The sequence below is a fragment of the Centruroides sculpturatus genome, unplaced genomic scaffold (genome assembly GCF_000671375.1).
Source record: "Centruroides sculpturatus isolate CEXI.00-Female unplaced genomic scaffold, Cexi_2.0 scaffold693, whole genome shotgun sequence".
NCBI classification, from domain to species: Eukaryota; Metazoa; Arthropoda; class Arachnida; order Scorpiones; family Buthidae; genus Centruroides; species Centruroides sculpturatus.
The window spans coordinates 188810-314890 of record NW_019384855.1 but is presented as its reverse complement, the minus strand read 5'-3'; the positions used below and the strand labels follow the sequence as shown (position 1 = coordinate 314890).

The window sequence follows — 126081 nt, the reverse complement described above, 5'->3', positions numbered from 1 at the left end:
CATCCGAAATTATTATTATATTTTTGACTGGAAATTACAGGATTTATGCAATTTTAGTTTAATTAATGTCATATAAAACTGACTGCTCGTACAAGTTTGCTTAAAACACGCGACTCAAAAAACCCCAAAATGGCAGCTCAAGAAGTAGATCACGCGTGTCCTGATCTTCTTATATAGACCTCGGAACAGTCGAAAGCGCGGCCATTTTGGAACCATACGTAACATTAACCCTTATTTCTTTTACTAGGATTACTAAAATTGAAGTTCATAATTTAAGAATTAAATTATAGTGGTAGAAAATAATATAAAAGTATTTATATTATTTATACTCGTACAATTTCGAAACTATTTTCTGTAATAATTTGTTTCTGACTTAACGGATATTTTGATATTATTGACGACAAAAGTTTAAAATCATTGATTTCCTTACCTGTCCATTATTTTTGTTTGACGGAGTTGAACGTTTGGACCACGTGGACCACGTGGCATGAAAAATTATGTCAAGGTCCTGATGAGAATGTGCAGACAACTGAACTTATGAAAGAAGACCACTGACTTTTGAGTCAAGACCGTTTACACGTGCAACTATCTATGTTGCTGACGTCGATGGACACATAACATTTGTATGTTGTGAATGGATAATTTAAATTAGCAAGCAGTGACACTAGTGAGACTTTATTAAACTAATTTTTCTCATTTTTTCGTTAAGGCGTGAAATATTATTTTGAACCGTAAATGGTACTTGAAATATTATAATGTACTGAAAATGTAATAAAAATCTAAATGTACTTTCAATATACTGGAAAGGGCAAAACGTACCAGAAAAGTACAAATGTACTAGGAACGGCAACACTACGTAACACGTCCATTGTTGACACTTCCATTGTTACTTAACACTTCTATTGTTGATTGAAGTGTTAAGCTTAATCCTGTCCCTCTCCCCCAGGGGGGCATTTCGAAAAATCCCTTCTTAGTGTGCGTTTTCGTGACGTACCCTAACTGTGTACCAAATTTCAGCTTCCAACTCCTAACCCTTTGGGCTCTGCGCTGATCATTATTATCAACTCGTCTCGATTATATATATAGATTTTCCGTGAGATAAGGCATTTTTGCATAGGTTAAGAAGCATCTAGCTGGATATTAAGTATTTTATATTATAATAAAGTGTTTATATTTTTGCAACAGATTGTATAAATTATATGAAACGTGTTCTCGTAAATATCGCGTTTATAGAAAAAGTAGCAAGAGCCTGGTATTGCTCGGGCAAACGATTTGGATGATTTGGTAAATATTGTACTCGTACATTTGGAAATTAAGTTCTTACTATCAAAAACAAAAAATCGCATCTAAAGTAGCACAGTAGAAGCCATTCTTTAGGTTAAGTCTTAATCCTCTCCATCTTCCTCCTTGAGGGGGATTTCCAAAAATCCCTTCTTAGTGTGCATTCTCATGGCGTACCCTGTGTACCAAATTTCACCTCTAGGTTCAGCGGTATGCTCTGGGCGATGATAAATCAGTCAGTCAGTCAGGACATCTAATTTCAAATAATTGTAATCTATAAATTTTGATTGTTGTCTGTCTGCATGTTTTCTTGTCGGTCATTCCTCAATCACGAAAAAGGAGTTAGATACATGAATGTCTAGACAAGAGTAAAAAGTTTAGAGACGGGAGACCCAGATTAAGTATATAGGATCTTCAGGTTTCGAATGGACATCGTGTTACTTAGATTCACGACTCTTGCTAACAGGAGAAGTATGACGCACAGGGGCAAAACCACTACTAAAAGATTGGGAACGTTGTGACGAAAAGTTGTAGGCCGGCATTATGACGATGTCACAATAAATAATCGCTCATAAGAATTAGTTTGGTTTATTTGGTTACTGCAACAAGACACGTGAGCGGTCTGCCAGGGAGGATGCATCGCAGGAAAACTTTTATGGGAAGCTGCACCCTATGAAAACCCGAAAAACCCCAAGTGACCAGTTTGTTTGCCATACCCAAACCCACCACTAACTACCAGAGTTCGGTGGTTTTATGCACTCGGCTACTGGAGGGCGCTTATTAGAATTAAGAAAGTACTGTTTAGAAATAAAAAAACCCAAGTCGTTAGATGTGGAAAAGATTTTTCACTGGGTAACACTTTCCATTGCATGCAGGCAAGTGCTATATGTTATCTGTCGTAGTAATGATATATCGCGTAATTAAGTGAATATAATATTTAAAAAGATATAATTTAAACAGTATATATAAAAATTAATTTAATTTTTTGTCAACAGATGGCGCTACGTGTAAAGCCTTCGAATCGTATGTAAATTAATTGATTTACATAAATCCAATATATATTTTGCGATAGGACACACGACATTATCTAAGTTAGGGGTGTATAAACGTAACTGCCGAGTTTCGTAGCAATTGGTCGAACAGCTTAGAAGTGTATAGAGAACAAACAAACATTCTCACTTGAATACATAGAAGTAGATTAAAAATTAACGAATTAAAAATGTGATTAGAACTCGCAGCCTGGCATTGTGACCATGCTGCAATAAATAACTGCTCATTAAAACTAGGATTTATCAGTTTGGCCAAAACAAAATTGATATTTGTGCAGTAGAAAAAAACAATGAAGCATGATTATAAATAATTACAGTAGGAAACTCTAATCCAACACACTCCATGTATTTTAATAAATAATAAACATAAAAAAGAAGGGTATTTTAATGTAGTAAATTTATAAAGTTAACATTACAAAAGGAAATAAATGTGCAATTAGGGGAAGGGAGGGCAGGATGGAAGGTTTAACTTTATGATGTAAAAAAAACATAAAACAACATAATATAAAGCTTTTTATTTTAATCAGTCTCAACAGAGATCTTAGATGGTTAAAAAATTGTGTAATTAAAAATAATTAATATTAAGTATAAGATCTCTTAGGAATCACGAAGTAAAAACGTCAAAAATTCCATCTCGCCCCTACCCTGAAGGCAAGATGGAATACATAGGATATCCCTACATTTTACAATTGACACACAAAAAACATCCATCCGTTTTGTCTGTACATAGTTCATGTGCCCAACCACAACACACTGGACACTGTACCCAGTCCTCTGTGGATGGTTCCACATAATACACAAACCTTCATCCATCGCCATCTGCATCGTTTCTTCAGTACAAGAACCTTTGTTGCTCTTTCTTATATACTTGTTCACCGTCTAAAAACAATTACATCCTCAATTAGTTAGATAAATTGAAACAGAAATCAAAATAATTGCGCGTGGGCAACATGGAAATTATTCCATCTTGCCCATATGCCCATTGCCAATAATAATATCAACGCTTTAAAAATCCTTGAATTTTTTCCTATTTAAATATCAATTCATGCAATCCATCCCTAATAGATACAGTGCTTTGTATAAAAGCAAAATAGTAATACAGTACTGACCTCGTAGGTATAAATAATAACACTGCAAAAGTCCAATGTTTGCGTAATAATCTGCTGCGAAGTAAGAAATACTTGCACACGTCACTTGTGGCGCCAACCGGTCTGAGTCGCCGTTCATAAATACAAGATATCCGGGTGTCTGTATGCATGGAGATTCGGGTGCTTCGTTGCGCCGTACGGGGTGGGTAAGTAGTTTTCATCTTGCCCTCTCTTTCCCTATTGTATTTCCATTTATAATTTCACAACAAATACAGCTTAAAAAATTTGGCACAGAAGGGCGAGGGGCCACGTGGTTCATTGCCTTTAGTCCTATACACTCGCTAATCTGTGCAAGGAACAGGAATCCTTATTAGCAAGATTCTACTGTACGATATATTTCCTAAAAGCAAGAAGTAATCGAAACACTAGTCTTTTTTCTTAATAATTTTTAGGTTTATAATAAGTAAGCTCGATTGTACAATGTACGTTTTTGCAGTTACTAACATTTCTGTCCGTATTCCTAGCGGCTGCGACACGTATATAGAATATAAGATTTAATGTAAAGAAAAAATTTGGAGGGAATTTTGCCGTCGAACTAGGGGGCTGGAACGACGAGATGGCAATTAACTGGGCCTTATTCTTTTTACTGACGGTTATCCAATAGATTAGTGCTTTGCAGATCATAATTATAAATTGTGTACCGTAAATACACGTTTATGGTTTAAGGACAAACAATTAATCCATGCATTCTGCACTCGGTAGACCCAGATTCGAATGCAGGTTGGTTCCTCGAATTTTATGGATATCGGATAAAAATACATCACTCGATCACTCGTTATTGTCGTATTAGTATACAGATAGGGAGAAGTACGAGTGGCAAAGTAAGTGTTCTAGGTCAAAGATGTGTGTATGATGTTTACGAGGATCTTGGATGTGCTTGGACACTTCCTCCACACTCCCTGAACAATGCAGAATGGCCTAACTCCACCAGGTTCTACAAAAAACCCACTTTACATCCGTTGTTTCCAAAATCTGGAAGCCGTAGTTTCAAAATGGCTGCCTTCACAGCCTTAGTCAAAAGGGCCTTCACACACTTCTCTGACATACTGAACAGTAGAACGAGCCACGTTGTATAAATGGTGTAGACTTAAAATTTACTGATAACCGGCAAGAAGTCCACATTACACAGATTTAAAGAAAACACAGACACAGATACGATGAATAATAATATTTCCCATTTTATTCAACTCGATTATCAAAATGTCGACATCTCGAGCCTGTCAGACGTCACTAAGAGACTAGATATAACGTGCCGTAACAAAACCGTTACTCTTTATGATAATTATAAATATAGGTTTGTAAATTACTCGTATAAAAACGTTTGTGGCGAATAAGTTCCATTACAATACAACGTCACTATCGACGTAATTCTTTACACGAATCAGAAATCAAGTTAAAAATGCGACAACACTAGCTCCAGTCCTATTAGAAATTACGCGTTTCTTCTTTTATCTTTAAATACCAGAAAAATCTCTGTATAAATTGTAAACGGCAATTATATTAAACACAGTAAGTGTACCACTAACTATTACAGACAATAATTAGAAAATTTACAATAACAACTTATTCTTAAATATATAACAATTAATTCTGTTCAATCGTACATCTGTATTAAAAGTTACAGTAAATACTTATAAAATTTGGAGTCTTTTTTTTACATAAGTCTACCTAAACAACTGTTAGAATGTCTGGTATCGATTTTCGGGTGTAAATAATCCCGAAAAATATATTCGAAATTCAATTCTGACTTCTCTACGGGGAATTTTACAAAGTATAATGGATTCAAAATACTTTGCCTACCCATTTGTATGCCAAACCAATTGAAAGGAAGTACAGTCGACCCCTTATAACACTGTTGATTTTTCCATTTTATATGAATTCCGTGTTGTACGAGTCACAAATACGTGAGCCGTTCACAGTCCGGCACACGTATTTGTAAAATCTAAATGACTCGTACAACACGGAATTCATATAAAACGGAAAAATCAACAATGTTATAGGGGGTCGACTGTGATTAAGGCAGTTTATCTAGAGAGGATCTTCATTTACATTCATCTTAATTTAAAATTTCTCAGTTGTTTGACTTTGAGTCACAATAAATAATCGCTGGTTACAATTTGAAAAGATAACATCGAATCTACCAATGACTAAAATTAAATATTAATTTTGATATTTATATAAAAGAAAATGCTAAGAAGGAAGAATAAAAATTACGGCATCTCCACGTTTAACATACATTTGAATGGTTATGGAGATGATCAACTTACTGCATTTTTACTGTGCTTTTTTAAACACTATCGGTCACTAAATTACAATATTTTTGATTTTTAGATATTAGTGGAAGACTTTTTTGGCTTTACAACTTCAAATTTTCTGATGTCCGATTGCAAAAATATCCTAATTTTCTAATTAGAAATGAAACATTTTATGCTAAGACCAATATTGTAATTTCTAATTACTTTCCTTGAAATCTGGACATAGAATACTCTTGGCTTATACATCCTGCTTTGGGGATAGACAGAATTTATGGTGTATAGTCTGAAAATACTGAAGCTTTCAGACTGTACACCATAAATTCTATCAGTTTCTATTTGACTTAGATTTAAGAGCTTCCGAGACTAGTGTTGAAACACGAATCAAAATAGTTTTGACGATTACCAAATAACTCCCCTTCCATTTGGCTCAATACGCCGAGTGGAAACACACCACACTGCTCGGTATTGGCCAAATTTTTGCTCGGGTGGAGCCGGCTTAATACACATACTAGAGTTAGAAACAAAGTGATAGAGATCGAATATATTGTGTATATTCAATCTCTATCTCTTTGTAGTATATAATGTAATTATACCTACTTTAAATACTATTTAATTATAATTATAATACAATTACCAATCAAATCAGTGCTATAATTCAGGTGCCACACCAAAAATTCAAAATACACATCTTATTTGGTACTTTGTTATCCGTAATGGAAATTAGGCTAATCTTATTAGGAACTTGTGTGCTTGTAGCATATTTTAAGACACTTTTGGCCTTCTAATGATATTCAAACGACAATAATTTAAAAAGATACGAATGACTTATTAAGATAAATATAAGAAAAGAATATTAAAACCATTCAAGACTGTGTTGCTAACAGAAATATCTTAGAAACAGCATTCAGCTACCAAGTAAGTAGCAGAATTCTGAGTTACTTTTACTTCTAGAATCTATTAACAGTTTACAATGGTGGGAGAGGAGTGACGACAAAAATATCATCACATATATATTATTGTACAAGTGTTTATAAAAATTATTCCTAAATTTTTATAATACTTATAATAATGCATTCTTAAAAATATTTACACAATTAAATAATACAAAAAAAATATATAAAGAGAAATTCATCTCTCTTAACCTGAAAACCTTTCAGGACAGATAATAGAAATATTTCTTTGGTAATTAACAAAATAGATAAAATATATTTTGATATTCTTATATATAAATAATCAAATGGTGAATTTATAAACACGAATATAAACTATAACCGATGATATATATAACTTTTAAAACTATGCATGCGTTAACATTTCTGTGCCCAAAGATATGTTTTTGAGATTTTACGTCTGTTAGCAATGTATAATCCCAAATTTCTACCATCGGAATCATCACAGATAATAAAGAATATCGAAAAATTAATATATATGCGGAATGTAAAAGATCAATACTACTAGAATACAATTAATTTCAACTTAAGTAAATTGTAAACATCATAATAATTGATTGGGAGGCATGGCATAGGTGACGTCGTCGACGTTGGGCCATCCGGGATTGGACGACAGCTCCTTTTCTATTCTCTTGTATGGACTTTTAGTCTGGTGCTTGGTTACACGCTTAAAGGTATTTTTAAGCCAATTTCTTTCGGTAATAAGCGCCTAGAAAAATAAAAACATGTCATATTTTATGTATTTTTGTGTGCGATGGTGCTTATAATTTTTATAAAATGCCGTACCTCGATCAGCACGGAAATGAAGAAAGTGCATCCTCCCATTAACAGTAACGTTAACCGAAAAATGAAATGCTGGTTTGGTTGAAAACAGATTACCTGAAAAATAATTACCAATTATTAATGATGGATTACCAGATAAATTTAATACAGTAGTCATAAACCAGGTCTATATAAATTACGTCTGGACACAATCCTGCCATTCTTTGTGAAAGCGGCCATTTTGAGGCTTGGAGTATTCCCTACACGAGGTTCCCGTGCGAGTTGGTTATATTTTAAGTGCTCAAAAAGTGAAAGAATGGGTAATTTTGTGGCATCAAATTGTAAAAGTAAATGTTCAGATGTTGGATTATTTATATTTTCTCTAGATAAGCAAAGAAATGCAAGATGGGTAAAGAACTGAAGAAGGGATAAACGACATCAAACTGAACATTCTAAACTGAATACAATTGCAGATGTGGATGATGCTGTTGGGACATTAACAGAGCCATAAAACATGCCCATTGAAGCAAAAATGTCAAAGGAACCATATCTCTATATGTGACTCTTTGCACTTTGCACTCTTCTATTTAGCCCATATGATCATGCCAGCTTCAAGTAGCCCATTTGTTCGATTTGTGGAATACTTGATGATATATAGTTTTAAGGTATGGGGCTCACACCTATACCCACTAAAACTATATATCAAGTACTCCACAAACAGTCAAATGGGCTATTCAAAGCAGGCATGGTCACATGGGCTAAATAGTTAAACGCAATAGCAGAGCATGCAGCGCAAAGAGTCACATGTAGAGGTATGGTTCCTTTGACTTTTCTTTGATATTATTGCACCACTTTAGGAAATGCCTACACAGATGAAAAAAGTAATGCAACTCGTAATTTGATTAGTTTCAATCGAGACAGCAAATGATAAGGATGCTCTTTATTTTAAACCATTTTGGAACAGCTTAGGGGAAAAACTGAACAATGTTAAAACAAAAACATGTTAATTGAAGACTTAGCAAAGATACAAATATATACAGTACACCAGAAAATGTCTTTACATTTTCTCAATGCCAAATTGTCTTCTTTAACTGCATACTCGTATATTTTTTTTACTGTATAAATCTAAAAATAGTAATGTTGATGTGCAGAAAAATTTTAAAGATTAACTGTAAAACAAAATTAATTATTTCCTAATTTATTAGTTTTAATTAAAATGATACCTGAAAAAAATCTGCCATCTTTGAAGAAGGATTAAAAAGCAGCAAAGTACTGAAGCAAATCAATATTATCAGTGACACCATGAAGTATACTGTAAATGAAAATTCAATTCAATTTATTCCAATTTATATTTTCAAAATATATGTAATTAATAAAACATTGAATATTTTAGTTAAATAGAAAATTATTATTAAATAAATTCATTAAGAAATATGTTTTAAATTGTAAATTGAACTATTTAATTATAATTATAATACAATTACCAATTAATAGAAAGAAGAAAATTCATTTTGATGTTACATATCTAATAAACTAATATAAGAAAAATTATTTATAGAAAGTTAAAAACTCTTTTCTGGTATTATGTATGTATACAGGGTGCATAGTAAAGTCCTTATACACCCATGTAACAAACAAATATAGATTAGCTACAGTAACAAACATGATATATGGTTATAGCAAAGGGATTGTGCATTACAAGACAAGACTATTTGCAGTACCCCTAATGGTAAAATTTGAAAGTTAGTGCTTCTGTCTTGAAAACAATGCACAATACAGAACAGATGAAAAGTCAATTAGTGTCGTATAGGACGACCAATTTAGTATAAAAGGTCGCCCCATTTACGTAAATGACACAATTAGAATGCATGAAATGCTAATGTGCACGTCGAGCACATTAGCATTTACATGTTTGTTTCTGTACTCTTGTTCAGTTCTCGTGTTTATTTATAATGCGTGTATTTCTCATTTTCCTATGTCCGTGTACTGTATGTTGTGCATCGCTTGTGAGTTAGTGTATAAGGACTTTACTAAGCATCCTATATAATATTAAAATGATTTTTTTACCCTTCTGTTAGTATTTATTTTCTTTCATTAATAAGTTTAGATTTTTTTGCCAGCGAATTGTGTTTTAAATTTCTGAATAGAATTAACATATGCTCATATTTTGTGAATTTGAGAACCCTGTTTTAAAAATTCCTATATGCAATATAAATAATTTTGGTTTATCTGTCACCAATATTACTATTATATGTGCTTCTGGGTCCAAATTATTATCTGTATAAAAAATGCTTACTTTCAGGTAGCCAAGTGTTAAATTTTTCACAAAAGAACATTTTTGTCCCATTTCAGGACAGCTTCAGGTCACCGTTCCAACAAAATTTGAACATTTTTGACATATTGAAATGTAATTTGATACATCAAAAATGTTCAGTTTCAGTTTAAACAGTGACCTGTGTACATTAAGAAGTTGAAGCTATCCAAGACAAAATGAGAACATTCTTTCGTGAAAAATTTAAACAGTTGGCTACCTGAAAGTAAGCATTTTATAGATATTAAGATTTCTATCTTTAAGAGAAGAATGTCACACTGAAACTTGTCATTTGTCGTGGAGAATCGGATTTGTTTGTTCGTCAGAGGAATCATAAATTATCACTAGATAAGACATAAAAGTTATAATTAAATGCTTTTGTTCTAATATTCTTGTAATTTTTTGCTAAGTGTGATAATTAGGAAATGCTATTTTAATATTATAAACAGAAATATATACTATTATTATTATATTATTGGATTGTTTTTGAATATCATTGATGGCATGTAGCATATATTATAAAAAACTTATAAATTTTATTATATTACTGAAATAAGCAATAAATTAACAAATTAATTTTGACCCTCTGATTGTAAAATCCTAGAAAGTTCCAAGTATAAATGTAGCATTATTTATGTATCTTTATCATTTACATTACTCCCAAATCATTCCTAATCCTTCCAATAATGAAATAGTTCAATTATAAATGAAATTTTGTAATGAATTTAGACATATACATTGTACATTACAGCAAAGAATATTGATCACAGTATTCTTTCAGAAAGTGTGCTTGAAATTTGTAGGATGCGTTATTGTTCTATTCTCGCATTTCTTTCTTCATATCTCCAGAATTAAATAGTAAAAATAATATAAATGACCTTATTTGTGTGTAGCCTTTCAGATAGGGAGAATTATCAGTAGATTACTGGTTAATGCATGCACAGCAATCACATTACAGGGAAATATACATTCTTTTGCAGTGTGATCTAGACCAATGGTGTGCGACTCGTGGGATTTTGAAATGACCTACAGAACATAACCTTTACATGTAATGTCCCTTGGTGGCTGACTATAATCAATTCCAAATTAAATTTTAGATATGTCCAATAATTATAAATACATTAATTTTTAATTTAGACATTTCTAAAATTTAATTTAGAATTGATCATTAAATTTAATACACGACGGCAGCATAACTGCATACTTCTAGTCAAATTGATTAATTTCTAATATTTAATTACAGACTATTCCATTTAATTGGGGCAGCCCCTTTGTTGGGCCAAATGTCAAAGAACGGAAACCAAACTAATAAATTAATATATAATTTAATCGGGACAGTAGTAGAAAAGAAATTTATCAATTTTTTTATATATTTTACGGATCTTCCGAAAATATAAGGACCTTGAATAAGTTCTCGCTGTTTTTTTGTGAAAATTAACACTTTATTTAAAAAAAGTCGTAATAAACACGTCACTGAAAGTATTGTCCATCACTAGTCACTACTTTCTCCCATCGTTCTGGCAGCATTTGAATTCCATGTCGGAAAAACGACACGTTTTTTGAGGCTATCCAAGAATCAACCCATTTTTTGGCATCTTCATAAAAACGAAAGTGCTGCTCAGCCAGGCCATGTGACATCGATCGGAACAAGTGATAATCGGAAGGGGCGATGTCTGGTGAATATGGCGGGTGGGGTAGGACTTCCCATTTAAGCGTTTCCAAGTACGTTTTCACCGGTTGTGCAACATGTGGCCGAGCATTGTCATGTTGCAAAATCACTTTGTCGTGTCTCTGCTCATATAGCGGCCGTTTTTCCTTCGATGCTTGGCTCAAACGCATCAATTGTAGTCGATAGCGATCTCCCGTGATAGTTTCGTTTGGTTTGAGCAGCTCGTGATAAACTACACCTAGCTGATCCCACCAAATGCAGAGCAGAAGCTTCGAACCATGGATATTCGGCCTTGCTGACGATGTTGATGCATGACCGGGCTTACCCCACGATTTTCTACGCTTAGGGTTATCGTAGTGTATCCATTTTTCGTCACCCGTCACGATACAATGCAGAAAACCTTTCCTTTTCTGCCGTTGAAGCAGCTGTTCACATGTGAAAAGACGGCGTTCGACATCTCTCGGCTTCAACTCGTACGGCACCCAATGTCTTTGCTTTTGAATCATTCCTAATCCTTTTAAACATTTCGAAACTGTTGTGTGATCAACTCCTAATGATTCTGCAAGTTCAGCTAGCGTCTAACATGAGTCTTCATGAAGTAATGCCTCTAATTCCTTGTCTTCAAACTTTTTTGGTGCACCAGATCGTTCTTTATCTTCAACATCAAAATCATTATTTTTTAAGCATCTAAACCAATCTCTGCATGTTGTTTCCAACAGAGCATGGTCGCCGTAAGTCTCAACAAGAATTCTGTGTGATTCTACTGCAGATTTTTTTTGAATAAAATAGTGCAATAAAATTCCCTGCAAATACTCTTTTTTTGGCACGAAACTAGACATGTTTAACACGATGAAAAAATAAGTTGTTTACACTTTGGTGAAATGACATATACTGAATTTCAAGGTCACTTATTGTACTTCCTTACAGATGCGTCACCATCTAAAAATAAACACACGTGGTTCTGGTAACGCCATCTGTTGGAAAACAGCGAGAACTTATTCAAGGTCCTTATATGTAGCCACTATGTACACTAATGTCATGTAGACCTAACAGTTAACAGAGACAAAGCGATTTTGTCTTTTGCTCGGGCAGTTTGGTTTTTGTGGAGGAGGTCAGCGTAGTGGGACATATCACATGGAAATCCCATCTGAGGTAGAGCTACTGATCCTGCTCTGGATTGGACTGGATGATCCCCTTAAGAGCAAAGGGACAAAGATCCCCAGACAATTTTTTAGGTCTGTCAACCAAGTCAGAAGATAGCTAGAGTTTCCTTGGAAGGTATTGTGTGTATGATTATGTCTAGATTTGGTCAGCAGCCATCCGATCATTGAGACCAGCATCTGGAGCTGGCAGATTTTGCGGACTCTCCCGCCAAAGTGGCCGTCTCCAATTAAAGGAACTGTGCTCAAAGGAAGACCATTTAGTTAGAACATGTTCTAACTAAAAAGGAAGAAAGGAAAAATTGTTCAATCAGGAATAAATTGAACAGTCAATCCTTGTGTATTTGGCAACACTAACATGATGTGAATCAGTTATCTATTGTCATGAGTCTGGCAAATTTATAGTACAAATATTTTCTGTATTTTGGTTTAATAAAGCATTAAAATAGGTACCTAATTATTATTTTTTACCTACTTATTTATTTACCTATGTATTACATATTTTATTTTAGAGTTTATTATTAGTTTGTTTAATTGGGACAAAATGGATTAGTCCTGTGTCCCAATTAAGTGGAATCGACTGTACAGCTTTACATAGCCCAAGAATTTGGCATATAGTTTGTCATGTTTATTATATAACAAGCTATAGTTGTTGATGTTTATATGTAATATATCTGAACACAAGTTTGAAAAAATGTGTGATTACAAATGACACTAAGATGCTAGCATAATGAGTGCTAAACACAGACTGATGGAGCATGCACACAATACAGGACTTCCCCTCTCCTCGTCACTTGTTATGTGAAATGTCGCTTGTTAAGCGAGTCATTTTTTTTACAATTTGTTTTGCTCACTATGCAAGGTTCCACTGTATTTGATTTAATTACTTACTGTTGGTATAAAATGGTTTGCGAAACGGAGGACCTTTAGAAAAAACAATTGCGACGATAATATACTGATAACAAGAATATAAAAAAATTGCAGAATTTTCCCAACAGGCGAATGCATCTTCTGTTTCGTCGGGTACTAGAGGTACATACCTAAAAATATATAATTAAACATTTAATCAAAGTATATCCTGTTCAGATCATCTGAATGAAATATTCTAGAACTTTAATTTAATATAACTTTGTTAATTATAAAACAGAAGAGATTTTGTTAAATTAAAACATAATGTAAATGGGTACTAAACCCTAGTCAAATAAGAAAATTTCACATTTAATTAATATTCGTTAATGCTAGAATACTTTAATTTTCTCTAACTTGATTACAAATAATTGAATTTTAAACTAAATATATAAAATACTAACCATGCCTGATTCTGAAGATAAATAAGGGTCAAAATTTGACCAACAATGACTAGAACAATCTGAAGAAGGATAGAAGTAATGGTTGTCACATTCAGTAGAGATCCCTGAGGTCTTTCTTTGACTAAATATTCATAAGCTTTTGTGTTACTCACTGGAAATTTTTAAAATTTATTAATAACTAAAGATGTTTTAAGTATTTTTACATATGTATATAACAAAAATTTTACTTACTAACTATAGCTAATGTTGTAATAATTACTAAATCAATATAAAGAAACATTTGGTCAGTCAAATTTGTTTCTACCTAAAAATAAAACATATAGAAATTATTTACACAAAATCTTACTTTAATATACGTTATTAAATCCATATTATTTAAGTTGTGAAGAAACAAATAAATAAAATTTTTTTCAACATTTTATTTTATAACTGTAATGAAACTCCACTTGCTAGTTGCACACTAAAACAAATGCAATAATAATAATACTAATGTAATGTTTAACAAACATTTTAAATTCTGGCACACTCCAATTTTGGGAGCATAATTCAAATAAAGGTCTTCCAGAAAGTAAACTACAATTAATTTAAAATGGTAGCAATGTTAATAATTATCCAAGAACATCATAATGTATGTTAAAACACTGGAACTTTACTGACTATATTCAATTTTTTTATATTGTTATAATTGTTTTAAGTGCAAACAGTAATATATTTTAATGATTTTGCAAAGATATCTTACTTCGGCCTAGTTAACTAGACTATTTTCTATCTAAAATAAAACTGATTAAACTAATGAATCTAATCTAAAAGCAAGCAGTTAGATTACTATCTTTATACCAAATTTGCTAGTTTAATCATGCTTATTATATAACAATTTAAAAATAACCTGGTTAATTAAACTTAAGTTGAGGCTTCTTATATTATGTGTATAAATAACATAAGCTATGTTTCTGAAGGGTATAATCACAGTGAAATTGTCACTACAAGTGTAGTGACATATTCTAGAAGTGTAAAATCATATTCTAAAAGTAAATCCATTCATCTTTGCATGTATTAAGAGATTATCTTGAAATAAAAACCTTTCTTTCAAGAAAACTCGGGTTTCTCTCTGTCTCGTTGGAAAACACAAACCAGAGTGTTTGTGTCGAAAGCGCACAACTGCTCCTTTACTGCCATCTGGATGACATTTTAATTATTCTATACAAAACAATCTACCATGTGACTTTTATACTCTATTTGTCAAGTGCTTTATAGTCAAATTATTAAAAAAAAAACTTAAAAATTTTATATTGCCATGCAAAAATGAATTACACAAGCAATTGTTATATGAAAATAATATGAATATTTAACATAAATTGAACAAATTAGTTCTTTTCAGTTACATCTATAATCAGAAATTTATGCAATACTCACCGTGTACAATATTAGTACTGATGCAAACTGTATAATACTGTACATACAAATAAATTTGAAGACAGAAATTGCAGTTACTAAAGAACAACGGCCTTCCCTGAAAATTATATAAATTATTTAACTATTAATATTATTTCATATCACTGTCAGTTTTGGATCATATCAATAATAAATTAATTGTATATTTTCAATAGTTTAATCTATAAAAAAATTTATATTTTCTATGATAGACTCACTTTAAAGTGAACCTCAAATTATTGATTGGTCTGCCACTGGATATGCTACCATAGAAAGTCCCAATTGGTATACCAAAATCAGAAAACTTTTGGAAAATTTGATACAAAGACCAATATAACATTTGTTTTTAATAGGTCCATAAAGGTTACTTATTACAAAGTGAGTCTAATTAAAGAGATAAGCCACTAAGATGAAAGTTTCTTTAAAATTAAAACAAGTCTGCTAAACTTTATAAATTAAAAATTCAAATATAGCTATGTGTAATTACTAAGAACTGGAACTTATACAACAGGAAAATGGGATATTATTCTAATAATATCATGATTGAAAGAAAAGTCACTAGAAATTGCACACGAGGCTCAAGAAGTGGGCTAGGCCTATGGAATCTGGACTTTGACACTCTGCTAGAAGAATTCAACGAAAGGGAGGAAACACAGATACAGGCTTTTGCCGATGATGTCATACTGATCATCAGTATGACATCATGAGTGGGCAAACTTGCAAACAAAGGCAATAAAGCATTAGAAAAGATAGCTGAGTCGTAGCACAAAAAGTTCTGCAAAAAATCTAACCAAAGCAGGAGCACACAAAAGCACAATTTTACTATCTGCAGAATACAGGAGTCTAGATGGAAAGCCTCCTTTCAGAAACTTATATGAACTGTGATATGAACATTGGAACAATCTATTCTTTCAAGTCATTTCCATCAGATTGTTTTGTATTTGCAGTATGTGGATAATATCCTAATCAAGTGGTGTAGCAATCTGTTTATCAGGTGTATTTCCTAGATTTAAATATAACTTTAACACTTAACTAGTAGTAAACATAATCTTATATTACACAAATTCTTTTTAAAACTGGAACCATAATATTAAGGTTTTTTATACCTCAAGATATTCCTAGATGTAAAATGTAACATTACATTTAGAACATGATATAGAAGTGTGTGTCTAATAGTTTGTCTGGTGACTGTCAGATGGCATTATATCCTTAGAAAATTGAAATACTAACATTTAGAACTACATGATGCATTTGATTTGGAGTTTCATGGATGTATTTTGCAAGGCTGTATGTGAGTAAAGTTTACAAATATGTTGTATAATTATAATGAAGATAAAGTGTGGAAAGTTTGCTGTAGAGCTGAACAACTATCTAAAGCTTTGTATGTATATGTATGTATATATATTTGATATGTGTAAATATATACATAAAGTGAGAGTAATGAAATATCCAAAAAAAGAAAGAAATAAGAATGACTTACTTTATTACGATTGGGACACATTCTATATTTGGAACTTTTGATGTAAACGGAGCGGCAACGGACGCCTCAGCTTCAGAGAGAGAAATTCCAACATCTGCCGCCTTCAGTGCCTAAAAGGATTTTAAGCACATTTTTATATATTTATAAAAGTTAATCTGTTAGCAACAAAATGCTTTTTATTTATCTATTCTTTCTATTTATGACATTTTCCTTTATATTGCTAATGTCACTTAATAATTTATATATAGAAATGCGTAAAAGCATATAACAGTTGGACTTTCACTGATGTTTTCACTATCTTTAACATAGTTCCTGATTTTCCATTACTTTGTGGAAATACTAACAAAAATCCCAGATTTTCCAGGACATCCTGTATGAATATAAAATGAGTTCTTGTATGCCGATCCACCTAACAATTGTCCTAATCAAATGTAAGTAACAGTAATAAAATTTCAATATTTTAATGTTGCAACTAATGCTAATTTGCATATCAATGCAGCTACCACATTATGATGCGATGCTGGCATCCGATACCCGAAGAAAGGCCAAATTTTGCTATATGTATATGTATTATGTATATGTATATATATGTATATGTATAATTTGTATGTAGCTTTGTTTATTAGTATGTAACTTTGGGCACAACAATCTCACTTCTGACACCACTGTGAGGTCAGCCGATTTGCTGTGAGGTGTTTTCGACAGCCGAGCGGTTAATTCTGTCGTGTGGGCGCGGAATGACTCACCGAGACAGGTTTACCATATAAAACCGTTTAATAATATAAGAACAGTCAAATATTTTACTTAAGTATCTTTCAATTTATTTATTTGTTAAAATCCTCATCATAACATTGATCAATTTCTCATTTTACTTCAAATTCAAATCTTAATCTTCTTTGATCAAATAAAAATAATTGATGTTACTGCAGGGAGTATTGCTTTTAGATAATACAAGTAAACAAATAGCCACATGCTCTCTTAATTATTGAAAATCATCCAAAAATCCTAGCTAAAACTTCTTAAAAATATTCATTTTTAAATAAGATTAAAAATTAGAATACTCACTCCGCAATCGTTTGCACCATCACCACACATTCCGACACTGTATCTGTTTTTAAATACAAAAACATTACAGTTAACTTAAGTATTAGCTTTATATTTAACATTATATAACTTTAACATTGTTATCTAATTCAAACATTATAAATACAAGGGTTATTTTTTTCAACCTCAACTAATGCATGAAAAAAAAAAATTGGAAGTATGTGAGACAGGGACAGGGTGCACGTCTAGTTAGTAGTATATTCCCTCACCATTTAGTGTTGTGTCAAGTTATTTTAAATGTTTGCTACTCTGCAGTAAACACATAAACATGATGCCGCCAATCCAGTCTCCCGCCAACTGTAAAATATAAGCAGTAATTCCATTTCTACAGGCCGAAGGGCTGAATGGAGGTGAAATTCATCAAAGGATGTGTAATGAGTATGGTGAGAACCTCATGAGCTACAGATGTGTGCGTGAATGGTGCAGGAAATTCAAACAAGGACATGACAACATTCAAGATGAGGTCAATCAAGGGAGGAAGTACGTGATGACTGGCAATTTGGTAGACAAAGTGGATCAATTGGTGCAAGAAAGGCATTGGTTCACAATTTCTGAGCTCAGTGAGGAGTTTCCTGAAATTTCTAGGTCCACACTGTATACCGATGACTGACAGTGTTAAAAGTTGGCTGAATGGCCTGACGGCAATGTTCTTCAACATGGGTATACGAAAGCCGGTGTCATGGTATGATGTCTGCCTGAATCGATAAGGCAATTATGTGGAAAAATAGGTGAAGACTGTAACTACCTTCTACAAATAAAGTGGTTTTATTCTTCGTTCTTATTTTTATTCTGGGTCAGTGGAGGTTGAAAAAACCCTCATACATAACTTTATATCTTTCTTATTTATCAGTAAAAAAGACCCTTGAACTAATACAGGGTCTTTCAAAATGAATGCTACCACTATAAATTACTATAATTATGTTAATTATTATTCAAGAAGTATGCAATGTAAACCAATAGATAGAGTAATCACTTGTTTTGTCTCCCATCCACATTTGAACATCTCATCGTCTACTGCCTCTAAAAGTGCCGTAAATGAAAACAGTAACTCTGCATTTTGCATTCTGTAGTTGGCAGAGTCATTCGTCATTCCACAACATGAGTAATATGCAGAAGCCTTAGAATTGCAGTTGCCATGAGAGGAGTGATGACAGATATGCCTTAACAAGCATAGGAAGAATTGAGTATTGTATCATGCAATGCAAAGTGTATGCATTGACAAATAGTAATGGAAAAATGTAAAACTTGAATGGTTTTCCAATGTTTTAATGAACTGTACATTACAATGTCCTCAGATAATAATTGACATAATTACAATATTTTCTTCTAATTTGAAACCATGTCTTTTATTAAGTTTATCCATATTGCACAATGAAGTGCTTTTCGAACGACACTAGGCTTTACTTTACATCCATCTTTATTTTGATGTTTAGATGATGATATACATTTCAGGTTATTGCCCTTCTAGTAATATTATATCAAGTGATTTTTTTAATTGCTAAATATCTCTTTAGTTTTGATATTGCATTACAAAACTATTGCATCTTAACATTCTTTACCTTAAGTGTCAACTTACTTAAGTGACACTGTAGCATAAAATAAATGTATGATGTCAAAGTGTATCTTAAAGTTTTTCTTTTAAGAACAAATACTACAATAAGCATGTGATGAATTTTTAATGTTAGCTATAAATAACAAGTTTTATCAAAGTATTATTTTTTACCCGACTTCTTGCAAAGCTTCAACCAATTGAGTTTTCTGATCTGGTGCCATACGAGCAAAGATCGTCCCTCTCACTACAATCTGGAAAAATAATAATTGTAAACTTTGCATTAATATTCATAGACAATATGATATTAATCATTTCAATGTAATTTAATTAAACTCGAGTTTAAGAGTTTTAAATTAAACTTCTCAAGAATTAAGTTTAAAGTACAGTACTGTAAATGTTTCAATCATATGTAAGTGAAATTTCATTTATATATAATTGAATATTATATATTTCCAGTTAATTAATTGATTAAAATTATTAAATTCCCTTTTAATCTTTCTTTAATCTTGTCTTAGAACAGACAGTGAAACAAATCCAGACTTGACTCGAAGTTTGATGCACACTTGAAGATCTACAACAAACTTGATGTCAACCTGAAGTTCCAAACTGAACTTGAATCTCCCACTTCCGTATCAACCTTATATAGCCGTGGACAGCAGGCTGGACGACCAATCAGTGATTACTGGGCCATAGCCCTATGTAAATATGCTGTGTGGTGTGATTCTCTGCCAACCAATCGGCGGTTACACCACTCATTGCTCTGTCAGAGGTCCATAGCATGATGCTATCCCTGGCTAACCATCTCTGACCAAAGACACATGCACCGCTAATTCAAACACAACGGTCGCCTTCTCAACGGTCTTTCTTGGCCATTACCAGTTTAAAAAAAGGCGGGAATCGTGTTCTTACACTATTCTACCCCAACAACCACATATGTACTGTACAAAACAGAGAAGTGCCCGTGGGCAGTCCAATATCTGAGATTTCTGTGAAATGGTGGTAGGAATTACCACTATTTCACAGAACTGGAACTAAAGTTATTATCTCTATTCCTTCCTCACATCCATATTTACAAAAAATAATTGGATGACATTTTGATCATCTGTAAAACTAAACCAAACATAAAAGGTTTTGTGGATGCCATGAACAACAACCCATTTGACTTGAGTCTCAAACTAGACCAATCCACTTCTTAGATCTGCAAGAGGGCAACATCCATATGAGCATTTATCACGAACCAGACCACAGGTGACTCCTGTGACCCATATTCATATAAAGTGGCAGCATTTCGATCCCTAACAAAGAGAGCTTTCATACACTGCACTTACCATAAGGACACATTGAGTGAGCCACATGGCTTGGAGTGTTTTGCAACCAAACACAAAAAAGCCTTATCCAAAAATTGGCCAAAGCATATAATAAAAATAATTAAAAATAACAACAGAAGAGATAACGCTGAAGATAAAGAGATAATGGAAATGCAGCCATTCACTTCTGCTTACTGGGAGTATATCATTTTCCAGTAACAGACTATAGAGACCAACAAAAATTGGAGTACATAGGCTTCACAACAAGCTCTTTGCAAAAAAGACTTGGTGAATATAATTATGATATCAGTCACAAGCTCACCACTGCCTTGGCTATTTATGCCTCAGACAGCAACGTATGGACCAATCTACAGAATGCCACCATCATTAAGAGAGCCAAATGATTGGAAAACATTAAAGCCTTGGAGCTGCTGGAAATATATAAAGCCAAGAAACAAGGGAGAAGCATTAATTTCAAGGATGAAAAATGCTTGTCCTATGCATGGCAGATCTGGGGTCTTTAATTAATAACATCAAAATTAAATATAAGCTAAATAAATAAATAAAATATTTAAATTTTTAAGATTTAAAAAGTAAATGTAAAGAATTTGAAAGTTAGAAATAGGATTAATACTTGTGTCCCACTTTATAACAATGATATCACATAGCAAATTTAACCTGGAGATGCATTCAATTAATGTAACATTTTTAAATAGTCACACTCCAAATTGAAAGAATATCCTCCAGAAGTGGAGAGAATAAGTCCTTTGGATAAGAAAACAAATAAGAATTTGAATAATGACTTTAATACAATTCAAAATAACATTATCAAATTGGATGGAAATTCCACTCTCAGTAAAAACGCACCCCATCCTGAAAAAAGAGATCATTGGAAAACATTGAAAAGAAGAGAGAAAGAGAAAGCATGGAAAAATTTGCTTTAAATATTTTGCAAATTGATTTACTTTCAAAAATCCCCAGATAACAGCAATTCATTAAATTTTTCTTCACTTCTAGCTAATCAGATCACTCTTTATTATTAAATTAAAAAATGTATAAAAGAAAATCAATTTCATGGTATAATACTAGCTCCATTAACTAATTACTAACTAAAGGAACAGGGCTCAACATATCTGCATAGACTGCCTCCTGAAAAATTACTGGAATCTTTCAACTAATCTGGATTTGATTCCAGATTTTCCAGAGTTGAAGTTGCCACCTTAATTGTTTGGCTGTTTGAAGTGATGTATTGTATAATATTGTAATTACTAATGAACATAACATTCAATAGTATTGAAAACACACTAATAATATATTCAGAGTAATCATCATTACTACATTTTTTCATTTAATATTAAAAATGGTTTTATAGATTGATATTTTATCTTCAAAACTGCACGGCACATGATACAGGATCTTCCAAAATAAATGCTACCATTTTAAATTCCCATAATTATTTTAATTATTATCTGAGAAGTATGCAAAGTGTAACCATCACCTCCAATCTGCATTCAGACTTATCATTGTCTACTATCTCTAGAAAGCACCATAAATGAAAATGGCAATTCCACAACAGAAAAGACAATCTGTGCCCTGATGGCAAAATTGGAATCACTCATCATTGTGCAAATGAGTAATCTGTTTGAGCTGTAGAATACAGCTGTGAAACTGCAGAATTGTCGTTAATATGGGAGAATTGACAACATATGTGATGTAGCGAGTAGGAAGAATTTGAGTATCGCTCGTACATGTGCCATGTGACACAACGTGCACACATTGAGAAACTGTCAAATGTAAAACTTGGGCAGTTTTTCAAAGTTTTAATATGCATTACAATGTTCTTGGATAATAATTACAATAATTTTAAATGGTAGCATTCTTTTTAGAAGATCCATACATATCAAGTATATTATTTATTGTACAGATGAATTGTATGGGATCCATGCTATAATTTGTTGATTTTGTTCATCTAAAATTTAATATATCTTATTACATGCATATATATTTTAAAATACAATAGAACATCGATTATCCGAAACAATTTGAGACTGGGGTTGTTTGGATATTTGATTTTTTGGATAACCAATTACGTACAAAAAAATATATTAGCCTATCCCATGTTGAAATTCATTCAAATCCTGATGCATTCTTAAGTACACTCTCGTGGTTGCGCCAGTACTTCCACCTAAAACACACAAACCAACAAAAATATTGGAGTAGCCCAAGACATAGTGCTGTGGTGCTGCAATATTTGGCTAGCAGAAATTTAAATTTGCCGACTGGAACACTTTTGGTTGATCGATACTCGGATAATCTATGCTCTACTGTAATTGTAATGTTACAAGTGAGTACACCAAAATTTACCTTTTTTAAGAATTTATTTAATTAATATTAAACTAAAAGTGATTTTTCTTAATGCTAACCAGAATAAGAAAAGCTTAAATTAGTAATTTGCAATATCAGTTTTTTTTACAGTTAACAATAAAATTGTAAAGGATGCAAATATGAGTTGTAATTTGAAAATTATTAATCAAAAATATTAAGCTATAAAAAATATATCTTTTGTTACAAAATACAAACTATTTCCTATATAGATCTAAATATATTCTATTTTTATAATTACTTTGTAAATAATGCCACTTATAAAATAACTCACCTTTGGAAAAATTTCGGGAAAATAGTTACGAACCACCAAAAACGATTTGCCATCGATGGCAAAGTGATAGTATTCTTCATCTTCGTCAATGTTAATTTTTTGATATAACTATAAAAAAAATAATAAATAAAATAAATAAGTAATGGAGATATTTAATAATTTTACCGATTAATTTTTAATGTCAATTTTGTTAAAATTATCATATACCATCTACATTTATTCTTTTCAATCTACATAACTGAATTAATTAAAAATATGTTAAACAATAATGTAAGAATATGAAAAACAATTTTGTCATGTCAATGACAACTTTTTTATTTCAAATGTAGATGCTAGGCTCAAGAACCAAAAACATTCATCGAGTGAAAAAAATCAACCATAATGCACTGTGACTCCTTGGATCCGGCCATAGTGCAAATTTTGTATTGCGGCCCTGTCGAAAATGGACATAATGTATTCTTGCTATTCAATAAGATCACAAAGCAAAATTCACATTGAGATACTTTTAAAAATCAACAACCTGGCAATGTGAAAATGCCACGATGTATCGTGCAACCAAGACATGTGATAAAAGTATCTGTGCAAAAGTAAGTAACAAATTTTTTTATTTAGATTATGCAGGTTAAAATTTGATTTAATTATACTAAATATAAACAGTTAGTCTCATTAGTATTGTGTTTAAGCCTTAAATTTCTACAATAAAAACTTATTAATAAAAATAATTACTCCACGCAGGTGAGTGCTCTGTTACCTGTAGCAGTAATGATGTAGCACATTTACTTTGCATTATATCACTGTTACAATAATTAAGTGAATATAATATTTTTTTCTTGTTTCTTAAATGATATCCATTTTTGTATAAATTATATTTACTTTATTATTTTTTTTAATTTTTTTCCAATAGATGGTGTCACATGTAAAGAGAGCAAATTGAATGTAGACAGAAATTAATTGGTATATAGAAATTAAATCACTATTTTGGAGTGGTATGTATGACATTAACTATATTAGAAGTACATTTTTACATAACTGTCATGTATAGTAAACAAACAAACAAACATCCATCCTCATTTATGTTATAGATTGTTAGAGTCACTCACTTCCACATCTTTATTATTTACAAATGATGACGTTAAATCACAATTAGATCCCACAGGTGAGGATTCTCCAGCTTCCCATTTAATTTTTGCGGGATTGTCATGTTCGGGAGGAAAAGCCTTCACTAATATAATTCTTTCGGTGTAAGGAACCATCCCACATTCTCGAGCAACGCTGAGTGCAGTCAAAATATTATCTCCTAAAAGATTTAAAAATTCTAATTTTAGTTTTCCATCTAAAAACATATTTTAATGTAATAATCATTAAGTTTCTAACATTAAAGCAGACACCTGTATTAATAATTAAAAATTTAAAAATTACAGAATTTGAAATTTAAGATACTAAATTAATCAAAAATGTCACCCTACAGACAGATCAACAGTCATTAGATTTATCACAAGGCTAGGTGGCCCAGAGGCTAAGACGGCAGTCCACCTCTTGGAGAGACCCGGAATCAAATCCAAATGGGTCAAAAAGGCCCACCAGATACATGAAGCTCCATCCCTCATCAGCTAGCTGCCATACTATCGACTTGCTAAAAATAAGCCTCTTAAATATAACACAGAAAAACTACATTTTCCTCACACTTTCCAGCAGAAACTTATTAACACAAATATTTTTGGTCATGTACGGGGACCTGCATCGGGTTAAGTGTATACAAAATCAAACGTCTACAGTGAGTTCAAAGTTTGAAACATTGCCAACTTTCTTTGACATCATTACTTTTAAAGCTAATACATTATATATTATACATAAATATACAAATGTAGGACAACATTTGTTCATTAAATGATTACTGCTGAAAAGTGTGAGGAGGGTGCAATTTATCGGTGTTTTATTGAATTTATAAGCTAAAACTAACATATATCTTAAACATAACTATAAATATTAGTTTGATTGGTGAAATTTAAAAGTTACACACTATCATTAAGTAACCATTAATCAATTTAATCATTCATACTCTAAATTTGCAATATTCAAATAGCAGTGTGAAAGATGTTACTCAAGCTTTTTATCCTGAAAAAGTTTCTGCTTTGACAAGTATTGATTCAAGTAGAAGGAATGCATTAAAAGTATTGTAATAAAAAATTCATAATTAATTAAATAATTCTGCAATATTCTTTATATGTATGATATGTTTTAATTATACAGATTTGTGAAAACATGAAAGCATTCAAAAATTTATACATGTTTTCAAATGATTCATTCAAAGACAAAAGAAATTTAACTTTGAATATTTAAATCATATTAATATTATAAAAATTATTTGTTTTTCCCTCTACTCAAAATAAGATAAATAGAACAAGCATGTTACCTGTAACCATAACACTTCTAATAGCAGCTTCTTTCAAAGAATGAATAACGGGAAGAGTCTCGCTCTTTAACATGTTTTGCATTATTAATAAACCCAAAAAGTTAAGATCCTTTTCAAGCTCTGCTCTGAAAATTAATTAGAAAAATATATATTTAATATACTAAATTTTTAACACTTTACTCTGTTTTCAGGAGAGATATAAACTGAAAGGAGTAAATTATTATGCATGTTTAATAAATATTAGAAAATATAGAGTTTGTGACTAATTTTCATTTAATTCCATTGTAAGAATTCTAAATTTTTATGGTTTTTCTTGAAATTTATATTAAAAATATATATATTAAGAGAAATTATATGCATACCACTTTTAATCATAAAAAATTCTTCCCAAAACTAGGGTCAACAGGTATAAAATACAAACCTTTACCGTAGAATGGCAATTGAGTGGAACAGAGCTAAAATTTAGCATTCACCACTTACTACAGCTGTCCCTTGATAGTCCGACATTTTGTAATCCGACATGCTCAGTAGTCTGACGCACCTCCCGTCAAGGTACCCATCCCTGTTACGTGTCTGCTTGCACAGAAGCATGTTGCAACATGAATCTTCCCACCCAATTCTTACATGACGACACACATTTCGTGTGTTTTCTGTGAGCAGTTCTGTTCGAACAGTTGGAGTAGGGAATATTGTAGGCTACTGCTAACAAAACAGTGCCAAATATGTAATCACTTTCAGTAATCTGGACACTTTCGGTAATCCGACACCCCTTTGGTCCCATACCTGTCGGATTATCAAGGGACAGCTGATTCCAACAGACTACCAAAAACATTTCCAGCTAAAACTTATTTAACATGCAGATTGATATAATAATAGAAATTTAGTATACACAAACACTTCATCAAACACTATTTCTAATAACTGATAGATATCCCAGCCATACATCATTAAATCAAATGACAGATAATATCATAGCACTGTCCTATGTAAACTATTAATACTTTATTGGATATATTGATTTTGGCTATAATGGACTTTATGTATAATAGACTTCTTGTCAAGATAACTTGCTGAAAATTATCACCACTTACTTGATATCTATATAAAACATCATCTTCCAACATACATTTCTGCACAAACTGTATATATATTAGGGACAGTCAAATGAAAACAAGACAGACTATATAACAAGTGCGGTACGGAAGTTGGTAATGCAGGTAGGTGTGTATATAGAAGTGCCCTCTATTGGGAATCAGGAAGGAACAGTGTAAACATTCACTGCTGTGCTGTTTGTCTGTAATCATATGTAAGTGAAATTTCATTTATATATAATTGAATATTATATATTTCCAGTTAATTAATTGATTAAAATTATTAAATTCCCTTTTAATCTTTCTTTAATCTTGTCTTAGAACAGACAGTGAAACAAATCCAGACTTGACTCGAAGTTTGATGCACACTTGAAGATCTACAACAAACTTGATGTCAACCTGAAGTTCCAAACTGAACTTGAATCTCCCACTTCCGTATCAACCTTATATAGCCGTGGACAGCAGGCTGGACGACCAATCAGTGATTACTGGGCCATAGCCCTATGTAAATATGCTGTGTGGTGTGATTCTCTGCCAACCAATCGGCGGTTACACCACTCATTGCTCTGTCAGAGGTCCATAGCATGATGCTATCCCTGGCTAACCATCTCTGACCAAAGACACATGCACCGCTAATTCAAACACAACGGTCGCCTTCTCAACGGTCTTTCTTGGCCATTACCAGTTTAAAAAAAGGCGGGAATCGTGTTCTTACACTATTCTACCCCAACAACCACATATGTACTGTACAAAACAGAGAAGTGCCCGTGGGCAGTCCAATATCTGAGATTTCTGTGAAATGGTGGTAGGAATTACCACTATTTCACAGAACTGGAACTAAAGTTATTATCTCTATTCCTTCCTCACATCCATATTTACAAAAAATAATTGGATGACATTTTGATCATCTGTAAAACTAAACCAAACATAAAAGGTTTTGTGGATGCCATGAACAACAACCCATTTGACTTGAGTCTCAAACTAGACCAATCCACTTCTTAGATCTGCAAGAGGGCAACATCCATATGAGCATTTATCACGAACCAGACCACAGGTGACTCCTGTGACCCATATTCATATAAAGTGGCAGCATTTCGATCCCTAACAAAGAGAGCTTTCATACACTGCACTTACCATAAGGACACATTGAGTGAGCCACATGGCTTGGAGTGTTTTGCAACCAAACACAAAAAAGCCTTATCCAAAAATTGGCCAAAGCATATAATAAAAATAATTAAAAATAACAACAGAAGAGATAACGCTGAAGATAAAGAGATAATGGAAATGCAGCCATTCACTTCTGCTTACTGGGAGTATATCATTTTCCAGTAACAGACTATAGAGACCAACAAAAATTGGAGTACATAGGCTTCACAACAAGCTCTTTGCAAAAAAGACTTGGTGAATATAATTATGATATCAGTCACAAGCTCACCACTGCCTTGGCTATTTATGCCTCAGACAGCAACGTATGGACCAATCTACAGAATGCCACCATCATTAAGAGAGCCAAATGATTGGAAAACATTAAAGCCTTGGAGCTGCTGGAAATATATAAAGCCAAGAAACAAGGGAGAAGCATTAATTTCAAGGATGAAAAATGCTTGTCCTATGCATGGCAGATCTGGGGTCTTTAATTAATAACATCAAAATTAAATATAAGCTAAATAAATAAATAAAATATTTAAATTTTTAAGATTTAAAAAGTAAATGTAAAGAATTTGAAAGTTAGAAATAGGATTAATACTTGTGTCCCACTTTATAACAATGATATCACATAGCAAATTTAACCTGGAGATGCATTCAATTAATGTAACATTTTTAAATAGTCACACTCCAAATTGAAAGAATATCCTCCAGAAGTGGAGAGAATAAGTCCTTTGGATAAGAAAACAAATAAGAATTTGAATAATGACTTTAATACAATTCAAAATAACATTATCAAATTGGATGGAAATTCCACTCTCAGTAAAAACGCACCCCATCCTGAAAAAAGAGATCATTGGAAAACATTGAAAAGAAGAGAGAAAGAGAAAGCATGGAAAAATTTGCTTTAAATATTTTGCAAATTGATTTACTTTCAAAAATCCCCAGATAACAGCAATTCATTAAATTTTTCTTCACTTCTAGCTAATCAGATCACTCTTTATTATTAAATTAAAAAATGTATAAAAGAAAATCAATTTCATGGTATAATACTAGCTCCATTAACTAATTACTAACTAAAGGAACAGGGCTCAACATATCTGCATAGACTGCCTCCTGAAAAATTACTGGAATCTTTCAACTAATCTGGATTTGATTCCAGATTTTCCAGAGTTGAAGTTGCCACCTTAATTGTTTGGCTGTTTGAAGTGATGTATTGTATAATATTGTAATTACTAATGAACATAACATTCAATAGTATTGAAAACACACTAATAATATATTCAGAGTAATCATCATTACTACATTTTTTCATTTAATATTAAAAATGGTTTTATAGATTGATATTTTATCTTCAAAACTGCACGGCACATGATACAGGATCTTCCAAAATAAATGCTACCATTTTAAATTCCCATAATTATTTTAATTATTATCTGAGAAGTATGCAAAGTGTAACCATCACCTCCAATCTGCATTCAGACTTATCATTGTCTACTATCTCTAGAAAGCACCATAAATGAAAATGGCAATTCCACAACAGAAAAGACAATCTGTGCCCTGATGGCAAAATTGGAATCACTCATCATTGTGCAAATGAGTAATCTGTTTGAGCTGTAGAATACAGCTGTGAAACTGCAGAATTGTCGTTAATATGGGAGAATTGACAACATATGTGATGTAGCGAGTAGGAAGAATTTGAGTATCGCTCGTACATGTGCCATGTGACACAACGTGCACACATTGAGAAACTGTCAAATGTAAAACTTGGGCAGTTTTTCAAAGTTTTAATATGCATTACAATGTTCTTGGATAATAATTACAATAATTTTAAATGGTAGCATTCTTTTTAGAAGATCCATACATATCAAGTATATTATTTATTGTACAGATGAATTGTATGGGATCCATGCTATAATTTGTTGATTTTGTTCATCTAAAATTTAATATATCTTATTACATGCATATATATTTTAAAATACAATAGAACATCGATTATCCGAAACAATTTGAGACTGGGGTTGTTTGGATATTTGATTTTTTGGATAACCAATTACGTACAAAAAAATATATTAGCCTATCCCATGTTGAAATTCATTCAAATCCTGATGCATTCTTAAGTACACTCTCGTGGTTGCGCCAGTACTTCCACCTAAAACACACAAACCAACAAAAATATTGGAGTAGCCCAAGACATAGTGCTGTGGTGCTGCAATATTTGGCTAGCAGAAATTTAAATTTGCCGACTGGAACACTTTTGGTTGATCGATACTCGGATAATCTATGCTCTACTGTAATTGTAATGTTACAAGTGAGTACACCAAAATTTACCTTTTTTAAGAATTTATTTAATTAATATTAAACTAAAAGTGATTTTTCTTAATGCTAACCAGAATAAGAAAAGCTTAAATTAGTAATTTGCAATATCAGTTTTTTTTACAGTTAACAATAAAATTGTAAAGGATGCAAATATGAGTTGTAATTTGAAAATTATTAATCAAAAATATTAAGCTATAAAAAATATATCTTTTGTTACAAAATACAAACTATTTCCTATATAGATCTAAATATATTCTATTTTTATAATTACTTTGTAAATAATGCCACTTATAAAATAACTCACCTTTGGAAAAATTTCGGGAAAATAGTTACGAACCACCAAAAACGATTTGCCATCGATGGCAAAGTGATAGTATTCTTCATCTTCGTCAATGTTAATTTTTTGATATAACTATAAAAAAAATAATAAATAAAATAAATAAGTAATGGAGATATTTAATAATTTTACCGATTAATTTTTAATGTCAATTTTGTTAAAATTATCATATACCATCTACATTTATTCTTTTCAATCTACATAACTGAATTAATTAAAAATATGTTAAACAATAATGTAAGAATATGAAAAACAATTTTGTCATGTCAATGACAACTTTTTTATTTCAAATGTAGATGCTAGGCTCAAGAACCAAAAACATTCATCGAGTGAAAAAAATCAACCATAATGCACTGTGACTCCTTGGATCCGGCCATAGTGCAAATTTTGTATTGCGGCCCTGTCGAAAATGGACATAATGTATTCTTGCTATTCAATAAGATCACAAAGCAAAATTCACATTGAGATACTTTTAAAAATCAACAACCTGGCAATGTGAAAATGCCACGATGTATCGTGCAACCAAGACATGTGATAAAAGTATCTGTGCAAAAGTAAGTAACAAATTTTTTTATTTAGATTATGCAGGTTAAAATTTGATTTAATTATACTAAATATAAACAGTTAGTCTCATTAGTATTGTGTTTAAGCCTTAAATTTCTACAATAAAAACTTATTAATAAAAATAATTACTCCACGCAGGTGAGTGCTCTGTTACCTGTAGCAGTAATGATGTAGCACATTTACTTTGCATTATATCACTGTTACAATAATTAAGTGAATATAATATTTTTTTCTTGTTTCTTAAATGATATCCATTTTTGTATAAATTATATTTACTTTATTATTTTTTTTAATTTTTTTCCAATAGATGGTGTCACATGTAAAGAGAGCAAATTGAATGTAGACAGAAATTAATTGGTATATAGAAATTAAATCACTATTTTGGAGTGGTATGTATGACATTAACTATATTAGAAGTACATTTTTACATAACTGTCATGTATAGTAAACAAACAAACAAACATCCATCCTCATTTATGTTATAGATTGTTAGAGTCACTCACTTCCACATCTTTATTATTTACAAATGATGACGTTAAATCACAATTAGATCCCACAGGTGAGGATTCTCCAGCTTCCCATTTAATTTTTGCGGGATTGTCGTGTTCGGGAGGAAAAGCCTTCACTAATATAATTCTTTCGGTGTAAGGAACCATCCCACATTCTCGAGCAACGCTGAGTGCAGTCAAAATATTATCTCCTAAAAGATTTAAAAATTCTAATTTTAGTTTTCCATCTAAAAACATATTTTAATGTAATAATCATTAAGTTTCTAACATTAAAGCAGACACCTGTATTAATAATTAAAAATTTAAAAATTACAGAATTTGAAATTTAAGATACTAAATTAATCAAAAATGTCACCCTACAGACAGATCAACAGTCATTAGATTTATCACAAGGCTAGGTGGCCCAGAGGCTAAGACGGCAGTCCACCTCTTGGAGAGACCCGGAATCAAATCCAAATGGGTCAAAAAGGCCCACCAGATACATGAAGCTCCATCCCTCATCAGCTAGCTGCCATACTATCGACTTGCTAAAAATAAGCCTCTTAAATATAACACAGAAAAACTACATTTTCCTCACACTTTCCAGCAGAAACTTATTAACACAAATATTTTTGGTCATGTACGGGGACCTGCATCGGGTTAAGTGTATACAAAATCAAACGTCTACAGTGAGTTCAAAGTTTGAAACATTGCCAACTTTCTTTGACATCATTACTTTTAAAGCTAATACATTATATATTATACATAAATATACAAATGTAGGACAACATTTGTTCATTAAATGATTACTGCTGAAAAGTGTGAGGAGGGTGCAATTTATCGGTGTTTTATTGAATTTATAAGCTAAAACTAACATATATCTTAAACATAACTATAAATATTAGTTTGATTGGTGAAATTTAAAAGTTACACACTATCATTAAGTAACCATTAATCAATTTAATCATTCATACTCTAAATTTGCAATATTCAAATAGCAGTGTGAAAGATGTTACTCAAGCTTTTTATCCTGAAAAAGTTTCTGCTTTGACAAGTATTGATTCAAGTAGAAGGAATGCATTAAAAGTATTGTAATAAAAAATTCATAATTAATTAAATAATTCTGCAATATTCTTTATATGTATGATATGTTTTAATTATACAGATTTGTGAAAACATGAAAGCATTCAAAAATTTATACATGTTTTCAAATGATTCATTCAAAGACAAAAGAAATTTAACTTTGAATATTTAAATCATATTAATATTATAAAAATTATTTGTTTTTCCCTCTACTCAAAATAAGATAAATAGAACAAGCATGTTACCTGTAACCATAACACTTCTAATAGCAGCTTCTTTCAAAGAATGAATAACGGGAAGAGTCTCGCTCTTTAACATGTTTTGCATTATTAATAAACCCAAAAAGTTAAGATCCTTTTCAAGCTCTGCTCTGAAAATTAATTAGAAAAATATATATTTAATATACTAAATTTTTAACACTTTACTCTGTTTTCAGGAGAGATATAAACTGAAAGGAGTAAATTATTATGCATGTTTAATAAATATTAGAAAATATAGAGTTTGTGACTAATTTTCATTTAATTCCATTGTAAGAATTCTAAATTTTTATGGTTTTTCTTGAAATTTATATTAAAAATATATATATTAAGAGAAATTATATGCATACCACTTTTAATCATAAAAAATTCTTCCCAAAACTAGGGTCAACAGGTATAAAATACAAACCTTTACCGTAGAATGGCAATTGAGTGGAACAGAGCTAAAATTTAGCATTCACCACTTACTACAGCTGTCCCTTGATAGTCCGACATTTTGTAATCCGACATGCTCAGTAGTCTGACGCACCTCCCGTCAAGGTACCCATCCCTGTTACGTGTCTGCTTGCACAGAAGCATGTTGCAACATGAATCTTCCCACCCAATTCTTACATGACGACACACATTTCGTGTGTTTTCTGTGAGCAGTTCTGTTCGAACAGTTGGAGTAGGGAATATTGTAGGCTACTGCTAACAAAACAGTGCCAAATATGTAATCACTTTCAGTAATCTGGACACTTTCGGTAATCCGACACCCCTTTGGTCCCATACCTGTCGGATTATCAAGGGACAGCTGATTCCAACAGACTACCAAAAACATTTCCAGCTAAAACTTATTTAACATGCAGATTGATATAATAATAGAAATTTAGTATACACAAACACTTCATCAAACACTATTTCTAATAACTGATAGATATCCCAGCCATACATCATTAAATCAAATGACAGATAATATCATAGCACTGTCCTATGTAAACTATTAATACTTTATTGGATATATTGATTTTGGCTATAATGGACTTTATGTATAATAGACTTCTTGTCAAGATAACTTGCTGAAAATTATCACCACTTACTTGATATCTATATAAAACATCATCTTCCAACATACATTTCTGCACAAACTGTATATATATTAGGGACAGTCAAATGAAAACAAGACAGACTATATAACAAGTGCGGTACGGAAGTTGGTAATGCAGGTAGGTGTGTATATAGAAGTGCCCTCTATTGGGAATCAGGAAGGAACAGTGTAAACATTCACTGCTGTGCTGTTTGTCTGTTAGATATGCTCAAAGTGAGGTCAGCGAGTCGTGTGTGTGTCCACCATCACTATGGAGGTCCGCTGCTCGTTGACTTTCTGGAACACGGAGCCACAATTAACACACAGCAGTACATAGAAACTATGCAAAAATTGAAGCATGCCATCAAATCCAAACATCCAGGTATGTTGACAGACAGCATCATTCTGTTGCAGGATAATGCCCACCCACATGTTACCAAGATTGTTTTGACTACGCTGCAGAAGTTTCGCTGGGAACTTCTGCAGCATAGTCCATACACATCCTCCATACAGTCCCGATTTCTCCCTATGCGATTTCCATATTTTTGGAGCCCCAAAGAAAGGCATTCATGGCCGTCAATTTTCTTCGGACGAAAAGGTGCACCCCTGGGTACAATCATGGTTCCATAGGCAACCGCAAACATTTTTCCATGAGGGCATTGGCCATCTTGTCTCACAGTAGGATAAATATATTAACAGTTATGACAATTACTTTTAAAATAATAGACAGTTTACTTACTTTTTTCCCATCTGTCTCGTTTTCATTTGACTACCCCTAATACATTACACAGCAAAAGTTGTTATGATTAATATCTGAATGAAAGTGATGTTGTCTTATATATATACTCTTTATCATACACTACAGTATACAGGATGTAAAGTCCTTATAAATTAACATGTATGAGCAACACACACATCAATATATAACAAAATGAGAAATACATAAGAAATGAATGGGAACAGACAAGAAATACACATTTTACCATCCTTGCTCAATGTGCCTATTAGAATTTCATATTTTCTATTCACATCATTTTCGTACATGGAGCATTCTTTTGTGCTAAATGGGTCATACTCTACAAAAGGAGTGGCCAACTAGTCAATCGCAAAGCCAATTTTGGTTGATCACTCGCGATGTCTTGAATTAATGTGTTACACATGTAACCAAATGCAACACGTGAACGTAACATGCAAGTCCAACTGTACTAATATCGGACCACCGCATCCTCCCTCAGATGCGGTTTTGTCAGTCCATGTGCAAACCATTTGCGTACAGTTGTAAAAGGGGAATAAGAAATGTAGACAAAGGGTCATAAAACCGAAAAAAAGAGAGGACAAAAGAGTAGGTCGGGACACAGTAGAGAGAGAGAGAGAGGAAGGGTGAAGTGGTGGTCCTCGAAAGTGACAACATTGAGTTTCAATTTTTCTTCTACTTAAAATGTAAGTACCTTTTTCTTACATTTTAAACAGAAGTACCTTTTCTTCATGTTTTAAATTAAATTGTGGCTTTTTTTTTTACCTATCTAAACATAGTATGTATTTCACACCTCCCCTCGCCACTTAGACTATGCCTACAACAACAAATCGATCGCAACACATTTTTAAGATGAAAAGTAGTTCTTATGTACACAAAAGTTGGCCACCCCTGCTCTACAACACTGTAATTGCACATAGTTTTTGAGACAGGAGTGCTAACTTCTGGATTTTATCACTAGGGGCACCAGGTGTAGTCTTGTCTTATAGCATGTAGTTACTTTACTACAATAATAGATCACATTTACAACTGTAACCATCTGTGTTTGTCAGTTAGGTGTGTGTGTGTAAGGATATTACTATGCACTCTGTATATATCACATCCATATATGTCAATTCTAGCCTACTATATGTTTGAAGGTTGATTTACCTAACAGTTATAAGTTAAACTAAACTTTTGAGCAGAAAATCTTGAGATTGATTTATACACAGACATATTTGGTATGTAATGTGATTCAAAATTTTGTTGCAATATTAGTTGCCTATTTGCATTTTTTATTTTTAAAATTACAACTTATTCACACATTTGCTTTCATATTCAACTTTAATGAGTAAATGATTTTAATTCCCATCCACTGAAGTTTATGTATTTTTATCAATAACATTCCTTCTGTATTCTTAAACTAATATTTAATAGATAATCTAATAGAAATTTTTTGAAAATGATATTTTATTGTAGGTTTTAAGTTTAAAATGAACAGTGTTGTTATTAATTTCAATGCAAATTTTAATTTAGAAAACAGAAGTGCCCTAACTGACCACTTCCTGTTGTTCCCCAGGAAGAGATAAGTACAGATTATATATATATTATATCCCTTATACACTTGTTATTTCATTTAAGAGAGAAATTCTGCTAATCACTAATGCCTAATCCTTCAAAATTAAGTAAATCAAATTCAAAATATAATAGAAAAATATCTGATTTTAGTAGAAAAATGCTGCAATCTTTCAACAATCCAATAATTAATGCTTTATAAATTGAACTCAAACCATTTTTGAAGTATTTTAGAATTAATGGAACTATCCTACATGAAACTCTAATCAAAACTTATTAATTATATTAATATAAAATTAATCTAAATTAAAACTTTATGTATCACTAACAAATAATTTAATTTTTTTTAATGAAAGTTACCTTTTAACTCTTTGTAAATGATGCCATGTTAATTTAGATTCTAACGGACGCCAAGCCAAAGCAATCACGCGAAATCCTTTGAGAGTATAATTCTGCAGAAGAGTCTCAAAATTATGGGGAACTTTAAAGAAATTTAAAATCAATTAGTAAACAAAAAATACTAATATAATTTAATAAAAGAAAAATTGTTAAAAATATAGATATAATTGAGACTTATCCTAAGTCACAAAATATATTTTGTAATAAAAGTACGGATTAAGTTGTATGTGTAATAAAATTTTACTTATAAATATATCAAAAGTTATTGTTTTTTTAACAACTAAAGGAAAGTAGTCTCTATGGTTGATACATGAATTCCACAGTCCAAAAGTATGTTTAAGCCAATAAAGGGTTACCTTGTATACCACAAGTCATACTGTATTTTTGCTGCACCTTTCTTTCATTTTGCTTAACTATTCTTGCTTCATTTTTAAGCCAATCTACAACTTTGTCATTTTTCATATTCCACGTTCCAATATAATCCCAAAAATGGCTGTTCAGTTGGCTAAATTTAAAAGACTTATTTATTATCAACAGAATATTGCTGGTCAGCAAGCAATCTACAAACGTTTGTAGGAGCTTCAGGCAAGAAGTTTGAAGGAAATGTCAATATTTGTTTCTTGTTATTGGTAAAATTTTCATGTAGGCCATCAGTTTTTCATTTTCTGTTTTTGTAAGATGGCAATGCCATGAAGTCAAAGAAACATGATGACTAAGTTTCTCAATATCAGCATTACATCCAATAATCTCTGCCACAAATTGAGATACTAGCAAAGTTAAGGCCAAAGTTTTAAACACGAAAACGTGTACATCAGACATTCAGCACCGCTTTCCTGTAAGCCTAGAAGTTTGACAATGGTGTTTGGATAGTCAGTGGAATCGTGCTCGACATTCCAAACACCACTGTCAAACTTCTAGGCTTACAGGAAAGCGGTAATGAACGTCCAACACACATGTTTTTGTGTTTAAAACTTAGGCATCAACCTTGCTAATAAACCATTCATCAGAATAACCATAACATTTTATAGAATTTGCATCAACTGTCCCTCTGCTCGATAACAATAAGAATGCAGTTTTATATATATATTTCTCACCATCTTGCATTCTTATTGCTCTCAAATATTGTTTTGTCTCCAAAAATCCTTTCACTTTTATGCCCTTCATTCTGTACTAATGTCTGTTTTAATAACACTGCCAAAAGTATATCCTGAGAGCTTCAACATTTCCAGCATGTGTGGCGTCACAAACAAGGTGCAATTTTTTGATTGTTTAATCAATGTTCAAGCAAAAAAGAACTGCATATGATTTATTGTGTAATCTTCTCAAGGCTAAATCCAAGAAAATAAAAAATTTCAATGCTTGCTAATGTTATGTACTTTGCAATTTTACTATCCAAAAATATTTCCCTGAAGATTCATCATATGAATAAACAGAAACTGTATTAAATGCCACTCTCATCTTCTACATCATTTGTTCATCATGGTAAGACTTGTTATCATGTTTTATTATGGAATTTATCAATTAACCTTGATGAAACAATCCAATGATTCTGCCAAAACTCCACAATAGTAATATGCAAATAGCTTGTCTACAATTGGAACAGTATGCCTCATCAATAGACAGGTGTTGGTGTGCATCATTGAATTCCTTTTTGTTGATGTTTGAGAAGAGTTAGATTTGTCATATCATCATTCAGAAATTTAGCAATTTATACAGATAAATAACCAAAGTCTTCCTTCAAAAGATACTTGGCATTAATATTAATTCAAGTTCACTCTTGTAAGTTTTTGGAAAATCAAAAAAATCTCTGTAGTATTTTGTGATGAATAAATAATTTATAAATGAGCATAATTTCCCCAAAAAACTATAAAACAAATGACAAATTTATAGGAAATATAAGATGATGGTATACTAAAAAAAAATATATATATTTAAAATAAGGGTTTTACTAGAGAAAGCCTGAAAGAAAATGGAATAGATAAACAGTTTGAAGCCCAAGATATCTCCTTGATATCCATAATTATCTACATTTACCTTTAGTTTAATTTAGTATCATCTCTCTGCAGGACTTTGACTAATGAACTTCTAACATTATACCTAAAACTATTATCCAAAAGATTATGTGGTGTTAAATCCCTAGATTCATTAAATATAATTAGGCAAGTGTTATATTTACTTTCAATACTCACTCAGTAATATATCTGGAGATATTAAAAATTTACTTAAGAGAATGGGATTTAATATTTATATGTTTCATTGTAATTTAAGTGTTATATTGTATATCACAGATGCAATGCTTACTACCACTACTATTATTAAATTATGAAAACTATAAAATGCAAACAAAATTAACTATTAAATTATTAAAATATAAAAATTGAAACCTGTATTTTGTGTACAAAGCGAAACAATTTTCTCTGGTGCTCCCTTAACATACAAATCCATATGAGAGGCTCCAAGTGTCCTGCACACCACACTCATACGTTGGAGGGTCGAAGAGAACGGAAATTGGCGGACAATGCCAATTTCGTGTTCTTCCTATTTAATGTCGCAGATATAATAATTTTGTTTAAAAGTAATAATTTACATTAAAAATAATCTTACTTTAATTAAATGATCATCCGTGGGATAAACGACGGTAGGTGCAAGTAAATCAAATTTATTGTTATCTTGACCAGGTTCTTCTAAACACTGAAAGAAATAAGCACATTTTTACTGCATAAATAAATTTGGTAAATAAGCTTCAAACTTTAAATATAAATTAATAGAAATATATATTTTAGATATTACTTAATATCTAATTATTCTATTAATAGAAATATATAAATATATATACTTTGTTTCTCAATAAGATAAAATGTGTGAGCATGGATTGTAATGTTTACAACAAAATTTGCAGTTCAGCTAAGTATAAATAATAAACTATTTGAAATTAAATAGATTATTTACTACTAAACAAAATAAAAAGCAAATTATATAAAAGTAATCCAATTAATAACATGTCAGCTCAACTAATTTCATTTCTCACAAAATCTTTACCATCAAACAGCCACCAATAATCTTGTGTCTTCACATGACTTCTTGCTATTTGCATCTTATCTCATAAACTCAAACTAAATCAAAAGTTCCACAATTAATTAACTTATATAAATTTTAATTTACCAGTAAGCTAGAACAGTTGACAATTGACACTAATACAAACAAACACCATACATACTTACTCCAGCAGATAGAATTTAATGGAAATTATATGATATCAGCCAGAGTAATTACATACAGTGGTGTTAAGGTGAAATAAATTCAAATCTTACCCATTTTGTAGATAAAAACATTTTCAGATCCAAAGGATCTCCCACTAATTTATCGTGAATCATCGTCAAGGAGTGACACGTGGCCATGGATGCTATCAGTCGCGAATCTTTTGGCAAGGTAATCGGATCATGTACAACCGAACAAAAGCTGAAAAGTATAAATTTTAATACGTAATTAAGAATCTGAATATATCAAGTATAGTACAAAATTGAAAACTCTTTCAGTAATTTATAATTTGCTTTGTCCTAGAGAAAACCGTATATTGAAAATTTTTTATATTTATGTTAATAATAGCAAACTATATAGTTTCAAGTAGTTTTAAGTAATGTATGACTACATTGAAATTCCTTTTATTGAGTTTAGGTTCACTACTACACATTTAACATGGGCATATTAAATATAACAGATTAATTCATAGCTTCCACAACCAATGTGTTAGTCTATTTGTTTACTATCTGTAACGATAAGTGAATCAGTACTAGATGCAACAGAAATAAGAATATTGTTTTGCATTAAATTTACTTATGGTTAAAAAGATTAGAATAGGCAATTCGTATTCTTTTCTTCAAAACAAGCGGAAAAAAAAAAATGTTGCATAGTGAATCACTGTTTATATCCCTGTTTTGTACACCATACATCTAATCTATAATTTACTGTTAAAGCCAAGCAAAAATTTAATGTTTGGTACCTCATGCCATGTATTATTCCTCAGTATGATCAATTAATGAAGTTGATCAAGGATGTGCGCTATGTAATTTTGAGGGTGGATACATGCAGCAGTATTATGAAATATTACAATGGGTTGGATGATAGTTAAAAATTCAACTGCTCAAACCAGGTATATGTAAATAAACACTACGAATAACTCGTATCCAGCAAGAAAAACTATGAGAAAGCAAATATTTTCATTGAGTTATCCTGGCGGTGCCCATTCAACACAGATGAAAACATTTGCTTTCTTGTAGTTTTTGTTGTTGGATATTGGTTACGTGTAGTGTTTACTAATAGTGGAAAGTATAAAAATAGCATCACATGGAAGATCTCTAATGACTATTAACTATTATATTAAATAATTCAAAATACAATTTGGTAAAATATAATAAATTCATAAAACTTTTCTTGAAGTAATTAGAAACTATTGTATTAATATAGAAACTATGCAAAATCTACGAGATTTTTGTATTTTAAATCACCTTGACTTTTTTTTTATTAGAAGTCCTACAAATAACTACAAAAATGCAAATGTAAACTCTACATTAACCCAATTTTTGATTAAGGCCAAACAATCTACCAAATTATATCACTCTATAATCTTGCACATTGTTTGGGTGGCTTTAATAAAAAATTACATTTTTATCCTTAATTATGTAAGTTAGCTGACTTTTAGGGGAGGATCATTTAATCCCGCATCAGGATGATTAAAGGAATATTTGCATGTGGGTCATCGATGATGTTTTCTCAACTGTCGCTGGATGGTAGGTCTGGGGCAGCAGCAGGGGAGGAGATTTGTCGGTTGGCGTCAGCAGCATGGCTCTCCGGAAGGGCACAAGGGCGATAAATTCCATCTTACGTGCGTTGACACACAGCATCTTCGTGCATCGGAACTTCACTAACTGAGTGCACCGTGTCCTTGAAAATCATTAAAGGGATTATATCCATTGCCATTTTTCCTTTTTGTCTATTCTGATTGGCTCCACATCCCCTAAACCCGCTCCCCAATTGGTCCCTCATCTGTCCTTAACTGAAAGACAAGACCTGTTTGGATTACGAGAAAGGTCTGCTTCAGATAATCTACCCGATATCTCCGTTAACTCTGGATGGAAGATGCTAACGGAACTTAGAAACCTGCATTCATATTTTACCTCATTGTTTTCTAGTCTACGACGTTTTAAAATTTTAATGCCTGACACGATGTCCCTTTTTATCATTAATCTTTCCCATGTTCTAACTGCTTGTACACAAAAGTCTTATCAAAAGTCCATCTCTACTGGAGGATGTTTATTTACATTTATTGCGTCATGTTTTACATTAATAGTATTTTTTTCTCCACATCTCTGTTTCATATGACTTGCACAACTAATCCAACCTTTGATCGGTTTTAACAATGAAAGTTTTTTCTAGTTTCGTTTTAATAAATTTTTATAATAAATGTTTAATTCCAACCCATTTTTGGAACCTCACAATTACATTACAAATGTTAGAGTCCCTTGTGTTGGTAAACATATAGCTACACATTTTATCATATTTACAAGCAGTCTCTGTACTTTCACCAAAGTGATGTTTCTTATAAATGCTTTAAGTTGAGAGATTACATAGATTGTTTTTATAAACTGAATTTTTAATTATATTCCATAGATGATAATAATAATCAGAAGATGTAAACATTTGTCACTTAGACCATTATTATAACATCAATAAAACTGGCCAGTTTTTGGTATTATTCATAATATAGATATATAGTAATGTTTTGATTACCTTGCATAATTACTGATAACAAATGTGCATAAAGAAAACTTAAGATGTATTTGTACCACTTATAAAGAATCTTACTCTGATTCTCAATTAGCACATACAATGGATATTAAAAATATTAATCAGCAATAACTTAAAATATATGCGTATTATTGTAGTTAATCATAAAGTTTAAAATAATTAACAAAATTTAAACAATAAGAAAATTTACCTTCCTCCATCCACTGCAACAACACCCCATAAATCTAAACCATCTTCGGTTAATGTTCCTGTCTGAAAATTTCGAGAACAATTTAATTTTGATTTAATATTACACATTGCATGCAGAAAAGCTCAACAATTAAAAATATACACCTACTTTATCAAAGCAGAAGAGTTTCAATTTTCCAGCGATGTTAATGTGAGGAGGACTGATACAAAATATTCCTATTTTTTTCAATCTGTTCTGAGCGTATACAATGCCAACGGTTAGTGCGGCGGGAAGAGCGGGAGGCACAACTATGGTAATTATATCAAGTGCGCGCAGCACCGTCTGTAACACGGGAACCTAACGGATGTATTCAAATAACAAATATGTATTTTAAATTATTTAATATTTTAAAAATGGTATCAAAAATATAAAGCAAACTCTAAATTGATCGGTAAAGTGCTTTGAATACGTAACTAATAATCTCACCATTATCTTTTATGAAAATAAGAAATATTTGATTACTGCGTAACAATACATTTTGGATTTATCTACTAGTTTAAGTAAAAACCGAGAAAGATTGAATGCAAGGTCTTATTAATCAGACCTAATTCATATTACAGAGTTACATACTCAATATGAGACTATGCTCACAATAAGAGAGGAGACCCAACATATATCATGACAAATCATTCTTGAAAAATTCCTATGATGGTACCTTGACCATATTTATTCTAGGGTCTCCACAGTGTAGTCTGACACCTTAGGAACTTTGCCTATCTGACCATTATAATTAATAGGCCTTTCTCTTTCACTTTCAAAGTTTAATAATAATAATAACTATTTTTGTGTGTGTAGATTGCATTATACTCAGTTAATAGCAATACCAAGTACTACACCAGACCAAGTGAGTTAATTGATTTTGGATCTATAGTGTTACTGTTATAATTGTCGTACTTATGTCTTCATCAGTGCATGTTATGCTATGTATATTTTCACGTGTGACTATTGTCAAGGTATGATCTAGGGTCTGCATGTGTTGCTGTATCTGTTCTGCAATTTATGTTTGATATGTTCAAGAATTTTTTGTGGAATAAGATTGTTGTGTTCTTTTCTGATCAACAATTTCTACTTTGTAGCAGAGAGGTGTGGAGTTTTTTGTTTAATTTGTCTATCTGATGTCACATCTGCTTGCAATTTTACTAGGAATTACTGATAAATTTCATGCTTTGAATCCACTTCATCTGTTGGAGTAAGTTTCTGTTAGTGATCAGTGCTTGAATTATCACTGAAACACTTTGGCTGGGTTTGTTATCCATTATGTGTGAAAAATGGTGAATATGTCAGTGTGTGTGATGCAGTAGCCATATTTGGACCAGTTTTGCATTCATTATTGATGACCAAGGGTGACTATGGCAGATTTTTTGAGCAAAGCATACTGCTTAGCACACAGATGCAGAAATGGGCAACATCTGAGTCAGTGTTAAGCTGAGAATGTGTCGCAACCATTTTTTTTTCTCTTCACAGAAGTTGGTATGATAATATTTACCTAAAGCCAGATTATTATAAATCAGCCACCTTAAAATTGTAAAATTTTATATACTTGCATATGACCCCAAATATAGTATAAGGAAGAAACTGTACTGTCTTTCAGCATTAGATTTATTTACTTGATGAATTAAATAAATAAATACAAGTACTTTCAACATTTCAAAATGTCTTCTCAGTACTTGCATGTATTTAATTCATCAAGTAAATAAATCTAATGCTGAAAGACAGTACAATTTTTTTCCTTATCCTTATATCAGTCACATCTGTCATGAGAAACAGATGCTATTTATCAGCAATCTATTCTGTATCAGCTGTTGATTATCTGTTTCACATCTGTTTCATTTTTCCCTTATAAGCGTGGTGGCAAACTGCATCTCTTCTAAATCCTTACTGTGTCTCCCATACAATTATTGAAATGAGTGTTAGCAAAGCCTCTTCTATGTGGCTTACAGAATTGGTTTGTTCTCAAAATTTGTTTGATCAATTTTGATTAAACTTTGCTATTAAGTGTGATGAGGAATCCAAAAATGTAATAAACAAAATAATTAGTGGTGATCTTGGATCCTCTTTCCATGATGACAAATGCAAGGATCATCTCTCCGTACCCAGCCAGTGCAAGGATAGCATGGCAGCAGGTAAAGAATCACCTCTTCTATGCCTAACAGGTGCAGGGATTGCTCCTTTCTTTCCAGCTCTAGCTCAATTCTATTGTAATACAACAAAGTTGCGCAATGTCCTAGTGCAATTTCTTTTTAAAAACTTCAAGATTGTGAAACATTATTCCACTTAATGTGAGTTTGCAAGACTTCTTTTGCAAAATTAGCTGGAAACCCCAGCTTATTTTGCAAAAGAAAGGTAATTAGGGTAGGAGTCCAACTTTAATGCTATTCCTCAATATATGTATGTATTTATGTGTGTGTATATACAGCAAGATCCCGCTTAATGCTGGGGATGCATTCCTAGACGACAAAGTACTAAACGAAACAGCATTAAACAAGGTCATTTTAACATAGAGTAAATAGGGATATGGGAACACGCAACCAAAAATAAAACATTTTACTTTAATCTTAAGTTATTTTTATATTAATTTTTATAATAATATATGTTAAATAACACAAACATATGCACACAGAAATGTATAATAATACATTAATTAGTTCATTTTTTCAATATTAATAATTCATCTTCTGTGATGAAGGTCATAACTTTTCTGAAATTCTTGTCTTTTTGCAATAAAATCGTGAAGTTTCATTTGATGCTTTTTTTCTTTCCTTGAGCAAATGTCAGTAGTGGAAAATTGCTTCCAAAATGCCTCGCTTTGCTTTTGCACTCCTTTCAAAATTTGGATCATTGCTACAATTTGATCAATGATTTTGGTTATCGTTTCCAAACTTTTACTAAGAAAATCTATAGAGAAATTTTATGGGTTCTTCGTTTTCAGAATCACTATTTTCCAGTTCTACACAGATTCCTTGTTCTGCCAGTTCTCGAAGGTCATCATTGATAAGACTCTCGCCAGAAACCTGCGCGAGAGTCTTATCAACCTAACGATACAGCCTATTGCTGTATCGTTAGGTTGAGTTTGATCAACCTAACGATACAGCAATAGGCTCTTCTTGTTGAGAATTCTTGGATACCTTCAGCCATAACTTCTTCCACACTTCATTCATGCATTTATTGGTTTAATTCTTGCAAAGTGAAGCCAATATTGCCTATGGCATGCGTGATGTTATATCTTTTCCAAAATTGCACCAAACAAACACAGATTTAAAGAAACTACATTTTTTGCCACCTTTTTCTGATTGGTTCGTGTTCATAAATAATCATATTATGTACGAATCAATAAAATTCCATGATAATTTAAATCAGCCTTAATTTTTAGCTTTATTTTTAGGCTTCTTTTTAGCTCGTTATATCGAATCAGCATTAAGCGAGGTCCTACTGTATATTGCTCTCATGTATTTCTGACATACAGTATATAGCTCCTAACGTGAAAATATTTAGCCACCCCTGTTTTAGACCATCAATGCTCTACAATTCATTGAAACTACAGAGTTCTCTCACTTCAACGCAATGTGATTAGTGAGAGAATTATTATTAAATTAATATAATAAAAATTTCTGTATAACACATTTTTTTTTTCAAAACTCTTTGAACTCTTATTGTTAAAGAAAACTCCTCTATTGTTATTAAATTTATCACTACATCATCATCAACACATATCAGTCCCTTCTAAAATATTTAATAACTATTTCCATATATCATTCAGTTATAAATAGATAATTGATAATGAAAATTATCGCATAATACGCAGACTAAAATATGCAAAACATTTTATTTTTATTTAAATTTTATATAATAAAATCAAATTTAAAGTTAAAACTATGAAAAAAGTAATTAAATTCAGGATTTTTAATTAAAAGAAACTAAAATTTCAAAAATACCTTTCTTTCTACATAAAGATATATTGAATAGCCCATTCCTAGAGAAGCCAGAAAAAATAAAAATAAAATGAAACGCATGGCTTCTTTATAAAATCTGAATCCTATAGGACGGGGAAACTTTATGGCTCTTAATAATTCTCCTTTAGTCGTGGAAAAACCTATACATAAAAAAAACCAACTATTAGATTATTATTATGATAATTTTTCACAAATATATAAATAGTAGGCAGCAAATAATAAACATGACCAACTTGATAATTTTTCAAATATCAAACAAACAACCAAATTCCTTTACATAATCTTAATAGCTCAATAAAGGAATCTGTCCATTCATCTGATATTTAAAGGCATAACAAAGACATTTGTTATGCCACGTACTTCTTTAAGTTTATAAATTATTTAATCTTTCTTTGGTGCAATTCTCAAAAATTGCAGACCTATAAATTTTCCATTAGCGTCCATCTGTCGGTATGTCCTTTCTTAATCTCGAGAAGAGTTAAATAGATGAAAATCGAGACCAGACATAGAAAGTTAAGAAATTTCAGCCTGGAATTGTGAAGATGTCACAATAAACAAGTGCTCCTTTCTAATATTAATTCAAAATTAAGAGAAACAAATAATGTTTGATTCAAATAATGAATGTGTCATATTCATATTTTGAGGGTATACATACATATATAATTTTCAATATCTAATATTTTAAAATAAAAATATACAGATCTAATTTAGAGAATTTAACAACCAATTTCCATTCGTATAACTAGGTCATGAAGTGAAATGGTTATTAAATGAGGAGCTTAATCACTTTTATTTATTCTGGATACAGAAAACATTCAAAGGAACATTCAAAGTTATCCAACTCGATAACTTTGTTTTAATTTGCATCTCTTACAAATTACAGAATACGAAAATACAATTAGCAAAAATAATAAAAAAAATGTAGCAAAAAAAATTAAAGTTCATTCATAAAAAACAAAAGGCATTCAGATTAATATTTTAATCCTCAAATCCTTCAAATGGGATACACAACAAAATACAAACTTGAATGTATAAATGAAATACATAGTCTCAGAGACTGCAAATGCTTTGTGCAGTGAATACTAACCAACTGCAAAAACTAGATTAAGATTAAAGAAATTCTCTAGCATGGGGGATTCTCTAGCTCGGATTCTCTAGCATGGGGGATTCCCCATGCTACAGAACCGATTGTAAGTCTGAGCTGTTGTTAAAACAGGTCATTAAGCAAGGAGTGGCTGTATGACCTTCTCTAAGATAATATTCTTTAAATATTTTTTCTGTCATTTACAAAGTTTAACTTGCTTTACTGGAAATTACATATACACACAGCATCACTAAGTTATTGTAATTGAACATAATCCTTACTGTTTCCTAATTTGTTCACGCATCTAAACATAAATAAAGCAGTATGACGTTTGCAAGTTGAATAAATTGTAGTGTGGTCCACACTAACATTCTTCCATAAATGCAATTAAGACACAATTTTAATTAATAAAAAAGGTCAACATATTTATTTCATTGTAGATTAAAGCTGATAAAAATTATTATTATTCTCAATAGCTTCTTGTTGCTTTCAAAAGCTAGATAATTATCATCATTAAAATTAAAGTACAAAGTAAAAACAAAAAAAAACGTGACTTTAAAAAATTCTAATAAAATACTTTGAATTTAAGTGGTGGCTACAATAATTCCAATTAAAGGTATGATTTATTCCTATTTTACACTTTAATTCCAATCTGACATTAATCTGAAAGTATTTGAAAACATGAAAAACTTAAATATGGTTTTAAGAAAATTTTTTTTGTTGTATTATGTACATCTTAAATTTCTTTAAGTTTAATCTCTTCTACTAAGTAATGAAAGACTACACATTTCCTTCAAATATCTTTATATTCCAGAGTAAATATTACTCAAAAACAAATATTTTTGTATTTAATTTTTATAAAAAAAAAAAAAATAAATATAAAATGCAAAATCAAGCATATTCAAAAAAATAGAATTTAAGTAAAATAAAACAAAATTAAAGACAAATCACTTGTTTTAATACAAACTACCATAAATGAAGTAAATAAACCTCATTCATGGCAAATATATTAAAATGAGTGATTTGTTCTTAATTCCGTTAACTTAATTTTCTATTTTATTTCATTTTTAATTTGTAATTTTTTGAATGTTTGATTTACATTCCATATTCATCTGTTCATAACTTTGAAAAAAGCTAAAAACTTATGTTTTTAGTTCATTTTATTCAGTTTAAAATTAATTTTGTAGAATTTTTCTTGCCAAATTTGTGGAAAGATCACTTGGAAAACCAAAAAGGTATAATTACAAATTTTATGGCATTTTATTAAGATATCTCAGTTTTTTATATTAAGAACTACATATTATTTATACAAGAAGCATCCAAAAAATAAAGAATGTTTGCACATACTGTTCTGCACAGATGGTGAATGATAACCATCAATTCAAGTCAATTTGTTCTCTGATGTGTCAGCTTAGCACAAGTAGCATTTTGATAACAGCAGGCTTATTATTACTGTTTTTGTCAAAGGTTAAAATGTGTACAAAAATTGAAAGTCCACCAAATGCAAAGTGTTATTCCTTAGAGAGGTTGCGGCCGATGTTTTCAACGCAAAAACAGGTACGTCGGATGTTCAGCGCCGCTTTCCTGAAGGCCTAGAAGTTTGGCAATGGTGTTTGGGACGTCGAGCACGATTCCACTGACTATCCAAACACCATTGTCAAACTTCTAGGCTTATAGGAAAGTGGCGCTGAACGTCCAACGTACACGTTTTCGCGTTGAAAACGTCGGCTGCAACCTCTCTCTTTTCTAAATGCAAAGAAACTTCAACCTGTAGAAATTCATAAGCAAATCACAAAAGTGTAAGGTGATCAATGATGAAAGAATCCAAAAACTAGCGCCATGCTACAACAAATACTTAAATTGTAATGGTGACTATGTAGAAAAGTAACTGATCTCGTACCAATTACATAAAACTTTTTTCCCTTTTTATAGACAAAAAGTTCTTTATTTTCTTTTTATATTTATTTGCAACAGTGGATTTAATCTTATAAATAATAGGAAAATTTTGTTATAAGTCTGTAAACAAATTTTACTAACCTGTTCTTATTACAACAGCAATCACTTTGTCGGAACCATAATATCTGGTCTGAATGACTTCGGTCCCACTAAATAAGGTATGCCTCTTGTGAATGTGAATATCGTAATATTCGTCATCGTCGTGCTTGTGAAGTGAAGTTTTTGTTTCGGGAACACTTTCTCCTAAAATAGTTCATCAAAAAAGTATCATTTTATGAACTAATCTCCATAAAAATTATTTTGACAAGTATAAGTCACACTTTTTTTACTACTTTTTGGGGCTCAAAATCATGGCACATCTTATACTCGACAGGTAACCATTTCTACAGTGAAATTATCTACAGTAGTGGTCCACTCTAGGGACCAACCTGTGCAGTGGTCCGTTAAGCAGATGGTCCCTCAACCGAATGGCTAGAGTATCTAGATTATCAGAGTAGAAACACACGAGTCATCACTGCCATGTTCTGTCGACTGTCATGACGTGATCTCCGAGTTTACATTAAGAAATGACGATTATTTCACTTTAATAAAGGTATCAATTCATCCATCCATCATATTCTTGAATAAAAAACCGAATAAAATGCATCTTTAGACAATCCCATTAAAAAGTGTTTTTCTAACTTTTTTGTCTCAAAATAGGGGTGCATCTTATACTTGACAGTGACAGTGACTTATACTCATCAAAATACGGTCATTTACATTAAATATTCATCATTATACTTTGAAATTATCAATAGAAAATTTGAGCTACATCTAATAAGGTTTAAATATAATTTCTGTTTGTCAATCAATACACATGAATTGTTTTAAGTTGAATTGTAAAAAAGAAACTATCGGGATTATGGCAAATTGTTTTAAGTTGTTTGTAAAAAAGAAACTATCGGGATTATGGCAAAAGTTTTAATTTAGCATAGAGTTATACATTACTAATAGTATAATATATACCTGTAAGCATACTCTCGTTGACAATACAGCTTCCTGTAATTAAGATGGCATCACAACTCATGTGACAACCGCAAGACGGAATGGCAATTACATCCCCCGGCACGAGGTCGGATGAAGGAATATCTTCAAAAACTAGAATTTGATCAACATTTAATATTTCTAAATCAAAATCAAACAACTAAAGTTTATATTAACATACCTTGTCCTCCTCTGCAAACACTAACATATTGTGAAGACGAATATTTAGCCATTTCGTGCAAAGCTATTTGTTGCTAGAAAAATACATACAATCAATTTTCATAATTAATGTTGTAAACATACCTAAAAAATTGCATGTACAACATTTTTTTATAAACATAAATTGAAAATTTAAAACTGTTTTTACTGATTTCTGTAAATCAAGATTGAATTTTTTATATTGTTATAGAAGAGAATACATCAATCATAGATTTAGTTTTTATACTGTAACAATTCACCTAATCATTTTATATTCCAGGTTTTCAATTATTGTTCAAGTATGTCTTGTCTCTTTAATCCGACATTAAGTTCGGTAGACTATCATTACAGCTGTAATGACTGTAATGATAGTCTACCAAACTTAATGTCGGATTAAAGAGACAAGACATACTTGAACATAAAAACAGCTATCCAAAAGTGATATTTAAAAGAATATTTTCAATTATTGTAATTTTGTACAGATAACCTACAAATAAGTTCCATAATCTTGTGCAGATAAATGCCAATTTAAAAGTGGCTGTGCATTAAGTAAAAATGTAAATTATCTGTAATTGCAAGTGTAAGTCAGTAAACTTATCAAATAGCTTTTCTTCAATTCTATCATCATATTGTTGCAATTTTTTCAAAATCACTGAAAGCACATGTACATATGCCTCGTCTTTAGTTCTCCCATATTCACTTTCTGATCATCAATCTACGCTTTAATTGCTATTATTAGTCCTACTCAAACTTGTATTTCAAAAGCTGATAAATTTACAGTAATTTCTCCTTTAAATAACAATGTCATTTTAGAGAAATACTAAAAAACCAACTGTTCATTTTATCTATATTATAATCTGTCTGACTAAAGATAAACTCTTCAAGGCCATTTCTGATGACCAGTCAAGATGTCTCACTAATAGTAAAAGTATGAAGACAGTGGCAAAATAAATCTCCACATTTCATAAATATGGAGATTTATTTCATAAAAAATTGGATGAATGAAACAAGATTCCAGCATCCTACTGGATGGTCTGACCATTATAGTCAATCTGGTTTTCACCACATTGCTGTGGTGTGGTTCACACCACAAAAAGCTCATAATTTGGTCAAAAGAGGTAAATACAAGCCAAATGATCAACTTTGAAATTCTTGTTATCATGTACTACTGATATTAAAATTATTTTTTTTTAATTTTTCTTAATTTATTATGCCATTTATTACAATATATTCTCACTAATCCAACCTTCAATAATCTAGCTTATCCTGTGATAGAATTTTCTACATGTTTCTACCATTTCCATGAAAATGTTAGTCATGCCACACATTATGTTTTCCCCTTTTACTCAGATTTCATTTCTGTGTGCATCTGTGCAATTGTATTATTTATCCACTTGCCTCCCATCACAATTCTAAAAATTGACCCTGCCCCACTAAATGGCACTACAGAATACAGAAAGAGATTGTATCTTAATCATAGGCAGTCAGGCACCCAGCAGTCAATGAGGTGTCTGAATGATAAAGTAAGACCAAAAAATGCTCAGGCTCTGGCAGTTCAACCCAATAGAGAACAGCCTTCCTCACTCTCAAGTCCAACTCTCTAACTTTACATACAGTTTTCACATCTTATAGCCATTTTACAAGCACTCAACCAAGAAACTGAGTGATGCTTCTTGGGCTGTGAGGCCCTCTTCCTCTAAAAAAAGAGGGCCCTGCTCAGTGCATCCATCAACCTTATAGGTCCAAAAGATCTATTACTGTATCCATTAATTCCTTTAGTCTCTCTAAATTTTCTTTACTTGCTGCTAGCGTTCAAAGTACTTATTCGGGAGACTTTGACCTATCACTGAGGACTTCCGGTGTAAGGGCAGTCAAGTATATAGTGTCTTGCATCACCATGGATACCCATAGGAACAGCAACCATCTCCTTGTCCTAGTTTGGACTTAAAGTGGAGAACCTCCCATGTCTCGTCAGTATCTGGATCAACAACCAATTGCACCTTACTGGAGTTTGGCCAACTTCAGACATGAAGGCATGGGTTGACCTACCTACTGTACTTTGAGTTTGGTTCGCTTACCAGTGTCATTGATCATTGCAGTAGAATACCTTTTATGTAAATAGCTGAAGGTTTGACCGTCTCTGTTACAAACACCCGCCTCTGAAAAGAATCAGTACCAAAGAGCAGCAGATTGTATCATTTGTTGCTTTTAGGCAGGCTTTAGACATACTCTCTCAATAATTTGGCACCTCTCTGCACAAGGAACAGCCAGAGTAGCAAGTGTATATTGTATCATCATCATTTGATAAATAAATAGAAATGAAGTGATACAATAAAATATTTTACTTGAAAGCCATTTTATATTTACAACACTTACAAAGTTTAGAAAATTCTATCTCAATATCATTTTTCTGTTTCACTTATTTTACAATTAATGAAGTGGAACAAAAAACATTTTAATGTTTGAAGTGGTATCTACTAAACTACACACCAATAAATGTGATACTTTCAATGACTGTTCCAGAGACTTATGCAAAGACAAGACTGTTGAAGCTTATGCAAATATTTTATTTTCATTCTAACAATTTTCTAATGGATATATGATGATATGGGTTATATGCCACCACAAATTATATGCATAAAATTACAGTAATTCTAAACATGCATATGTTTAATATAAGATTTCTCATAATAATCTCTGAATTTTTTCTTTTTATTTAAGAAATTACATATCATACTTAAAAACAGAATATATAAAATTACAACAGATTTTATGATCCAAATTTTCCTGGAAAACCATTGTAAAGCAATCAGATGTAACATGATACTAATTTTAAAGCAGTTTCTGCCAAGAATATAGTAATTGGATTGGAAGGTGTAATGTATTATTTTCACATTGTTCAAATCACATGTACAGCCTTCAGTAACTGCTAAACTTGCTAATACAATATTAAACCTCTCTAATTTTATATCCCTTTTATACTGACTGGCACGTTTATACAAGGATCTAGTAGTACCTCCAATGTAAAATACATACTATGTAAGTAAATTCTATTGTTCTTTTTTAAAAATTCTGATGAAGAATGAATGTAACAAGTGAAAGTACTCATAAAACGTTTTATTTAAATTTGTTTGTTGTTGGTTACGCAAAACTAATTTATGAAACTCACATAGCACAGTAGCAAGTCTATGTTAGTACAGGTTATATGAATTAACATCTTGAGTCATTTTCATAGACTCTGAAAATACTCCAGAGCCCTTTTATTTTCCAAATCTGGCTTATCAAATGTAGTTTGATAAATAAAGTAGTAATTAAACTATAGGTTTTATATAAACAATATAAATCACTACTTACTCTTTTTGTTTCATATAAGGTAATGCAAATTGATAGCACCGAAATAATAAATATTGCAGAAGCATAGTAGTAGTAATTATCAGCCATCCATAGAGCAATACTGACTATTTGAAAGATATAGAATGGATTTAAAACCTGAAAAATATTTTTAATGTACATTAAATTAATAATTTCTCATATAAAATTTGAATATTTAAAAATATAAAAACAATGTAAGAATTAATAAGAATTAATAAAATACACCTGGTGTAATTATTTCCACAAACTTATTAAAATATATTTTATAGAATACAACTTGTTAAAAACAAAATAATCTCAAATAAAACAGCACTGCACTTTTTTAAGTTAAATACCGATATATACAGGAGAAAGAGAAGAAGAGGGCAATGAGAAAATAAATAAAGGACTACCTTTTTAACAGCTTCTAACATAAAATATAAATTTACAGTAAACTGTATTGGAATAGCATAGGATATTAAAAGATCTAATCTCTTCTAAACAGAAATATTAATAATTATTATGCCTTTTTGTCCTTTTTTAACACTATTTATAATTTATTTTGTATACTAGTACATTTTATATATTAACACGACTTATTATACTGGAATTATGGATGCAGATATGCACTCTGCATCCATAATTCCAGTATAATAAGTCCTGTTAATATATAGAATGTACTAGTATACAAAATAAATTATAAATAGAAATATCAATATTTTATAAAGCAAGCATTTTCAGTTGACTGTGTAGCCATCTTCAGGATCAAACCAATAATAGATCAAAATGTTTAATCCTGAGTCCATTTCAGCTGATTAATAATGTATTTCAGCTGAAAGAGGTTGGATATTTCTTATTTTTATTCCATAGATTGGCTTACAAGACTTATTGTTACTATCAGATATTGTCAAACATTTCCAAAAACTATCATAAATAAAGTAGATGTGATGAGAAAATTTGCTTATTTCTACATCTATTAGCAAATAATGCGTAACAATCTATCAGTGATGAATCTATTTAGAGTCATCATTTCTATGGCTTTCAATATGGAGTGGGAGTTTGACTATACAATAAATTTTTCAAATATTTTTTATAATTTATATAATCAAAATCACAGTTCTATCATTTCTACAAATATCTTATTATTTTCTATGTATAAAAAAAATGATTAACTTACTTCATTGACTAATAAATTAAAATAAGATTTAACTTCAATGTCTGTTTCATTTGGCCCATATATTTTCAACCTGAAAAAATTGATTTAAATAATATTACTGCACAATATATTAACTACAAGTTCAATTAAATTACGTGTCAAAACTAAATAATTACTAAAAGAACAAGCTTGAGAGAGAAAAAACTTTTATTATTGTTTAGTCTTTTGAGCCAGCCAAGCAGGAGGGGTAAGAGATTGTTATAATTAATTGATTGTAATTAATAAAATTAATCATGTCCTGGTGAGGTTGGGCCTGAAAGAAAACAATTGGCTCAGTTCCAGATTGGCCAGCCTTCAGATCCACTGAATTCCTTAAAAGGGGAGAATAAGAAGTAAAAGGGATTCTCTCCCTCCAGAATGTAGGGTCATTAGATATATCTCTGTATTCTCAATGTATACTTTGTAAACATTGGTAAATAAAAGACTGAAAACAAGTAAAATTAAATCTTTAAAATTTAAGCTTTGAATTAGAAACTATCGAAAATCATCAAACCTTAATCTAACACCAATACTCTTAGCTACTTAAAAAACTGGAAATTTGAAAAGCTAATAAGAAGTCCATGTGTATCAATCATCAAGATGCTGGCATACTTTCAAATGCATGAAGATCACTATATGAACTTTAACTTATTCAATTATATTATATAATTATTTCATATTTGCAACAGGCAATCCTGATAAGAAAACAAAAAACATTCCATACTGAAATTTAGAAGTGCTGGAAATCTATAAAGCAGACCCAACTTTAAAGAAGAAAAACAAATCTCCCATATATTATAGATATCATATTTGATCTCATCATTATAATAAACAGCACATGAGCTATTAATAAACACATCCCCATTAGATCCTTAATAATATTAAATATGAACTAATCTATGAATCTTCTACACATTCTATTCTAGAATGCTATCATTAGAAAAATTTCATTTTTGAAAGGTTTAAATAGTAGAAGGTATCAGAAGTAGATTGAAAACATTTATAACAGAAAACTCACTTATCTGCAAGGCCAATTTAAGATATGTGCATCGTTTTTTGTCTTGTTATTAGAAGTTTATTTCATATTTATTTATCATTTGTTAGCTTTATTCATATGTTACTTTTATGTTTTAAATTTTTATTCTCATATTGTTATATTTATACCTTATATATTCTATTTTTAAATTTTTGTATCTTATGTTCTTTGGCTTCAGTTGTTTAAATATTTTCATTTTGCATTCTTTTATTTCATTTATGATTGTTGTTATGTTGCAAATTATTATTATTATTATTAAAAACATTATTAAAACAATATTTTCATTTAAAAATAAATTCAATTTATTAAACTTACTTTTCATCTTGCTGAATTTTTGAAAGGCCGTGGAACTTTGTAAGTAAATCAGAACACAGGACTTTATAATCATAACCTCTAAAAGATATATATATATCACATTGTTCANGACTGTCCCCTCCACAAATATATAATATTTAAAATATAAAATATATAAAAATCTAAAAATATACTAAAAATACTTGAATAAATTAATAATAATTAGTGGAACAGATCAAGAAGATTTGGAATGCAGGGGTGGGAAGAAACAAAGGAAAAAAAGCATGAGAAAAAAAATGTAACAGCTTAATCTCATAAAGTTCAGAAAAACTTACATAATGCATAATGGAAATAAAATAACATGACATCAGTAACTAGTAACCTATATTACCATGTGCCTAGCTTTATAATACAATCAGATACTTAGATAAAATAAAAATCAGATTAAAAAAGTTAAAAATAAACAGTCTCCTCAATATATATATATATAAATGTTTATTGCATTTATTGCTAACAAGTTTTATTCAAGTCAAAATTTAATAATGTTTCTGAAATGGTTTATAAAAAAATAAAAATAAAAATTTGTTAATATTTTTGTACAAAATCAAGTAATTCTAGTCAAAATAATCAAATAAACAGTAACACTATTGTAAATGCCCATAACAAGTAAAAGTTCCATTAACTTCAACCCCACTGGAGATATGACACATATCCCCATCCTCTTGAGTTCTGTACTCCAAAATTTAATAGCATCAATGTCCCTTATATTCAAGTTAGCATATCAAATTTCATTACTTAATCTTTATTCCATCACAAGATATTAAACAAAACAGACTCCATTAATTAAATTTTGTAAACCAAGAACAGACTTAACACATACAGACTAATGTTTATTTAACAATTATTAAAATTCCATAATAATTAAAACTCCAATATGCATTTTGACAACTAAAACAAAGTTGTCTTCCTCAGCAGGATATTTATAACCTTCTTTTTAATTGATACATAATATAAAACCTAATTTCTACTATTATCTACAATATTAGATCAAAAATAATCTGCAACCATACACCACTTTTCGATGTTATGTTATAACTATAACAGTCAGGAAAGTAAAATGTGTTAGGTAAATCACAGATGTATTAGTCAATTGCCTTCTTAGAATTGTTTTTAAGAATGTTTTTGTGTCAATTGGATAGAATTTACAAACTTGTTGCTAAACCTAAAGTATGTTTTTGTCGAAATTTATGTAAAAAGTAACAGAACTTATTACATAATCACACTGTAATACAGATGAAAGCTGAGAAAATATCATTTCTGAAATTCTTTTGTAGAAAAGTTAGTAATACTTGAAAATAACAATTTTTGGCAAGGTTATCCACTGTAATATGTGGTCTATGTCTAAAGTGGTTAATATTAATAATAATAACATAAAATAGCATTCTAATGGTAGCAGTGAATAGACAATAAAAATAATTTAAAACACATAGTGAAGATTCATTATGCAAATTTTGAATCTCTTATAGAAAGAAAAATCTCAAAGAACTTTATAAACGTATTCAAATACTGTTAATTAAACTTGAGAATAAGCAACATTCAAAAGAATAAATCAGAATTACTTTCATGCTTATAAAAGGAATTATAACCAATTTGTGAGAGTCCAAGGTTAATTAAAAGTAATACATAATTGATTAGTTGAGAAAGTGGAAAATCCCCAGTTTTTCCCACCATCTGATATTTCCATTATATGCAGATGTGAGAGATAAACAGAGAATCAAATCTCATCATGAATCGACAATCTTTACGATGTTTTGAATAAGTTCCAGGAATAAATCAAAACAAATAATTATTAATGATAGGAAACTGTCAAAACGAATGAAATTATGAGGTAATATGAGTCACAACAACGGCTAGAATGTATCAATAATTCAGCTGAATCGTCCAGTTCTTGACAGCTCATATCTGCCAAACCAGGACATGGCTCAAACTTAGACCATAATAAATCAAAGTCTCCTGACTTTGATTTATTATGTAGTTATTAGTAAATCAATAAATCAAAGTCAGGAGACTTTGATTTATTGATTTACTACTTTTCTCTCATTCTCAAGGGAGGATAAAAGGAGCTCAAATTCAAACCTTAGGGCAGACATATCAGGAAAGCCATAGACGACAACGGCTTGTCTGCCATGTTATTTGTCAACCCTGACAAATATGCCTCGACTAGACCAAACAACATCAGACCATTTAAGAGGTATTTAAGTTAGAATGGTTGTAAACTCTCTCTCTCTGTTTTTAACATTTAAGAATTAGTATATAGTTGATATTTTAGTCCATGAACACAGTATTGAACATTATGTTGCATATATCTGCCTGTAATCTTGTTTGCTTTAAGTTAGTTCATTAAATTGTTATTTTTGTTGTTTAACCTGCTCTCGTGTGGACTTATTAGGCGCAAACACCCATCAATGGACTTATCCCTCCTTGGTCACTCGGGTCAACTATCCAGTGACAAAGTGAGCGGTCTTCACCAGACCGTCACCAATTTAAGAGGTTTAAACTGATATCCACCTACCCCCTGGCTTCTCACAAATTCTATATCTCTCTCAAATGAGCCTCAATGTTAAAAAACAATCTCATGGAATATACCTACATTAATTACAGAATGGGATAACATCTATTCTATGAGAATTTCAGAACTGTCATACAGGATTAGACAAAGATATTGTATTAGGCATACAAGTTCAGAAATTTGTTCATAAATCAAATTGTTTGAAAAATGAAATGTTTGAAAACCCAGGTTTCAAAGCATAAACATCTATTAACCCAATTTTTTATTAAGGTTAAACAATCTGTCAATTACAATCAGGCTGTAATATGGCTACTATATAATAATTATATATTAAGTAATTTTGTCTAGAGGAGGCATTAGATGCATTCTCTTGATAAATTTAATAATTATAAATAAACTAATATTTAATTTTTAATTTAGAAAGTTCCAGAAAAAAGAACTTGCATGGAGCAGGACTTAAACCTGCAACTCCCACAGTACAGATGCATTGCCAATTATGCTACCTGGAGGTATCCAGGTAGCATAATTAAATGCATAATATTCTTCCAATCTTCATCTCCAGAATTATCAATAATTTAGATATGGCCATTTATAAATTAAAAAGTTAAATATTAATTAATTTATTATTATTAAATTTATCAAGAGATGGCACGTAACACCTATCCTAGGCAAAATTACTTAATATTTAGTTATGATATAGTAGCCTGATATAAACCAGCAGATACTTCGCCTTACACTCAAGGCAATCAACTTTGTAAAGGAATGTGGTTGTGGGTATGATTTAGTTTAAAAGAAGTGTTTTTAATGGAAAACACTATAGTTTTCAATGCATATAACTATTCAGAAGAATATACCATGCTTGTCACACAGAGAAGCCTCATACAATCTCCCTCACCCATTTTTGACAGTGCCTAAGCACATCCCTTTTGAGTATTTTAACTAAAAAAGTTTTGTACTAATTTTGAGATTCTCTACAACTTTGTAATGCTGTAAATGTTGTTTTAATGCTTAAACTATGTATAAATCTTCTGTAGGAGCCAAAACAGAATTTGGCTCCATGAGGAATTGGGATGCAAGGCATCCATGCCATCAAATGATCCACTACAAATTGCCTATACAGTGGGTGATCGGTTAACGAACATAATCCGTTCCAAGACTTTGTTCGCTATCCGAATTGTTCGTTAACCGATTATCGATTTACCATAGGTTTCTATGGGAATTTGATTAATTCGTTCTGGAGACTCCCCAAAATAAAAAATATAGGCTATACTTTCTTACTACGTTTATTTATATGTAATAATAAAAATACATACGTACACAGTCTTGCGTTAAACTGAAGAAACATGACTAATAAGTCATGTTTTTTCAGTTTGAAAGGGTTAAAGAATCTGTCTAATGTCGATTGCTTTTCTCTCTTCTTCAGGATTTTTCATAAGTAATTAATAGCATTGCAATTGTAGAAATCCCCAAGCCTCAACCTGGTTTGGATGCCATTTTAAGACCGTTGTTCTGACATCATCCCACTTCTTTACAAGATCTTTAATAGCAGATATCGGCATAAGGGTCCGCATTTTCAGAAGAAAACATATCTCGCCGAGTTTCTTGGTGTTCTTCATTCAAGAGTTCTTGGCGTTCTTCTGTCGTCAGGTCCATTTCAGGTTCCATTACGAACTCTTCGATGTTCTTTATTTCTCATATGTGATTTTTGTTACTCCTTTAGCTGCTTGAGTCTTCTTGATTATACGGTATTTTTCTTAAAAAAATGAACTGCGGCCTACTGTAGACCTGTTCACGCCATACTGCCCAGCAACATTAGGTATCTTCTGCCCACTTTTTACCTTTGCTATTATACTCTCACCTTACAAAAAAAAAAAACAGACGCAAAACTTAACGAGTGCCTACCCGACAGTCTCGCGAATACATAAAAGAATTCTTTTGTCATAAAAATAATAGGCTGGAATTATAAGGGAGAGTTTTAAAGTTTGGAGGAATACTATCCGATCGGTATATACTGGCTTGAGCGTCGATGTCGACGTCTCCCACACTCCGAAAAGTTTCGAATTGTTGCCCGAAGACAAGGAAAGTCCAATTGGTATTCGTTATTTTACGTCGCTTCTTCTTGTTTGTTCTGTGGGATGTTCGTTATCCGATCATGTGTTCGTTGTCCGAACATAAAAATCTTTCGCGAAAGTATTTGTTATCCGATCTGTTCGTTAACCGATCACCCACTGTACTCTCATGAACTTGTATTCAACTATATATATACAGAAGCAAGATAGCCTAGCACAAGGCTTCTGTCTACATAATTTATTATAAAATTATATAATTTTAATATAAAATTATACTGCCTTTGTTTATAATTTTAAAAAGTTTATTTTAAATTTTTAATTTAAATTTTGTTCTAATGTAAGAACTCCAGTCTATTCTACCTCATTCTAAACTATTAAATGAATTACTGTATTTTAAATTGAAAAAGATCAAATATTTAACCAAAAGCATTTCTTTTCTTTTATTAAAAATGTAGTCTACATGAATTAAGCATGGTTTAATTTGCTTTTCTTTATTAAATTAGAAATAAAAGATCTTATAACTTACCTTAGTCTGCTAAAAGTATTATTTTCATTGTCCCACATGTATCTAGTGTATTTGTATATAAAATAACGAACTTCTACATCCTATAAAAACATTAAATAGGAAGTTAAACAATGTCGAAATATTACATAAATGTCAAAAGTCTACTTACGGAATCTTGAATGTCATCAGTCAATTGATATTGCAACTGATCGGTGGTGTGTGGAAGATGACTTCTCGTATGAACGTATTCTACACCACTTAAACCATGAGAATCCTACATATGTATAAGTGTTAAAAACATATTAACTTATTTTAATTAAAATATAAAGTATATTTATATAATTTATATTTTAAATAGCCTCAGACAAATTTTTAATTTTAACTAATTTTAAGTTTTTATTTAATTTTATTTCAGGTTCTATATGAACAGAAATGCCAGTTGCTTTAACATTGATGCTATTTCTGATTTCAAAATTATCAACAACTCTCATTACTTTAAATTGATGTAAAATTTAATTTCATAAATTTTAATTTTCTATTTCTTTTCAAGTTCAAGATTACTTCTATTTTGCTATATAATTCATTTTTTCTTTATATATATATAAATTGTACAGCAATTATTTAGAATCAATTTTTGAATTTTATATAAATGAACTTTTATATTCTTGAACAGTTTTCTCTTACTATAGTTGTTTGTAACTATCAAAATATATTGCAGAAAGTAATATATTTTAAAGACATAAAAAGAAAAAAAACTTATCATTTTGTAACAATTATATTTGAAGTCATGCATGTAAATATTTGAACATAAATATTGTTAACTCTTATATGCAGTTTGACGTTCAAATATGCAACAAGTGTCTCGTTACTATCAGAAACTTCAATATTACCAAAAGTAGTTAAGACCAGTCTATTTTGGCCCTTAGTTTCAACTCTCAAATCATATGTGTATCAACACAAATAAGCCGGAAATTTTACATAATAAGAAAGTGTTTGTTGAATTGGGGTTTGCACTCAGGTACAAAACCATCAAGTCAAATTGATACTTTTTCTGAAATATGTCAGTGGATGTCAAAATATTTTCATGTTTTCCTTGGATATTTGTATTAAGCTATTCAAATAATTAAAAATATCAGCTATGTATGCATTTTAACAAACCGAATATCATTTTTAAGACATTTTATAAAAACATTTGTGCCTTATTTTTTAAAAAAATGACAATAATTCATTCGTTCTAAAAATGGACACAACACTTAGCTCTGAATAACAATCTTACTTCAGCTAAAGCAGAGCTTCCACAGATATTCAAACTTTTATTGTACTATTTGGTGTAGTACAGGTTTTAACATTGCTAACAAATTTTTTTGAAACTAGGGATTCTCTATGCAAAAAGTATTACTTACATATAATATTTATATTTCTTGTCTTTGCAGGGATAACAAGGAAAGTTCACTCAAAATGCAGGTTGTGTTTTGTCTGTGTTGCAAACTATGAATTTACACTGAAGTTCGTCCAATCATAGTGTCAGCTAGTATGCTGCTTTCATAATTTAGCAAAAACACTTGTAACAAATTTGTGAAACACTAGTGTTTCAAGGAATAATGGTTAAGAACCACCGAATAAAAAGTAAGAACTGATTATATTATTTCATTTGGAAATGCTTAATTTTTTGTTTTTCCCCAACATTTCTCAGATATCCTTTATATTACCCTGTTTATAAACAATTTTAATTAATTTTTTAAATTGTTAAAACATTTAAAGTTTTAACTCATTTAAAATATTAAAAAGCATTAAAATTAAACTCACCTTTAATACAACGATATTGGCTTTTGATAATGGGCAAGTATTTGCCGTCAGCAATACCTTCCATACGGGTTTCCATCTCATCACCAAATTTAAAATGCCCAATGTAAAAAATGATAATATATAATACAGAATACTCTTCCATTCGCAGAAACAATAGCCATCAATTTTCTGAAATTTTAAATTTGTAAATTATTATATATACATATAAGGTAGTATCCAAAAGTTCTGGGACTTGATCTACAAGAAAATGTACATGTATACCACACTTATGGTTATTCTTGGCTTATGTTACAACATAAATCCCCTGCACGTGGAACAATCGCATCCAAACAGGTCACATAATCACTGCAGTATATAAAGGTATTGTGAGCAGGTTGTGGAGTGTTTGGCAATTAGTAAAATGTGGTATTCATTGAGCAGTGCATAAACATTAAGTTTTGTATTTGTTTGGGCAAAGGGCCAACAGAAACCTGCATGTTGAAGCAGGCTTATGGTGATAACATTCTGTCTTGGTGTTAACAGTTTCAGGAGGAGAGGGAAGAAATTGAAAACATCAAATGTAGCAGGCAATCAGTGGTAGCTTGCACTGATAAAAATATTTCAAAGGTTGCCAAGATCATACCACTTGTTTCCCGAGCTGGTATTTCAACTTTAGAGTCGACAGTTTTCAAATGCATAAGTGAAAAACACAATGCAATTTGAATTGAAGGACATCATAAAGAAGGGTTCCAGAAGTGCTTCCACAACATCTACACCCATTGGCAGAAGTGTGCTGTTGCAAGAGGGGCTTATTTTGAATAAGGATGTGTTTCAGCACTGTAACTCTAACAATTTCTGAACTTATAAACTCAGTCCTGAAACTTTTGAATGCTACTATCAATTTCTTTATATTGTCAAACAATCTACTGGATTATCCATCAAGCTATTTTAAGGCTAGTATATACAAGGTCTGTTCAAAAAGTATCGGACCTTTGGTCGGCAAAAATAAATTTATTAACTTTGAGGTACAAAACCCTAATCCCCTTCAAAGTAGTCTCCTTGGTAGTTTATATACTTCTCCCAGCGTTCCTGCCATTGCTGGAAACACTGCTGGAACGCATTCTCTGGAATGGCCATCAGCCGGTCCGTCGCATTTCGTACGATGTCTTCTCTCGACTAAATTCGGGTTCCTTTTAGCGACATTTTCAGCTTGGGAAATAGCCAAAGGTCACACGGAGCCATGTGGATAGAGTACGGAGCATGACGAACCACAGGAGTATTGTGTTTGGCGACGAAAGCCCGAATCAGATGCGCAGAATGGGCGGATGCGTTATCACGATGGAGCTGCCAAGTTTTGATCGACCACAGATCCAGTCATTTGCGTCGCACTGTATCGGAAAGACGACGAAAAACCTCCTGGTAGTACTCCTTTGCAATGGTTTGGCCTTGTAGTGCGTACTCACGACACACCACCCCACGAGAGTCGAAAAAACTGTCAACATGACCTTTGATATTGCTGCAGACCTGCCACGCTTTTTTTGGCCTCGAGGATCGTCCCCGAAAGCCTGCTGAATCTTGCGAATGGTTTACACTCGGGTATCGCCAAGGTTTTTGGCAAAATTTGATGTAATATCGCTGCTCACGTTGTTCAGTCACAGCTTAGTGGAATCCGACTAGAGTGCTCTACATGACCTCACTCATAGGCCGATTGCCAACGACTGACGCTTCCTGCAGGCGGGAAAAAATTCAGGGATGTGCATGACTGTCCCCTCCACAACTCCACCAAAGGAGGCCTCTCGCGCATCATTGGTTTACGCGGAAAAAAAAAAGGACCGATACTTTTTGAACAGACCTTGTAAATTAAATAAATTACTTCTTCCAGAATATTCTAAATTAGAATTAATTTATTTCTAATTATTAAATTTACCATGAGACAGAAGAATAACCACCTACCCATAGCCAAATTTTAAAACGGAAGGTGTTGATTTGTATTTAATTTATTTACTAGCCTTAAAATAGCTTGATAGTAGATTGCTTAGCGATGTTTCATATATAAAAGTAAATTTCAAATATATCTTCATTTATGTGCAACACGTAAGTAAAATGATAGTATTTTCTCAAGTAATAAATTATGTATCAGAATACCATAAGAAAATGTTAATGTTTTATATATGCACACAAGTGCATTGTCATAACTAGCTTTTCATGTGCTCCATATGAAATTTTAATTATCGCTCCCCTTTTTTGGAAAAAGTATTAAAAAATAACTATGATATAAATAGTTGATTATTTTTGAACTTTAACTAAAAACATTATGAATTGGCCCCTACAATGACAAAATTTAAAATTTGAAAATAAAAGTATAATACTGATCACTTTTTGATACCCCATTTTGGGGTACCTCAGCCCTAGGCCTGTGCATCCTTTGCATCTGATAGTTATGAAAGTGAATGTCTAGAACAAGAGTTGAATATTATAATTCAAATTCAAGAAATAATGTTTATTTTTATTATAGATTGAAAGTAAAATGTTAAAACAAAGTTACTGATCTTAGATTAACTCCAAGACATAAATGCAAAAGAGATTTATGTTTCATCATGTTGAAACAGTGCTCTCGACTGCGCCAGAAAATAGATTGGCGCCTGCGAAAATTCAAAAATACAAAAATGAATTATATTACCAAGTAACCCAGTGAGAACTGCTTGCCTATCATTTTAGTTGAAAATACAAGAAGTTTTATTCCAAGCAAGCATCGCAAGCCCGCTAGGTTAATTTCTGCTGCTTGCTTGGAATAAAATTTCTTGTATTTTATATTAAAATGATAGGCAAGCAATTCTGTTAAAAGCACTGGCACTGAACGTTTCGCTTCATGCAGTCTATTTTACAACTTTTTTTAAAATGATGTCAATCCCGAAAATCTCGGGATTAGGAAAACTTAATCCCAAAAATTTTGGGACTGAAAAGTTGTCGGGATCCCGATTTTCGAGATCCCGGGATCAAATCCTATAATGGCCAGTTACACTATCTTGCAATGCATCTCTACAGTAGGTAGGACTTGTGGATTTGAGTTCTGCCCCAGGCCAATTTGTTCTTTCAGAATATTCTAAAATTAATTTTAATTTATTTACTTATAATTATTACATTTAAGAAGAGATGACAACCTGACTTCTGCCAAAATTGCTTAGTAATTATTTAGCCTTAATGGCTTGATAAAGGAATCTGGCTATTCATTTGCTATGTAAAGTGTTATTATTTGTTTTCAAGAATCTGTTATCCTAAGGAGTTGAAAATGTGTCATGTATGTACCTACATAGCTTTGAATTTTAAATTATTTACATTCTGGAACCTGGACAATGGTTAATTAAGATAGTTAAACTGTTTCTTCATTGAAAATTATTGTTGAATAAAAAAGATTCTCTGTTTTGAATTGTTTAACAATTTGAAAAATCATATTGGTTGTAAATTATAATTTACACATTCAAGACCGTTAAATGTTCCAATAAATAACAATTAAACCTAAAAATGAACTTATGTAAAGAAAATACTATTCCATTGCTATATGGCAGTATTTTCCTCAAGAAAAATTTTAGGTAGTAAGACCACAATACCAGCTTGCTTCTATCCCAAATTTCCTTACAAACCTGATTTAATAAGTATTCACATTCTTAATATTCGCATAATAAGAGCCAATAGCAGACTTATCCATAGAGCAGTTACCTCCAAATAATCATTATAATAAAATAAAGCACACTTTTAACAGACAACAGGAAATATTTAGCTGTAGAATAACCAGTTAAAATTCATTTGGAAACAACACTGATATTGGATCAATTAAAACAAGTATATTTTTAAATTATTCAAAATTATCATCTTACCAAATAATATTCAGTGTTATGTTCGATCTCCTCGGAATATTCATGTTTTTCGTACAAACTGAATTTCTTACAGCAAAATGACATTCTCCAACTCCTACTGAATAACAATAAAATTTAATTACCAATTGTTCAATTAATTTCACTTTTCTAAAAATTATTATTATTATTTGAAAAGATTATCATCTTTTTTATGGCTAAAATAAAAAATATCAAAACTTTATTGTCTTGAAACACTACAGTTTCAATACCAGTAAATATTTTTCCTTCCAACTTTATACTCGAAAAGTTATAAACTGTTTTAAAAATAAAATTTATTTAATGAATAAATACCTTTGAAATGATTACAACTGACAAGTGCAGATAAGAAGATGTGAGGTAGCAGAAATTCCTATATTCGAACTAGACTTTAATATTAATATTGTTCGAGTTACGTAACAATTGTTGTTCATAGCTACCTGAGAAAGTTTCCCATTACATTTTCTCGAAGGAAACATGACGCTTTCTCATGAACTATTAACCTCTGCACGGCCGAAATCGTCCGTGAATATCACCAGAGATGACCGAAAAGAGTCAGTCACCGTTTCAGTCCTCGGAGAGGAAAGAAGTCATTGCCCATTCCGTAGGATAACCTTTATCAACAACCTTTTTTTTGTGTTAGTGCACAATAGAGCCTGGATATTTCAACGGGACATTTTGACTGGATATTTCACCCTTGGACAAATCCTGAAAAAGCCTATAAGAAGAACTATTACCTGATTCTCCGATTCAGCACAACCCTGATCGGGATATCAGTTACCAAAGGTATTTATCACCACGCGAACCTTATGTAAACCCTCTCTTTCTGCGACAAAACTTTAGAACCTCTGTATCTTATCCAATTTATTTTTAATTAAATCCTAGTTAAGTGTAGTTCGAGTCTCTTCCACATGCTGTCTCTCAATCGGCTGACATTACGAATCCGTCTGTCCACTCACGGGACCACTCGCGCAACAGTGTGACGTAGTAATTGCTGTCTTGGCTTCCGTGTTCCGTGTTAGTGGTGTCAATCCTGACAGGGCACTAAAAAGGTGGATGCTGACCCAAAAGGTCACAAAGACATATTGCAACTCCAAATTAATCATTTATTAATACTTAAAAAGTCCAGTATTGAGTTGCATAAATTCCCTGGCAAAAAACATTAAGACATTAGCACAAAATTAAAATTGTCTGTGGTGCTATCTGTTATGAAATTTTGTTTAAAAATAACTTTTATATTATTAATTATTATAAAATGGCAAAAATCTTAATTTGGAGGGTAGAGACAAATATTATAAATGCTAATAATGAACAAAATCTTCATTAAATCCAATTCCATTCAAGATATAATATGTGATCCCCTCTATCTCCTCCCTCCTAATACAAGTTATCATGCCAAATTTTGTTTCTTAATCATTATCTCATCCTGAGATATTAAATGAAACACACACGCGTTATGTCCATAAAATTGTTTTCCATGTTTTGACTATTTTGGGTTCAGGGATCTCTCAAAACATGAAGATTTGCAAAAATCCAGAGTCAAATTTGATACGATTCCTATACTTTTCCTGTGTTATATACATAACAAGCTGGAAAAGTAAAAACTAAAAAATTACTTTGCTACAACCACCTAAATTTATCAATAATGAACACTTTTAATCTAATCTAGACTATACCATGAATGTTGCCAAATTGAAAGAAGCACCTGTATCAACCTGTTGTTCATCGGTTCCAATTGACATAACATTCATATTCAATAATTACCAGTGCTGAGAAATGCTCTTTCTTTGAATTTTTGAGCCATCATTGCACTTGCAAACTTTCTTCTTAATTCTTAATTGGTAGAATGCACTAAAAATAAGCTTATATGACAAAATATACACAAAGCTAATCTAATACAAGGGCTCTAAATAAATTAATGTAAATAACTGATTGTGTTTATCAAAAGGAGTGCATGACTTGCAAGTTACCACTGAGCACAAAAGACCTATAGCAAAACAGCACAAAGTAGTTCTGCTTTGAATAGGGTATGAGTATAACAAGCACTTTCAAGCTCAACACTCATGAGACAGAATACCACATTTCAAAATTTCTATGTTACAAATGCTTACTCGTTGCTACACAACGTTCAAATTATTATAAATTATATAATAGGGCTGCAATTTGAAAAATTGGACCTATAAATTCCCATTGTCATCCATCCGTCTTTCTTTAATCTCAAGAACAGTGTTAGATAAATGAAATACAAGACCAGATATGGAAATCTTGGGAGCAGAAAGTCATGAATAACTATATATGAACTTCCAATACAAATCACAAGTCATGTTATTTCAATTCAAAAGTTTCTCCCAAAAGGTGATAGACAGTTGACTGACACCACTCAGTTGCTAACAGGAAACATATGATGTACAGGGATAAGACACTACAGTACTGATTTGAGGTAGAGAGCATATATTTTAAATTAAATAAATTAAAAATATGATTATAAATTGTAGCATGGCATTGTGACGATGTCATGATAAATAATTGTTTTTTTTTTTATACATTTAATTTATATCAAACCATGTCTATAACAACTATTTTTATTTAATATTTTGTCTTGAACTTGAATGAAAACAAGTTACTTCAATAAAATAAAAAGAACAAATAGAAAATAAGTCATTATCAGGTTCTATCATCCAATCTGAACAATTGAAAATGTTTGTTTTTAAATAAATTCTGCTGATATAAATTATTTTCTTTTATTTAATTTTTATTTTGATGTAATACATGTGTTATATTATAGTGAAATATGTTACACAAATAGCTGACACAAACAGAATTTTAAAATGTCTCATAATCTGCAATAATTCAATCATCACTAGCAACAGCTCTGCATTTGTAACAGTTAAAATTTTGAAATACTCATTCAAATAATGAGAATTAATATTTAACATTGTTTTTAGTCTATTTAATTATTACTAATTGTAAATAATAACAATAATAACGAATGATATACCTATTATATGAAAATTATTGTTATTATAATTTAACAAAACTGAAATTAATGAGAATTAAGCATAAAAGCACTTATTGAGGATGATCTTTTATCTTGTTATTTTCACAATTTTACTCCATTAATGTACTTACAAGTCGTTTAGTTTAAACTAAGCTTTGAAATCCTTATATATATATATATATATATATATATAAAATCCAGCAATGATTTGCATAACTTTCCTGGTAAGAATTAAAATCATTCATGGTACTATTAGTTATTGGATTTTATAATAAAAAAAAACATTTTACATTATTAATTATTATAAAATGGCAAAAAACTTAATTTTATGAGTAGAGTCAAGTTTTATAAAAAAACTGTAAATGTTAATATCAAGTAAAATTTTCAAGTGAGACCACACTTGGGATATGACAACTCCTCTCTCTATCTCCCCACTTCTCAATCTTTAACCATCAAAATTTAATAGAATCGATCCTCCTAATACATAAACCTCCATACAAAATTTCAAAATTTTTGACAAAAGGCAGAGGAATTATTAAGCTTCAAAGTAGGTAAACAAAATCATTCTTCCCCACACAAACATTCATACATAAAGAAAAAACCTCCAACTTTTTTTTTGTATTTCTCGACATTTCGAAAGTCCAAAAATGTAAAAATCTTGGCAGTCATATTTTAAACTGATTGCCATACTTTTCCTCTTATATATAACAGATGAAAAAGTAATATATGAAAAATAAAAATAAATGTAAGCAGTGTGACTTCATGAGAGACCGTTCATGGTTATTGAACAACCTATTATAAGTCTAAGGTTGTGGGACAATAATTAGAAGTGCTCATTTGGAATATATCCCTTCAATCTCAAATGTTTTCTGCCTAGTTTTTAGACTGTCATCAGGAGTTCTTTACTGTCAAATTATAGAACATTCAACTGTTACTTAAAAATTTAGAATAATAAAAAATACAAAGTCTTCCAAAAAGAATTCCACCATTTTAAATTACTGTAATTATGTTAATTATTACCCAAGAAGTATGTGATGTACTGTAAAACAATCAATAGAGTAAATATTAAAGTTTCATCAGTGGCATGTTATCCTATGGGCAAATAGACAATTGCCCGGGACCCCTCTATTAATAAGGGCCTGAAATCAATCTTTCACAAACTCTTTATTATAGAAAAATATTGAAATTTAAATTTGGGCCATATCTGAGAACAATAGATTGCCAGTATGGCATAGGCACTGGGCACATAATTAGCATAATTACAATAATTTAAAATGGTATCATTCTTTCTGGAAAATCCTGTATGTAAGCATTTATATATATATATATATATAATATTAACTAGATGATTATTTATTAAAAGAAGAGATTTAGTAGAATTATAGAAATGTAAAAAATAAAATAAATAAATAAATAAAAAGTGTATTTTGCAATCATTAATCCACTTTCATTGAATAAAATGTTCTTAAATGCTTACGTATATAAAGCTAACAATTCGTCATTGCCGACTTTATACAAATGATGTGAAAGTAAATTAAATATAAAAATGTTTTGCTATCATAAACAGAAATAAGCTATTTATTGCATAATTATCACAACATTAAAAATTTTTAAACAATATTTGTCGCTTAGTTAATTATTAAATTCATCTTAAATAAATACATCCTGTATATCTATGTCAAACATTAATTGTAATCAAAACAATCTCAAGTTTTACTGGAATGAGAAACAATTATATAATGAAACACACCTTTTGATTTCCAGTGGCATTTTACTATAATAAAAATATTTTCAGCCTATACATAGGTCTTTCTCAGTTAGGAATATCTCATAGAATACATAAAATAGCATTTTTTAAATTTTATGTGATAGTCCTAACTGAAAAAGACCCATGAATAGGTCAAAAGCATTTTTATTACAGTAAAATGCCACTGGATATCAAAGTGTGTTTCACTTTTATAATCATTAATTGTAATTTCTTTATTCAACAAACTTGTGAGTTCAATTTACTTTTTTCATAAACAATTCAAATTTCAAATAAATTAAAAAAGCTGCTAATAAATAATAAAATGTAAAACCATGCAAAACAACTTCTAATAACTTAACACTGTGTTGAGTAATAACAATCCACGAAACCTTTTTATAACAGTGTTGTCTCCGTAACAATCTTCACAAATGTTTTCGACATCACCTGAAGCAGACCTCAGTGGAGGTCGAAAACATTTGTGAAGATTGTTACGGAGACAACACTGTTATAAAAAGGTTTCGTGGATTGTAAAACCACGATTTAAGATAATTACTTTTAAAAGTATAAAAGTAATGCAATTATTAATTAATCAATTCTAAGCAAAAATGGGATGATTGTCTCATTGTTGCTTGACAATTCTCATTCATTCAATGACAGTCCTAAATTTTTTACAATAGATTTCTGTATTAATGTCAATTAAAATATTACAAAATTAATTTATTTTAAATATAAATTTTGTAGGAACAATGGCAAAATTACAATTTAGGAATTTATGTTTAATCCAAAATGAAAGTATTCAAATATAGTTTTGTAACTTTTAATCAACTCCTATCACGAATATCAAAAGTATCTCTTTATCACATTGTCTTAAAAATATAATATATGTAATTTTTGATATAATATTGAATTTCAATTGGAGGTTATCAGAAGCTGTTTTATTGGAGTAAAATCTTTAAATGTATTTTCAATTCAAACAGTTTTGAATCTTGCTGATTCACCTTCAGACTTTTATCTTCAAAGGATTTTTTGCTTTTTGGAATAATTTGTGTCATTGATAATGAGACAACAATAAAACCTAATTTTCTCATTGATTCTTATGTTAAATCAGTACTTACTTTCCTTTTCTAATGACTATTAAAACAGTCAAACCCTTTTATTAAGTTATCAGTTAATGCAAAATCTGTTAATGAGTAGATTTGTGATTGTGTGGACAAAGATTTCAATGTTAATCAGTTTGGTTAATACAAAATATCAGTCAATAAATAATAATACAAAGTAATATAATTGGTGTTGAATTTGCAGTCCTGCAAATTCAATAGCAAATTGTTTAATACTTAGCACACTGCTTCCAGCTTCCATGGAGTAACAAGAGCCAAAGTGGGATGCAGGAGCTGCAACACAACCGAGGATGAATTTTTCTACTTTAATATTGGCCACAATGATTAGAGTGACAATGTTATTATCATCATTGACAATGCAGTTATACACTGAATGTTTACGCCAATTCAAAAAATTGCACTTTCTCTTATAGTCAGTATTGTGTACACTGTGACAATGCTGAAGATAATTAACATATACATAGAAAACCAGAAATTTGAGAGATTTTCTAAAATCTTTCTTATTTTTAATTGCTTTAATAATGGAAATAATTAAACAACTAAACTAGAATACCATAATTCAGTTAAACACAAACAGTTTGCATTGAAATCCAAGCAAATAAATTATTTTTAAATTTGTACAGTTTGCTGTATTAAGCAAACTATACAAACTACCTTAATACAAAAATGCCAATTTTTAAGTCCCTTCAACTTTGTATTAATGGGGTTTGACTGTTTTTAATGTAAGTATAATTAAATTTAATGTAAATTAATAAAAATATTTTTTTAATTTAATAATATAAATAATTCAAAAATAAAACAATTACCTATTCAAAAACTCTGAAGTTTGTAAAATCTTAAGACAAATTCTTACTTTCCTGCCTTGCTTTACTCACCACAAATGGTGGTGAGCTTATTTCATCGATCTTATCTGTAAAATAAAACAAAAAGTAAGTATAGTTTATTGCATTAATATGACTAAACACAAATTTCGTAATTTTCTTATGAAATAATGACAAAATCCATCTACCAGAGTTTTATAATAAAACTATAGATAATTTACTATTTAATGTATAGAATTAATTTACCTATTTACAATAAAATGTATTGAAATAACTGCGATTTCAGTTACATTTGTAGCTTTCATCACGTTTGATATTTCAAAATAGATTATTGAAAATATGAAACCTGATGATAATTGCAAAATAACTTATAACTGAAACCTTTATTGATCAATAAATTCTTCATATAAGGTCTGTATGAAGTTATCAACATTTTCCAAACTAAAGAGATATATTGAAAATATAACTCGCTAACCTTTAGCTTCAGCTAACAGTTCATATTTTCTAAATATTTTTGAACTCTCAAAAGTCATCTTCGAAGTTTTTTAGACGAAACACTTCTTAAAAGACCATTGTTTTTGGAATGAACACCATTTCAGATTTTCAAACAGAACATTCTTTAAATGGAGAAATATTTTAAATTTTTTAAAACTAGATCTTATGACTGTTTAAAAGCCTCCTCGGAGAAGGCAAAATTCATTGGAAGAAGAATTATTCCAAAAAGTTCAAATAATGTGAGGGAGGAAAATTGACTGTAGGAAAATATCAGGAGATATAAAATGCAAAAATAAAAACATAGATGGTTATATTTGTCCTGAAGACAAAGTTGTTTTAAGAAGTGTTCCATGTACAAAACACTAAAGAGAGCCTTTCGAGAGGTTGAAAAAATTTTGAATATATGAACTGTTAGCCAAAGATAAAGATTAGCGAGTTATATTTTTAAAGTTCAGTTAAGAAAATTAAATTTTGTTTTATTCAAAAGTACTTTACTTTTGTGCAAATAATCTGTGGATTAACTGTACTTAAAAGTCAATTTGAAAGCAGATGTGGAATATCTGTCAATTTTAACTTTCCTTTCTTTTAAGATTTAAAGGAAAAAAGAAAATAATAATAGCTGGTTGTTACTAATGCATTAATAGTATTGTGAGAAGGTGTATAGTTTAAAAAAAATGTGATTTAGATCATATTGAATCATTGGTTTTCTCTTTTAAAAATGTTTGTATAGAAAGGAGGTGTTGAAATGTTTTAAACAGGCAACCGAGCAGTAGTAGTACAAAAAAAAATCTGAAATACATATTGCCTAGATGTTAATAGATCTGCCATTAAAAGATTTAAATAAAATAAAGGTTCCATAAGTCTGGTATTTTTTTTTGGTGTGATTGCAATGTAAATATGAAAGATTTATTAAATTTCATTATGTTACTGAAGATACATTTGAATTTACCTAGGCTTGGGATTTTGGGAAAGGCTCTATCTCCCAAAGGATCAGGTGTAAACCATCAGTTCCTTTGACTCTTACTCCTACAGGGCACAGTCAACAGCTCTGATAAGATCCTAATCACCTCATTTGGAACTGCAATTGCACCAATAAATGCAAATATTTGTTCCTCAAAGATATACTTGAAATTTTAGAGTGCTATGATAAGTTGCCAAAATTCAGTCAGCACAGTGTTATTGCAATGTTAAAAAATTTCATAACCAGTTTTGTATACGATTTTGAAAAGCTGAATGAATATTGAAACGTGAACAGGAATAATAAAAACATTCTTTGCAAAAGAAAAAGAACTAGAAAAAATAATATAAATTGTTTTAAAGTTTTTTCTTAGCAATGTTTATGGAAAAAATGCAATCTGTTAATGAATTATAAAGCAGAAGAATTAGCTTAAAAAATGAGAAAGAATTTATTGTGATAGATGGAAATGAGAAAACATTGTGTACAGACACACTCATGATGAGAAGAAAAGTCCTGATTATACATCAACTGAATTGTGGAAAAAAGAAATTTATATGTCCCAGTATAAATTCTCTTAAAATAAAAAACCTTTGGGAGTACAAAAGGACTGCATGGAGTGCATTAATACGCAGAGCAAGTACAATAACAAGTAAAGAACAAGATATGGATAATGAGATTTGGCACCTATGAGGTCTTGCCAAGAAGTGTGAGTGGTCAGAGCACTTCTGGTCCAGACTGAAAGTTCATATATTTAATTAGTATATCCTAAGCTTTCCATATCTAGTCTCAACTTTCATCTATCTAACTCTGTTCCCAAGATTAAGGAAAGCAGACAGACGGACATCAGTGTGAATTCATAAGTCTACAATTTGAAAATTGCAGCCCAACAATCTTACTTGTTAATGGCAAAAGTACACAGTAGAGATGTGAAGGTTGAGTAGGATAGAATGAAGTTAGTGATGGAAGTTAGGGAAAGGGCGACTATCTTGATGGTGGAAAAGGTACCAAAGGCAGAATAAGAAATGCAAAATAGTTTATGATAAAGACATTATGACTTTCCTAATGTCAGAAATAGTTGTTAAATAAAAAAAATTAATTAAATAGAGTTGTAGAAAAATGACATTAACTGAAAGCTCTGAGATATTTCTAATAAAGTGTTCATTTGCTATAAGTTCAAAAGTTCACAGAGCATTTGAAACCCAAATGTTCTTTTTCTTTTCTCTCCTTTTTTAGCCAGAGTTGATTTTTTTTGTATGTAAAAATTGTCAAAGTTAAAAAAGAAGAGATATGGAGAAAGGAGATTGTTTTATCTCTGGTGTTTGGGTTTTATTTTTATTACATTTGTTATAAACCCTGACGATGTAGCACAGTTTCAAAAGCACTTAGTATATAAAGGTCAGTAATAAATAAAAACTCTTTGAATAAAGCAGTAGGCTGTAGTTTTTGAGAATCAGAGTTGGTGAGTATTCTATGGACTAATTAGAGTTTGGATTACTAAGAGCGCACTATGCACTTATAAGTAATAACAATGCTGCATCTCATTCAGAAGTTCTTATTTAACATTAACTAAATTCAAAATAAATAAATGGAAATTTAATTTTTACAATCCAGTTAGAATTGATCAAGTGTACTGGAAGTGTTCCCAATAAATAAATAAAGAAAGAAAGAAATAAACACACACTGCACACTGGATATAAATTATAAATAAAAGTAAATTAATTCAGACATAATACAAAACGATTCACTGTTTAAATCTCTATCAATAAAAAGAAAAAAAGCCCAGAAATTTACTGTACACTTTGAACTAAACTCAGATAATTAATTTGTTTGTATAAACAGATAAATCAAATTCTGTGATAATCAATTTTTTATCTCGACATAAAAAAATCAGATAATAATTTTGTATCTGTTATAAAATGCCAAAATTTGATAAAAGATAAAGATAAATCAACAAATGTTGATAAGCGAATAACTATTACAATAAAAATATATTACTTGGCACAGAAATCACATCAAAATAAAATTTATCGACACGGAAAAGTTAGAAATTATTAACATTAAATATACTTTTACTTTCATATTAATTTCATTTTATTTCTATATGTTAAATGGGAAGAAAGTATAAAAAAATACAATAAAATTTTAAAAAGTCAAAAATTTAAATAAATACTTATAATTCTAGCAACAATTAATATATAAAAATTTATGTGGGCCACAGAAAGTTATCATAACATTCATTTTTGTATCTAAAAATTGTTATTTTCCTAAAAAATTTTTACTACAAAAAAATGTAATAATATTTTTAAAATATATAAGATAACACAAACTTATATTACAATATAAAAATTTGCTTTTTAATGGAGTATAGAAACTTAGAATAAAACAAACTATTATTTTCTGACTTTCAGGAATATTCTAAACATTTCCTAAAGATGAAAGTCTGAAAGCACTTGAATTTGATTTGTTATAAGTATATACCTTGGGTGAACCTAATCTTGTCATGGTAGGAACCCCATAATACCTACCAGAAATATGTGAGAGCTATATCCTATATTGGAACAATATTTTATATATATAATAAAATAGCACCAAAGTTGGACCCATAATTGTAAGTAATAAGGGATATAAGCGTCTAGAAGAACCACAATGTGGCTCACAAGCTGCAAGTTGGCCAATTTACCATTAAAAAATGTTTCTATTATTTTTTGTCATTTATTTTTTTTTCATCTTTGTCTTGTTGAGTTATCAGTTAGCTTCTGTTTCAAATATTGCTGAACTGAAACTGAACTTTTCAATTGAGTATGTCTAGAACAGGGGTGTCCAACCCACGGCTCGCATGCAGCCCAAGGCAAGTTCCAATGCGGCCCAATAAACGTGTAAACCAGGGGTAACCAACAGTTTTTGCCCCTGGGCCGAATTGGAAAGAAAACTTTTTTCACGGGCTGAACCAGAGGCTGCCCTAGGAAGATTTTGAGGTGGTGAGCGATCTCATTGTGGTATCACCCCGTAGAGACTGAATTGTAGATAGAGATTACAGATACATTTTTCACATTACATGCTTTATCAACACTTTACGCTGTACTTATGAGATTTGTAATGGAGGGTTAACTCCAAACGCACAGTGAATTGTTGATTTTTTTTTAAGGCATCGGAATTTTTCAAGCTATTCAGACTTCAGTACCTAATATTGAAAGATTAATCGCGGGCCACATAAATTCATCAGATGGGCCGGATCTGGCCCGCGTGCCGTATGTTAGCCATGCCTGGTTTAAACAAAACTGACAAATGTTTTAATTTTTTATTAATTTTTTATTATTATTTAGTAGTGAGAAAGGTTGAATAGATCTTCTGTGAAGCAAATATGGACCCTTAATTTTTCAACCTTTCTCACTTCTTTATCTTTTGTCCTCTCTCTCTTTTTTCCGCACTTCGGTCTATAATCTTTTGATTCACAACTCCAGCTTTATTTAGTATTTCTTCCAACGTTGCAATATTTTGCAACATTGCACCAAATGTGGGTAATTTTTTTTTTGTTTGACGTAAAAAGTATCATTTGGCGCTTTGGCTACATATTATTCATAATTATATTAATTGAATAAAAATACATTTTAAAATGGTGTTTCGTCACTTTTTATTAATTAGAGACCCAAATAATACAAATATTTGTGTTTTTCAAATAAATTTTCATTTGTCTCTGTTATAATAAATGAATTTATCTATTTCTAAGTAAAAATTGAAAGTGTCTGTAGAAGTAATTTTTTAAAATATCCCTTTTCTTGATAAAGTTTTAATACTTATTATTATAATATAGACATGTTAATTTTTAAATATACTTGTATATTGGGCCACAAGTATATATTATATATCTTTGTGGCCTAAAACTCCTTGACTTCTTCCAATGCGGCCCAGAGAAACAAAAAGGTTGGACACCCCTGGTCTACAAACTTGAATGAAATTTAAAAAATAGTATAATAATAAAGTATTAAACTGCATAAATAGTTGATATAAATTGCATAAATAGCAATTATATAAAGGTGCATAAGGCCAAATATGGCATGTGGTTTTAATATTTTACTATGATCAGTCAATAAAATAAAATCCATTAAAGTAACAAAACTATTTATTTGGAAATAAATCTGATGGATATTGCTTAATGCATTTTATCTTTACAATGGGAATTGTGTTATGACAGTGATTGGAGTGGGTATCTCTTTCCATCATCTATTAGCATTGCATATGTTTGTTGCTCCTCGGTATCAGTCCATCTTCCATTAGTGTCTGAAGTTTTTCTCTCTCCCTTCATCTTGGAGTTCACCCTCTTGTGTGAACAGTTGTGTTTTAGCTTTCATGCAATAAAGATTAAGATATATATTGTAAATTATTTCTTTGTCCAGAGAGTGCCATACTTATTTGAATGTGAAGATATAACAATGTTTTTGGTCTGTTTCAGGCCCAACTTTAGCTTATTCATATATTTATGCAATATAATGAAGATAATGTACTATCCTCTGTTATAACTTAGCTAAATTACTTCATGCACCTTTAGCAGTAGGATTTTTAAAAAAAGAGCATTAATCAAGTTGAAAACATTAGTATTTTTTTAAACATTTCACTGTTAAAGGTGCATTAAGTAACTCAACTATTTATGCAGTTTAATACCTTATTATTATACTATTTTAAATTTCATCCAAGTTTCTAGACATACTCAATTGAAAAGTTCAATTTCAGTTCAGTTTGTCTAGAAACTTAGCAATATTTGAAACAGAAGCTAACTGATAACTCAACAAGACAAAGTTGAAGAGCTATAAAAAAAAATAAATGACAAAAAGGTTATAAAAAATTTCACAAAAATAATAGAAAAATTTTTTAATGATAAATTGGCCAATTCCCATCAATTGCTATAGTGTACTGGGTTATAACTAGACTCAAAGTACAATATTGAAATCTTATAAATTTTAACAACTTTTTGCAATTAATTAATTAATTCTGAGTCATATATGTTTATATGTTAAAACTAGGATTCAAAGTGACCCAGCTCTCCACTTGCTTCATCCATTTGTTCCCAATATAGACTATTCATGACAAAAATTTTGTGACAACTCAACCCCTCAAACAAACCCACTAGCTTCAACCAACTTCCCACAGGGTGGGTAGTCCAATTCCCATCCCTGCTTGCTTCACTCAACTCTGCTTGATCTAACTCCCCACTTACTTCATTTCCCTCTTAGCCCAACTCCACTCAATTCACACACTTGTTCAAACATTTTGTAACAATTTATTGGTTTCTGATGCCTCCGTTTCTATTCTTTTTCCTTGGCCACTGTAGTACTCCCAATTCCTTGATTGCTCGCTCACCCTATGAGCTTTGCCCTCCTCATTTCCAATACAGGCTATTCATAACAAATATTTCATAATACTTCATCAATTTCCAGTGCCACCATTTCTATTTTCTTTTTTTCTTGTCAGAAAAACACATCATAATTTTAAGCTAAGTATTTTATATACAGAGATGTAAGATGTCTATTTTTCATTCAAATTTATTTAAATTCTTCAAAACAGAAATCTAGAAAACCTACATACATTTATAAAAATAATGATGAATATGCCAAATATCAAAATCATACATAAATTATCATCATCATAGGTTAATGTAATGTATAATTTATAGCATGCAAATGATATTGATAGCAGACAAAAAATTAAATGAATTATTTTAACCTATTTGTTCTATATATTGAGCTACAGATGAGACAAAGAATACTGTATTTTGAAAGCAAATCTCTAGTACCACAGACATTTGAAAAAAAAAAAAAAAATAGCAGAAAAAACATGTAAGAATGAAGGACAAGTCGTATTTTGCACTGAAAAGTTTTCTCTATAGGATGACTGCCATTTTGTTGTCGACAATAGTTGATAACTTTTTACACCTTATATGATGCTTTGAAACAAAATGAAAGCAAAAATAAAAGGAGAGGAGCTTCTTCCTTTCTAGGAAGAAGAGAAATCAATGAATCTGAAGAAATCAATATCTCAATTTTGAAAATTTTAGGAAAGTGACATTTTGAAAATAAGCTCATTATTTACAAATGACATTTGTATAGGCATTACTTTGCAAAATATATAAAGTTAATTCTTTCAACTAGTTTATTGATTTCATTTGCATAAAATAATAAGCTTATAATTTTAATACTAATACAATTAGGGTGCAACTATGCAGACACGAGCGAGTGAGAATATGTGGCGAGAAGAGGCGAGATGCGATAAATATCAAAACCTGTCAGATATGTGCGTGAACCAGAAATTCGCTCTCGCCAGTGTTATTTCTCACTTCTCGTTTGTGCACGGTTTTCCTTTGCGAAAACTAAATCGCTCGCAACCTCTCGCTCGCTCTAAATTTGCGTCTGCATAGTCGCACCCTTAGTTATCATTTGTCTTCCATCTTGAATTATAATAAATATTACTCAACTAACAAAACCCAATTCTAGAAAATTTATAAAAGCTGAAATACATAGCTATTTCTATAATTTTAACTACATTTGTTTGAATTTTATCTCTGCAATCTATTTATTTTTGAAATGTCTGAAGATAACCCAAGTTAGATCAAAAACATTGAAGTTTCACATTTATTCACAACTAGGTAGCCCGATAGTTCAGTTAATGTTAACTAACTTGAAATTAAAATTTAAAAAATTTTTAAAAATCAGGTAAATTTATAAAACAAAAATTAATGAAGTCACTAAAATAATTAAAATAAATTTAAATTTGATCATCTTTTGTGTGAAACAACGCTAAAACAATTTCTGTAGTTATACCACAAAAGAAAAAAGAGTTACAATTAATTTAAAAAATTGTAATTAACAGTTCAAACAATGCAAACAAAATTAAATAAATAATAATACATAATAAAAATAATATAAAAACTAAAACTACATCTGTATACCTATATTTTGTATATAACCAAAGGTTGTTATTCAAAAATCAAACTTAGAATAGTTGCTACAGGAGGAAACAAACAGCTCTCTTCAATTCCAAGTTTGAGCCGAAAATAAAATCTTTTTGTCTCGCCTATCCCTATGCAAAGACCTTCCGTCCGTTTTATTAAAACTTTCCACAATTCAAGCTAACACAATTCAAGTTAATGGGTGGTCCTTTTGAGGAATGAATTGTAGATCCCAAAGCCAACCCAGTATGACCTACTAACACAGTGTTTCTTTGTAAAGTACTGGTTTCAATTTCAATGGAGACAGACCATTTTGATTTTAATACATATACATATGGTGCTAAGTTTTATTTGCATCAGAATGAAAAATTATTTATTATGACATTGTCACATTGCCAGGCTGCAATTTTTAATCATATTTTTTAATTTATTTAATTTAAAATATATGCTCTCCACCTCAAATTAGTAGCTTGCCCCTATAGAGTCATAACAGTCATATATCAGAGGGATTTTTTAATTGAAATAACATGACTGCTGGTTTGCATCAGAAGTTCATATATAGTTAATCAGGGCCTCCTGCTCCTAAGGTTTCAATAACTGGTCTCATCTTTCATCTATCTGACTCCACTCTCAAGATTACGGAAAGACAGACAGACAGGTGGACAAACAACAGTGGGAATTTATAGGTCTACAGTTTTTTCAAATTTCAGCCCAATAATTTATCAGTGACTATACTTTATTTGTTAGAGCTGGCAATACCTTGTCGCGACAGAAGCCATATATCACCTATTGGAAATACAAGAGTTGCATTCTCTCTTGAAACTATTTTATATTATGGATATGTATTCCCATATATTTAACAGTAATAATTAAATATACGGGAGCTGCAGTTTGGCCACCACAGTTATACACAATGATATTTACACAGATTCACGCTAAAAACTGTTTCATTCCTTTCCACTAGTAACTCATCAAAAACTGCTTTTAAATAAAATGAAAAAGTATTGAAAAGTATAGGAAGTCACACCGATCAAAGTGAATGTATAAACTAGTAGTAAGCGAATGGTGATTCACACTTACTACTAGTTTTAATCATGTTTAGTATAAATTTTTACTGTCTTTTACTATTTACATTCATTAGTGATTTTGATATTAATAAGCTAGAACTCCATAACTAAACAACTAGAACTACGAGACGAGCTCTACTAAAGTGACACATTTACGACCGCACACCTTCATCCAAGATTAGTCACGCACATCATTCAATCCATCCTCATCCACGTGCACCGTCCCCTCGGCAGTACAAAAAACAACAGAGTCCTCGGGAGGAAACACCAGACATTTATTGCATTACACATAATAATTACATAAAATATGCAAAACACACAAAACCGACACACTAGGCGGCAAGGACCGGGACACCGACGAGACAAAAGAGGTCGACCATCTCGCGGCATCACCGGTGCCGCATCGCCAGCTGCCACGAAAGTACGTAAACAAACATTATAGCTTTTAATTAATATAACAGTTGTTTACATACTCCACTTTACTTTAACTACTTAGGTAATTTTAATTCTCTGAACGTAACAGATGGAAATACACGTTGTTTTTGCGTCACTTAAACGTCTACACGTGTATTAATTAATCGACACCTCTGTAGGAATCCTTTTACATCAAATATCAATAAATAAAGTATTCGTCTTCAGTTTTCATTAATATTTAATTGTATTATGGCAAAAAAACAACGAAAATAGCTAAAAATCGCCATTAAATAAAGAAAAAGCAGAAACGAAAGTCAACAGGAATACAGTACTTGCACTATCGTTTCGTGACTGTCAACAGTAAACAACCTTTGATATTCATGTATGACAGCTAAATCTAACGTATATCACTCGGTTAACAATAATATAATAAATTAATAGCGCTATTAATTAAATATATAACAGATATTTACCGAAACGAAACCATATGTCATACGATAGATCGACGAAACAAATTAAACGTGCGAATCCCACACCAAATGTGACCACGTGTGTTCGCGTCACTGGATAAACATCAAGGTGAGCACCCTCTGGCGAAATCATTCCTGTGCAAAAATAAAATAATTTTTTTTTTAACATGGCATCAAGGCTAGCGTTATATTTTTAACTGAATGACTTTAAAATTATTTTAATTATTTTACGTACATATAGAGTTACGTAGATAAAATATTTTTAAAAAATTGCCAGCCTATCACCTACGCTTTAACACGGAATAAATTTTTGAACGACCAATGGAGTAGTTTATTAGCGTAAATTTCTGTATCGAAGATAGTTAATATCAACGCGAAAACGAAATTTATTTTTAATTTAAGTTTCGTTCGTCACGTAATATTAAACCAGTAGAAAATAATAAAATATTTTAATGTTGTGTCAACCCCCGTCGCGTACGTTACGCATCACCGGACATAATAAAACAATACTGTATTTACTGTATATCTGATTGTAGTGAAAATAGTTAGTGAAAGACACAATGGATAAAGTTGCGAAAGTCATTAGTAGATCTCTGTGTATAAAATTTGTATGGAGGATCGAGAAATTCCGAGTAGCGATATCATTAATATTAGTTCACAAGATCTCAATTCGGATAAAATTATCGAAAATGGCATCAGTAATCACTTTCATAAATAAAATTGGTACGATAAACAAAAGACCAAGATTAATACGCAGGCCTATATATAGTTTTTCCCTTCTTTCCGTCCTGCGGGAACCAAAAAAAAACCCTTTTTCCTCCATCCCATCTCAGTTTCGACCAGGCACACAACGGGGCGGCCGAATGGTGAGGGACTGGATCCGACATATCCAGATGGATTATCCTCTAATTCCTGGAGTTTTTCTTCCGGATTCGATCCAGATCCCCTAGAGCGATGGTCTGTCACCATAACCGCTATGTTATCCGGCCGTTTTCCTGTTGTTTTTCATTATATCTATATTGAAAATTCTATTCTATTACAGTGGCGCACCCAGGGGGAAGGCTTAAAAGACCTAGCACCCCAAAGTAAACAGAAAAAACACAAATAAATTTTCCTAAAATCTTTTTCTAATTATTTTTTTATGTAGGCCTATATTGTGTGGTGTCTTCTATTGTGGCTGCTGGCCTTTTTAATTGTTTAAAATTTACGTTTTGATTATTTTAATTTTCAACGCCTTTCCTTTGTTCTCATCTATCCTTTCTAATCTTTCTTTTGTCAACGTGGGGGTTATGTTACGATAAACATCGAGAACAATAGAGAGGACAACGACGGGTCCGAAGGGGAAAGAGTAACTGGAGGATCGATTTCGGAATGGCCTTGACAGTCAGAGAAAAAACAGAACGGAAGAGCGAAGAAGGTTAAACTTCCGTGTAACGTGTAGCTCGACAGGAAATAAATTTTATTAGTGCTCCTTTTCGAACAATAGACTTTCGATCATCACAAAGCTTGATAAGCAACTGAACTGTATTTGTGACGAAAGATGAGAAATCATAAAGCTAGAAGAATTCATGGTAGACCCCATCTTGCAAGCGAAGAAAAGTATCCCCCGACAAAATCATGAGTATTTTCACGATTGATCTTTCTATCTGTATCCTTATAATTTCTTATCGTACTTTCCTCTTATTTAAATTGTAAAGTAGTTTTGAGGTAATATTAATTTCGAGTTACTTCTGTTACGCGTGAAACGTTTCTTTTGGGAGGTCTATAATCACGTGCACTCCCGGCGCGAGGAAAATTCACTGGTATCCAACCTTAGTTGGGATTCGGACAAAAGATCCTGCGACACTTGTTTTGTTCTGTGTAAATAAAGTGTATTACAGTAATTGTATCTGTTTACTATTTATGTTTTGGCATTACACTCTGTACTGTATATTGCTTTCGTCAGCATTGTATCAACACTCAATCGTCACACTACATAAACTATGAATTAGCCGTCACATAAGGGGAAATTTTATTGAATTCGCGTTAAAAATTTCATTTATCCGTTCAACTCGGCTCCCCTCAAGATTAATTCCCGAGTGCGCCACTTTTCAATTATAAATTGTATTCTCAATTGTATTCTCTTAAAAGTGTTAAACGAGAATACTCTAGATCAGGGGTCGCCAAAGTGGTCTATATCGACCCCCAGGGGTCGATGCAACATCATTGGGGGGTCGATGCGGCTAGGGGGTCGATTAGGGGGTCGATGTGGCAATGGGTTACAACCTTGTTTTTTTTTTCTTATACAGATATCAGAGATCACAACGTATTTTATTTTGCTCATACACTTACACTTATAATAAAACTTTACGGTGGGAGTCAATGTGAGGTTTTGGAAAGTGGTTGGGGGTCGACAGTTAAAAAAGTTTGGCGACCCCTGGTCTAGCACCTGTGTGTCAACTTCTCAACACCAGCCTGTGCTGAACAACTTGCTGTCTTTCTTGGGCTCAGCTCTATAGATATAGCTTGGCATTCTGGCTGACTCTTAGTCATGTTCAAAGGTTCCTCAAAAGCATTTTAAAAAAATAGCTAATTGATAATTTAGTTTCTGTTCATTAACCAAATCCAGAAATGCCTTCCAGGATGACAGACACTGTCAAGCTTATCACTACATTAATTATGAAGTGCAACTTTGATTAAAGACTGATCTAGATGTGAGTGTCATCATTCTTCTCACTACGATGCATTGGTAGACAACAGATCAAACAATGAAAGGTTGCAGATTAGTCAATGTGCCTATGTGGTGACTTGTTTATGGAATGGTTTTGGTCTCTATTGCCATAATAAGCCTTCTATAAAACACAAATCCAGAAACTAATCCTTTCAACATGCCAAAATTTTGTCCAGGTATATGCTTTTCTACCCAGAGCATCACTAAAATGTGTCACAGAAAAGTGACAGGAAGAAGCTCAGACATTACACAAAAAATAAACAGAACAAGCTAAAATAACTGAAACAGAAAAAAGTCAATAATAATTAACTAGTACTAACAACAAAAAATAGGTACAGCTGATTTAGTCAGATGCAAGAGTTCCAATATATAATTATATCATAAGCACATTTATCATTTAAATATTTTTTTAAGCTATGCCATGGCCTCAACCTGAATGTTTAAATGTAACGGTATATTGGAAAGGTTAACTCATAAATTCAGCTAAAGTTGTCTGTTATAACTTTAAGTTTAATTATTAAAGTTTTGATATTTTAATTAATAGCTGCTTCTTTATGTAAGCTAATATAATTATAATTAATTATTTATTTAATAAATATAATTGGTATATACTAAAGTTTTGGCACACTGCCTTGAACTTAAACTTGAAATTGGCTTTAATATATTTAATTGATCATCAATAAAAGATCACTTAAAGTGTAATATTTTGTTGAGTTTGTTAACTATATTAACATTCATAACCTATTGCAATAATAGAATACCATAACATACCTTTCAATTATCCAATGGTTTGATNTGGACTGGATGTGTACAGTTGCTATTTCTGTGCACGATGGCAGCGCCGGTACCAAAAAACGATTTTGACCCATCTGTGAAGATGGTGTTGGCATTGTTGATGTTGGAAACACTAGCATCAGTGAGAAGATTGACGGTAGGAGATAAAGCAGGATGCCTGCAATGCCTGTGAAGAGTAACTTGGGTGTTCTTGTGGTTAAGCATGAGGGTTTGTTGCATATCCAGGCTGGGAAGGATGCCAATATTTAGATAACTTATTAGCTCAGTCTTCGTACGATCTGAGAGACTGAGGTTGGTGAGATACCAACTAGCTGCATTGGCCTTTACGCTTAGATGTATTGGAGGGATGCCAGTAATCACCTGTAGGGCAGATGTGGGGGCAGTCCTGTAGGCCTTGGTGATCTTGAGGAGGCTGACACGTTGAGCCTTTAGAAGCTTACGCTTTACGTAAACTTTATCCACTGCGTCCCCCCAAAAGGGCGCGCCATAAAGGATGGCCGGCTGTATGGCCAGGCGATAGATATTTGTTAAGTTCTTGCTGTTGAGGCCCCAGTTTTTTCCTGCGAGAAAGCAGAGAAGGTTCGAAATTTGGAAAGTGGTTGGGGGTCGACAGTTAAAAAAGTTTGGCGACCCCTGCTCTAGATCAAAACAACAGTATATAGAGTTTATTATTTAAAAATAAAAGCGGCAGATACTATTCTTGCGCCTTTATTCCATTGTTTCGGAGAGTGACCATTTTGGATGGAAGCAAATCATCAAATTCAATAGTTAGCCAATGGTAATGTCTAATTAATATCCATTGATGAATACAATGTTTCCGTTCGATTCGCCCGTGGTGACACTCACGTTAAAAGACACGGAACATTCCGTCTGCCTAGACACCATCCTACAATGCCACGTCGATTCTAAATTAGTCAAAGTGCTCCGAAACAACGAGGAAGTGGGTCTGACCGACCATTGCGTCGAAGGAAGCCAATCGGACAGCAGAGATAAATCGAAACGTCACCGTTACGTAGAATTGCCGGAGGAACAAGAAAATTTCGCTTACGTTTATCCGTTTCTTCTTCATTTTTTGAAAACAAAACACTTGATGTATCCGCGCGACAAGGACGTCGTCCTGAGATTCGTCCAGGCTCTGGAATACTTCGACGTCATCAAAGACGTCCGAGAGTTGTTCGTCGCCAAACACGCGCGGGAATTAACTAATCGAGAAGTGACTCAAGTGTTGTTAGAAGGATCCATCAAAATAGCCGAACAAAAAGAAGAGACGATAACGGATTTGGAGGAATTCAACTACGTCGTTTCCAAGAGGGTGCACAGAGAGTCCTTAATTGCCGTGACCAGGATTCGCGAGGACGGAAAGAGATTTGCTGTGTTCACCGTCTACGGCCAACACAAGACCCTAAAGGAGATGTTTCCCGACAAAGAGGTGGAGGAGGACTTCACCTATCGCAACTTGACCTCGTTGGTCCGTCTCGGCTCGGATCTACGCAACGACGGGGACTTGGTGAGCCAATTGGGCAGCGTCTTATTATACAGCGTTATGGGCAGACTGGGTTTCGGATTGACCTGCTTCTCAACCTTCTACGGAGAAGAAAAAGACGTCTTAACCCTCCGTAAGTCGCTAGGAATGGGGCCCTTACTTGAGTCGCATGGGTCTCACAGACCCAGTGTTTTTAATGACCTCGTTGGTCCGTCTCGGCTCGGATCTACGCAACGACGGGGACTTGGTGAGCCAATTGGGCAGCGTCTTATTGTACAGCGTTATGGGCAGACTGGGTTTCGGATTGACCTGCTACTCAACCTTCTACGGAGACGAAAAAGATATCTTCAGTGGATTGTGGCTCTTCTATAGAGAAAGACCCGGCGGAGGTAGGACCAGGAAAATCGTCGGACTCTCTCCCGGCAAAAAAACACCAGAAAAATCGCTTTTTCCTGAATGTTGTCTAAAACGAAAATGACAAATGAGATTGACGTTTCTTTAATTAATACTAAATTTTATGTTTCTTTCCTCTAAATAAATTAGTTTCTGTTTGATATTTATCTACTTTTTCTAAGAAATAGGAAGTTAAAAGCGAAAACAATGGCATTTCCAAGAATTAAAGCCCTAAGCACTCCCAAGTATAGATCATCTGGTATATAAAACAAAGTGTGCCATTGGTTTGCTCGCTTAGCCGTTCGCATCCCTGGCCAATGACGTAATCCGTCCCATTTGAAATGAACAATGTCATTGGTACGTTTGTAAGGTCATATTAAAGCCGCTTTATGACGCAACGCACCCGTAGGGTACAGTTATCCAATGCTATAAAATCGCACTTGGCACGAAACGAATAAGAATAAATACAGTCGACCCCGCTATAACACTGTTGATTATTCCGTTTTATATGAATTCCATGTTGTACGAGTCACTTATATTTTACAAATACGTGTGCTGGGCTGTGAACGGCTCACGTATGTGTAAAATCTAAGTGACTCGTACAACATGGAATTCATATAAAACGGAATAATCAACTGTGTTATAGGGGGGTCGACTGGTATAAACACAACGAAAATGAATAATTAAAACTCATTTCCGGTTAAAAAAAACTCGGTCTAGACGTTGTTCTTGCGAAATACAGTTAGAGTTTCCGTCTCTATCGCCACGTGAACATCTTACACTCGACCAATTGTCAAGTTTTTGTGTTAGGAAGTGACTCACGGGAAATTCTAGGATGCCGAGCGAATTAAGATAGAATAAAACGTGTGTCGTTTATAAAAGAACATTTGCCCGGGTAAAGATGGAAACTGGCTTCGTTCGCGTGGAGATGAACAGAACAATTTGGGAGGTGCCCGAAAGATATCGGAATTTATTACCCGTCGGTTCCGGTGCCTTCGGACAAGTTTGGTAAAGATTTTCTTCCTCCATTTTATTATATTTTAATATATTTTCCCACTCGCTGCTGATTTGTTAATTAAAATTGCGAATCGTCCGTTTAAATTTTGTACGCGTTGAGTTGTTTTTAACTCATTTAACGAAAAGCCGATGACGTACGCCCACTAACCGGACGTGACGTCATACGGGGAGTCTGGTCACCGGAAGCTTATCTTAACGAGAAGCTCGCAAATTAAATTATTTATTGAAGTATCTAAAAAAACAAGAGTTGAATATGAGCTTGTTAACAGCTTGTATTTTTAAATAATTTATTATCTCAGAATTTTTTATGTTATTTAAATCGTTAGTTTTTTTTATACCCACGTGTAGCATTACTGGAGTGTCAGATTTGACAGTGGCAGATGACAAAATTGACAGCCTTTGTCTTATCTGAACTTTTAAAGTGGTAAAACACACCGAAGCGTACGAAAAATGGAAGAGTTTTCACTCTTCTTACCAGAAATTTTAATGACAGTCGTTTTGCTTACGTTCTGTTTTTGAAATTTGCAGTTATTTTGTGTACAGTCGATCCCCCCTATAACACTGTTGATCAGTGGCGGCCTTAGGGGGTGGCGAGCAGGGCCTCGCGCAACAACCAAGTAGAAAAAAGTTGATATTTAAAACTTTTTATTTTATCCTTAGCTATTAGTTATAACAATAAAATAAATTTAATTTATAGTACAGTATATATTAATATTAATAAGTGCCTACTATTTCAATTCACATACTTTGCACAAAGGACAAGGGCCTCGCAAAGATCTGCCGCCCAGAGCCTCGCAATGGATAAGGCCGCCGCTGCTGTTGATAACTCCGTTTTATATGAATTCCATGTTGTACGAGTCACTTAGATTTTACAAATACGTGAACCGTTCACAGCCCGGCACATGTATTTGTAAAATCTAAATGACTCGTACAACATGGAATTCATATAAAACGGAGTTATCAACAGTGTTATAAAAGGGGATCGACTTGTATTATCAAAATCACAAAAAGGACATAATCAAAAATATAATACCTACGTTTTATATTAGCTAACTGGGTGCTATTGTCTGAAAGCTTATTGCAAATTTTTTAAATTAATAATTAGATATATATAAATACTACAAATTTACAATAATGACCATTTAATAACTTTTTCCTTCAAAACCTGGCTATGCTGTGCCTATATAATACATTATTTCTGTTCATTTTTGAACTCTGAAAACATGCCTACTTGGATTGCATTTATAATTTAATCCTAAGAAAATCAGAGGAATAAATTTTTTATATATACGTGACTATTCTGACAAGATCTCATCAAAAAATTCTGATGGTTTGTCACTTTCTGGGTCTCTGTTTGTCACAAACTGAGCCTTTGAAATTATTTATCAGATGTGTGAAAAGTTGGTTAAATGACCCTTTGAATGGTGTTTATTGTAAGAGTGTGTACTGTATTTTATGCAGTTTAAGTCATTAAAGTTTAAAAAAGTGCATAAGGAGTGTTAGAACATCCTATATTGACTAGTGATATATTATACTGGGATGCGATATGTGATGTGAATTATCATAAATGTTATATATATGTATGTATGTGGACATGTACAATGTGATATACTATACAGGATGTTAAAAAAAAGCACTTGGCATTTATATGGTATACGGTACGCACTGTACTGACAAGAGGATGTGTACCTTGCAGATTTGAACAAAACTACATTTAGTTTGTAGTAGTTATATATGTTAAAATACAGGGGTTAGAAGTGGCAGAAGTTGTGCCATTTCCTGTTCCTGGCCCCCATACTGGTATGCAAGAAATTGTACTTTGCCAGTAGATGATGGATAAGTCAATATTGATTGTTGATTTAATTTCAAATTTTGATTTGTGTCGACTTATAGCTTTGATTATAGTGTTGACTTATAGCTCAACACACCCAGAATGCAATTTCAGCCACAGAAGAGATGAAGACAGAATCATTGTTAACACAAATGTCTTCTAACTGTAACACTGTGTTAAGTAATAACTGTCCACGAAAAACCTTTATCAATCAGTGTTGTGTTCGTTACAATATCCACTATGTTTTCGACCTCCACCGAGGTCTTCTTCAGGTGCTGACTAAGCGTTGTCTCCCCTTGACCGTTAGAACGATGTCATCCGAGATGTAAATATTGCACGTATCATGTTTCACCCCTCCGCTTGTCCCCATTAGCGACCCTGAAATTCGGGCGGACTTCCCAAACACCAGATTAATCAGACAGGCATTTCAAATTGATCACATCCATCACCTGGAGGCCTGGGAGATCTATAAAGCCAACATTGAGGGCACCTGTATCAACTTTAAAGACGGAGAGATGATTGCTCAGGCGTGGAGATACCTATTCGAGGAATTCGAATGGGGACAAGCAGAGGGATAAAACTTAATACACACAATATTTACATCTTGGACGACATTGCTCTAACAGTCAAGGGGAGATAATGCTTAGTCAGCACCTTAAGAAGACCTTGGTGGAGGTCGAAAACGTTAGTGGATATTGTAACGAACACAACACTGATAAAGGTTTTTTATGGACAGTTAGAATCATTGATCATTGTTCACTCTTCCAAAGACTTAATGTAATTAAGCTTCAATCACTTGCCTATTATCAGTTATTATCCCCTTTGTTCAAAGAATTTTTCCAGTACTCCTGGTAGAAAGCAAAGTCGATCACAGACTGACCTCCAAGATTTATGTCTCCAACATAATTTTGTTTTGAATTTGGTACCATATAATGTCAAAAGTGTGGTCAGCAAGATAATGTGCATTCACTCATTCATTGAATGTGTGAATTTGAGACTGGGTAAGATGCTAAGGAAGGAAGATACATGGAACACTTATAATAATCAAATTGTTATCCTTTTTTATGTCACATGACTGACTTACTGGCTTCTATTCTGGTTTCTACTTTAGTTAGAACAAAGACTATGGGTAGTTCTCTGTCCACATTAGAAGGAAGTGTCCTTCAAAATGATGACAAAGATCCTCCAAAATCAGATATAAGCCAGAATATCATCAAAATAGATATTTCAAGAGAAAATGAAAATTGCAGAAGAAATTATATGGACATTGAAACAATTGCAAAAAGCAGATATAAAAACAGATGTAGCCTAAAAATAAAACAACTAAAAAAGATGGGAGGATCTAGAAAAAATGGAAAAGTTGGGCATTGATAATACCTATTAACCAGCTATTTGCTTCTAGATGTCATAATAGTAACATATAAAATTAATATATTAGAAATCACTGAGTTTTTGACATGTTTTTTACTAGATATGCTGTGTACTAACTACTGCATAAATGTCAAATGTTTATTTTAACACTCTATGTGTAAAAGTAAACATTGTTAATTTGTTAAATGCATAAAGGTTGAGACTTTTACTTATTAAAGTTAAAAATCACTTTGTTTCATTTGCAAGAATCAGACTAATATTGTTTTCGTTATGCAGATTTATTTCTTAAATGTGAAGTTTAATGCCAAGACAAAAAGGAATTTCTGTAGAAAAAGTAGATGCTTTATCTCAATGACATTTTTTTATATCATACTTTCCTTTCCCAAGAGGAAAGAGAAAAGAAATTGTAATTTTTTATTCTTATAAAAGTTTTCTTACAATTCCTGTAAAATACTGTAATTTCTTCTATAGCTCTTCTCATTGGATTACTAAAAACTTTTGATAATCAGACTTGTTTTCATTAACAGACAATTAAATTTTTGTTAACTATAGTTAAAAATTTCTGATTTAAAATAATTTTTATTACATTTATACATATATTTGCAGTTCGGCAATTGATGCGGTTACAAATCAGAAAGTTGCAATTAAGAAAATTACTAAACTATTTAATTCAGCAATTCATGCAAAGAGAATTTACAGAGAACTAAGGCTGTTGAAACATATGAATCATGAAAATGTAAGTAAATTTCTGTATAATGAAACTTAAAGATTAACTATAATTTAATAGAATTGTTACTCCTCAATATTTTTAATGTTTTTAACACTAGATTACTACTAACCAAAGCATTGCACATTGGAACAAACAAAACTTAATAAAAGAAATGAGTGTGGTTATCAATTTCCTGTTACACAAATCAGAAAGTTAGCACACGTTAGTCATTATCTTAAATATGTTTACAGGAAGTAACAAGTGAGACAAGAACCAGGACAATAAGGAACAGATACTTACTAAAAGAAAACTAATAAACCAAAGCAGAAGTATGCTATGCTCAGTCTAATTCTTTTTACCAACCACCCACTAATTTGATTCGCCCATAACATGAAATGCCATTTGATACTACCAAGTAGATTCTATTCCTCCTCTTCTATCAAATTTTAGCGGTTCGGCTAAAATACGTCGTAGTGTTTCAATAGAATAGGTCCGAATTTGATCCTATCTCGTATGATAGTAGCTCCGATCTCACCCACGTGTCCCACATCCTTTGTTCGTCGGACAAGATTAATGAGGACACTGATTCCTTGGAAATACCTTATTTTATTCCTCGTGACTATGGAATATTTTACAAAGGCCTAAGTTAAATTACTGTACAAATGTGCGTTCGTTGTCGGAGTTGATTCCGAGAGGTTGGTGAAACCAAAGCGAAAGGTTGGCGTAACGAGAGCGTCTCTCCTATTCGGCGTCCTAGGACCAAGTGAGGTCAGAGGGGAAAGGTCAAGCGGTAATGCCCTCTGCCCTTCAAAATGTTCATTTCTATGCAAGTGGAAGAGAGTCACCATCTGTCACATTTAGGATCTTCTCGTGATTGCTAACTGTTCGGATGCAATTAATTTCACATCATGAGATCCTACGATTGTTTTCCTCCAAGGATAATCCATTTGGGCTTGCAATCCCTTGTTAATATAATAATTTGAAAAACATTATTATGAATTACTATTTGAGTGTAAATTCTATTTTGCATAAATTTTTCTTGAAAAAGTTGTTTGAGAAAATGTCTAACTTATTAATTAATATGTTGTATTATTTGATTCAATTCTATTTTATGATTTATTATAAAAAATAATGTTTTTTTTATATTATATTATTTTTAATTATTAAATTTTCATAATTTCATAATAGGTTATTGGGTTATTGAACGTGTTCACTTCTTCCACATGTATTGAAGATTTCAAAGACATGTATGTATGTGCAAAGGAAATTAATTTTATTATAAGTATTATTCTTCCATTACTCTAATAGTATTAGTCAAAATAATTTCTTATTTTATATACAGGGTCTTCCAAAAAGAATGCTATTATTTCAAATTATTGTAATTATGTTAATTATTATCAGAGAACATTGAAAAATTGTCCAAGTTTCACATTTTCCCATTATAGTTTCTCAGTGTGTGCATCATGTGTAACATTGCACACATGCAATGGATACTCAAATTCTTCCTATGTTTGCTATGACATATCCTTTGTCACTCTTCCCATGGCAGCCACAATTCTGCTGTTCCTGCAGATTACTCACGTTGCACAATGATGAGTGACAAGTTGTGAATTGCCAGACAGAAAATGCCTTTTCTGTTGCAGGGTCATTGTTTTCATTTATGGTGCTTCCTAGAGGTAGTAGAAAACAAGAAGTTTGAATGCGAGTGGGAGATGAAACTCGGACAGTTACCCTATCAGTTGGTGTACGTTGCATGCTTCTCAGGTAATAATGAATGTAATTACGGTAAATTAAAATAAAATACAGTAGAGCATCGATTATCCGAATCAATTGGGGACTGGGTTGTTCGGAAAATCGATTTTTCGAATAACCAATTATGTACGAAAAAATATAGTAACCTATCCCATGTTGAAATTCGTTCAAATCCTGGCACGTTCTTAAGTACCCTTTCATGGTCGCGCCAGTGCTGTTAACTAAACACACACACCAACAAAAATAATAATGGAGTAGCCCAAGACATAGCCAAATATTGCAGCACTAGCAGAAATTTAAATTTGCCGACTGGAAAGCTTTTGATTAATTGACGTTTTGGTTGATCGACATTCAGATAATTGATGCTCAACTGTACTAAGATTAATTTTGTGTTGTATGATTAATAGGTATGTGATAATAAGAGGATTGTCATAATTGAAATTAAATACAAACATTAACTTATCTTGGTAAAAATATCATTTGAAATGGTTTGTTAATCATAGTTTCAGATGATGATAAATGGCAAGTCAGTTGTACAAGAGGAGAACTGCTTACAGTCTGTAACAAAAGTATAAACATACCTGTTTTTTGAATGTTTTTAAATTTGGTAGGCCTAAAAGCCATTTGATTTGGTAGGCCTAAAAGCCTGACTGACAGACATAGATGCTAAGTACTTAAATTAATAACAAACAGAAACGTGTCATCAAGAGAAGCTATAGCTACTCTACCAACCAAAGTATTGTATGTGGCTGTTTGGAGTACCCTAAATAATAATCAAACTGTAAACTTCCTAAAATGAAACAAACTAAAATTAATCAAACAGTAGCAATTAGCTAGACTTCAATGGGCAAAAGAAAAAAATGTCCGGAATCTCAAAGTGGCATCAAATAGTGTGTACAGATGAAAAAAAAAGGAATTTAGATGGATCAGATGGCTTTTCGTGACTCAAAAAAGAATGAAAAAGTGAAAATGAGTAGACAGCATGGAGGAGAATCAGTAATCAGTAAAGGTTTTGGATATTGTGGTAAGACAGATATTGTTTTTATTAGTCATAAAATGAACTCTGAAAATTATCAAAAGATGCTCTACAACAATTTACTTCTACCAATTAATGGCCCAAATGTAATTAACTGGAAATTGCAACAGAACAATGCTTCAGTACATAGCTCAAAATCAACAAAACAATGGCTTGAAAAGAAAAAGTTGAGGTAATTGATTGGCTGTCTAGAAGCTATAAGTCTAAATAGGAATCCCATCAAAAATCCATGGGGCTGTCTAACATTTACAGTCTGTGGCAGAAACAATCAGTATAACAGTGTAAATGAACTAAAATTGGAAACTATGGAATCATGGAAAGCACTAACTGAAGAAAAAAAATTAAAAGATTGGTAAACTCTATGCCAGATAGAATATTTCAACTAATTTCATCAAAAGGTGAGGTTTCAAAATATTAAAACAGTTTTTAATTGTTGTTTATTACGTAATTACTGTGTTTATAATTTTGTTACAGTCAAAATCTAAAAAAATTGTATAAATGATTTAATTATTTTATATAAACAATTTAAGTAATATATAAAATCATATAAAACTTTTATTGTAGTAATAAATTAAATTTAAATTAATTAAAAAAAACTAGGTGTATTTATACTTTTGTTACAGACTGTAACAGTAGAAATGATATGAATTGTGGTTCTAGTCTTAAATTGTTTTCATATTTTTAAATTATGAATACATTAATTAGTCACTCAAAATAATTTCATCAAGATAACAAGAAATGTCATTTGATCATTTGAAACTATCCATAAACCTATCAGACACAATATCAATTGATATCCTTATTTTAACAGGAAAAATATTTCTTTCTGCTTTGAATGTAATTACTAGAAAATAAAATAACTCTGTCTATTTAAGATCTGTTTTATGAAATTGTGAAAATGTACAGCGCGGACAGGAAAACACAGACACGTTTTACTAATTAAACAAGTTTAATTTCGTGCTAACATTAATATATATACAGAGTAAGTTCGGATACCCGCTGTTTACCTACAAACGTTACCAAGATCCCAAGCGATCAGATATGCCAATAGACCGGTAGTTACTTTTCCGATAACTATTTCCCGACAAATCTATTTGCGCGTGTAAACTTAAACTAACTTAAACTAAAAGATAGGAAAGGTAGAAGGGGAAGTAAGAAGAACTAAAGGACAGAGAGTACCCAATTTTTCTGTTGGTTCTCCACCATTCCTCGTCTCGGCTTCTTTTTGCAGCTGTTCTCCTTTTAGAACAATTTGGGTCCGTTTCGGGGTTTCCTTTTCTATAGTTAACAATCGGATTCTTCTGCCGATCCGATTCTTGTGGCCTCCTTCTGCAGCGCTTCCCGACTTTCCGTTTCAGAGTCTGCTGCCGCTCGTCCTTCTCTCTCGGAGTCCGGCCCAAGAATACCTCAAAAACCCTTTGTTTCTCATCTCTTCCTGCCCCGTTTTCTCCTTTTGTTCTCAGGCTATCCCCTGATGGGTTAGGGGTGAGGCGAGTTCTTGGAAGTCCGAGACAAAGGAACAAAGAAACTGGAAGGAAAGAAAATTCTAGAATTTAAATTAAACTAAAACTATACAGATTAATAATAATAATAATAATAATAAACAGGCGTGTAGCCACAAAATTATAACAATAATGAATTTTTTGATGGAAAGACTTGAATTTAAAGCAAAAAAAAGACAAATATTTTTTAATTTACTCTTAAATAGTGCAAGTGTGTGAAAATAAATAATTTTTTGGTTACCCAAATTCAGTTATATTAAATTTTACATATATAATATTCTATATGTCTATTCACATGAAAATTTACTAATATTTTAATAATTTGTAAGTGAAAATGGTTTCTTTTGATTTTTTTTTCAGTTATTTAGTTACTCATTTAATGGGAGCAGACTTAAATAATGTTATTAAAACTCAAAGACTAAGTGATGATCAAGTTCAGTTTATAGTTTATCAGATTTTACGTGGTTTAAAGGTAATATAAGCTCACTACTAACTTTTAGTTATTTTTTATATATTATTTTAAAAATGTATTCACTTGATGATATTATTTCAAATAATTTCCAAATACAAGAGTCAGAAGTTAAATACTGAATAAATATAATTAAATATTTGAGTGTATTCTGTTTAGTGATTCATGTGTGGTGTGATTAAGCACACTGTATCACACACAGTCCATGCAAGAATCTCACTACTTAACCAATTGCCAGGAAACATTTTCAGCTAGTGATGTGTAGATGTGACTCAAACAAGTGACCTTATGCTCAGAGGTTTGTGGTCTTTACCAATAGGCTGACAACACTTTTAACAAAAAGATATCTTCCATGCACTTACATTGTTTGTTGTTGACCTTGACTATGTTGTTTTATAAACTGCTACTGATAAAGTACTTCAACTTTTGCTTAATTAAAACACCAACACATTTTAAAATCAAAAATGCCCGATTCTCTTTTGCATGCTGGCAGTATTATAAGAAAACCGCATCCTGTGCTAGAAATATACTTTACCCGATTGTAATTCTTTGCACCAAATAAATTTGCAAACAGAAAATGAAAAACATACCTCCGTAGCCTACAATCTCTTTTACACACAGAAATTTAACAATTTTTTGCCAGCCGTCATAATTGCACGCTGGCTGACAGTCCGATTTCATTGTGCTTCTGAAAATTAAAAAAAGAAAACACTTTTCTGAATTATTAGCATGGAGAATGTTTTTAAATTTCAAAAAGTTTCAGAAACATACATAAAACCATTTTTAAATTTGCATAAAATATGTGCATTAAATATTCCATTCATATAGGTTCCTCCATCAAGCTTTACATAAATTTGATTCAATAAGGTAATTGCTAGAACCTTTCAATCAATGCACATCTTTAAACACGACCGAATTATCATACATATTAGCACCAATTTCTGGTCGACAAAGTTTTTAGTGTGATTAATGGCTCAATGAATGTACCAAGTTCCCACAATGTGTGATAGCACCTACTTTGCAGATTCAAAAGTGAAACAAATTCTTAAAGAATTAGTGTAAAAAATAGGGTAACATTAACTAAAATGATGCTTTTTCTTCTGTAAAAGTTCTGTAAATGATGCTTTTTCTTTTTTACAATGGTTAAGTTTCAATGCTCGTCCATTACACCTGTAACATTTTCATTAGGACTGATTCAAATATGAAAGTTATGCAAAAAAAATGTTTAATTATAATTAAAATTGGAATGATAATAAAATTTATTTTATTAATTCTTACAGTATATTCATTCAGCTGGAATAATACACAGGGTAAGTTATTTTAATGTATTTCATTGAATCATATCTCAAAAAATCTTTACATAATGAAGTAATCAATTAAAATCTTTTAAGGATTTAAAGCCACATAATATAGCTGTAAATGAGCACTGTGATTTGAAGGTAACAATTATTTCAATTTTAAAATTTCATGTCAATGTTATTCTATAGTAGTGTTGTCCAATATCTATCTGTATTATGAAGTTTTTGTTAGGCTAGGAACATACAGGCTAGGAAAATATAGTGTAAATGTGGACTGAAACAAAAAACACTAAAACTGAATAGAAAAACTGAGTAGAGTAAGTTTCTGCTGGTCTCAAGCAATAAAAGAAGTCTGATGCATTATGTTGGCAAGTCTCCTCTTGGATAAATTGTGCATGGTGATCGATCTGTTTTTATTCGTGTGTGTTGTCATACAAACATATAAAACAAATATACTAGAGTGCAAGGTTGGAAATATGATCCAACTTGCCCCAGCACCTTGGTGAGAAAGAGATGATGATTGACTCTACTTGACATTTTTTGAGCTGATGCATGACCAGTGTCATAATGCTAGCCACTGCAAGTCTTTTGTGGTGATATCAATGTATTCATACAGCTATTTCCATTCAAGTAATGATAGTGTGTATAAGAAATTCAAATTACTGATGAACATCCATATACTTTATTTAATCACAACTCCATGTTCTCTTAGCTGAGAGTATAAACTGAAACAGAATTGAAAGTGTATTTTTTTGTTTCAGTTTGTCATATGATTTCATGTATGTAGCGTATGTTCCTGGTCTTACAGGTACAAGAATAGATTATATCATCAGTAGATCATTGCTACTTTGTCTTTTATGTATAGATATTAGATTTTGGTTTAGCAAGACCTGCTGAGATTAAAATGACTGGTTATGTAACAACAAGATGGTACAGAGCTCCAGAAGTTATGTTAAATTGGCAGCACTATAATCATACAAGTAAGTACTCAATTATTTTATAATAATTAATAAATATTTAGAAATTGGTTTCCTCTACTAAAATTAGTTGCACCTATATCAAAATGGTAGTTTTACAAGAGAAAATCCAATGTGCTCTGTGGTTTCACTAAACAGAATCATCAATTACAGTTTAACAAAACTTTTGAAAAGAATATGGACAAGAATCATCATATGTGAAAAGCATTAAGCTCGGTTCATATTGGCATATAAACCACTATGAAATTAATACAAACTAGCAGTTGTCTTCTTTTGGCAAGTGTTCGACCAGTTTATTAGGAGTTTAAAATATCTCAACTTTTGTTGAACATTGGATCATTCAACCAATTAACTTTTCACAACTATTGTTCAAAACCTTTTTACCAATTACAGCCTAACGTAATTTCTGTCACAGTGTACAATGTGGACAATATTTCACTTTGGTTAAGTGTTCATTTTGTTTATTTGCAGTGGTTCTTATGACAGTGTAAACCAAGATTTAAGGGTTGTTATGTAAAGTTTAAAGAGACTGTCAGTGTTGTTTAGTAGTGTTTCAGGTCATCAACACTGCCAGTCTCTTTAAACTTCGTATAACCTTTAATGCTTTTCACATCTGGTGATCCTTGTTCGTACTATTTACAGAAGTTTTGCTAAACTGTAATTGGTGATTTTGTTTCGTGAAACAACAGAATACATTCAGCTTTTTCTTGTGAAAATATCGTTTTGACACAGGTAATTGCAGTACCACCTAGACCAGCAACGGCAAGCAATTTTTCTGAAGATGGGTCAAAATTAAATTCAAAATTTAGTCCAAATTACAGATAGAATATTTAATTTACATAACTAAAAAAAACATGCAAACAAAAATTGCTTCAAATTTTACTTTAAACTTTTTAATGTGACTTATATGGGCTTAATCCAAATCACAGTGATTAAGGTTGCAGCCTACTTCTCTGAGAAGCCTGAGACCAAATCCGGATGAGTTGTCCAGCCAGATGTGTTGGCCGTCCCTTATCTTGTACCTAGCTTGTACAGTTTATCTTTAAAACAATAGTGAAAAAGTTGCTAACAAATGTTTTTTTTTTAAATTCTTTAGTGGACATTTGGTCTGTAGGGTGCATAATGGCAGAGCTTTTAACTTCCATACCACTATTTCCTGGAAACGATAGTATCCTTTATTCACTGTCTGTTAATGAATGCTTATATAATATTTAATTCTTACTTATCTTTAATTCTTTAAAATAATTTTTTATTTTTTAATATAAAAATATTTATGAATCAGTATGTAAGTATTTAACTGTAACAAAAACAAATATAATTTGCATTCCAACTTAAAAAGAATTTAATACAGTAATGCAATATCATGTGTATACTAGTGGCATGATTACATTGTGTACCTACTAGTAGAAATAAATTAATTATAACTTTGGTAATTGTGATTTTTATATGAATTAAATACGTTTTTCCCTGGATTGTCATCTGAGGTTAGATAAAATTCACTAAAGTTGGAATCTGTGGTATGTTTATACAGGATGTCCAAAAAGTTATTGTGCATTGAGAAATTTGTAATGACATTAAAGTTATACATAGATTACACGATTAGCAAAGAAATCATTCAAAAACTGTAGTCCAAATAGCAAAACATCCGTGAGCAAGCAGTAATACCATTTACTGCAATGTGGAAACATGGGACATATAACTTATTTTCTCCTATGCAATACTGCTAATCGCATGTATGCTCCTACCCAGTATGGATATAGAACAAAATAAATGAGCCTTACTTAAACATTTTGAATTATTATATCAAAAACAGTTTTTCTTAACATCCTTGGAGTTTCAAAGAGGAAAATAGTCTATATTATGAATGCACATATATAATCCAGACTATTTAACACTATTAACTCTTCACAGATACTATTGCATTATACATGTGCAGTATTCGTGCATCTATACTTTGTGGATGTGTGATGATATACAGAATCTATACACATAGAATGTTTGTTTAGGCTCACTAGTTGCTATTAAATTGCTTATGTATAAAGTTTTATTTTACCCATTTAAAATATTTTTGTGTTAAATAAAACAAGGAAAAACCTTATAAAGAATACTTAATTATTCTCATTTATTATTATTTGGCTTGTGACTGTTAAATTTATCTTCTAAAATAAAAAAAATACAGGTTATAGATACAGAAGATGATGATTTGATAGCTATTGCAGGTAATATTTCTGTAATATGTATGTCATTTGTTTATTGTTAATAAAGCTTCATATTTTCTTCCAAACAATTGATTAACATTATAGAATTAATTAATATGCACATAAATCTTAATAAAAATTAGATATCGATCAACTAATGAAAATCATGAAATTATGTGGAACACCAAACAATGAGTTTTTAAATAAAATTACTAGTGAGGAGGTAAGAAAACTATGCTGTAATTTATTATAATTTTTTCAGGATTACTGATTTATTCATTCTTGAATATTAATATATATTTGTGTTTGTAATAGTCTGTATTTCACTGTCCTTTTTCTCTTACTTGCATTAATTTATGAAAATTTTTAGTTGTGCCAAAGGAATTTTTTAATAAGGCATCCAAAGTATTGTGTGAGCATTGAAGGATTTAAATCCACAGAATTTTTTGTGGATATACACCTAAATTTAATATATAGTAAATTTTACATTACATATACATTACTGTTAATTGTTATAGTGATAATATGTATAAATAAAATTATGCATATGAAAGTAGTTTTCATAAACAAACATCACAAAACCCAATAAACTTGTAAAACCAAACAATCACCAGATTACACCAGAATAATTAATTAAATATAATTGCAGTAAAGTAGCCCAATGTAGTTCAGTGGTTGTTTGAAAGTAGTCTTCTGAAGAGGGATCCTTTTCTTTATTTGAAAATCTGTCTACACAAAGCAAAGCCTGAATTAACTTATTGAGAGTCTACTGTATAATGCAATTTTGGCGGCAATTGTATTTTTATCCATATAGGCTACAGGTTTTTAAAATATCCATTTTAATTGCCCAGTTGTAATATCAATCTATGCTAATTAATTGAATACTATCTGTAAAAAAGGACAGAAGAGAGGCTACACTAAATGAGATCAATGCTAATGAAAGTTCACAGTATATTCAAGAAAGGTTGGGCACCCCTATTGGAGTTAAAGATGGCTTATCTAAATTTTGTTACACCAGGTAAACAACATAATTATACTTTAGCACAAATCAGTGTTCTTTGTGTGTTTGTTTCTTTTTAATATCTTTATATTTGTGAATATTAAATAACAATTTTTAGTTATTCTTTGAAATTATTTAAACTAACATTTAAAATGTATTAAAATTTAATGTTTAATTTAAAATTCAAATGTTTTCTTTCAGGCAAGGAATTACATAAGGTCTTTACCAGTAATTCTGAAGAAGGATTTTAAGGAAGTTTTTAGAGGCGCAAATCCAGATGGTATGTTCCGTAATTTGATTAATGTATTAAATTTATTTCATAAAAGAAAATTTAACTCTGCTTTCATACAGCACTAACCGTTAACATTACAACTGAAAGTATAAAAGTATTTTTGATGCAATGGATCAACGCTTAGCAACATTAGAATGTAATGCTGATGTTTTGATTGAATTGTGTTTTGTATTTAACCTTTACTATTGCAAGGTTCTGGATGAGGTCTGAACCCCTCACTAAATTTTATTTAAAAGCTTTCCACTTTGGAAAGGAATTTCATAAGATAAACACAATGCAAAGATAAAAAAAAAATAGATGCATTGGATGACCCAAGTTTACATGTTGAACTGGGAAGATGAACTTTGGCTTGGATAATCATAAATAGGATGAAATTATGGCAAACTCAAAGTGCTATAAAATATTTTGATCAATAAATAATTACCGTGCAATGTCTTATAGAAATTTTTGACAGGAGAGAAAACAAAACTTTTATAAATATGAGCAAATGTTTCAGTTTGTTTAAACATTCTGTTGTCCAAGCTTGAGATATGGTGCTGGGTTAACATTGAGATTCAACGTTTCTTGTACTCCAATTAGGCCTCGTTTTATCTGAAGACAAAGAAGGGACCAATTGGGAGAATAGAAAAGGATTAGGGACCAATTAAATTGTTTGGTGTGTGGCTAAAATTTATATAAATTCATATCTCAAGGTAATAGTGCACTTTTCCGACCGTTCTTCTAAACCCACACTTCTCCAACATTTCATTTTAAGAACTGTTCTTCTTCCCAAACTGTGTATCATTGATGCTTTAAGAACTAAATGACCCCTTATATCTATCTTGTCAACAAATCTACTTTGGGCCCAGCATCATACAAACTTGTTAAGAAGTTATGAACTATTGACCAACAAAAACCATCTTCATGGGACGAATACTGAAGAAGGTGAAAGATCAGATGTAAGCAACAGTTTTTTTTTTTTTGTAGCAATAAACAGGAAACTTTGTAAAGGTGTTTCAAGTCTAAATTCATCGGCACCCACAAACATAATTTATACTTGCAAAACCTTCCTGGGTCTGGTTTCCTGGAAAATTAGGTATCGGGCAGTGATAATTTACACAGTACTAGCAGATGATACCAATTGGTTCTACTTTCAACATAACGAAGGATCCAAAAGTCAATTCTCCAATTTGTTTAGAAATCCTCTTAAGGGCTTGTCCCCTCATTGACTTCATTTTGAGGAGGGATAAGAGGAATGGACAGACCCAAGACCTTTCAGTTCCGATAGATAAAACAGAAGAAATCAGAAAAAACTATGTTTTAGAGATTATTACATAGTAATGGAAGTATTAGGAGAGAATCTGATAATTAATATTAAGATATGAAAATCTATGTAAAATTTCTCATTTCTATATTTAGCAATTGATATCTTGGAAAAGATGTTGGAATTTGATGCAGATAGAAGACCAACAGCAACAGATGCTCTGGCACATGCTTACTTTGCAAAATATGCCGATCCAAACGACGAACCAGTAGCAGAACCTTACGACCAGTCATTTGAAGACAAAGATCTTTTTGTTGCCGAATGGAAACGTAAGTGGAAATTTAAAAATTAAAACGTTTACTGAAATATAGCTAAACTGATGTTATAACATCATTTTAGCTATATTACAATCGTTTTGTGTTGTTTGTGAACTTTATCTGAGGATGATCCAATAAAAGGTCGGCTGAGTGACTGCATAACAGGTTTGATTTGTCACCTTTTAATTCTGAATTCAAATCCATTACAGACTTCCATAATTTATTGTGAATCCTTAACTCATTTTGCCTTGTGAGCACTTTTTCCATGCCCACCATGTGTTTGGCCTGATTGCAACCAGGTCAACCATGATTGTAAACCTGGGTCTTGATGTATACTGGGCTATTAAAGTTTTTCACAGTTCAACCTGGATTTGACCATGGGTCTCATAGAGTGGCAGGCTGACACAGGTTGTGTTAAGGTTGATGGAATGATTTCAGTCATCAAATAATTATTACCCAAATGACAGTAACATCATATGCAAAATGATTTAGTGAATTGGGAGTGGTGATTCACACTTTTAAAAAAGCCTATTCATTCTAACTTGGTACCCACTACAATCAGTTACTACATTCCAACTCTCAATTAATGACCATTATATATAGATACTTCAATACATTGTTTCAGTTACACTATATGAACCAAGCATTTTTGGAGCTGTGCTCCATCCTCAGGGTTTCATAGTTCTTAAAATTATAAAATTCTCACATTAAATTTCTTTAAATTCTTCATTACTGTCATCTCACAATCAACATTGCAAACAAAATAGAACATACTTAGGATCTGAACACTTGTCAGAATCTCGTATTCCTAGCAGATGAACACAAATCAAAATCCACTTTTAAGTTGTGATGTTTGTGACAAGAGATAGTATGATCCGCGAGCAAACTGTTACAAAAAATATTACGTAAAATCCACTGTACTACAAAGTATGAAGAAGTAATGACAACATTCATTAATTTTTAAATAGCCAATAATCATATGTACTGTACTTTCTTCATTCAGTAGCATTGTCTTTCATATTCAAATTTTTATTCTCATGTTCCATTCCAGTTTTTAGTATAAGTAGTAGTAGCTTCAACTCTGATAATTCTCTTTGACTTCTTTCTTTCTTTCAAAGATGAATCTCCTTTATAATATGAATGTTTTAATCATTTCTTTTTTCCTGCATTTCCTATAAAAATAAATTTTTGAATGTAAGATGTACAAAGGGTGCGTTTACTTCTGAGTTAGCAGTGCTAATTCTGATAACCGGATGTGACGTCATTAGCACGTGTATTCGTGCTTGCTTGTCCAATTCGAAAGTAAACACATACGCTAACAAGAAATATGGCGGTTTCCAGCCATATTTCTTGTTAGCGTAGTGTTCACTTTCGAATTGGACAAGCAAGCACGAATACACGTGCTAATGACGTCACATCCGGTTATCAGAATTAGCACTGCTAACTCAGAAGTAAACGCACCCAAAGTCTTATATCCAAAAATGTACTTATTAAATTACAATTTTGTACAGTTTTTGGAATGAGAACATTTGTTTACAATACAACTACATAAAATACATTTGGATACATTAAATTGTAAACATCTGCATCTTTAAATTCATTCTAGAAAAGAATTTTATTCTTACAAAATTGTCATTTTTAATTAACAAAAATTTGCTACATTTATTTATTTCCTAACTAATATTAATTTATTTTCTTTTCTCAAGAACTTGTGTATGAAGAAGTTGTGACATTTCGCCCCCGAAACGAATTGTAATCCACGCTTGCTGATTTTGACAGACTCGTCGGAAACAAAGGAGGGAAGAATCACAGACTGATCGAAAGTGGTTATGTATCGTTATATATTGCAATCTTGAGTACCTAACCGACCAGTTTGTTGGCATTTCGATAATTAAGGTATGTTTTGTTTGGGCTAAGAAGGAAACACAATAAAATTATCTTTGCATGATTTTGAAATTCTGTCAAGAGATCTAATTTCTGAAGTAGTTCATGGGCAGTATCAAATGATGAAATGACATAATGATATCATTTGTTATCAATTGACCAAATGATGACAATTACTATATATAAATTGTCACCATAATTTAAAGTCACTTGTCACATGATATGGATGTCATTTCATGTCAATTGACATTGAATTATTCATTAATTTGAGAGAAAACTGTCATCTTGCACATGGAAATATTATAAATAGGAAATGGTTTATTTTCAGTTGTATAAAAATCAATAATGTTGTGCTAAAGTTGAATTGTAAGTGGTTATTTGTACGTACCTTTGCATACTTTTCAGTTTTTATTCAATAAGATATATCAAATAACAATTATAACTGCCAAATCCAAAGCAAGAAATGGAACAATTATAATTAAGTTAAAGTTGAGGAGGAATATAGTCCTATTTGTGAATAAACGATAAAGTATTTGTGACCGCAGAGATCAACACATACTAAGCATTATATTAAGGTGCATGTGATCGACGGAGAGAGGCAGGTTATCTTGGCTGCCACCCGGCATATGTCAACATAGGTAACAAAAGTGTAATAATATATATTTCATAGATAAAATTGGCTCATCCAGAACATTTAGTTTTACTATTCAACATTGATTTCTCTAATTAGAATATAAATGTTAAAAATTATTCCCCCTATATTTTGTACAGGATGATTCGAAGGTCTCAATACACAGGCAGAGGGTTTGGTTCATTATGCAGTCACTTCTGTTATGTATATGGGTAACATTTGATGAATGCACATGTAAATGCATGTTAAAATTTCTGATGTTGTGTACACACACACAAAACACAGACCAGCTGGAGACTGTAATTTGTTAGTTTGTATTCGAGGCATGGACCTTCGGTAAGTGATTGTTAAGGGTAATTTCTGACTATTCTCTAAGAGCAAACTTCTTTATCTCATTTTCTTAAAGCAACTCTGTAATTGTCCAATGAAAAAGTATTATTAAAATTGATAATTTTTAATTCTTTGTTTTGATTTCTTTATTAAAATTTACAGTTTAGACACAGGAAGACAAAGATCCTTGTTTTTCTCTGATAGAATAAGTTGTTCCTTCAATAACATTCTAAATTCACTAAAATTTATATTTTTCTTAACAAACTTTCTAACCTTCCATTTACAGACTGCCCGAAGTTGCACGTGTTTGCCTAATTTCTATAAATGGATGAATATTCCGATTGGATATATTTTAACAATCTATTCCCATCCCAATATATTTACCTTCACATCGCCTCTCAATACTAGAAATACTACATGTTTGTACTCTCCATATTCTCTTCGTGTTACCACAAAATTTTTTTTTACCGCTACCAAAAAGCTGCTGTAAAAATCAAAGATAAACTTTATATTGAATTCACTAAATTTAAGGCTGTTTGCAAAAATTACTTTATTTTATTCCTTTTATTGGGCTTTTGCTTTTTGTTGTATGGCAAACATCTTCCCCATGGGCACTAAGAGGGCCTTTTATTAGCAAGTCCATTATAGGTTCGGCTAGGCCCACAATGAATTCACTCCGGATTCACAAATTCACAAATAAATAAATTTATTTGTCAATTTTTAGCAGTCGTTGCGTCTTGTTCCTCAAAGTTCATAGTGTTTGAGCAGAGTTGATAGATATGTACTGGTCCTTGCGCTGCCAATACAGTAGAACCTCGAAAACTCAGCTCTCGATAACCCGGCACTCCGGATAACTCGGCCACACCCTGGCAGGGCAAAAAAATCCTTAGTTAATTAATTTTCATTATAGACAGCTTTATAAAAGTATAAAAGCTCTCATAAAGTATTTTTCTGAGGTCTGTCTTATCAGGTAAATTACTGTACACAGCGTATTCATTAATTTTCATTTTCATATAGTAAAGGCCTTCATACAGTATGTACTTTTCCTTTGTTTAAGGGTATTTGGGCAGTTTATTCTCTGTTGTATTCTCAAGCAAACAATACATACAAGTACAGTACAGTATTTTCTGAGGAAACACGCATACTTATCCTTTTTCAACCCCATTTCCGATAACCCGACATTTTCACAAACTCGGCCACCCTTCGGTCCACATTAGGCCGAGTTTTCGAGGTTCTACTGTATCTCTAATGCTACTATTCTGGTAACTGTCACAGTCAAAAAATTTAGTTAAGCCTGTATATGCATTATTAATATGGGATGTCTTCAGGATTCTCAATAATTCTCTGAATTGGGAAGAAAAAGGAATGATGAGAATTATATACACTTAATTATGGAAATGTATAGAAATGTTAAACCACGTGTTAAGATAAGATAGATTTTAAAGTGTTACAAAAAAGAGATTTAGGATGGCTTTGGAGGTTATCAAGATTAAGCCCATATTAATATAAACAAAGATATTAGAAGAATTGTAGTTTGCAGTGAGAAAAGAGCTATGATGTATGTTATTCACAATTTATATTGTGTTTATTAATGAGACAGAGAGAGATTAAAGTTGAGCCAACTTAGAGTGGGGGATTAAAAGTCAGTAGATTTAGTTCTTGGATTTTAAATATAGGCAGTCAGAGGAAAAGGAGGAAATTCCAACTATTTAGACAACATATTCACAGACACATAATAACTTAGAGATGATTAGAGGATGACGAGTTAGAGGTTGACAAATAAAATAGGTAAATGTCAGACAGTATTTGTTAGATATTGACAATGATAGTGATTAGTGATGACACAGAGACTGAAAGAAAGACATGTTAGTGATATTTTATACAAATAAAGGACAGGTGTAGTAAGCCATGAAGATTTATTCATGGCTTACTTAAGATTTATTCATATTCTACTTTTAATAATGCAGAACAATGCCCATAATCTGGCTGCTTTACATGATTCAAATATTTTCACCGTGGAAGCTATCTTGTATTCGACAATACAGCGCTTCCATTGGAAATATGCATACAAGAATTTATATTTGAATATATAATAGCAATTTTATCATTGTTTTTCATATGTATAGAAATTTGTAATTAAATATATAATGCGGTTGTAATAAAATGTTAATTTTAATTAATTCAAAGTACATTAAAATATGAAAATAATCGCACAATACGTATTTATATTTTAGAAAATGCAAGGGAAGCGGCGCTTCCACAGCTTCCGTGGACAGCATGCCACTGGTGCAGAGTATTATATAAATTACCAAACTACGTAGAACCATATTGACAAATATAAAAACAATAAAAAATTATACTTCAGAAGTTAATTTAGTATCAAAACGTAAAATATTTGAGTAGCCCAAGACATAGCCAAAGATTGCAGCGCCACAGCACAGCGAAAATTTAAATTTGCCGACTGGAATTCTTTTGGATGATTGACTTTCGGATAATCGACGCTCTACTGTACTCAGAACATTACGTACAAAACTTTCATTCACAATATGTAACAATATAACAGTTTTTATCATTATAAAAGAGCTTGTTGTCTCGAAAATTGTTGAAACTAATATCTCATAATATTAAAGATAACAGAGACTTATCACAATGCTATTGGTAACAGTAAAATGACAGATTTCATTCTTATGATGAAGTGTCATTTTGAGTCGGATATATTAGAAAATACTCGTTGTTATCGCGATAAGCGTTTCTCCTCATTCGAGGAAATCTTACTAACAAACGTGTAGGTTTAGAACATAAGCAAATCCCGGTGGATGAAAAGTCGATATTCTGTCGCGAGACTTCGCGTTCCGAAGGATTTTCTACTTTCCTTCGATTACGCGAACATTTGGAGAAAGTATTGTACCCGTACAGTACTTGGATTTGCCTGTGTAATTGAGAAGCTGGAATTCAAAACTATGAAAGGTAAGTAAATTCTCTTCTGAAATTTTAAAAATGCCGTATTTAATTAATATATCTTTAAAATAATTGTTTTCGTGAATATTAACAGCTCACTCAGCAGTAATTAAAAACATCATGTACTGTATTTGACAGATTCGCGGCTCTGGCACACGGGATCGTGACTACGCTCGATTTAGAAATGTACTGTACTGTACTTACAAAAGGAAAACATTCGATAACAGATTGTGCTTATGAAAACGTTGCAAATGTATAATTTTCAATAAATCTTTTTCATAAAGAAAACGTCTTTCTTGTGAATACTGTAGCATTTTTTCTTGGCTAACGTTAGAATAAATCATTGCGGATCTGTTAAATCGGGCTACAAAAAGTTCACTAATATTTTACTGACGATGATAATTTGTTAATGGATTTAAACTACCAATTCAAAAGACTTTACTCAAAGTACGCAAGATAGGCTTAACTCTCGGTATTCGCCAGGGTTAGGTTTTCTAAAATCTCGTGAAAACCAAATAAGGATGGAGAAAATGGAGTTTGGTTTTGTTGAGCATTTCAAAGATAAATGTTGATTGTAAAATAATAAACAATGAATATTAGACAAAAGACAAATTTGATGTTTGACAAACGAACGGTAGCAAATTTTATTGGTAATAAATTAATTCTGACTGTGGTGTATTAACACCAGTCAGAATTCAGTAACGTACAGTGGGTGTCAGCCGCCCGGGGCGGAGGAAAATTTCGGTCCCCCTTATTTAGGTATTTCAATTTAAAAGACCAAAATTCAGTTTTGTCACAGAACAAGCAATGAAAAATTCGGTGGTAATGCAGCGACCTGTTTAAAATAGTTCTATTGGACATTAGTGGTGCATATGAACGCGAATGAATCGTACAAGCAAAATAATAAAAAAAAAAAGTAAGAAAAAAAAAAGGTCAACAGGTTTCGCAGAATTTCCTCGGATGAAAAAATTACTAGTTCACCGGACGGCGAGCCAATTCCCGGACTGTCCAGACGATAGCACAATTATAGTCAGAATTAATTCATTAACTAACAGTAGAAAATTTTGTTGGTAATAAATTAATTCTGACTGGTGTTAATACACCAGTCAGAATTAATTTATTACCAACAAAATTTGCTACTGTTCGTTTGTCGAACATCAAATTTGTCTTTTGTCAAGCTGGACAAGCATAATTCTGACTGACACTACAGTCAGAATAATGCTTTGTCCAGCTTCTTGACGTCACGAAGTAGCGACATCTCGTGGTAAAAAAGGAGAACTACGGAATCATTCTGTAATTAGACGCCAGTCCAAATAGATAAACTTCTTCTAGCCTTAGAGCGACTCTAACGCCAGCTATCGGCACTCCGAGAAATTAATTCTACTGGAGAGCATCAAGGACCAGTATTGTATATCTATCGACTCTGGTTTGAGTGTTTTAATTAACTCCATTTTAACTTAACTAGTATTTTAACTTCTATATCGAATTTTATACAGAAAATAACTCCATTTGAGAATTTTAAATTATAATAATTCAAATTGCATCAAATATTTCTAAATATCTATCTAAAACATGGATAAATGTACAGAAACGTAATACGGCACTGCAACTGTACAGTACGTATTATACCTAATTGTATTTCCTATTTCTGCCAAGTGCTATTCTCGTTTATATCAGACCAATCAAATTGAGTTATAGAATCATCTGACAACGTTTGAATTTTTCCCCTAATAAAATAATGATTCTTGGCATTTCTTCTGTAAAAACTTGGTTTTAATAACACCCTATTTACTGTATTACATGGAAAACGGAACTATACAGAGTTTCTGATCTCGAACGCGAGCAAGGATTATAAATCGCACCACACAATTGCTAAAACAGAAATAAAACTGTGTAACGCCCGTATACGGGACTGATCGTTGAAAACCTGACACTGACATACAAGTACAGAAGGTAACCATCTGACGACAGCTGGGGCCTGACAGAAGGGGCGCAATCAGCCAAACGATTCTTAGGATTTCAATATAGCTAATAGAGAATTTTTGAGGGCGTGAAATCAATCTTGCGCGACAGTAAAAAACTTTTTTGTTTCTATTCCCTTAACAATTCATTTTAAGTATATAAAGTATAAGTATATAAATCATTGTGGCCATATTTTGGCTAAAAATAAAATTGTTAGTCTTGAGTCTACTTTTCGTCCGAATTTACAATAACTCCCGTAGATTCAACGTATCCTGTCACTAGGTTGAAGATTGGCACTGCATAGAATTACGTCTCCGATGCGTGACGATATTCAACATTTTAAATCACGTTTCGAGCCTAAAGTAACGGTCTCATTTTTAAACGCAAATCGAACCAATTAAACTGTAACCCTTTAAAATCGTTTATTTTTATTGTTTATGTTTGAAATTTTAAAATGTAACAAATACATCTGCTATTTGAAACCCGCTGAAAAAAAGAATCCACGAATCCATTACTAAAGCCACGACTTTCTAGCTGTTTGCAAAGTGTCTCGGATAGGGAAGTGTGTACAACGTACTGTACAACAAAGACCAGAATATCCATTGAATATTTGAAATATTTTATTAATTTTATCAAAATATTCCCTTCGATGGAAAACTTCTTAGAGAAAAATTCGAATATTTGACAGAGGAGGATTAAAGTCGGTTGAGGCCCCCCCCCGACGCAAAAGAAATTATTGGGTTCCTTTTAAAAATAGAAAGACGGGGGAAATAAAAACACGTTAACTATATTTTTAAATTAATAATATTATAATATATTTTTATTTGTTTTATTTTCAATAAAATTTAAATATAATATATATTATATTCAAATTTTACTACCTATTGTAAACTTGCACGTAATTAAAATTGCACATATGAAACCAAACATGGTGTCATTAGAAAAAAGTGTAATGTTGGGATTTTGCGGGGCCCTTCGGAAGTCGTGGCCCAGGGTGCGCGCCGTTAAATTTATTTTTCCCTAAATGGGAAGAATTTGATTAAATGGGAGTTTGATCAGTATATTGTATATAACTTTATTCTGTACCCGTTCAATTCCTCCTCACTCTACTGCATGGTACCCTACATTACCCTAAAATACCCGTATTGTACAAATTAAGTTAGGAAACGGATATGTCGCCATTGAGTGAGTTCAAAACTTATACATATTTAATTGAGCACTTACCTCCAACACTTCATAAGAGAATGCGTCTTATAGATCCCTCAGTTACGTATTCTTTGCTGACGAGTGCCAGTACTAAAAACCCCATTCAAATGACTTCTCGTATCCTTGACAATATCAGTGGCGTATCTGGAGAATCCGGACACGTGTAGTAGTATCAAAATAGGGAATAAATTTCGGGTGGCAATTCCTGCCAAAACAAGAAACAAATACATTCAAATTTAATACAGTATTTTATTAATTTAATAGACAGCGTTTTTGGATAAATTAAATATTCATTTTATTTAATAAGAGGTAAGTATAAGCGAGTCTATGCGTGTTCAAACACAAGCTGAAATGGCGCTCTACTCGCGCGCTAATGCTATTCTGTTCAGAGAGATATATGCGTGTTCAAACAAGTTCGAGCATCGTCCTTTACAAATTCTGCATTAATTTTTCAATAATAGTGTAAATATTTTTAGCTTTTAGACATAAACAATATAAATACGATACGCACTGTAAATTTTTAGAGAACGAAAAAATCAATACGTGAAATTTTCTATTAATTGGGTATTTAACGCATCAATATTTTTCTCAAACTTACAGCCAAAATGGCGCCCCAAACAAATGACAAATGTCCCGCCCCTAGAGCGGGCCCTGCCTATACCACTGTTCGGATACAAGCCGTAACATTTGAAAGAGTGCTTTCAGTCTATAAATTTTGTATAGAGACCCACTGGGGATACTTCGAGCATCTGCTGTGACTGACCAGACGGGTGCGCCATATTGTTCTATAATTTTCTGCAGTGTAATAAATCCTTTAGTGTGTGTTAGCTACGTATTTCCACACGTACAGTACGTTCTTGTCTTGACAGGAATCACTACTAGAAGTTCGTCCTCATATTTTGAAACCACCCTGTATTTTTAAAGTAACAAAACTGATTGCTTTGGTATGACTGGGGTGCTTATGGCGCGGGGTGGCACCGCAAGCACTCCCCACCTATACGCCTTCGTTTTTTATTGATAATTTTCCCGTTACGCCAACTCTCGAACAAATATTGAATTAGTAACGTGCTCGATGCAAACTATGTACACGGAGCTACTGATACACCATTTTACGATCGATTCTTTCGTACAGCAAATACGTTGTGGTGACGTTCTTATGATGCGTACCTCACGAGAAGAGCAACCATCATATAGTATTATTTTCACTTTATGTAACCAGAAAGTTTCAAAATGGCGGCGAGTTTCCACAAACATATTTAAAATACAATACAGCATATAACATACTACCGTGAGAGTTTGTAACTTATAGTCTATTTCTCACTAATTATTTACATATCTTAATTACTTACCTTCTTTCTCATTTATGTTTGTTATTTTGAGAATTCGTTATTGTTGTAGGTGGTGCTGTATATGATTCCGCGATATTACAATCAATCAATCAATCAATCGTTTTTATTAGGTGCTCGAGGCACATACTCAGCACCGCAAGAGCACAGCTGAGAAAAATTATATACATTTACAATAGTACATATTAACAGTGTATACAAAACTGTCAGTTAAATACAAAATATTACAGAGAGAATAATTAATACATTAACAACATTAATACAGAATAACAATGAAATATTATTACAGAATAGCGATGTATACAGAGTTATCATATGTAGAAAATATTGCAGATAAAGTATTTAGAACTTAATAACTAACATAAGAAAAATAAACTTATTAACTAAAATTAAAGCTAAGAGAGAGTTCAATGGAATAATATAGAGGAAAAGTGTGCAGAGAAAACACCGGGAGTAACTCCTTATTTTCTTGAAATAAGTCCGTTATGGAGGAACCACAAAACTCCTTGGAGTAAACTTGTCCATAAGGGCCTCCAAGACACCTTGAGTACTTGTAGAAGGAGTTTTGCAGAACAAGTCTTGCTCAGAACCGCCAGGAATAACTCCGTATTCTCTTGAAATTAGTCTGTCAGGAATCACAAATACTCCTCAGAGTAAACTTGTCCATAGGGATCTCCAAGACACCTAGAGTACAGGAGTACTTACCGAACACAAAATGCACTTGCAGAACAAGAATTAGACGAGGTCAAAAGTATTTCATGTGTAGATTGATTCATGGTAACTTATGTAGTAATTGATTAAAGCAAGAACAAAAATAATCAGGTGTCAGTTTATCGAAATTTTCATTGATTCTATCAGATTTATCAGGTTGGATGGTGTGAAGTTCAGAAGAAACAGTAGTAAGCTATTCTCTGGTAGCAGTTGGTGCAATAATAGCATGCTGTTTGACTAGTCTGTAAAATGATTTGAAGATCTCTTTATTTATTAACAGCTCTTCATGCTTACATGGCCAGTTTAAGTTGTAACTTTTAACAGTAAATTCTAAGGCCAAGCGTTCAGCTTCCAATGAGATACATTCGAAAAGATAATGATCGACACCATCAGGCTGATTACAGATGAAACAGAAAGAAGTTTGTTTACCAGTGAACCTTTGTAAGTAGCTAGAAAACTTACCATGACCGGTAAGAAATTGAGTAATATGTGGACTGAGAAAGGTCCATTTACGCTTCTTGAGGTAATCTGTAATGCAGGGTATAAATTTGTAGGTTACGACATTATGTTTTTGGCCCCAAGTATGCTGCCAACGATATATGAGGTCGTCATATAGTAATTTTTTAGTCGTTCTATGACTGATCTTGTTATATATAATATCTGTGTATCAGTCGCAGCTTCTTTTGCAAGTTGATCAGCTCTTTCGTTACCAGCTATCCCATGGTGACCACGTACCCAAGCAATACTGTACATGTTATTGGAATTGAAAATGAGAGTACGTATGTCTGTTGCAATAGGGTGCAATTTTCTGCTATGAATGAGTTCTACAGCAGAAAAAGAGTCACTTACAATATGAATAATTTTATGGTTACAATAAAGTTCAGACCAGAGAATTGCCAGGTGAACTCCCAGCATTTCAGCCTGAAAAACCGTGCAGGAATCATTTAGTCTACTCTTCTGATAGAAGATTTCTTCATTGTTACAATATGCAACAAAAGCACAACCAATGTGATTATTAATGCCAGAGCCATCAGAATAGATTTCAATGTCAGAAACAACAGGCGGGTCAGAACCAATAAAATTATCAATATAGGGTGGTAGACTTAATGTTATGGGACTAGTTTGTTCATAGTTACTTCCGCGATAGTACAGTCGACCCCCCTATAACACTGTTGATTATTCCCCTTTATATGAATTCCATGTACTGTACGAGTCACTTAGATTTTACAAATACGTGAGCCGTTCACAGCCCGGCACACGTATTTGTAAAATCTAAGTGACTCGTACAACATGGAATTCATATAAAACGGAATAATCAACAGTGTTATGGGGGGTCGACTGTATTTGTAATAGCTACGAACAAGTCTCAAAACACGGCTCGATAACGGAAAATTTAATATCGTTTTTGTGCCCGTTTACAACAAAATTGCATTTCTAAAATCGAAGCTGTAAACGTTGCTAGCGTATTCTTACCTCAAATGTTTTTTCTTGACCGACTCAACGCGGGAAGTTTGCCATTTTCTCCGCGACGTAGACTCTTGAAACGTCATCGACATCGAGTACTTCGGGTGTATATACTGTTGGTTCAGGTGGATCGATCTGCAAGATCCGATCAGTCGTTGTCACGTGAAACAGATCCCTTCCATCACGTGTTTTAGTTGGCGGAATATATACTAGTAGGATCGAATCGCATTTACTCAGTGAATAAAATTGCTCACAAAATGGAAGAGTGCACTCCGTACAGTCTCGCAAAAATTGTCTTAATACTTATTCTTTCGTCTCTATGGGATGATTTATAAATGCTAAGTAAAAACACCATTATTAAGTTTTAAATACTTTTCATTGTCGACAGTTAAACATATTTCTTTGTCGCCAAGTATAAGCTTGACTTTAGCCGTGGAGATCGCCATCTTTAGTCTTTTTTATCCGATCCGATCATATCCTCCGCTCGGATTGATCCTAGTGTTTGTGCATGCGGATAATTGATCAGATCGCCGTAGTTCGTATGTAAACGTGATTTGAACGAGCGGAGTAATCTTGGATCAGTTTGATTCAAAATGTATTCATCCTTTATGATCGACTAAGTAATCTGTGTCGATCTAGTAACGTAAAATACCACTTTTAAAATCAGTTTCGTACCATTTATACAGTATTTTTCGGGCAAGCGAGTAGCCTAGTTGCAGAATGTACCCGGTTTTCTCCTCTGGCATTTTTAAGATCCCATAAACCACGCAAGTTGAAATTGGTTTGAACTGATACCAATACCGGTACAGACATAGTATGGTACAATTGATAAAATATTAATCCCATACATTCTTCAGTAAGCTTATCTTGTGCTGTTTTGGTAGCAAGATTTACGCCACTTTGGACTTTGCAATTTCATCTGCAGAATAACGTACTGTACTTCAATTTTAAGTACAGAATACTGCATTAAATAGTATTTATGATTACTTTTCTACGTCGTATGTTTTGCAACTATAAAAAAATTTTAGTTTAATATTAATTAAAGTGTGGTAACAATCGAGGCCAGTTTTTCAGTTTCCTGTAAATGACATTAGAAAGTGATGGTGGTTTGAAACCGGATCCATGGAACACTGTACAGATCTCGACAGATTCCAAAACACTCAACTCAAATGGGATCAAGTCTCGTGGTACATTTTGCAACTAGACTACTCAATTGTTGACTAAATATTTATTACTGTCGTGACAGAAGCTCTTAAATGAAGATTCTTTGAAATAGCTTTGCAAGTGGCCAAATGGTAACAGGATTCGAGCCAGGAATACCTGGCACAAATGTGTAAGAGTGGCATTTGATTTACTACTAGTGAATGTATGTAAAAAACAAGATGGACGTCACTACTAGGACTACATTTGTTAGTTACCCAACATGATACAGTCGACCCCCCTATAACGTAAGTTCCTATAACGACAATTCCTATAACGTAGCGAAAAAAGTGTAGAAACTTACGTATAACGTACCTCCTATAACATCGTTTCGCGAGAAGATTAATAGAGTCTGGACCAATAGTGGATGAGCAGCCGAACTACTTACATCCGACTCTGCGCCACGCTACGGAGCGGCTAAATTGAGTTTGCTATCGTCTGTTTAGTATTATATATAAATTAGGTACTGTACATATAATTATATATTAATTATATATAAATTAGGTACTGTATTTATAATTATATATTAACTTAATTTATTGTAATTTTATTTTAATTATATATATGCTTTCTGCCGCCTGGCAACACGCTACGGAGATTTTAGGCTAGTAAGTTGAGTTTATTATCGTCTGNCTAAATTCAATATTTCTCATGATCAACGCTGCAAGTATTACTAATAGTGGAGAGCCCATTGGTACTCCTTGTTTTTGAAGATAAATTAGTTATTAAAACAAAAATAATTATTTTGTTATTAGGAGTAGAGCTTCTTGTATTTCTAAAATTTACTACCTAGATAAACTTCTGCTTAGTAGTAGCACATTTGGAAACATTATTGCCTCGAAATATGGCACTGACAGATAAACTGAAATAACATCAATCAAATGTATTTGGAGGTCAAGGAAATAGGCCATCCTATACAGTTGTAGAGTTACAAAGGTGTACCATAAACCTAACCTGCAATCTTTATATACAAGATCTCCAAAACAACAAAGAAAACGCATAGTGATTGACTATGATTTTATAAGTTTCTATGGTTACTAAGTTATAATTTTATAAGTTTGGCTCAATCTAGGCCCTAGATTGAGCCAAACTTATAAAATTATAGCCAAGAAGGTCAAGGCAGATTTAACATACAAACGTAACTAATCAATATATAAACTTCTTACCAATGCCAAGATAAATGCAACAAAACCAGAAAACCTGGGGTATACTTGGTACCACTACAGGAAAATAGTTTTAATATCAACAGGGAAGTTAGCATACATAGGCTCAACAGATTGTTAACATAAAGGAGAGCAGAGCATAAGTACAGTATGATACTTATAATAATAAATTTAACAACACTCTAGCCCAGGGGTGGCCGACCTTTTGCATACCATGCGCCAATTTTTTGATAGACGAGTTCACATGCGCAGTGGCGTACCGTGAGTGTTAGCAGCCCAGGGTGGAGAAAAATTTCGGCCACCCATTAACTAGGTATTTCAATTTATAATCTATAATTCATAAGAGAACTATCTTACACGGGTAGTTACACTACCCGTATAAAGTAGTTCTATATGACATCAGTGGTGTAACGAATGCATAGTGTAACGTGCAAGAAAAGAAAAGAAAAGAAAAAAAAAAAAGGTCAACAGTTCGATTGCACCGAACTGTGTATGCAATGAAGCCGAATCTGGCAATGTTGCTCAGAAACAACTAAAGCGCCACTTGTAATCGTCCAATGCGCCAAGTTTGGCGCATGCGTCACATGTTGGCCACCCCTGCTTTAGGATGTTTACTTTTGTTGCCTTTTAATGTGTCTAATATGTGTGTAACATTTTAAATTCGAGGTAGACCTATAACTGGAAATAATCATTTTCTTGCCACACAACTGTTTTATCAAAAAATTTCTGTAAATGTACAGTAAATATTATTAAAAATTGTGTTATTCTGAATTGGATCGCAAAACAGTGTCAAGATGAGGTGGTACAGGGATATTAGATGGCATCAATGATCTCTGTTAATCAAATAATACTAACGGCATCCTGCAGTTTCAAAATTTTCTATTATCCGCAAAGAGAGTGAAGGTTGGTAGTTTTGCATTAGAGAAAATATCTTGCACATTTTTGTAAAAGTTAACACAAGTGCAAGTATGATTCCAGCAATTGCTACCAAATGTACAACAAGGCATATTAGCTTTGGTTTTATCTGTATTAATTTTGGTGTCTTTTAAGATTTATAGGGAAATCTGTACAAGTTGTCTGGTAAGTTTTCAGTAAGCAATGTCTTCAAACTGGTTTTTGGTAAACAGATTTTACGAAAATCAAAACCTGGTTCCGAACAGGAAACAAAACCGAATTCTCTAAACCAATGTTTGAGAATTTTTGGTTTCTGCAGCACTAATTAGTAACTAGGTGAAAAAATTTCTACAAGTAGCATGGAGGAAGAAATAGATGTTTCATTGGACATTCATCCCACAACTTGTGTACTCACCAGATCTTGCACTAGCAAGTATGCAAGATGTGATGTAGGACAGTCTAGCAGACTGTTCTCAAAAACAAAATGTCAACTATTCAGTAGTATTTTAAGTTAACTGTGGCTATTGAAAGAAAAATCACTAACGGAGTTATGCACTATTCAAAGAGGAGAATTTTATATGAGCTTTCAACAGTAAAAGTCCTACCAATTGCCTAATACATTGGAAATAATGTATTTAGAAGTGAATGGGACTATAATTTCTGCATGAAGTGTATATTTTTTTATTAAAATACTTAGGAACTGGACATACCATTTGTTGGTCTATCTTTGTTTAAATTATTAAAGTTAATAAAGAAAGCCAAAACAAAGAATTGAAAATGATCAAGTTTAATACTATTTTTTCATTCAACAACTACAGAGTTGCTTTAAGCAAATGAGATCAAAAAGTTTGCTCTTAGAGAATCTTCAAAAATTACATTAACAATCTCTTACGGAAGGTCCACGCTTCGATTACAAACTTAACAAATTGCATCCGACAAATCTAGAAAATTTGAATTTCTTATTAAACAATTCTTTTGCGACGGCAAATTGGCTAAAAACTCTCGGTCGTTGGCTTTACATTGGACTTCTACGATAAAAACATCCTTGTTGAGTTTTTATAATTTTGTAAACATTTTAAATGGCAAAATACGCTAAACGAGACATAATAAAAATAATAAAATTGCATTGTGGAGACCAAAGACAATTTAGTCTCATTTAGAAGAGAGAGAGAGAGAGAAACAAAGCTCGTAGAAAAATAGTCTCTTCTTTTCTCATAACAATAGAATCAATTAAAAAGTTCTTCAAAATCAACATTATGCTGTTTGTTTGAAAATGCTATGCTTTACAAATATTCAACTACTTTGAGAAACATGGCAAAATAAATTTGTGCACCTTTGTTTTCCATTAAAATATTTTCATATCTAATCTACAAGAGTATCGGAAAATTCTAAATCGAAAAAATTAGTCCCAAATAATAAAACTAATATCACCAGTGAGTCAATTTTATCTGTTTCTATATTTATGTGAATGTATCATATTTACCGCAATTTCCTTCCAAACGGTAACAACAATTTAACGACAACTGTTTAGGCTTTTGTATCGGATTTGGCATTTCTAATCATTATTGCATAAAAATTGAAGAGTATATGAAAGTATATACAAATCATTGGTTTGTGCAAATTAACATCTGTGCTAAAAACTATTGATTTTCGGACAACGGATAATAAATGATGATTCCTAATTATAACATTTCTACATGCATTTACAAAGGATGAAATTTTTTCTCACAAATTAAATATTTCAACAATTCAAAATCGCAAATTTCCTTCTTGGCCGGAACGAAAACGTACCTTAATTGTTGAAATGCTGAAATTATAAATTGGCGAAATGCTGACGAACCGATAGTCACGGATTCTAAACGTAATGTTGCGATATATAACAATGAGACGGAATAGATGATCGCAGAGTCCGATTCTTTTGATGTCCGGTGGAGTGAACTACGCTTCGTCCCGCGGACGAAATGTCATGACTTCTTCGTACACGAGTTCTTGAAAAAAAGGAAAAAATTAAAGTTAGTTTTTGACTTATCAACAAAAATACAGTAAATACACAAATAATTAATTACTAATTTATTTTTCATATTTATATTCCATGTATTTATGAGAAGGAGAACAAAGCTAATAATAAATTAACTCTTCAATTTAAGAATTTGTAGAAAAAACATCCAGACAAATGCAGAAGGAAGGGAAATGATTAAAACTGTCAAATTATACAGCTTTGAAAAAATAAAATATGATCTACAAAAGATTTCTTGTCTAACAAAAACAAAATAAAAAGAATATTAATGAATGACAAAATATTGTCAAATATCAATAATGCTTATATTAAAAAATCTGCATTTAAATTTTCAATGTAATGAAAAATCAGCAGCCAGTGTTTGTGACTAGAGCTGATCACAAACAGGAAGAATAAAACTAGCCAAAATGCAAGTACATCTCAAAACGTCAGTATCTTCCACACAAACACCACTTTTCCACAATATTAAAATGAAAAATACATTCAACTGTGGACCAAAATAGAACTTTTCAAGTTTACACCAAAAACATTCATTTTTCTCCTTATATAAATTTTTATCCCATCATTCAAGATACTAACAGATATGAACAGAATTAAGAATAAAAGATTTGATTTGCTTCTAGTTGAACAAGTTCACAACCTTAATTCAGCTGAATGATTTTTCAAATTCAAGAGTAGATATATTAAGTCTGTATGACTGGCGCAATTCCACCTATCATAGGTGCACTCTATATTCACCGCTTCAACTAACACCAGTGAAAGAACAAAGAATGATATTTTAATCAGTACAACTTGCAATAAATCACAGAAGCCCAAACTAAATAGAAAATCTAAATATTCAAGGTAATAAGCTTATTTTGTAACCATTTGGCAAACTATGCATGTGAATGATAGCTTAACAAATTCACAAAATACCATAAATCAATTGTTAAAATACAAATTTAGATTTAAAACGTTCTTTTTTCCCATGAAATTTACTGTAACAACAACAACAACAACAACAATAATAAACAAATTTGTTAAAATTTAAAGTGCTGGTTAATTAAATATATTTTCAGA

The 126081-nt window shown here is 31.8% G+C and overlaps 3 protein-coding genes and 1 pseudogene across 6 annotated transcripts in view; 2 read left to right on the top strand and 2 right to left on the bottom strand.

Annotated features, from left to right (window-relative positions):
* Positions 1 to 4634: 4634 nt before the first annotated feature.
* Positions 4635 to 84992, bottom strand: LOC111630565 (annotated as a pseudogene).
* Positions 84993 to 86242: 1250 nt separating this feature from the next.
* LOC111630555 (mitogen-activated protein kinase 14-like) lies at positions 86243 to 110229 on the top strand. Of its 3 annotated transcripts, none has more exons than XM_023374670.1 (12): positions 86243 to 86484; positions 95070 to 95199; positions 96361 to 96419; positions 99823 to 99934; positions 101212 to 101241; positions 101323 to 101370; positions 102095 to 102209; positions 103303 to 103374; positions 104548 to 104627; positions 105606 to 105684; positions 107095 to 107268; positions 108963 to 110229. In XM_023374670.1, exons 1-12 carry the CDS (start codon positions 86432 to 86434, stop codon positions 109010 to 109012), a joined length of 1002 nt encoding a protein of 333 aa, XP_023230438.1. In that variant the 5' UTR covers positions 86243 to 86431; the 3' UTR covers positions 109013 to 110229. The 3 variants fall into 3 exon arrangements, with proteins under 3 accessions (XP_023230438.1, XP_023230437.1, XP_023230439.1); XM_023374669.1 differs by lacking the exon at positions 86243 to 86484 and adding an exon at positions 90872 to 91252; XM_023374671.1 differs by lacking the exon at positions 86243 to 86484 and adding an exon at positions 91271 to 91702.
* Positions 89011 to 90386, top strand: LOC111630556. Its single transcript, XM_023374672.1, has 2 exons — positions 89011 to 89836; positions 90060 to 90386. Exons 1-2 carry the CDS (start codon positions 89171 to 89173, stop codon positions 90327 to 90329), a joined length of 936 nt encoding a protein of 311 aa, XP_023230440.1. The 5' UTR covers positions 89011 to 89170; the 3' UTR covers positions 90330 to 90386.
* A 13547-nt stretch (positions 110230 to 123776) lies between the features above and the next one.
* LOC111630554 (mitogen-activated protein kinase 14-like) overlaps positions 123777 to 126081 on the bottom strand; it is a 79844-nt gene continuing 77539 nt past the window's right edge. For both annotated transcript variants that reach the window (XM_023374668.1, XM_023374667.1), the window contains exon 12: positions 123777 to 124993. In XM_023374668.1, the coding sequence (XP_023230436.1) occupies positions 124944 to 124993 (50 nt within the window). In that variant the 3' untranslated portion in view covers positions 123777 to 124943. The remainder of the gene's footprint in view (positions 124994 to 126081) is intronic.

Bases quoted from the DNA above. Each gene is read 5' to 3' on its own strand.
- LOC111630556 (XM_023374672.1), top strand. From the start codon at position 89,171: ATGAATACAATGTTTCCGTTCGATTCGCCCGTGGTGACACTCACGTTA. The intron at 89,837-90,059 runs GTCCGTCTCGGC...ATGACCTCGTTG, and splicing joins ATCGCAACTTGACCTCGTTG to GTCCGTCTCGGCTCGGATCT.
- LOC111630555 (XM_023374669.1), top strand. From the start codon at position 91,146: ATGGAAACTGGCTTCGTTCGCGTGGAGATGAACAGAACAATTTGGGAG. The intron at 91,253-95,069 runs GTAAAGATTTTC...ATATATTTGCAG, and splicing joins GGTGCCTTCGGACAAGTTTG to TTCGGCAATTGATGCGGTTA. The intron at 95,200-96,360 runs GTAAGTAAATTT...ATTTCATAATAG, and splicing joins AACATATGAATCATGAAAAT to GTTATTGGGTTATTGAACGT.